We start from the raw sequence: 136,640 nt of genomic DNA, 5'->3' as shown, positions 1-136,640 counted from the left end.
CCCAGAATGACCTCTTACATCCTTATTTCCATGAGCTGTGTCCAAGGGCACAGGCCTGTAATCCCAGCCGCTCAGAAGGAGGCTGAGGCAGGAGGACCACAAATTCAAGGCCAGCCTGGGCCCCTGAGTGAGAAACTGTCTCAAAATAAATAAATAAACCAACCAACCACAAACAAACAAACAAACAAAAACTGGCTGAGGGAATAGCTCAGTGGTAAAACACTCCTGGGTTTTATCCTCATTACAAAAAAAAAAAAAAATACATCCATGTTTCAAGTAGGCTCATGATCAGACCAGAGCCCTCTCCAAACCTGCTTTTCCACTGTGTGTGTGTGTGTGTGTGTGTGTGTGTGTGTGTGTGTGTGTGTGGCGGGGGTGTATTCCTGGAGATTGGACCTTGGGGCTCTAAGCTATATTCCCAGCCTCTTTCACTTTTTATTTTCAAACAGACTCTTGCTAAATTGTTCAGTCTGGCCTCAAACTTGCAATCCTCCTCGCTCAGCCTCTCGAATCTCTGGGATTACAGGCCAGTGAACTGCGCCTGGCTTCTTATTTTTATTTCACGTTATGTGGTCCACCTTTGCACCTGTTCTTCTGTGCCAAGGACAAACACAAGCGCTGATAGGGCAAAGGGGTCATGTGACTTGATAGTGGTGAGAAGGGGGAAGGCCACGGTAAAGGCGTTGCAGAGAACATTTTTTTTTTTCATTAATGAAGATATGAACACTCAGTGCTTTTTTTAAAAAGGAGAGTGGGGAGAGAGAAGGACAACAGCAGCAAACATTAATGCCGTCTCTGGTGAATTTCCGTGTTTGTGAAGAAGTGGAAATACCTGTTCTGTCAATTGGTCCTTGGTTACTTTCTGATCTCTCAGAGAGGCACCTCCTACTTCCAGATTTGACTCCATGGCTCCCTGCACCTGCTCTGCAATGCAACCTGAAGGAACAGCCCATAAAACCACCAAATAGGACGATCCCTAGATCCAGGAAGCACTACAAACCTGGGTCCTGCTCTGGGGAGCACCCTCTCAGGGAACACTGGAAACTTAAGTGTGTGTGATCGTAACGGCGACAAATTTGGAAGTTTTATCATATGAGAAATTATTGAAGAAACTGGTCATGTTTAACCTGGAGCAAAAAATTCAGAGGGGCATGCGTGCTCAAATATTTGAAGAGCTATCACATAAGCCCAGACTGTGTAACTGAGTCCAATGGAGCATATCACTAAGAGGCAGATATTGACTCATATAAATAATACGATATTAAAACTGAAAACTGGAAAGAATCTGTGGTTGTTCAATTCAAGTGGGTTTTTTGTTGTTTTGGGTTTGGGGTTTGGGTTGGTTTTTTTCTTTAAGTATTTGGCACTGAGGGTGCTACACCACTAAGCCATTTCTCCAGCCCTTTTTATTTTTTATTTTTTTATTTTGAGACAGGGTCTTGCTAACTTTCCCAATACAATGGTCTTGAACTTGTGATCTTCCTGCCTCAACCTCCCAAATCTCTGGGATTAAAGGTATGTGCCACCAAAAAAAAAAAGCTAAGTTGTTTTTGTTTGCTTTCATTTCTTAGGTAGAAAACTGAGGCCCAAAGAGATTGCCACACCCCTAAAATTACATAATTAGTCAGTGGGAAAAGTCAGAATTAGCTTTAGTTTATCTCAATCAATCCAGCCTCTCACACTGTACCCCACTACCAGAGAAGAACTTTCTAGCAGATGAAGTCATCCAAATATACAATTTCAATGAATGTTATACAATTTCAATGAATGTACCTAATTCATTCAGCTGTTTCATAAACATGCTTAAGGAAAAACCATCTCAGAGCAAGATCCTAGACTGAAGACTTTTCAAATCAGGTAGGAAGTTGCATTAGGAATGACAAATACCCAGCACATACATCCAGACTTTGGCTTTTCCAGGGCTATGTCAGATGCAACTAATTAATTATGACACACTTTTCCCACTGAGCCCAGATGTAACCCTCAAGTTACCCCTACCAACCAATTAAAGTTAGGAATCGAGATGAAAGCTATTAGCCATTCCTGCCCCAGACAATTCTTCAGATCCTTCCATTATTAAGAATGAATTATAAATTAAAGACTGAATGAACAGCCGGGCACTCGGGTACACACCTTTAATCCCAGCCACTCAGGAGACAGAGGCAAGAGGATCACAAGTTCAAGGCCAGCCTGGGAAATTTAGGGAGATCCTCTTTCAAAATAGAATAATAAAAACGGTTGGAGATGTAGCTCAGTGGTCAAGCGCCCCTTGGTTTCAACCCCCAGTACCAGAAGAAGGAGAAGGAGAATAAGAGTGAGGAAACATTTGTATCAGTCAAGCTTCTTTAACAGAAATCAACTCTAGTCTTAACTAAAATAAATAAAGAATTCACTAGAAAGTTGTGGTAGCTCAGAGGCCCAAAGAAAATGCTGACCAGTCAGGTCACAGAAAGGACAAAGCCAGAGACCTTGGGGATGCAGACCCTGGGGCCTAAGTGGAAGTATTTTTTTTTTTTTCCAGTTTTCTGTTCCCTGGCTACTCAGAGAAGATTCAGGGGCCAACAGTGAAGCTCGACTGGACTAGCTGGGACCACAGACTCTTTTTTGTTTTTGCAGGGCGGGGTTGAGGGGTGGGGAATAGGGTAGAATTGTAGGACATCTGGTCAGAGGCAGCCGTTGGTTCAATAAAATAAAATACCAAGCCTAGCAGGCGGTGTGTGCCTGTGATCCCAGCTACTTGGGAGGCTGAATGAAGCAGGAGGACTGTAAGTTCAAGGCCAGCCTGGGCAACTTAGGGGGACCCTGTCTCAAAATAAAATTTAAAAGTGATTGGGGTTGTAGCATAGAGGTAGAGGTCCTCTGGGTTTAATTCCAGTACCCTCCAAAAATAAAATAATGAAATATAAAAAAAAAAGAAAAGTTTAAACAGAAATCTGTAGAACAGGAAAGGCATCCGTCTGTCCATTCAGTAAGCATTGGCTTACTAGGTAAGCCACCTGCTAATTATCAGCATCAACAGAGTTTCAGAGATGACTAAATAGTAGCATCACTGTCCCTGTCCTCAAAGGGCTCACAGTCACATCAACAAATGATGCCAATGAGCAATCAGCCCCCAGCAGGAGCTCGAAGGCATATACTGTCCTGGGAGACCTCTGCCCCTGGGAGGGCCAGCTGGGTCCCCAGGGAAAATGGTGAAAGGGCAGAAGCTTTGGATTAGGAACAAAACTTTCATTGACAGAAATTGAAAACGTAGGTGTGGCCTGGTAGTCTCTTGGGGCAGGTCTTACCAGAGCAGCAGGGATTTCTTTTTTTTTTTTTTTTTTTTTTTTTAACACATAAAATTTAATGATGACAGTAGTTTCTGGAAATATTACAATTGTGATTATATTTTTTTATTGGTTGTTCACAACATTACAAAGCTCTTGACATATCATATTTCATACATTAGATTGAAGTGGGTTATGAACTACCAATTTTACCCCAAATGCAGATTGCAGAATCACGTCGGTTATACATCCACAGTTTTACATAATGCCCAATTAGTAATTGTTGTATTCTGCTACCTTTCCTATCCCGTACTATCCCCCCTCCCCTCCCCTCCCTTCTTCTCTCTCTACCCCATCTACTGTAATTCATTACTCTCCTTGTTTATTTTCCCATTCCCCTCACAACCTCTTATATGTAATTTTGTATAGCAATGAGGGTCTCCCTTCATTTCCATGCAATTTCCCTTTTCTCTCCCTTTCCCTCCCATCTCATGACTCTGTTAAATGTTAGTCTTTTCTTTCTGCTCTTCCTCCTTGCTCTGTTCATAGTTGCTCTCATTATATCAAAGAAGACATTTGGTATTTGTTTTTTAGGGATTGACTAGCTTCACTAAGCATAATCTGCTCTAGTGCCATCCATTTCCAGCAGGGATTTCTTTAATCAGAGGTTGTCTTCAGCATCCCCGACACAAAGATGCGGTCTGCTCACAAGGGCTGGGGCTGGAGCCTGCTCCCAGGGTGAAGTCTGGCCTGCCTGCCTGCATGCATGCATGTTAGTGTGCTCAGTCCTGCCTGCCAGACCCTCCTGTTGGCCTTCAACCTGCACCCCCTGGCTGGGAAGGGTCCTCAGGAGTTTTCCAAGGTTGGGTAAGTCGCTGAAACTCTGCCTAGATGGACAGAAAATGAGGAGGTCTGAGCTCCACCTGCTGCTCCCCACCTGCCCACTAGTCAGTCCACTCACCAGGTGCCCACCTTTGGTCAGCTTCACTGCAGGAGCTCAGAGCTCCAGGGTTCTCACCATGGTTCTCCTGACCAGGTCCAAGAACCATCACCCCCCCACACAGTCCTTCCAGCCACAATCCCTGGTAGTCTGGCCTTCTTCCTTCCTTGCTCAGAAATACCATGGGATTCCCTTGCCCCTTGTCAGTAACAATAACCCTACAGCCTAACCTTTCCAAAAATTCCTAACAATCCCTAAACATACGCAGAGCCTTGATTTCTGCCAGCCCTGAACACCCATGTGCAGCACGTCTCTGAATGAGAACATGAGAGATGCAGATGGTGGAAGGACTGACCACAGGTCTGGCCACTCCAGGAAAAAGGATAAGAAAGGCAGGGGAGGACTGAGGCCCTCAGCTCACCTGCTGGCCTGAAGCTTGGACAGTCAGGAGATGATGGAACTATCCATTACTCGCTTGAGAGGGAATTCAAAACTGAAGGGCAAAATTAGCAGCCAGAGCCTCGGCCAATCCAGACAACAGCTAATGCAGAGCCTCTTCTCAGGGAGGCTGTGCCCCAAGGGACAAGCACCACAGAATGCCTGTCAGTCCTCGCCCTGTGCAGCTGTCTCTGAAGCCATAAGCACAGAGAGCATCGACCTCACACCAAAGCAAGAAGGCGGCTGCTCTGGCTGGGGCTACAGAGGCCTGCTCTGGCTTTGCTCCACCGGCGGCACACCAAGGGGACACCAAGGGGACACCCACCTGGTGCTCCCTCCCGACCTGATCACACTCCAGGAATCCAGGATCCTAGGATTTTCTCTCCAAATGGTAATTTGGGGACTCCTTGCCTGGATTCATCCTCCAATGACGGGCCAAACCACCTCTTACCCTGAGGTCTGAGGATAGCTTTGAAGAGGGACCTGGATGAAGTCCAGAGTAGCCACATGAGTGGGCCCAAGGCCCTTCATGGTACGGGATGGAGATGTGGCTGGAAAGAGAAGAGGTCTCTCCTAGGGCCTGAAGCAAGGGACTTGTTTTTCCTCCACCATCAAGTTTTGGTATGAAACCCCAAAGAGTCCGAGATTTCTGAATCTAAACTTGACCTTGCCGTTTATTTTTAAAAAAATAATAATTTTAGGTAACAATTTGTTAGCTTGATTTGTAATTATAAATGTCAAGGGCAGGCCTCAATATAAGGACTCATCCCCTGACTTTTTCTTTTTAATACTGAGGATTGAACCCAGGGACACTCTACCACCAAGCTACACTCCCTTTTTATTGTTTGTTTGTTTGTTTTGGATGCCAGGGATTGAATCCAGGAGTGCTTCACCACTGAGACGAGTCCCCAGCCCTTTTTATCTTTTATTTAGAGACAGGGTCTTGTAAGATCGGGCAAGGCAAGCTGTGACCAAAGGAGGCAGATTTAAAAAGGCCTCTGAACGAGGCTTTATTGAGATATCACTCCCGGGCGGAACTCCATCAGACCCACAGAGTGGACCGGGGAAGGGTCTGAGGAGAAACCGCGTGGAAGCTCGACCAGACTGGACTTTTATGGGGCTTACAGCAGGAAGGGAAGGGCTTGGGACAGGAAAAGGTGTTTTTAGGGTCCCTTGTCCCACTGGAGTTGGTTGGGGTAACTGGCTAAGATCCAGGATTGGTTGGGAGACCCTGCTGATTGACAGGCATTATCCAGGAGATCCTGCTGATTGATAGGCGTTTCTGTCCATACCTGATTGAAGTTTCTTTCCCACGAGGGCTGCTTTGTCCTAAGTCACTGCCACCGACCTGACAGGTCTCACTAAGTTCCCCAGACTGGCCTTGAACTATCCCTCCTGCCCCAGCCCTCAGAGTAGCTGGGATTACAGGTGTGCATCACCATGTGCAGCTTAATCATGAACTTTATTCTATCATAATTCCCATCTATCTCCTAAATCTGAGAACCCTCCAACCCCACCGATGACTAACAGCAACCCCCCAGTTCTCACTGCAGCTCAGGAGTAGCACAGCACAAGAGGGCTGAAGTCAAACTTGGGACAGTAGAGCCTGATTTCCCGAAAGACTGAGCTGTCTGTCCCTCAGGGTTCATTCTCTCAGGCCACCTTTAATGAGCACCTACTAGGTGCCAGAGACATTGGGAATGCATCTGTCCATTAGACAAACACCTCTGCACGCAGGAAGCTTGCAATCAAGTAGGGAGAGACAGACACTGAGTGAATAAGCACAAATGTCTGATTTAAATTGTGCTAAGCTCTGTAGAAGAAAATAACTGAAATCCTTGAGCAAGAATAGCAAGGAGCGCTGCAGGTGGTGATGCACACCTGTCCTCCCAGCTGCTCGGGAGGCTGAGGCAAGAGGATTGCAAGTTCAAGGCCAAGCTGGGCAACTTAGCAAGGTCTTGTCACAAGATAAAAAATCGAAAGGGCCGAGGCTATCGCTCAGTGTAGAAAAGGACATTCAAGCTGCATCCAGCAGGGAGAGTAAGAATTAATAAAACAAAGAGTCTGAAGTGCCTGCACTCTGAGGAGCCAGCGGCGTGGAGCCCTTCTGGAAAGACCTTGGCATCTGTGAATGCACGAGGCAAGTCCCCATGGCCAGAGGGTAATAAGCAGGAGGGACCCTGGGAGGAGACAACAGCAGAGGTCAAGGAGGGCCTCGTTGGACATGGTTCAGATTTAAATTTTAATTATAAATGTAAAAGGAGGCCACAGAAGAGCTTTAAGAAGGGAAAAGACGTGATCAGACTTCTGAAAAAAAAAAATCACCCTGGTGCTGTGTGGAGAATAGATTAAAGTGGGGAGACGGGAAGCAGGAAGAGGAAGTAATTGCAGCCAACCTAGCAGAAAATGACAGTAGCTTGAAATCAAGATGGACACAGGGAGAAGAAAGTGGATGGGTGCAGGAAAAAAATATATGGGAGCTAGAACAGGCAGGGCTCGGTAGCCTCTGTTCAAGGAGGGTCAAGAGTGTCACTGGGTGTCTGACCTGAGCAACCAGGCAGATGGTGGTGCCATGCACGTAAACCGGATGTACCCACAGAAGAGTGCATCGTAGGGTGAAGTGGAGAGCTCATTCATTGCTTTATTTATATTTATATTATTTATGTATTTGTTTTTATGGTCCCGGGAATAGAACTCAGGGGTGCTCTACCACTGAGCCACATCCCCAGCTCTTTTTAAATTTTAGGTTGAAACAGGGTCTCACCAAGTTGTCAAGGCTCCTACTGCCTCTGGCTCCCAGGTTGCCGGAATTACAGACGTGCACCACCAAGCCCAGCTCATTCATCCCTAATTATCATGGAACAGGGGCTTGAAAAAGAGCAGACATTTGGAGGCTTCACCATACGTTGGGATGAATTGTGAAAATTGTCATTCTTGCAAGTTTAAAAATGAGTCACATATAGGTGATTTTATATGCGTCAACCTAATCATTTCAATGGACGTTTACTTGTGGGGGGAAAAAAAAAATCCTGTGCCCTGACTCCACTCCCAGCTAGGACAATGAATGGGGACGTGCTTATAATCAGGCAGGTTTTCACACTGCAGATCTGCCAGGTTCCTTCAACATGAACCTGAGGACAGAGGGCCTGCAAGATATCTTTGGGTGGACAGAACCTCCCACAGCACCTTCAACCCCAACTGGTCCAGGGTCACGGTGTCCTGGTCAACTCCTTTGTCATCTGGCCAGAATTCTGCACACCAATTTTTAGAAAGTTCTGGAACATTCAGAACCCAAGATTCATAATGGTGGGGAGTGCTCGAGCTGCCTCAGTAGCCACGTGGAACTGTCCCTGATCCCAACCCTCCCCCGGGACCCATTCCACCTCTAGCCTACCCCGACAGCATTCAGGGTCCCACATGGAGTGTCCAAGTGGAGCCCCTGATGCTATTTAAGGGGGGTTTTCCCAAGCAATGACAGTGACTTGGACAGGTGGGTACGGTCCGACACAGAAGCCACAGTGTATTACTCATTGCAAAAGGAGCTGGTTTTCTAGATGCCATGACTGTTCCTCAGGGGTAAGTGGAGAGGAGCTGCCCCAGAGTTAGGAGGCTGGAGAGAGTCACCGTTGCTGGACAGTGAGGAGGGTGCTTCTTATTATAGACCAGTACCTGCTAGCAAGGGGCTACCAAGCACAGGGCTGGAGCAGGGCTGAAACAGGCCATGTTTCTGGCTATCCAGCCACTCTGGGCTGCAGATATCCTGTCTCCTTCCCAGGGTGAATGGGTTCCCTGCAGGAGGAGAAAGCAGAGAGTCTGGGCCATGGGGCAGGACTGTTCCTAGGACTGCAGAGAAGAAGTCTATGATCTCTCATGTCTATTCCTAGAAGCTGTGTCCATCTGGCCATCATTGTCCCCAGTGATTGTACTCCCCCCTCACTGCCCAGCCCCCTAGGAGATTGTCCGACCATCAGTTTGAGGGATGCACAAACATCCATCACTACCACTTCTCTTGGCCTCTGGGGCCAGCACACCCTCAGTGCTCCCATCAGAGTGGCCTCATTCCTGCAGGGCTAAATCGACCACGCTCTGTACACAGAAGAGCAGTTCTGTTGCACTGTCTGCTTTGGGGAATCCTGGGGAAGATGGAGAGAAAGCTAGAGTGTTGGAGGGATGCGGCTTCAGTGGGCAGTGAGCAGCAGAAGTAAGGCCCTTTGGTCAGGGGCCAGATGGCCTGCTGGGAGCATATTGGTGGGCAGGCACACCTGACTCCTCTCCTCACTCCAGCCCTAGCTCTCAGGGGCCTTAAGATGGAGGTGACAGCTATCCGCAGTGCCCACTCACTCTCTGCATTCCAGACTGGGCTCCTGTCTGTCCCCTGAACGTGACTTCTTACTCATGCACTTTATCTCTTTATCCAGGATCTTCTCCCTAACTCCCAGCCCTGGCAAGTACTCACTGATCTCTCTTGCTTTCTAAGCAAATGATTACAGGCCCAACCCCAGGCACTCCTACTGGCAGAAGCGTTCCCCCCCGAATGATCTCATAGCATGGACACTTTCCAGGGAGCTGAGTCAACAATTGTATTTTTAAATTTCTCCAAATGCATTTAAAGATATCTCTTGGGAGACTGGTTGCTTCTGGAAGGATCAGGTTTAATACCCGAGTCCTACTACTCACATGTGTAAAAAATACATCACCAAAACATACTTCTAACCAAGTGAATGCAGAGGGTGAGGAACGTGCAGGTGGACAATACATGGCTACCGTTCAGACGTCCCTCCAATGAGGAAGCTAGGAATCTCAGGTTAGGCAATTCCTTTCCAGGCAGGATAAACAAAAGGCTGGACTTCGACAACCCTCTGAACATCTTAGGAAATTCTCACCATCCATGAAGAGATTGGGCTGCTTCTCACTAATGTCTTACCTTCTCAGGGGCCATGACCTAGGGATTAACTCCTGCTGCAGGTGGTCCAACTCCCCCATCCCTTTTCTTTCTTTAACACAATATTTATTCTCCTTGGGAGGCTGAGGCAGAGGATCACAAGTTCAAGCCCAGCCTCGGAAACTTAGTGAGACCCTGTCTCAAATTTTTTTTAAAAAAGAGCTGGGGTTATAACTCCTGGGTTCAATCCCCAGTACCGCAGGAGAGGAAGGGAATTAAAAAATATATATATTTATTGAGTGCCTCCTACATGCCTGGCATTTTTTAGGAGCTTAAATACAATAGAGAATAAAACAGACCAAGATTCTTGCCTTGTGCTACCTCCTTGTAGAACCGGTAGGAGAGGGGAAGAAGGGATGAGTCCATTAGCAAAGATCACAACAAATGAATTGTAGACCATGTTAGAAGGGAATGAGTGCTGCAAATTAAAGAAAAAAGTGGGGCCTAAGGGCAGTGGGTCTCCTTGTACCATTATTTAAGGTCAACTTAAATAAGGTGGCTGTAATAGGCCTCACTGAGAGGAAGAGAGGCAAGCCAAGATTTGAAGAACCGAAGATTTAGTCACTGGGGAGTCTGGACTAGAGCCATTCTGGGCAAAGAGGACAGCCAAGGCAAAGGCCCTAAGGTGCTGGAGAAACGATCCAGTAGCTGGAGTGGAGAAAACTAGAGAGAGACAACTGGTAAATCAGGTCAGAGAGGTGACAGAGAAGGCCTGGGGAGCAGTGTAAGTTACTTGACATTGAGAAGTCATTTTTGAGGCTTGAGCAGAAAAAAAAAAAAAATGATTTAACTATCACCCTGGCTTCTCTTTTGAGAATAAACCGCAGGCAGAAAGGAAGCATAGAGACCAGCCTGGACGTCCTTGCTGTAACCCACCCAAGAGATGAGGGGCGACTGGGAGCCCCAAGGTAAGGGGAGAGAAGGTTGGATTCTGGCCCTGCTCTGAAGGCTGAGTCAGTAAGGCCTCCTGGCTGGTTGCATGTGGTCGGAGGAGGTAAAGGACAGAGGCACCATGAACTGAGAGCGGGGAGACAGCGGAATAATTTACGGTTGATCCAAGGTAGTTTTGGGGACGTGTTAAATTTCAGCTGTCTGTTACATATGTAAGCAGAGCTGGTCAATTTCCTATAATCCCAGTGACTTGGGAGGCTGAGACAAGAGGATCCCAAATTTGAAGTCACCATAGGCAATTTAGTAAGACCACTGTCTTTAAAATAAAATAAAAAAAGCTGGGGATGTAACTCAAAAGATAGAGTACCAGGCTGGGGTTGTAGCTCAGCAGTAGAGCACTGGCCTAGCACGTGAGAAGCCCTGGGTTCAATCCTCAGCACCACATAAAAATAAAATAAAGACATTGTGTGTATCTACAACTAAATATATATATATATTTTTTTTTTAAAAAAAGATAGAGTATCACTGTGTTCCATCCTTTGGACCAATCAATCAATATATATCCAAGCAGACAAGCATGAAATGTAAGAGAGAGCCCTGGCTTGGGTGCCTAAATATGGGTGATATCGGCACATAGATTTTAGGTGGCAAAGTAGGAAGATGGGGCAGCTGGGTGGGATATGACTCCTAGCCCCTCACTGTCTCAGGCTGAGTGCTCCATTCCTGGAAAGGCCCATGTTTACCGAGAGGAAGGAATCAGATTTCTCCCCAGGAACAATGTTAGAATAGCAGGTGAGGCTCCTGACCAAGGATCTGTTGCTCAATTTTTTTAATAGCACTGATCAGAACATGGCATCTCTTCAGGTTCTTAACAAACCATTAGTGAGAAACCTGTATTCTGTACAGGAAAGAGCTTTGACAGAGTCGACTAGTCAGAGGCACAGGGACACCATGACCCGCCCGTCGACATGGCAGCTTGCCCTCACCTGAAGAGCCGGAGCACCAGGGACTGATTCACAGACCTGCCTGGCTCGGACTGTCCACTGTCCTAGAAAGCAAGCTGCACACCCACCTTTGAGATGAGTCTGGGCTGGGCATGGTGGTGCACCCCTATAACCCCAGTCACTCTGGAGGCTGAGACAGGAGGATTGCAAGGCCAAGCCTGAACCATTTAGACCGTGTCTCAAAATAAAAAATAAGAAGTTCTGGGGATGTAGCTCTGTGGCAAAGTGCCTCTGGATTCAACCCTCAGTACAAAAAAAAAAAAAAAAAAGAGAGAGAGAGAGAGAGAAAGATTTAGGAGGATGTTTGGCTCGTTCCACACCATCTACCTGAAGTCATCACAAGCAGTGATAAAATAAAATATTTTATATATATATATTTATTTAATTTTTATTTTTTTTTATTCACCCCACAATGAAATAAGAGGCTCTAGTATATACTCTATCCATCACTCCAAATTTTTCTCTACCAATTCAAACCGGTGTTGGTGTTTCAGCACTGGGGATTGAACATAGGGACACTCTGTACTGAACTGAATCCCCAGTATCTGCGTAGCTGGTATCACAGGTGTGCACCACCACACCCCACTCAAAGAGAAATTCTGAGCTCAAAAGGGAGTCGATGTTCAGAATGGAAGAGACAGGGCGCTCCTCTCAGGGGAAGTCCAGACTGAGGGAGATGAGGATGGACATAGATAATAAAGGACACACCCTTTCCCTTGTCTGGAAGCAGGGAGAGACTGAGATAATGGGACTGGGCAAGGCCAAGCCGGCTTCCTGTGGAGGCGGGCCAGGAAAGAGGAGGAGAAGGGAGCTAGGGAAGCTCTCCGTGCAAGGAAAATGGACTTGATCCAGGAGCTGAGGCAAGGTGAGGGCCCAGGCTAGAGCAGGTACTGGGAGCCCAAATCCCAGCCTTTGGAGATAAAGGGCCAAAATGCTGCAAGCAGACAGGCAGAAGACGGGCACAGGACAGGGGATGACAGGAGGAAAGTCCCCAGATAGGGTGTAGGTCTGCAGAGGGCTGGAGGAACCCATTTTCAATGCCGAGTTGATTCCCATGAAATTAAAAAAAAGCTCTGTGCACCCCGTGGGAAGGTCTCTCCTCAGCTCTGGGAAAGTTGTGTGGATGTTACCAGAGTCCTAGACCAGAGGCCTGATTCTGGGGTCCAACAAATCAGGTTCAGCCACTTGTCCCCGCCTCCAAAAACAAAACCAAACAGAGAAAACGTAATGACGAAGAGCAGGAAGGATTTTTAATCAGTGTATTATGCTGGGAAGGAAAGTGGACCCACATCCTCAGCCCTGTCTTCGAGGGTCTGACAGTGAGTTTGAGGTTCTATAGAAAGGGGTATGAGGGTAAGGGTTGGGGGTTTGTCTAGCTGGAGGATTCGCACGTCTGCCAAAGCAGCTGATCTTGATCAGGTAAGGTCTGGTCCGTCATTATTTTAGGGTTGACCAGGTGGGCCCTTATCAGAATAACAAAGTTGCTATTACCTAGAGGTATGGCTTGTCACAGGGTGTTTGTCAATGAGACTTATTGTCCCTGGAATCCAAAGTGACTCAGAGCAAAGGAGACAGATGCAAATAGAGGCAGAGACACCAAATCTTTTAATCCTGCTGTTAGCTACCCATTGAACATTCCTGAACAAAGCAAAGACACTAAGACTTTAGGAATGACCCACCAGGCCTCCCTGGTGTCACAACCAATGCTCCAGGTGGATTCTAGGCCCAGAGGGCAGCAGGTATCTCCTGAGTTCCAGGAACTAAGAGTAGGTCGAAGGGGAATGGCACAGGAGGACACACCCTAGTCCAGGGAGGTGGCCCCAAGGACTCTGGAAGCTCATCCAGGACCCTGCCAAGCTTGTGTTTCAGGCACTCCCTGTTATTATTAGTATCACTATTACTAATGAGAATTCTTGTCAATATAAATACCTGCATGTGACTCCAGGCTTCCTCAGAAGTGTCTCCAGGAGCCAGAAGGGCGACCTACTAGTTCTCCCACTTCAACACCTGCTGTTTCCTATATCCCATGCTCCTTCATCCACACGACGCAGTCTCCATGCTCAATCCCAAGGCTTCATTCTTCTTGCTCCATCCCCCTCCCTGTGGACCTCCCACTGCCTCCAACTCCCACCTCTGTGGCTAGCTCTGTGCCTCCAGGCCTGTCCTCTTATGGGAGATGAAATTATAGATTAGGGATGTGGATCAACCATTTGCTGGGCACCCACTATGCACCAGGCTGTGTGATATGCACATCACACACTAATCCCATCGACTTCCATTTCACAGATGAAGACATGGAGATTCTGGGAGTTAAGTAATTATGAACTCAGGTCTGTCTGACTCCAAAATTGAGGCTCCTCTGCACATTGGGGAGGGGAACATGGCTCACTCACAAATTTTTCTTACAGTTTTCCTTTCTTCTTCCTTCTTTTCTATCCCCCATTCAGAACCCACCATCATCTATCTCACTTAGGGGTTCTGCCCCATCCTCCTCGGCCTAATTTCTGGCCTTTGTCAAGGGCTCCAGTCTCCTTCCTACTGCACGATGTCCCATGCCATTTGTCTTTTCCAGAGCATCCATATGGCTACCAAGGACCATGGTCACAGAGGGGTGGCCAATGGCCATCTTGTTCACTCTCCTGCAATAGGCACAGTGGCCACACCTAAGCTCCTCAAGATTTCCCAAAGCAGCCTCTCCTTCCCACCACCCCCCTTCCGTTCAGCATACCCTTCCTGGCCCAAGCAGCAGCAAGGGAATGCAATCAGGTTTGTTTCCACGCTCCAGGAATAAATGAAATGATTATTCCAGATGGGCTGGAGAGATGAAGAACGTGAACTCCAGAGCAGGGTTTCCCAGGCTCTCACCAAATCAGGGTGACAATCCAGGAGAAGGCTCCCGAGGAAGCTTGGAACCAGGGTTAAAGTTTTTGTCCAGTCCCCTGCCTACTGCAGCCCATAGCCTGTGCACATCGACATTAGTAGTTTTCTAACTCTGGAAGGATAATAGGTAATTACCCCAATTCTCTTGTTCCAGTGAGTCTGAAGATAAAATTAAGTTCCCTCCCCTAGTCACCCCAGTTTGGGGCTGTGGAATAACTGGAATGAAATGGACATCATTACATTTATTGTCTCTATGTAGCTATGTCTAGGTAAGCACTATTCGAAAAGGACTGCCCTGATAACTCATTGGAATTCCAACGGATTTAAGAATTTGGAGATTAAGAAAAGATGGCTAGAAGATGACTTCCTAAATCTGGAGTGGAGAATCGGAGAATGAACCGAGGCAGCAAGGACTCAGAAGTGTCTCCAGGAGCCAGAGTGGTGGCTCTCACTTGTAATCCCAGGGACTTGGCAGGCTGAGGCAAGAGGATCTCAAGTTCAAAGCAAGCCTGGGCAACTTAGCAAGACCCTGTCAAAATAAAAACTCAAAAGGGCTGTGGATGTAGTTCAATGGTGGAACACCCCTGGGTTCAATTCCCAGTATGGGGGAAAAAAAAATAGAGTCTCTAGAATGAAATTCCCAAGGATGGATACCCTGGGAGGCAAATTCATAGAAATTCTACGGATGATAAATTAGGTTTCTGATGACTATCCAAGAGTGGCCTTGGTTCCCAAGGAGATGTAAATTACCTCCCTAATTTGTCAGTGGCCAAAGGAATTATAATTAGCCCTGGCAATTCTGAGGAGAGATGCAAAAGGCAGAACTCGGAAGAGGAATGGAGACGAGACACTTCAGGCTGTTTGTGTCTCTCCGGAAATACAGACAAAAATCAGAACTATCTTGAGATCCCCACACTTGAGGCAGCACTTGTATACCCAGTCTTCCACTTGACTGTTGCTAGGTCCTGGATAAGTGTCTCTCAAAGGCTAAGTGGTGAATAGCCTACGGTGCTATTGGGAGAGGGTGAAAACTTTCCCTCTTTCCTTCCTTTCTTCCTTCTTTCTTTCCCCTCCCCCACCCACCCTTTCTTTTCCTTTCCTTTTTGTGGTACTAGGAATTGAACCCAAGGGTGCTCTACCACAGAGCTACATTCCACATATTTTTTTTTAAATTTTGAGACAAGTTTTCACTAAAGTTGCTGAGGATGGTTTCAAACTTGGGGTCCTCCTGCCTCGGATTGCAAAGGCCCTGGGATTATAAGTGGGTGCCACTGTACTCTGCAGGTGAAAACTTTAGTAAGTAGGGCTACAGGGAGGAAGTTAGATCACGAGAGGTGCCCTAGAAGGGGACATTGGGACCTTGGCTCCATCTCTTCCTTTTTTCCTCTCTGCTTCCTACCTGCCATGAGGTGAGCATCTTCACAGCCATGATGTGCTGCTCTGCCACAGGCCCAAAGGCAACTGGACCAGGCAACCATGGACCGAAACCTCTGAAACCATGAGCCAACAAAACTCTTCCCTCTTCTGAAGTTAATTATCTCAGGGATTTTGTTGCAGTGACACAAAGCTGACTAACACCTGGTGACGTGGTCCTAAATTTTGCAAGTCAATTGTTAAGTGCAGTCGCTGATTAAAAGTAAAGTATTTAAGCTTACAATTAAATAAGTTATATTAAAACAAAGGTGGTAAGTACTGAAAACTCATCCTGATTTGATTATCTTACTACAGTTCTCTATTCTTTAAGCTCTTGAGGCTATTCACTTTTATTCTATCTGAATTGTGGAAATACTACAACGGTCTGCTACTGAATCTTTCTCCTACTTCCATGCCACTAATATCAGGTTAACAGTTGAAAAGAGCCACAGTAGGAATAATTTACATCATAGAGCTTCAGCGATTCTACCAACCACAGCATCCCTGCTCACCTCCCCACCCGAAGCCAAAGCCACTGGTGAATATTTATCACAAGTGCCCTACTCCAGCATTAAACAAGGTTTCAGACAAGAGACATGAACAAAAAAGAACAAAGTGTCCCTGCAGCAAAATCCTTGGAACAGAAAGCTCCCTTCCTCTCGCCCTGGGACTTTGAGCAGGGTACCGGCTACAATTTTGGCTTTGGATTTAAGTACTCCCCTGGCTTCCTGCCTGAGCCACCCTAATCAGAAGTTGTTTCCAAATTCTCTCTGAAATCTCAGCTGCTTTTGAATGGGCTGAGCCATTGCCAGAGCCTCACTGTTTCCACCTCTCTGGTGAAGGCTAAGTCTAAGCATGGCTTCCTGGCTCCCAGAATAGGGCAGATAATATCACTCAACACAGTCCATACAGCCAACTGGTTGCCTCTGTCCCTCTGCATCTTGCAAGAAGCTGAGCTAAAGGAGCCCCAGGCTGGGAGTACCATTTCCGGGTCAACCTCATCAGCCCCCTGCCTTAGGGCAAAAGTGTGCCAGGCTCAGTGCCCTGCTGAAGATCTAAATCTATCTGTAAACAGGACATCTAAGACATGCTCAGAAGTATGACCAAGAATGTGAAAGGATAAAGGGTTCCCGAATTTTTCTGCTCCCTATCTGTGCAGTTCCCCTTCCTGTAAACCCCTGCCCATTCCCCAATCACCCCATCTCCAAGCTGCCAGGCCAGTTGTCTCTGGTTCTCTCTGTCTCCCCACTGTCTCATCTCTCCTCCCAAGTTCTGTCAAGGCAGATCCAGCGATGCATTGCCCCTTTGCAAATACTCAAGCCATCTCCAGCAATTCCTGCTTATGTATTACCAGGCAGGGTTTAGGGATCCCTAAACCCGATACTCTAGAACCCACACATACCCCATTTCAAGTTGCCCTAGGGTAGAATCAGAAAGAATTTGGAAGACTGCCTTCTTTTCAAAAGAAGAGAGACAGAAAAGTATCAAGGCTCTCAGCAAGCAGGTGGCTGGGGAAGACTAAATGACCCTGAAGTACTATTCACTTCTGAAAATCCCCTACCTCTAGACCAGACAGGTGTCCAGTTCTATGTCTCTTGAACTTGGCTGTATGGAGGACAACCGCTTGGTTCACAAGAGGCAGCTGAATCGGAAATATGATGCTCTGGACTCCCTGAGAGTAGAACTTGGACCAAGAGATAAAGGCTATATGGTTCAATAGAAGAAATGTTCTATTAAATATTGGCAATCAGAGGCTGAATGGCCTGCTGTGGGAGATAGTAAGCTGCCACTGGAGGGACATAAGAAGTTGGAATATCCTTTGTCAGGGATGCCACTGAAGGAATTCAGATTCAGAGGAACAGCCTGATGTTCTGGGGTTAAATATTTCTAGACCAAATTCTGAATTACTACATTTATTGCCTTGGTTGAGATAGCTAATACTCCTGAGCTTCAGTTTCTTCAAAGTAAAAGGTGAATAAAGATAAAATATTTAAAAGCACCTGGCACTTAGTGGGTGCTCAATAAATCTAATTTCCTTCCTATAAATGGAAGTTTGGGTTAGGCGGCCTTGAGGTCTTCCTACCTTCACAGACTCTGAACCTGTTCCTGGCTGCTGAGAAGGAAAGCGTACCTCTGGGAGAGAAAGAAGTCAGGGTTAGGTCAATGAGGGGAGAAGACAGGAGGATGCTGAGAATGAGGGGGGGGGGTGGGAATCTGGAGGTCACCTCTGACAGTCCTGTCTCCTGACTTCTGACCTAGTTTTAAAGTCCACCCCTCACTTCCCCCACAGTATTGTGAAGGCGTAGGTTTAGATGACCCCTTCCAGAAATGACTCCCCCTCTAAGAAGGGGAAGAGAGGACGGTATGGTACAGGTATGGGGCAGGGCAGCAGAGCACATCCCCCTGTCCCTCCACCCCATGCCCGCCCCTCCGTGTGACACGACAGCCACCGCAGTCTTAAAGCTTCTTTATTGTGCTAACACTGTTGCCTCAGAGCTAGGATTTCACATAAAAACAATTCAGTCCAGACTCCCACCCACCCGGGCCCGGGGCCCTCTGCTTTGGCTGGGGACACCCGACCTGCGCCTCTTCGGCTCTCGGATACTGACTCCGCCAGCTCGTTCACCCCTCAGCCCACGAACCCCGGCTTTGGAGCCTCGGGATGCAGGAGGGCTCCGGACTGCGTTCCTCTGACCTTCCCGCCCCCTCCCACTTTGGGGGAGGAGGCTCTGTCGATCTACTCTGTTCCGGAGGGAAATTCCTCAGCACCCCAGCGCCCGGCGGTCTGGGAGGAGCGAGGTCGGCGCCGGCCCGAACGTGTCCCCAGCAGCAGGCGGAGAGCCCCACCCCCGCCTCCCGGCCGGGGAGCCACCCGGCGCGGGGCGCGCGCTCACACTAAAAGTCCGTCCTTGCCCAGCTGCGGCCCCTCGGAGCACTCGGCCTGCTCGGCGCTCTTGACCTTGACGTAGACCGGGGAAGGGCCTGCTTCGCAGGCGGCTGCGACGGTGCGGGGGGCTAGGGCCACGTCCTCGGGGCCGCCGCTGGGTGGAGGCGCGTACTTGCGGCGCAGGGAGCGGCTGACGTTCTGCGTCGGGTACCCCAGGAGGTGGGTGACGCGGTTGCCGCGCCCGCTGGCCTTGCACCCTGGCGCTACGGCGTCCTCTCTGTGGAAAACAACAGGCGGGCGGGTGAGCAGGCTCCTCCGCGGCACGGCGTGGGCACGGCCTGGGCAGAGCTGGGGGCTCTTGGCAACCTCTCGTCTCCCGCACCTCCCTCCACCTGCCCCTCGCCTCTTTCCCTTGACCTCAACCTACTCTCCTTTCTGCACCTTCCTGGGCCGGCGACCCTGCAAGCGATCCCAGGTGCCACCGTCCCATCTTCCAGACAGGACTTGTCCACACGTGTTCCAACAACCCATCCAGGCGCCCTCCGTCTCTTTGTGAAGTTTCGCAGAACTATCACGTCTAATAGGGAGGGAGCCTTACAGTTCTGGGAGCTGCACTCCCCTAATCTTCTCAACTAACCCTGACCTTGCGCACTTTCTTCTCACCTCCTACCCATCAGTCTTCTCCATCTTTCCCTCTATCCCTAAGGCATTGCAATCATTAGCACTGCTAGTCTGGTTCTAGTTTTATTTCTAGTTTGCTTCTAATATAAGTTATTAGCACTATTCTTAACTCTTCTTCCATAAGCAGGTCAGAGTTCTCACCGGCGCCACACAAGGGAAACGGAAAAAACCGTAGGCCCTGCCCTCCAGGAGCTTACAGTCTAGACAAGACAGACAGAAGGGTGCATAGGCTGGAGAGAAATGGAGGGCGGGGGATCAGAGGTGGAGACTGGGAGGGGAAAGGGGGAAGACAGAAAGCCATGCGACGAGGTGCAGGTCGACATGCTGCAGTCCCAGCACTCCGTGGTGATGGCGGGCGGGTTGGGGTGGGGTTCCCAGCCGGCAGGTGGCAGGCAGGGGTGAAGAGGGCAGGGCGCCGGTCCCCTGCGGCACAGCAGCATGCAGCATGCATCAGGTTTTACCTGATCTCACTAGCCAAGTCGCCGCCGCAGGCCCCTCCGCCGACCCCGCCGCCGTAGCCGAAGGCACCCCGGGCGCCACCAGACCCGGAGCCTGCGCAGCAGCAGCAGATGAGCCCCCAGATGCCCAACGCCAGGCAGGCCAGCATGAGCAAAGTGCCCAGTATGGCCCCGATGATCATTCCCACGCGCCTCGAGTCTGTGGAGAGAAACGGAGGGGCGGGGCGGGGGGGATCAGGTTTCTGGCAGCCAGATGCCTAACTAACCAGGAGGTGCCAGGGCAGGGATCTGTGGGAAAGGCGACTGAAGCGCCTGGAATTTCCAGGCCCTGGGACACCCAGTGAGGAAGGTATGGGGAGATACAAGTTAACCCCTTCTGTCTGCATGTTTATCCCAGGGTTTCCAGTTACTCTAGCAGTAGAAAGACAGCTAAGACTCCAAAATAGAGCCAAGGGTCTGAGGATGTAGCTCAGTGGTAGAGTATTTGCCTAGCATGTGCCAGGCCCTGGGTTCCATCCCCTGTGCCTAGGGTGGTGGTGGGACACACACACAGAAAATAAAACCCAGTTCCCTCCCTCCAGTTCTACTCTCCCAGCCAAGGACCCTCAGACCTGATGCACCTACCTGAGACCTTCACCTCCACCACACAAACACTGTAGCCCACATGGTTGGCCACTGTGCACTGATACAGTCCATCATCCTCTTTGGAAACACTTTTCAACAGCAGCTCTCCATTGTTCAGGCCTGAATTGGAGGAGCATCAGAGGGGGATAGTAAGGCAGAGAACCTGGCATCTTACTGAAGTTCCCACAGCATCTTCAGCCCCTATGGGGTAGGGGATGAGATGCCTCTTTAAAAAAAAGGGAAGATGTATGTGCAGGTGTATCCACACACACAGGTCCACTCCACTCTCCAGGTGAGCCACCTTCCCCCTCCTGAGACAGAGGTAAGGAAGGACCACTCTCCCAGCAACACCATTAATTCACTCTGTGACATTGGGGGAAATCCCCTGCCTCTCCTCATTTGTACAGTGCAGATAGGATTAGGCCAGAGGAACACTAAGGTCCTTTCTAACTCTGTTATTCTTTAATCATTGATATTGTTCACCTTTTCTATATGCAGAAATTCTGTACACCTCATCCCCTTTAATCCTCATAGATCTCTGAAAGGTAGATATTACTATTCCCATGTGGCACAGAGAGGTTAAGCCATTTGTTTGAGACTACCAGCCAGTCAGTGTCCCAGCCAGGATTCAAGCCCAGCTCCTTCCACGGAAGCTCATGTTCCTTCCAAATTTTCTATACTGCTTTTGACTGACTCCTCCACTTTTGCCTTCTCTTTTTTCTTCAATAGCAGCTGATGAGACAGGCCTAGAGGAGCAGTCTCCCACATAATTCCAGGTTTGACTTGGTGCCAGTGAAAGCCCCAGCTGGTCCCAGCGTCCCTGATCATGCATGCATTCCCTCTCCACCCTCTCCAAGGCCCACTCACCTTGATTTATGGAGCTGTGGAATGACTCCTGATAGGACAGCTCAGAGTGGAAGCTGTGCTGGGAGTGGTAGGACCCAGCTCGGTAGGGGTGAGTGTGCCCGCTGATCTTGGCCCACCTGTAGGAAAGGGGCTGGGAGCCCCCGTTGGCAAAGCACTTCAGCACCACGTCATTGCCCTTTGACATGTGGCCTTCAGCCCAACACATGGGCACTGCAGGTCGAGCTGCAAGAAGGCAGGCAATTGTGAGCCAGGACCCAGGCTGGAGGCACAGCAGGCTCAGAATGGCCAAGCTGCCTTAGCTCTAAAGCCTGGGGAAGGGGACCCCCCATGGGAATCTGGCCATACCTTGGACAGTAACAATGACCTTCCGGGTGGCCATGGTGGTCTTCTTCACTCGGCACTCGTAAGTGGCTGTGTCGGATACTTGCAGGTTCATGAGGTTGATGGAGGCATCATACTGGCTGGGGTCTGAGGCTGCAAAGCGAACCCTCTGCTGCAGATGGGGGAGGTTGCCATGGTTGATCCTTTTATCCTGGTAACTAAGGAACTGGGAAGAAGAGAGGAAAATAAAGGTGGTGAGACAGGCAGAGCCACAGACGTGCCAACTGCTCTGGGCAATTGATTAAACTCTGAGACTCAGTTTTCCCAGCTGAAAATGGTAATGATGATGCCCGACCCACTGACCTCTTAACAGAATGGGTGAGATCCCTCAAAGAAGTATAAGGTCAGGCTGGGAATTTCTGGAGGACAGAGACCACACCTCATCTTCCCTTTGGAATAGGGTGGGAGGAGGGAGAAAGCCTGGCGAGCTTGATTCCCAGCTGCAGAGTTTTTATGAGCCATTTCCTGAGAAGCCTTGGGGTTCTTGGAGAAGTACAGGGTCTTGGTTTCTTAAATTATTCTCCTTCTCCCCTCAGGATATTGGCTGCCCGACAGGTAGACGTCACAAAACACCGAGTAAGAAGAGCCCTGCACCCGGCACTCACCACATTCTCCCTACGTGAGGGGTCTGAGTTGACTTGCATCCACTCAATGTCCAGCCCATTGGGACCATAGTCCTCTGGGTCCAGGATGTAGGGGCAGCCCAGCCTCACATTATCACCTTCCGCAAGGTACAGGACCTCCTGGCCATCCCCGTTGATCCGCACAGCAGACAGCAGTGCTAGGGTAAGGGCAGAGCAGACGGGTGAAGGAAAGCAGAGCCAGAGTTTGTGCAGTCAGCTTCAGCCTCTCCTTCCACCGTTTCCTGTCACCTGTCACCCAGGGCTCAGTGGGTCTTCGCTAGGGTAATCCTGCCCTAGTGAGAGTGTGTGTGTGTGTGTGTGTGTGTGTGTGTGTGTGTGTGTGTGTGCGCGCGCGCGCGCGCGCGCATGCACATGCACATGCGCATGCATATGAACTGGAATAGGCATATCTGTGCATACTTATGTGACTTGTTTATTTATGCAGCAGTGTCTATGGGTGCTTATTGGTCCATATATATGTATATTTTTTTCTATGATTGTGTAGGTTTGTATATGAATACTGTTTGTAAATGCATAGCTGTAATGTATGCTTGTGTGTATACATTATTGTGTGTATATGTATAAATATATATACATATGTATATTGTATATTGTATGTTTATGAGTATTTGTAGCTGCAAAGATATTCATGCACATTACCATGCAGGATATCCACTTATATATTTACATGATAGTGTGGATGTTCGTGTATGTGTGTATGTGTGTGTGTGTGTCTGTGTGTGTGTGTAGGCATGTGGAGCACCAAGAGCGGCTATTTGCTCCAATATAAGAATCTGACTCGTTCAAGGTCAAATGTGGTGGGTCAAACGAGGTGCTCCTGCTCAAAAGCACAAGGATGGACACAATGACTTCTGGGGTCCCTTTCTAGCCTGAGAAGCAGATTGAGTGTGTCTGTGTGTCATTATGTGTGTACATGTATGGGTATGTCTGTGTGTGTCTGCAGCTCTGTGCCTCTGTATGGTATGTGACAACGTGTGTCTGACTCTGTAAGTGCTCTAAGTGATAGTGTGTACCCTTGGGTGACACTGGGCATTGTCAGACAGTGACCTGGCTATGTTCATAGTGATGGGAAGTGATGGCATCTGCCTAGAACTAAGGCAGCATGAGATGAGCCTTGCATGACGATGTATGGCATTATAGCCCATGTGTCCTTCCCCTTGTATGACTGTCACTCCCATATTCTCACTCCCACTGGGGCCCCTCCTCCCTGAGTCAGAGGCAGGTGGGCAGAGTTAGGAGCCAGGACCTGGAAGCTTAGAACTGAGCTCTTCTCCCTCCCTTCCCTGAAGCCCCAAGGCAAGCACTAGCCCCAACCGGTTAGACCAATAGAGGGATAAGAGGGAGGTTGGACCCAGGGCCCCACCCTGGGCACTCAGCACCCTGCCTCCCAGCCTCCAGCAGCACTCCCTCCCCAGGCCCCTCATCCAGCTTGTCCACTCTCCAACTACAGCTTTTTTTGAGTCAGCACACACTCTAGAGTTCCTGCCCCAAGTCTCCGCAGTCAAGTCCTTCCCTGGCTCAGGACACTTGCACTCTTAGCATCACAAACACACAATTATACAGTGTCAGTGTTTACTTACATATTGACACATACCCATCCTCACAAGCTTTCAAAATGCAGCCACATCCCCATGCAATCCCCCATTTCTACACACACACACAGACACTGTCAGGTCTATACAAACACGGGCGCATATTTGCAGGCAAACACAGTAATCCAGAAGACACGCCCACGGCCTGCTCATACGATTTCATCTGCATCCATTCAAAACCAGACATATCTGAGAAGCCCTGCTGGCCAGGTGAAGCCAGAGCCAATGCCCTAATGCAGTTAGATTCCAGGGTGACCCAGAGCAGGCTGGCTGGCTGCTGGGGCTCTAACGGGACAGGAGGATGCCTCTTCCAGCCCCAGGCCAAGGGAACACCAGCTCATTCCTGAGATAAGGATCCTAATGTCATCTGCCAGATCTTGGGGTGGCCCAAGGCGATTCAGGGATGAGCCAGAAGTCAGGTGCAACAAGAGACTCCACCCTGGGAAAGAGCCACTGGAAGCAACCCTCCCAACAGGAAGGATTCTCTTCGCCCACACCATGGAGTCCAGTCGGGCAGGAGGGTAAGTATTCAGGAATCGGGGCTCAGGATGGAGGGATAGGCTAGAAGAAAAGTGTCTCCACCCTGCGTTAAGCTGAGTGTCTTTCTTCAATTGTCCCAGGCCAGGAAGCCTCACCCCAGCTTCTCAATCTTCCTTAGAAGCTTTCTCAGCCTCCTCCCAAAGCTTCCAGCCTTTTCTGTACCTCCTCCCCCTTCTTTGGAAGTTGTTCCTGGTATCTCACCATGATTCCTCTTGCTGTGACACTGAGGAGGTACTTCCAAGGAATGTGAGAGAAAAGGGAGGCTGGGGAGAGGGAAGAGAGCCAGAGGGGATGAGAAATCTGGTTGGGAAGACTTGGGGAGAGAAAGGATCCTGAAGGAATCAGTGGTGATTGTCCCCCACAAAATCGCCAGGGGCTGGCTACCCTCTAGGGGGTGTCACCTCATTCCTAGTGACTACTGTCAGCTGGTAAATCCTTTCTGAATTTCCCAGCTGTTTCCAGACAGGAAAGTGAGAGAGGGGAACAGAGGGAGGAGAGAAAAGTCACCTCCACAAGAAGGCCCTGGTGCATAAATACACATGGCTTCTGTGCTCACACACCCCCAGACACACTGCAAACATGGAGATGTCCCAGCACTCCAGAGCACAGCCGGAGTTTCCCGAGTGGGCTCTGCCAACCTCTTCAGACCCAGAGGACGTCACAGACATTCCGCCCTACATGCCAGAATCACACACGTACATACACACGCAGAGGCCGAAATGGTCCCTCCCCACCCACCCTCCTTACCCTTCCTATTTCGTCGTAAATCCAGACCCCAGCTCAGTGGCTCTTGCTAGAACTTGCCCAACCTGGGCAGGCAGCCACCACATCCACACCGGATCCCTGCCCTCCAGCAGCACCCCAGCATGGTGAGGAGGCTCTGGAAAGAGCCATCTATCACCACTCTCATCTTGGAGAGGCCACAGACCTGGAACTCACAGCACACAACAGCTTTCAAGGGAAGCAACTCCCCGGGCCCCATGCTCTGGCCTAGGGAGAGCAGGCCCTCCCACTACAGAAGATCCGGTGAAAACTGAGCCTTCGAAGGCTCCTCCTCAGCCCCCACCCAGAGCTGCTGCTCACCTGACTCCTACCCCACCTCCAGCTCCAGCAGGTTACGCCAAGCCAGCCCCATCCTCCAGTTCGCAGCAGGAACTGCTGCACGTGGAGCAGCTGCACCTGTGTGAGCCCCACAGGCCTCAGACAACCATGAAGAGCCACGCAGAGACCTCTGCACAGGGACACTGTCCCCAAACTTCAGGTATAGGTTCTCCCCCTCTTGGCAATATCCAAACCAGGATGGTAGCAGGGTGAGGGTGGGTGGTCCCCTACCAGAACCTTGCAGGCCACCTTTGAGGCCCCTCTGGGAGTACTTGCTGCCCTTTTCCCGGCCCTCGGGCCTCACGCTGGGCATCCCTGCCCACTGCCCAGCCCCATACCTGGGCTCAGGCACAGGAGTAGAAGTTGGAAAGCTCCTGGAACTCCCATGTCTCTAGGCTCGGTGTTTGCTCCGCCTGAGGTGGGTTCCCGTGGCCGGTGGTGGTGGGTGGAAGGGGCAGGTGGAGGGAGGGGGAGCCGAGGGCCCAGACACTGCCCGGGGTGGCAGAAAGGTGCAGTGAGTGCCCAGCTGGGGAGCAGCCAGCGTTATTTCTATGGGAGGGAGGGGGCCTGGTCCCCGCCTTGGGGAGGAGCCCCAATAACCCTAATTAGCGGGGTGACAGGATGGCCTACCCAGGCATTACCCAGCCCTCACCCAAGCTCTTCCCTGTCTTGAGAGTGGCACAAGGCGGCCAGCGGGACTTGTAATTAGGCACCTGTTAAACCTCCACTTCCTCCTGGCCACGTCCTGGGGGTGACAACAGTCGCCCCATTTGACAGCGTCCACAGAGCTCCCCTCACCACTCATTTGCTGCCTGCTTCCCTAGGGGAAGTGGGAAAGAGGAAGGAGAAGCCGGGCTTGGGGCGCAGGCGGGGTGGGGAGAGGCCAGGCCGTGAAGAGTTAACACTCACACGGGAGGGGCGGGTGTTCTGACCCAGCCTCCCAGCTGCAGGCCCAGCTGTCCAAGCCCCGCCCCCTCCGAGCATCCCTGACCCTCCCTCCCTGGAGGGACCCCTTCTAGGAGGAGGTCTGTGAGAAGGTACTCCAGGGAAGGAGAGCCTTCTCCCAGGCTGGGACCAGGAAGGAAGGAAGGCCTGGCAGATGAAAGGCGTCCAGGAACGTCCAGCCTGGGATCTTTCAAAGGGAGTAGGGCCCCCTGAGCTGAAAGAGGGAGAGGAGGGGGATGTGAAGGGACAAAGTCATCCCCTGCAACTGCACCCCCACCCATGCCTGGCTCAAGGACTCCACCCCTGGGTGTCATGGGGGACCAAAGGTGTCATGGGGGACCCAGGCCCTAGGGCTCACACAGATCTACAGTGGTTCACGGAGGATTATAAAGATGGACCAGGGCATGTGGAGGGAGGGAGGTACGGGGTTGGGGTAAGGGAAGGAGCGGCCCTGGTGAGGGAGGACTGTGTGAATACCTGCACCCTCACGCCTAATAGTGTACAGGTGGGAGGGAGGCAGGGTGACAGTGTCATTGAGTGAGGCTGGGCCCCTCTGTATGTGCTTCCCATGAAGGATGCCTTGGTAGCCTGGCTCCTATGCCCAGGAAGAGCCACCAGGCCTGAAGAGTTCATGAAGACCTGGTTTGAACTGAGCCCTTGAGACCAAGGACCCCCGTGACCTTGACTGGTCATCAGGGTGACTAAGATGGCGTAGTCCTAGGAAGGCTGGAATAATTGGGCTGGGTAGGGTCTCAACCAGCCAGAGAAAACAGAAGGCCGGCTCTTGCTTTTGGTCCCCTCGTGCCTCCCCTGGACGCCAGGACTGCTCCACAGGACGAAGGTCACGAGGGGCCCCATGGAACTGCTGGACTTCCTTCAAGGAGCCAGGAGCCCTCCCCTAGCCCTGCCAAGGACGGAGGGGGAAGAGTTATGGGGCTCTGGGATGCTGTTGGGACCCACCCCTCTGGGAACAATAAGGAAACAAAGGAGTTTATGCGTCTCTAAGTTCCAAACCCCTCTCTCTACCTGAACTCCCAACAACAACAGGGTGCTCAGGGGCTTCCCAGACGTACACAGTGAATATCCTCATTTCCTTATTTATTCTGAGTTTTATGGGATTGTCTTGTGCCCTCTGGAGAACAGGGATCATTATTTCCATTTTACAGATGGGGAAACAGAGGCCTGGAGAAACATGAGGATTTGGCTTAGTTGATACCGCTGGGGCCTAAGTAGGAGACAGCCAGACATCCTGACTCTTGGCCCAGCGTAGTCCAAAAAAAAAAAAAAAAAAAATGGCTCCATGAGAAGAAAGCGTAGAAGGTCAATGGTAGGGGAAGGGGATAAAAGGTGGGATGAGGAAATGAGAGACTGAAAGGAAAGGAGTGAAGGGAGGGGGTTTTAATTGGGTTCTGAATTTGAGCTGATGTTGGAGTTGGGGTGAAAGCTGGAAGTGGGATTAAGTGTGGGGTCAGCTGAAATTATAAATGAGGTTGAGGTCAGGTTTGAGGTTGGGATTGGAGCTTAACTTGGCATTAGGGTTAAATTATAGTTAGAACTGAGGATAGAGTTAGTGGCTGGGATTAGTGTTATGAGAAGGAATAAGATTTTTAGCTTCATTTACAGATATGCTTAGGAATACGTCTAAGGCCAACCTGAAGGCTCAGTTGAGATTGGCCTAGGATTAGTTACCACTGGGTCAGAACTGAGTTTAGGATTTGAGTTAGAATAGGCTATGGTTGGGGTTAAAACGTGCGTTAAAGATATGTGAATGGAGGATTCCCAGTAATCAAAAATGATATTTTATTTATGATACAGAAAGACATCAGCTTCCGTCTGCTAAATTCAGGTTTGGCTGGAATGAGTCTGGGAGAATTCCAGTGGTACATGTTGATTGGGATCCCAAGATTTGGGGGAGGGATCCCAATGTTCATGAGTCCATCTGTGGGTATGAAGTAACTTAATCCCATAACAAATGTAACCTCTGAAGACCTGTTCCACCACCCAAGCTCATGGTTTGGTCAAACTCCAATAAAGGCACTGGGAAGGGGATGCAAGAAGCTATTGGTAATGGAGGGAGCTCAGACACCAAGTTGAACCAGAAGACAAGGCCCATGGGAGGGAGTCTTACTAGAGGGGAGCCCTGGTTTTGAAGCAGGAGATGGGGATTGGGGAAGAATAAGGACCTAGGTGCTTCCAGAAGAATAGCCACTTTTCAGGAGACTATAAAGGGGGTTCTCAAAGCCTAAAAAAGGCAGAGCATCATCATTGGTCCCCTTGACCTACTGATGGCTAATTGCCTCCTCCTTGCAATTTGGAGCCTATAAAAGAAGCTGCCAGCCTTCTTGCCTTGTGCCTTGAGCCCTGCAGGGTTTGGGGGGAGTGGTGACAGAGGGAGGGTACCGGGGATAGGTCCAACCCACAGTCCTCTCCCTGAGAGACCAGCCTACAGCCCATGCCTCTCTCTCTGGGCCATCCTCAGTAGGATGGGCCCCAATCCTGGGAGGCACCCTACTCCAACTCCTCCTTTTCCTTTCCCCCTATCCAGTCCCCACCCCAAACATTCCATTTCCCTGCCCACTTCTTTTTCAGGTCCCATAAAAGTCCAGGCAGATCTGAGAGTATTGGACTTCTCTCTCTCTGGAAGGGGTGGGGGGGGTGGCGGGAAGAGTAAGAAAAAGGAGGAGGAGGAGGAGAGGAACTTGGGAGGAAATAATGATTAGTTAAGGGGCAAACACTGAGACCATCAGAAATACATGTGGCATGAGAGAGAGTCACAGGAGGCAGAAGACTCCAGATCATAGCCTGGAACCCTGGGAAATCTCTAGGTTTTCGGGGGCAAAGGGCTCCAGTTTGAATGGCATTTGCTTCTATTCTAAGACATAAATAGAAAGTCTGAGACAGAAACCTAGGAAAGAGTGAACAGAGACACAGACCACGAGGAAATAGGCAGGACAGGGACCTAAAGACCTGAAGCCAACCTCTGAAATGAGCTGCAGCCCAGCCCCAGAGCCTTGGGGAAGGACGGGCAGAGGTCTCATTCTACCTACTCTTCCTTCAAAGTTCCCTTTGCAGCAACTCATAGGACCCTATAAGCCCTCCCCTCCCCCTGCCTGGACTCTGCCCCAGGCCCCCTCCCTAGGCACTGTAGGCTTGGGCTCTCCATCTCCCCCTGCCGTGGCCGGGACTATAGCTTGACCCTTTCTAAACCCCTCCCCATTTCTGACAGCCTCCTCTCCCTAGTCCCCATGTAGAACTGGGCTCACCCCCACAATAGCTAAGGAGGAGCCACCTCCCCGAGAAAACCTTTGAGAAAAGAGCCCAGGAGCAGAAGTTATGACCATCGTGGAGAGACAGGTGGTCACAGAGTCTCCCCAAGAAGCCACTGCAGCTATTGTCTTTCCACCAGCTTTCAGTGAAGGTTTGTGGGGGGACTGCCCTGCTGGGTAGGGCCATGGTTGGATAAGAAGAGCAGGGGTTTCAGAGACAGGACAGGTGACATGACGGGAACAGGATGATATCCAACAAGAAAAGGCTAGAGTTAGCTGGAGAAAGAGGGATGAGACCTATGTGTGGGGTTAAGTTTGAGGATGTGGGTTCAGGTTGGAGACTGAGGCTCAAATCGGGGCTGGCAGGTAAGAGCTTCAGACACCGGTGACCAAAGAGTCCTTGAGCCCCTGCTTAGATTTCCATCACAGAAGAAGAGGGACACTGAGAGGGAGCCTAGATATACCCAAATCTCTCCCATCAAGCAGCATCTTAGAACTGTCCCAGATTGATAAAAGAAAGCAGGACAATCATATAGTCACCACCTCTGAAAGAGTGGCCTAACCCACCCTCCATCAGTAAAGAACAGTAACAAAGGGTTGTTGATTGAAGGCCATCCACTGAACGGTTACCAAGCAATTAAATGAAGAGAGACAAGAAGAAATCCCTTTTAAAGAGTGTGTGAAATCCTAATGACCAGAGGAATAAAAGACCCTGATGATTCAAAAGTCTCTTCACCTCCGAGAGATCAACCACATGCCGCAGAACCTTCATGCACTCTACAACCGGCTGGGCTTTGTGTTAGTCCCTCGAGACACTCATGGGGGGACACAGACAAGTGAAGGGGCACCTGCCCCACAGTGTGATAAGCTATGCTAATGTGCTCAAAGTCCAACTCAGTGGAAATGATGTTTAACCCGAAATTCGAAAGATTGTCCATTGATGTACCAGGAGGAAGACCAAGGGTGACCAGAGGAATATTTCAGGGTGTGGGAAATCAGCCAGGCACCAAATGAAGTGAGGAAGTGAGGTGAAACCACTGGTGGTGATTTTTGGACTGAGGAGGGGAGATCCTTGAGAACTGAACTTCTTGGAACCTTCTGCCCAACCCCCACAGAGCACCTCACTGGGATCAGCGCCAGGCCCTCGGAGGATTGAATTGGGCAACTAAGATGGATTGGCCTGATCCACACGTCTGTGTGTGTGGAGAGGGAGACTTTGTGATGTATTAATCCATAAGTCCAGGGAAAGTTTGGCTTTTGAATTTGTAGAAATAAAATTCACCTTTGCTTTGCTACCTAAATTCAGTGGCTACATATCTGCAGAGGGGAACAGAGGTCCCCTTCAAGCGTGAGGGTGGCCCTGGGACTGCCTTGCCCAGGAAAAGGTATGGGAGGTGACAGGCATCAGAGGGAAGTGGCTCCTGTAAGCCTGACCTGACCAGCCTTCGCTCTGCCTTTCCTGTTTGTTTCCTGTTGCCTGGATACCAGAATAAGGGACTGAGAAGGGAAGGTGGCGCCAGAGGGATTGGGCCTCAGAGACAACACCAACCACTCTGCCAGGGCTGGCCCGGGATGGAAATATTAACCAGCAGGAAAGCAACAGGCCCAGCCCAAGGGAGAGAGCCAACGTTCCCCTCCAGTTCCCTCCCCTGACTTCCTCCCTCTAGAACCTCTTACCTGAATGGCTAGAGAGCCCTAAGTTTCCAGAACTACATGCACTTCCCCATATGGGGTCAAACTGCACAGCTTACAGTAGGAGACAGCTGAAGGGGTTTTAATTATGAAAAAAGAGCCTGGACTTGTTTTGTGTGATCCCAAAGAGCAGAAATAAGTCCATGCATTAGATGCACAGGAAGACATATATTGACTCAACACTGAACTTTCTGAGCTCCAGGGTTGATCTAAGATGATTGGGTTGCATTATCAGATAGTGAGTGTCATGTCTGTCAGAAAGTGCAAGCTCAGACTGCCCAGCCGTGGGAGATTAAAACACCAGAGGGTCTTTGAGGTCCCTTTTGGCCTTGACATTCTATAATTCTGTGCTCATCCCCCCCAGCCCAGAGATAATCTTTCTCCAGGGATCACGAAGAAAAGTTCACTAGCTCTAGGCAATTTCTTCAAGCCCCAGGACCTTCTGCTCCCTACTCCCACCCAACACTTTGGCTCCACTTTCTCTGAGTCTTTGGAGAAAGCCACCAAAACCTCAATGCTATTTCTGTCCCAGCCTCCAAGTTGTCAAAGGACACTGAGAAAACTGGCCATCCCTTTCCAAAGTGAGGGTGGGGATGCAAAAAGAAATGTGGAGCTTACACCTCATGGGGCGTATCCCAAGCTAGGAGAGGCCAGAGTGTGTGAGCTAAGACAAAAAGAAGGTTTGAGCTATTAAAGATATCCAATCAAGAAAGATATGTGATGTTGGAAATGAGGATCTTCCAGGAACTCTTGGCATGAGTGCAGAAGGAGAGGTGAAAAGCAGCCTTGGATGGGAGAGGGCCTCTCGTTGAGCTTTAGGGAACCATCTCCCAGGCTCCCACTCTTTGCAGAATAGAGAATGAAGAAGTCAGTCCTGCCTTCATGACCTCTGCACCCAGACTTTTTGTCTGAGACTCCAGCGTCTCCCCTCTGCCATCACCTGAACACCTGCCACCCTTTCTCACCCCAAAAGCCCTGCCTGGCTTTGAACTCTCACAGGCCCTTTCATCCAAGTCTAATCAAAGTGCTTTTACTGAAACCAATTAATGCCCAGCTGTAACCCAAAGTCGCAGATGGGGATGCTGAGGCCTTCAAGGGCACTGGAGGACATTCCAGCACTCCACTGAGTCAGGGCCTGCCTGGATGGGCCACCCGGGGCGGGCTGCTGAATCATGCAGTCTTGAGCTGCTTCTGCTGCAGGTGCAAAGGTTCTGAGACCTCCCCCAAGCCACAGCAGAGCGTGGTGCCAGGAAGAAGCACGTGAGGGCAGATAGGACAGCGAGCCCAGCCAAAAGCTGAGGGAGGCACGCATACCTGCAGGCAGCTGCCTGCAGATCCGACTCAATGCTCCATGGCTGGAAAATCCAACCTCTGGAGTTTTTAGGCTGAATCAGACCATCCTGACACTGTAAGGACTGCAAGAGCCCAAGGGCACAAGACAGGAAGCTAGTGCACACCTTGGTTTGTTTTTTGTGTTTTTGTTGTTACTTTTGTTTTTACCGGAGATTGAACACAGGGTTGCCTTACCACTGAGCTACATCCCCAACCCTTTTTTTCAAAAATTTTGAGACAGGGTCTCTCTAAATTGTGCAGACTGGCCTTGAACTTGTGATCCTCCTGACCCCAGCCTCTCAAATTGCTGGGATGACAGGTGTGTGTCACTGCACCCAGCACAGTATGTACCTTTATACATGAAATAATGTAAACGCAATATATAAAGAAATCAGATACCCATACCACAAAGTCAATAATGGCTTGGGCACTTTAAAAACAAAATCTTTACATCAGCAAAGACAGTGCATCAGCGGTACTTCCTACGTATCTTCAGATCTTCCTCAACATCACTCTGCTTCCTGGTCTCTCTCAGTGTGGAAGCAGAGATGGGTCACCGTAGGCAGCAGCCGTGGATGGGAAAGGGCCTCTGGTTGATCTTTAGGGAACTATGCCCTTGTCTACAATTTTCCTCCAGGATCCCACTCTTTGTAAGAGTATTAATAGCTGCCTCCCGGGTACCCCAAGACTGACACAGTGGTTTAGAGGGATGCATAGAGCGCATTTCCACCTCTGAGCATAAGCCGGGGAAAGCTGAATCGTCTTCAGCAGAAAGCAGCCCCGCCAAAGTTCTGACCTCTAGCAGAAAGACTGAGACTGGTCATTCCTGATTCCTGAGCCTGGGGGGCCCATTAGAGTCCTCAACATCACACTCACTCCCTCTTTCCCTTGTCCCCAGGCCCCACCCCCACTCTGCAAGTTGGGCTCGCACAGCCCCCTGCTGGTTCTGCCACTCCTGTCACAATCCTGACCCACCAATCACCACTCAAGCCAGGAGGCTTGCTCCTTAACTATTCCCAGGGCTGTTCCCAAGCCAGTGGGTAGAGGGTTTATAAAAAAAATAAACACCCTCACGGAGCTGGGTAGCCTAAGATCTCAACTAGTCCCGCACTCCCAGAAGATTCCCACTTCTGGGAAGTAGGCTCCTGCTGGCAATCCCAGCCAGCCCTGGAGCCCAGGACACCTGTGTAGCGCTTCTCAAGAATCCTAAGAAACGGAACCTCTCTTTTGGGGGTCCTGTCCACCAGTGTCACCCATGGGCCTTGGGATCTGCCGTGAACCACAGCCCTGCTTTTTCACCAGCAGCAGCTCTGTGATTTCCACCTGTGAACATTGTTCTCCACATGGGTTCTCAAGCAGGCAGTGAGTGCAAGAACCCCTTTCTGGGAGCCCGCATTCCACAGGGGCCCTGAGATGGATGACCTGGGGGTGCACCTGACAAACTCCAGGCGCCCAGGAAAGGCTCTTTCTGACCTTCCTGGGGAAGAGGGTTCTCCAAGATAGGTAAGGGCTTATTCTTTGGACCTTGAAGGTCTCACGATGAGGTCAGCTGGGTGCCAGAATTCTTGGTGGCACTGCTGTGTCTTTCTCTCACACTGGGCTCAGTGCCATGTCCTCCCAAGACCCTGAGAGGGGCAGGTGTCAGCTGGTTGCAGTTAGGAGTGCTGAGTGCAGAAGGTGAGGCAGTCTTTTCCCCAAACAGCTGGGGGGCTGCCCGCCTGGTTGAGTGGGGCAACAGTCTTCCCTAGTGGGGAAAGTAGAGAGGGCAGCCACTCAGTCCTGAGCAAGGGGAAGCACAGGAAGCAGCTTGCTGACTCTCCCTGGGCCCCATGAAAAGAGGACTCTTGCCCCAGGCCCTTGTAACCTGGCGTGGCAAACACCAAGGACGCCCAGCAGCTGTCCTCTGCCTCCTCTAGTGCGGGATGCATGGAGGAAGACCAGACTGGGCTTTGGATCTGAGAAAAGAAGCAAACCCCTGGGGGTGGGGAGGAGCAGAGGGGCACCAGAGTGTGGGGAGCTAGGTGGAGGCCCTTTACCCCCAGGCACACAACACCAGGAAGTGCTCCATCATTGGAATGTGGCTCTCCCACTCCAAATAACTCCCAGGGTCATTCCAGAAAGGCTGAGATTATTCTACAGGTACATGAAATTGGGGGAGGGCTGCAGAGAATCGGGAGACTGGCCCAAAGGAGAGGCTTCCAGGAAGAGACACCAGGTCTGTTGTCGTCACTGAATGCTCAGAGGGCGGCTGGTTCCCGGCAGGCACTCTGTGAAGTGTGTGAGTGTGTGAATAAGGAGTCGTTGGGAGCAAAATGAGAAAAGTTAAAACAGAAAAATGGCTTGGGGGAGCCCCACTTACGGGAGTGAAGTTGATCAGGGAAAGCCCAGCCACACGAGTGGGAGGGAAGCTGTGTTTGGGTAAGGAGCGGGGTCCTGGGTGTGCCCTGGGTGTGCCCTGGTGGGGCGGGGCAGGTGTCTGAGTTGCAGTAGTACATGGACCAAGCTCCAACACCAGCCCCCTCCACAGATGTGGTCTGAGTCATGGTTGTGAGCCCGGAAGAGCTCTCCCTCCCCAGCTTCACCCCACCCAGCCCTCACACCAGCCCTCCCCCAACCCAGCATCTGCCTCAAGCCTTGAAATGCCTCCGAACTGGTAAGTGGACACTGCGAGAGATGGCAAAAAGCCAGCAGAGCCCAACTCTAAGGGACCCCCTGGTCTAGGACATCCTCCCACCCTTGGGTCCCCATAACCTTTTTATTTATTTCTGTATTGTGGTACTAGGGATTGAACTCGGGGTGCTGTATCACTGAGCTACATTCCCGCTACTCCTTCCCCTTTTAAATTTGAAGTCAGGGTCTCAGGTACCCAGGCTGATGACCTCAAACTTGTGACCCTCCTGCCTCGGCCCTCCCAAATCACTGGGGTTACAATCACACCTGATTCCCCGGAACCTATTTTTCTCCACCTTTAATCCCCTGGAGCAGCCATATCCCCACAACAACAACAATTAAAAAAAAAAAAAAAAAAAAAAAGCTATTCCTTAGAAAAGTAGAATAGGTTTAATCCGTAACTATGAAATGTCTAGGTTAGCAGCAATTAAGGACACCCAAAGACTGGGCAGAATCTGTCCCCTGAAGGCGTCCTGAGGGTCACAGAGGCTCCCCCTCAGTTCACAGAGGTGGTGGGCAGGATGTTAGCTTTGCGCTCAGCTTCAATGCAGTATTTCTCAGGAAGGCCAGTGGCTCTGTGGAGAGAAGGCAGGGAGGGTGTAAGGAAGTGTTGGACCAGAGTGGACGCAGAAGAAAGCAGGCCTCGGGTGAGGTTTACAACACCTGGGGACCCGTACCCCAGCCTTCTCCCATAATCCACCCCCCAAGCCAGTATACTGCCAAGGAGCTCCCAGAGAGCAAGGAAGACCCAGTCCCAGAACCTTCTGCTGGAGCCCAGTTTAGGGGTAAGCCTAGAGCCAGGAGAGGGGTCCCTCCATGAACATATCTACGCTTTCCGGACTGCCCTGCCAGCATCTCTTAGGGGAAGTGAAAAGAGCCAGGGAAGAAAGGGTCCCAGTGCACCTCAGCTCCTCGAGTTTTTTCTTCTTGATATCATCAATGCGCTCACGGCGCTTCTGGGCCTCCTCTTTAAGGCGCCGGCCCTCTTCGAAGGTGGCAATGCGGTTCTGCACCTGCTTCTGCTGGTTCTCTCGGACCTGGCGTCTGAGCTCGTTGGCATGCTGTAAGCGCCCCGAGGCCTTTTTCTCCTCCTCCATCTTCTCCTTCTCAATCTGCTCTCTCTGAGCCCTGGGGGAAGGGCACAAGGAGTGGAAGGGTCTAGGCTGAGCTGGTCCTGCCAAGGGAAGGCGTTTCAGAGACCACAGCCCTCAGGCCCCAGCCCACTTCTTCTGCAACTCAGGGATTAGCATGAAGGCAGAGTTCTGCCTCCTCCCACCAGCCAGAACCAGCCTCAGGATCATGCAACTGTAAGCCAGGGGCATGCTTTAAAGGGCCCCAGGCCTGGTGTAATGCTCTGCTGTCACGGTGGAGAGATTCTTAATAATTTTTTAACAAGGAGCTCCATAGTCTAATTTTTCATCGGGCTCGGCAAATTATGTAGCTGGTCCTACAACCAGGATTTCACCCCCTGGGAGCTATTTTTCCTACTCTTCCCTCATAATAATGCATAACTCCTCTCCAGCTTGTTCTAATATATCTTCCTTCCTATCTTCCTCCCTTTCTCCCTTCCTTCCTTTCCTAACAATAATAACGTTAACAATCTGCATGCATATTAGAATCATCTGCAAGATTTCAGAAGATACTGATATCTGGGCTGCACCACACACCATTTAAATCACAATTCGTGGTAGAACTTATCTGTATTTTTTTAAAGGTCCCAGGCATTTCTAAGAACCACTTGGTAGGATAGATTAGGCAGTATCTGCTTAATCAACAAGCTGAAAAATAAAGGCATCCCTCTGTCCAGAAACAGGTAGTCTCTAGGGAGGCCATACTTTGGGTTTGTTTTTTGTTTGGGTTTTGGTGGTACTGGGAATGGATCTGGAGGCTTCCCACATGCTAAGCAAGGACTCTGCCACTGAGCCACATCCCCAGCCTAGGTTATACTTTTGAAGTAGGAAAATTTGGATTGCTAGCTGTGGCAGAGGCACTCTTAAAGAAAAGGCACCCATCATGGAGGTCACATGGCCTGGAGACACTAAGTCTTAGATGCTAATCTAGGACAGCAGGTAAAACTGAACTTCTCCAAAGGCTGGTCCAACTTTAATAACTGGCTAGTACACAGGCTTCAAGAAAACAAAGCAAAGCAGAGACAAATGGGTCAGTGGCAAATGTAGAGCTTTAATTTCATTCCATTAATATGTATTAGTGCCTGCTAAAGGCACACAGATGTCCCAGGGCACAAGGCCAGAGAGGAGAGGGGACACATCTGGAAGGCAAGCTGGAGCCCTGGGGCAGGATCTTTGGGAGCATTGAGGAAGCTGCCTTCTTTACCAGTGTCCAGTGACCACTGGCACAACCCCAAGGGCAGGGAAAGCTAGAGTCCCCAAGGGCATCACAGCTACTGGGAATCATCAAGAACTTGCAATCCTACAGAAGACCAGGAATCTGGTTCTGGCAAGGACAGAGCTTTATGGAGAGCTGCTCTGCCTCCATTAGGAGTCTAGATGGCTTCGTCTAGGATACCACTAACTGAAACAGGATAAAGAGAAAGGTCCTATAGCATGGAGACCAAGAAAACGAGGTCCAACTGTTCAAACTCTACTTATCTAAGCATAATTTCTGATTCCTCAAATTTCAGTTTTGTCTGTTTTTTTTTTTTTTTTCCTTTTGAAAAATTCTGATCTCACAGAGGCTGAACCAGAACAAAAAGGAAGCCGTTCCCAGTTAAGCCAGATCTGGTGGTAACAGATTTAACTGGTAAGAAATAGAGAGGAAAACCAAAGGCACCTGTGATTACTGACTGCTTTGGGGGAGGGTCAGAACAGTGATGGATATGAATGCTTAGCTTCCACTTATATGTCGTAATTACCACTGAGCCAAAAGTATACAAATAAAAGGATAAAGCGCTACTGCGCAGGAAAGATGGATAGATAAAAGTGAGGTCAAAATATGAACCTCTAACATCCTTCCTACAAAATAGGAAAAAGCGGTGCTGATTAATTTCTAATGCTCTCCGTGGCATCCAGCACAGAGCCTGGCTGGATGTGCTTAATACATTTTTGTCAAGTCAGTGGCAAAGATATACTTTAAAGTCCTGCTCCAGTGACACAACCCTTAATGACTGAGGTTCTTCTGTCTCCCCCCCACCTTCTCCAACTTGAAGCTTCATCACTAATCTGCAGACAGATGTGGATGGGGGTGGTCAGAAGGGACTAGATAGACCTTTATTTACATTTTACTTTTCAGGATAACTTATCCCCATAACCCCCAATTCCTTAAACACTTCCCAGATGCTATTTTCAAATTCTCTAATCCTGAAATACTTGGCTTGAGTGTTTTGTCATTGTTGTTGTTATTTGTTTGGGATTGTTGTTGTATTGGTTTTTGTGGAAGTTTGTTTGTTTGGGGCCATACTCCATAGTGGAGATAGAACCTAGGGACACTCTATCACTGCACTATTTCCAGTCCATTTTTTTTTTTTTTTTTTGCAACGGGGATCTCATTAGATGAGAAACCTGAGTTGCTAAGGCTGGCCTCGAACTTTCCATCCTCCTGGCTCTGGCTGGGGGAGGCCTGCAACACCACCCCTGGATAACTGGGTGTCTGAAGTATGTCAACCGCCCATCTAGCTGGAGTGACTGCATGGATGTGCATCTATCTGCTGAACTGCCAGAAGGCTCCCCTTCATGCACTGTGGCCCCTCCCTGCTGCAGAGAGGGCAGACGGGAAGCCAAGATTCCCGAGCCCCGCCTACCGAAGAATCCTCTCGAACTCTTCCCGGTCCTGCTGCACCTGAACGGCGAGCCTGTGCTCCTTGAAAGCCACCTGTTCCATCCTGGTTTTCCGTAGTTGAGCCTCCGTTTCTATCTTCTTCTGTGCATTTTCCTTCTCCTTCCTGCGCCATTCTCTGTCCGCAGCCTCCTGGTTGCGCTTGGCCCGCAAGGCATCCTGTGGGAAGGTGGGGGGCCGGTGAGAGCCCCGAAGACCTCAGGTCCAGACCAGGCCCAGGTATCTTTGGGCTGTTTTCTAAAGCACCATGGGCTTCCCTGGCAGCAAATTATTTTAGGAAAGAATTCATGGAATCCTAGTCTAGAAACCTTGGGGTCAGAAGGTCCCCTGAGGGGGTTGTCTTGGCCTTCCACCCCGACTCAGCCCAGTTCTTTCCCTGTTCCTCAAACTCCTCCAGGCAGTCCCCGTCAGTGCTTCTGATTTTAAAAGCTGCTAATGGTGGAGAGGCCGTAGTTTCCTCTGGTGACATATTTCTTTTTGTCACTTAAGGTGGAAATTTCTTTATGTTGCAGCCACAGACTTTCTCTCAGATCTTAAGCCGTAATCCTGCTCAGGCCTTACTGCCATGGGCCCTGGCGGGCAGAACCACCCCATCCTCCTCAGTCTACTCTAGAAAGCCTGAGTCCTCTCTTTTATGCCTCCATCCTTGAGGCTAGTTTATAGGCCATCAAAGGTACAGCTGCTGGAGTGGCAGAGAAAGAGGGAAGTCAAGACCGAGAAGAAACAGGTACCTGTTCCGCTTGGTAATCCTGAGCCCTCTCCTGCAGGGCCATCAGGCGGGCGAACTCCTTCTCTTTTTCCCTCCGGATTCTGTTCTGCTCAGCCTCAAACTCTGCTTCTCGAGCCTGCAAGGAAGCAAAGGCCTCATAGAACAGTTCTCATGGCCCCAGCCTTGCCCAGACAAACAGGGTCCCTGCAACACATTTTCCAACATCTCCCCTACCACTCCTTTTTAAACAGGCAAAAGAGGCCAGGCATACGGCACACATCTGTAATAACACAACTCAGTGGCAAAAGGTGGGAGGATTCCAAGTTCAAGGCCAACCTCAGTAACTTAGTGAGACCCTCAAAATAAGAAGGAAAAAAATATTCTAGCTCAGAGGTAGAATATTCCTAGACTCAATCCCCCAGTACGTTAAAAAAAAGAGTAAAAAATAAAACAACATAGAAATGAATGAACGTTAAAAAAAAAAAAAAAGAGCTAGCATCTGTAAAATGTTTCATTGTTGGAAAAAAGACTTTCCCCTGCATTATCCTAGGCAATTCTGATCTTATGGGGTGGATACTATCGATGAGAAAACTGATGTTCAGGAAGATGGAGGATCCTGCCTAAGATCACCCAGACAGTAAACTACCAAACAGGATTTGAACACAGCATCCTGAGCCCAGTTTTATACTCCTTCCATTGCATCACAGACAGTCTTCAAGTTGCAGGGCCACTGGACCAAGTAACAAATGTGGCTCCCTGCCTGTCTTGTAAAAGCACAGCGCAGGTGAAGGTTATCTCATTAGTCCCTGGGCAAATGGCCAACCATCCTTTAGGCAATTCCCCAGTGGTTAACAGACACCTAAAGAATGAACCATCAAAATCAGTTCCCTTTACCACCTCTGTGAAAGAAATGGCCTATCTCTAAAGCTTCCAATCCACGATTTCTGTTATTATTTCCCGCCCCCTCCTCCTCCTCCTCCTTCTCCTCCTCCTGTACTGAGTAGTGACCCAGGGGTGCTTTACCCACTGAGCTATATTCCCAGCTCTTTGTTGCTTTGAGATGGGTCTTGCTAAGTTGCTGAGCGTCTTGTTAAGTTGCCGGTTTGGCCTCAAACTCGCAATCATCCTGCCTCGGCCTTCCAAGTCGCTGGGATTACAAGCGTGTACCACTGTGCCCACCTGCCAACCACTGTTTCTCAAGCGACCGGTATTTCTCAAGACTAACAACAAAGGTTGAATGGAAATGTGATCTTCCTATAGAGAATCTCTGTCATCCCTCGTTCATCCTGCCCAACAAACTGTGCCAGCTGGTTCCTTTGTTCTCCCTTGCCCTGTACGGCAGGGCAGGGAACTTGGGGTGATTCCACAGCCAGTCTCTGCCTTTAGCTCTGAAGGGTTAGTTCTGGCTGCAACACCATTGAAAGACACCAGTGGGAGGGGAAGGACTAGTGACATATAGCCATGTGGGCACAGGGATGACCTGCCATGTGTATGACGACGGTCCTCTAAGATAATGTCACCGGTGGTGTTGGAGCCATCTTAGTTGGCATACACCTGTTATGTTCAACAATGATAAAATCACCTAATGACTCATTTCTCAGGATGTATCCCATCATTAAGTGATGTGTGATTGTACTTAGACACTTAAAGTAGATTGTAGAAGTGCCCAAGTATCTGATCCTTTTGCCAGTCTCCAGCCTCTCCCAGCATCACCTGCCCATGTCCTTTCCATGGAGGAATACAAGACATATTTCCCTGCTGCTCAGGGATGTACAGTTCCTCATCATACCACCCCTCCAGTTTCCTTCAAGGGCCCAGGCACCTGCCAACAATGGCTCTCAGCTCTCCAGCATCATTTCACCACCCTCCTTCCTCATCATGACCACCAGAGACTCTCAGCTGCAGTCAGCAACTCTGTTCACCTGCTCCTGCACACGATCAACTCATTATCACCACATCACCCATTCTGGGAAGCCACTGTTGCGTTCCATTCAGTGTACACTGCATTACTCTGGGTTCTCTCAGCCGAGTCTAATATTGGACACACATTGAAGCATTCAGTATATTCTGAATCAATCAAGGGCTACTTCCTGTGGCTCTTATCAAGATTAAATGAGACAACAGAGCTAGGGGTGTAGCTCAGTGGTAGAGCATATGCAAGACCCAGAGTTCAATCCCCAATACCACACACACACACACACACACACACACCAAAAATAATAATAATAATAATAACAACATATGAAAAACAGCACAGGGCTTAAACACACAGTCTAAGTACTCAGTAAATGGTGATTATGTAGTCATTGTTATGCGCAAACCACCTCCATAGTTGTGCATTCTTGCTCCAATGCTTGCATATATCCAAAATCCAGTAAGAAAACTGAAGCCAAAAAAATGAGTTTTCCTAAATGTTCAACATCTCTAGCAATTAGAGAAATGCAAATCAAAACTACACTGAGATTCCATCTCACTCCTGTCAGGATGGCAATCATCAAGAATATAGGCAACAATGAATGTTGATGAGCATGTGGGGGAAAAGGTACACTCATACACTGCTGGTGGGACTGCAAAATGGTGCAACCATAATGGAAAGCAGCATGGAGATTCCTAAGAAAACTTGGAATGGAACCGCCATTTGACCCAGTCATCCCACTCCTAGGTTTATACCCAAAGGACTTAAAATCAGCATACTATAGTGATGCAGCCACATCAATGTTTATAGCAGCTCAATTCACAATAGCTAAACTACAGAACCAACCTAGGTGCCCTTTAACAGATGAATGGATAAAAAAACAATCGGTGGTGTACATTCACAATGGAATATTACAAAGCCTTAAAGAAGAATGAAATTATGCAAGTAAATGGACGGAACTGGAGAATATTTCACTAAGTGAAATAAGCCAATCCCAAAGAATCAAAGGCCAAATGTTTTCTCTGATATGTGGATGCTAATTCCCATAGGGGTTGGGGAGATAGTGGTATTTTGGACTAAACAGAGGGGAGTGAAGGAAGGAGAGAAGGGATAGGGGTAGGAATGATAGTAGAATGAATCTGACATTATTACCCTATGTGCATATATGATTACATGACCTAAGTAACATGTATGTACTAGCATGTATAAATAATTAAAGCAAATAAAAAATAAATTCAAAAAAATAAAATAACTGAGTTTTCCTGACTTTCATTTTCTGTGATTTTGTATTCAGCATAAATGGACATACCAAGTATGCCTTTCCAAATTATAACCACAGGCCAGGTACAGTAGTACACGTTTATAATCCCAGTTACTTAGGAGGCTGAGATAGAAAAATCGCAAGTTCAAGGTCTGTCTCAGAAACTTAGTGAGACACTGTCTCAAAAAAAGAAAAGAAAAGGTCTGGGGATATGGCTCAGTGGTAGAGCAGGGCTGGGTTCAATCGCCAGTACCACAAGAAAAGAAAATCATAACCACACCCTCTCCCCACCCTTCATGAAGAACCCCTCTACCTGTTCTTCATGAAGGAGCATAGAAAAGTGAAATGTTTTCTGTCGTCATGAGACTTTAAAATTTGCAGAGGAGCCAAAACTGACACATGAAGAAACAATTTTCCGCCACTTTGATTCCTTCTTCCTCTTTTTCCATACACCACATTCCTTCTAAATCACGCTTCCAAGGCTTCCCTTGTACTTTCCACAGACCCCAATCGTTTTATCACTCAATTTTGCCCCAGAAAGAGTCCACACATGTGCGAGCTACAGCCACCCATAACCGTCTGCAGACAAGGCTCTTTGCTACACTGGTTGTCTTTGCAAGGGGAGGGACAAGTCTTTGTTTTCCGAGTCTAGCACCCAATATAGGATGCTCAACATGGGACTTTTCACAAGGAATTCACGGGGTTACCAAGTCATGAGGAATCTACAAAAACTTCACTTTCACCAATCATTTTCATTTACTTCCATTCCTGCACATGACCCACAGACCAACTTCTAACGAAGGTGTTAATGAGGATGATCACACACTGATTTGGATGTCCTTTCTAGGATATTCTGTTAATGAACAAGTCAGGCCAAGGAGAAGTGGGGTGCCAGGTCCTTGAACAAAGAAAGGATGTACATTTTTAAAGTGCAGACGTGGCTACCTTCTGTAGGAATCTCCTCTCCTGGTTACAGACATGCCATTCCGGCTCAGAGGCCCCAGTCATCTGAAACCAGGTCCTTACCATCTTCTTCTTGGTGAACTCCATCACCATCTGGTCCGCCAAGTTTTCCTGAGCCAGCAGCTCTGCTTTTTTTCTCTGGTTCTCGTCGTTGATGCGCTTGATCTCAGCTTGCATCTGCACTTTCTCCTGATGCCTTCGTTCCAGGTCCTGCCGGTGCAAGCAAGAAAGCCTTGGAGTTAACAGAGGCAAGAAGAAGCTCCTGTCTTCCTGACAGTAAAAAAAGCTACTGTCTCTCTGACGGGGGGGGGGGGGGGGGGGGGGGGGGCCACGGGAGACGCAAATGGACGCAGGACACAGATGTGCTGGTGGGGACGGGAGATGCAAATGGACACGGGACACAGTTGTGCTGTCTGCAGCCCAAACCTGTTCTTTCAAGGGCTGATGCTGCAGACTGCTACCAATGGCCTCTTCACCGTCTTCACCCACCTTGAGTTTGCCGTGGCCTCTGACACTGCTGACCGCCAGACACTTTTAGGAAGTGGAGGCTCTTAAACTTCCACTCTGTGGCCCCTACATATTCTATGAGTCCTAGTCATGTGAGGCTTTTCTCCTGTGCCGTCCTCCTGCCTTCAATTTCCTTCTATTTTTAAAGTCGATTTTTTTTTCTTTTTTCACTTATTTTTGACTGATAAGCACAAACTTTCAATTTCCATTCAGCAGTAATAACTAAGAAAATAAATATTGTCCCGTGGGGTGCAGTGGCACAGGCCTGTAATCCCAGCCACTGGGGCGGCTGAGGCAGAAGGACCACAAGTTCAAGGCCAGCATGGGCAAATTTAGTAAGATCCTAACAGGAAAAAAATAAATAAAGAGGTCTGGGGATGTAGCTTGGTGTAGATTCAATCCCCAGTACAGCAAAAAAAAAAAAAAAAAAATTTTTAAAAATGTATGTATGTGTATGTGTTGTGTGTGTGTGTGTGTGTGTGTGTGTGTGTGTGTGTGTGTTCCCCTAAGTGAGTACTTTCTATTCATTGGGTCACTTTGTATAGACTATCTTTTTTTTTTTTTTTTTTGGTATCAGGGATTGAACTCAGGGGCACTTGACCACTGAGTCACATCCCCAGCCCTATATTTGGTATTTTATTTAGAGACAGGGTCTCACTGAGTTGCTTAGGGCCTCGCTTTTGCTGAGGCTGGCTTTGAATTGGCCATCCTCCTGTCTCAGCCTCCTGAGCCACTGGGATGACAGGCGTGCACCACTGTGCCTGGCAGTATGGGCTATCTTTAATACCTAAATCTATCCAAAAACGAGGAAAGGCAGGCCTTGTGTAGGTGAAAAAACTGAAACCAAGAACTAACTGACATTCCCAAGACCACACAGCTAATATACCCTACGGCCAGAATTTTGAAACCTGCTCTGTCTGAGTTAAAGTTTTACCCTCCTACAGAAATCCCCCTGGATTATTCCAATTCTCTCTCCATTTATGAATTCCCTCTGCACTGAGGTGATGCCACATTTCTTGAGAGTTGATCATACACGACCTTGTAGAGTCCTGTTCATTTCATAGGTGCTCACTGAGTCCCAGCTAGAGGACAGGGACCTGTGTCACATCCCCTTTCTTCACCAAAAGTATCTCGCTCAATTCAAAGGAAACAGCAATACTTAATCTATTGATAAATGAGAACTACAGAGAGTGGCACATGAGGTGGGGGAGGCAGGGGTCTTAGACCCAGAAATGTGTTTCTGAGCAATGGAGAGCAGAGTACCAACCTGACCCTGAGGGATAAAATCCTTTCTAAGGAAAGAACCCCTGCCTTTTCCAGCCCTGAGCCTCCGAAATCTCTCGATGATCAGATGTTCTGAGCCCAGGCACGTTCTCAGGTCACAAAGCAAAAGGGCACTGCAATCTTGTGCAGCGGCCCACAAGCCAGCACCTCTGATCAGTCTCAGACTCCTCCTTGCTTCAAACTCTTCTACTCACCAGCTCACCCCACCTCCCATACTATTTACAGCTCCCTACATTTCTTCAAAGACTAAATCCTTCCAGCTCCTCCTCGGCTCCGCTTCTGCCCTGCTACACTCAAGCCATGCAACCCTGCCTGTGTGTCTCCGCCAGGGCTTGGCTCGCAGCCCAATTCGGGACTCCCTCCTCCATGAAACCTCTGAGCCAGGGAAGCACAGCAACCATCTCCTCCAAGCTCACGTGGTGCCTGAGTCATGACCGTGCACATTCCCCCACTCTCTCTGTCCTCCTCTGCTCGCTCCACTCTTCTCCTTTTCCAGTTTCTCATTGACACTCAAGGCCAAGGAAGCTGCTGATCTCTGATCCAGAACACACGTGCAATCGGGTATTTGTTGGCTTACTTCTTTACCTATTTATGCACTCTCTGGTTTGTTGGTTTGGTCGGTTCATTTCATTTCCAAGGAACAGAATGACTTTCCCTGTTTCTCATCTTTGAAGACCTTCAAAGCAGCCCAGAGAAACTCCTTGCACTCTCTCTCCACCTTGCTAGCAAGGTGAGAAAGCTGCCCTTGCACCCCCTGAGATGACACCGCTCTAAAGCTGGGCAGGCACAGGGATCTGCCCTGAAGTTGCCTAATAATACTTCCTGGAGACTCAGGGAGTGCCTATTGGAGGGACATCCAAAGGACAATGACACAACGTCAATGTGATGGTGTTGACTCACTGATTCCTGGAATTTCTAGTGTGGCCACCAAGTCCCGATCCCCACCATCTAGTTGGGTTTTCCAGTTTTGTTTCTCCCTTCTCTGCATGTTTGCCCCACACCTCTCCTTCCGGACCCTCTCTCACCCCCTCTCTCTTCACCAGGAACTGAAGTAACTTGGCCAGGTCTTTCTGTCTTCTTGACCCCCTCAGTCCCCTTCTCAAGCACCTCACCGAACCGTGTGCCCTCGGCTTCTCCAACTATCCAGGTGATCTTCCTCCCTCCCTTCACACTGGGGACTCACTCTGCAGGACCTTCATAATTTAAAGTCTGCCCGACTGTGGGACTCTTTACAGTCCCCAGTCACTCACCACTATGGAATGCTCTGGTGGACATTTATGGATGTTTATCAACTGTAAACATGGGAGAGGAGCAAAAAAAAAAATGTGCTCCACCAGTTAAATGGTACCATGAAGAAAAAGAATCAGACAAACCAATGCAGGACATTTTTAAGGCACACGGCCTGGGGCTGGGGCTAGGGCTCAGTGGTAGAACACTAGCCTAGCATAGGCAAGACCCTGGGTCCAATCCCCAGAACTACCAAAAGAGAAAAAGAAAAAAGCTAGCCTAAGGCATATGACCTGTATGCTTCAAAATTAATGTGTGGTGAGGGGGATGGGGGGATAAGACGGTTAATGGGTACAGGAACACAGTGAATAGCAGGAATCATTTCTATGTTCTATAGCACAGAGGGATAATTACAGCTGACAACAATTAATTGAATATTTCAAAATAGCTAGTAAGGAAGATTTTCAATGTTCCCAACACAAAGAAATAATAAGTGTCTGAAATGATGGATGGGCTAGTTTCTCTGATCTGACCATTATACATTGTACACATGCAATGTATACGATATGCAATGTGCCCCATAAAGATGCACAATTACTGTGTCGATTAAAACTAAAAATACATTTTAAACAATAAATCAATCAACAAATGAGGAAACTCTTCTAAATCAAAACGTACTAAAGAGACTTAAGCAGCTGTAATGTACAAACCTTGATTGGAGCCTGTTTTGAAAAGAAGAAAAGAGTTGAAAGTACATTTTTGAACAACTGAAGACACCTGAATATGAATTTTGTATTAGGTGATAAGAGGGAATCACTGGATTAGAGTTTTTGGTGGAGGACGTGATAAATGGTACTGTTGGCATGTCAGAGTGCCCTGGTTCTTCAGAAATGCAGGCTGATGCAATTGGTGACTACATGTCAAGGTGTCTGTAATTTAAACTAGATTAACAATTAGCAAAATATGTATAGACACCTAGAAAGAAACAAGCCACGGCTGGGAGAAGTGGCCCACACCTGTAATCCCAGCTAATCAGGAGGCCGAGACAGAAGGATCTTAGGTTTGAGATCAGCCTGGGCAACTTAGAGAGACCCTGCCTCAAAATACAGAATGAAAAAAATAAAGCCGGGAGTGTAGCTCAGGGTACAGCTCTCTGGATCCAATGCCCAGTACTGAAAAAGAAAGAAAGAAACAAGCCACTAAAACAAATTGTTAGCAATCGTTAAATCTAAATGAAAAATTGATGGGTGTGATACAGTGTTTTCACCTTTTCTGTGTGAAATATTTTGAATTAAAAAAAAATTGAAAGAAAAACAAATCAATGCTCCAAATCCCTGCTGTGTCCCCTCTCACTGTGCTTTTGTTTACTGAAACAGATCAGATAAGGCAAATAAAAGAGGAGTTTTTAAGTCTATTTAGTCTGGGCAGGTATTTCATCAGTTTTTTTGTTTGGTTTGGTTTGCTTTTGCAATAGATATTCCTACTAATTTTATTTGGGCTAACAGGAAGAAAAGGGTTGGCTCCACCACACAATTAATGACCATGGGATGCTCTGCTCTTTGAATGAGGTAACAGCGGGGAGCCTGGAACGAAGACACTGCTACTGTTCTTGCAAACTAGATAATAGACCTGGATAATTGAGGGAAGACTGTAAAACGTCCCTGTGTTTATTTGTGCAAAGCTTGCAGCCAGTATATTTCCTTTATGTGTCTGTTCACATGGATAGGTCACTGAGACCCAAAGTCCCCAGGAGACAGGGACGGTGCCTGTCCAAATCACTGCTCATCCCCCAGCATGGCACCATGGCCAAATAAATGTTTAACATGGCATTAAAAGGTTGATGGTGCCGATGTTGTGAAATGAGCGTGTGCCTAACAGAAATCAGTCCACACCCTGAATCCCCAGATCTTGGAGTACTTTGTTGTGGTTGCTGGGGGAAACTTGGCATGACCTGTCTAGCCCTGTTACCCGAAGGTCTTCCTCCTGGAGCTGTTCCAAGTACTCCAGCATCTGTTCCTTCTCCTGCTCCCGCTGCTCCGAAAGCAGAGATCGCTCTTCCCGGTTCCTTTCCATCTGCTTCACAATGTGCCGTCTTCCCCTAGGAGGGAACAGCACCACGGTGTCTCAGGAACCACGGGTCCAGGTCTCTCTGCTCTGACCTCCATCCAAATAATCCCCAAGACAGGCAGTTTCAGGGACAATTTGACACATGCCCCTCAACCTGGATAGGCTTGATGGATCCAGACCAAAGTCCTTCCCCAGCATGTCCTGGGGGATCGGACCCTCTTTTCTCAGCTCCTGGCTCTGGGGACCCATCTTTCCTGAGATTCCTCTCCAATCTGTTTGCCCAGGAGTCACCCGACGGCTTAATACAGCTTCTCATTTTCAATATGTAACTAGTTACTGGAATCCTGTTCTTCCCAAGTCTTCTCAGTGTATGGAAGCTAGCAAGGTATGCTAGCCTCACAGAATTTAAAAGTCTAATTCCTCTAGTGCTTCTGCTATCACCCAGTTTATCTTGTCTTCCACGCCTAGTGTGACAACTGTCTTTTTTTACTTTCTCCCTCACGTTTGAGACCGTCGGCTGCTGGTAGACAGGGCTGAGTCTGATGAAGTCTCTCCACTGGGCAAAGCCCAAGCTCAACAGTCAGAAGCAGAGAGAGTGGGTCTACAATCAGCACTTGCAGGGATCCCTGTGTGTACTGGGATGTCAATGAACTTGGAAGCATGCAGACCCCACATCATGAGTCAAGCCTGGGAGAATGGGAGAAGACCAGATCAGGATAGAAATCAAGGGCAGCACTATGAGATTCCCATTCTGATGGAGCACTTGAATGGCTTCACACCTCAGATGAAATAAGCAGGAGCAGTGAGCAAAAGATCTACATGGAAGCCGGACTGGGCTCAACCAGGTCAAATCATTGGCTCTGCCTAATGAGGCAGAAGTTTTCCCTTTATCGGAGCTATTTATGCAGAAGGTAAACAGCCACTTAGCCACTAAAATAAGTTTAACTGGGAGCCTAAGATGGTCTACTGGGTAGCTACTAGAAGCACAGAGATGAATGTTTCAAGAGCTTACAAAGCACAATTCTCTTTAGATAAAACTGCTCTCCAACGTGGCATGAAAACTGCTCATAGAAGTAATTCATGTATCACATGGTTCGTATTCTAACTCTGGGACACTTTGATTCTGTAATCTACCTTCCCTAGGACTTTCCCTTTTCTGCAAAATGAAAAAAAGGGAAAATGCATTTATGCATCCTGATGTGAATGAAGTACCTATTCCAGGCTGAACACCCTGCAAGGCTCAGGAGCTTCAGAAATGAATGGCAGGACCTCTGTGCTCAATAAGCTCCCAGTCTAGGGAGGACCAGGGAGCCACAGCACAAGAAGTGTTATACACCTGAGAGTATAAATACAGAATGGCAGGGTACAGACAAGGAAGGCACTAAGCCTGCCTGGTGAAGTGAGGGAGGGTTATCAGGGGAGGTGACAGCAAAGTCACATACTACAGAAAGGAAAAGATCCCCAAGTAGATCTTTCGCTCACTGCTCCTGCTTATTTCATCTGAAGAGTGAAGCCATTCAAGTGCTCCACCAGAATGGGAATCTCATGTTGCTTCCCTTGATTTTTATCCTGATCTTGTCTTCTCCCATTTTTCCTTTTCCAGGAGGGAAAAGAAGAAGAAGGGTAGTCAGTAAAAAAAAAAAAAAAAGAGGGAACAACAAAAGTCATGAAAATTGCAGCCACTTGTAATGGCAGACGCCTGTAATCCCAGCTACCCAGGAGGCTGAGATAGGAGGCTCACAAGTTCAAGGTCAGCCTGGGCAACTTAATGAGATCTTGTCTCAAAATTAAAAAAAAAAAAATTAGAAGAGCTAAGGGTGTAGCTCAGTGGTAGAGCACCCCTGGGTTCAATCCCCAGTACTGAAAAATAAAAAATTGTGAACCTGTGACAAGGAGCCTGAATTGTGGCCAGCTTGAGAAGCACCTGTTATGATCTTGGAAACAGGCTGTAAAACTTCTAGGATTCTCTGCCTCGTTCCATGGGGGTAACAGATGATGATGACCACCAGGCCTCACCTCCTCCCTCTTTTCAAAGCGACATGGACCTCAAGAGGTATGGAAATGACTTAGCGGAGAAATGCCCAAGCCACATCCTTACCGTACTCTTTCTTCTCTCCTCTTCCTGTCCAGTTCCTCCTGCCTTTGAATGGACTTCTGCCGCTCCACTTCCATCATCTGATTCAACCGCTTCTCCTCTGCATCCAGTTCCTTTTGTATCTGCTGCTTCTCTAGGATTTGGGCATCCCGGATGGCATGGCACTTGGCATTGAGGATAATCTAGGGAATGGAGACCAAAGTGAGGCACTAGACCTGGGGGCAAGGACAGGAAGGGATGCCCTGTGGGTCCGAGGAAGTGTAAGGGGGAGAAATGGAAGCAGAATATCTTGAAGTGTACTGGCATTGTGCATGGCTGATCACAAATCCAGAGAAGCAAGAACATTCTGGTATTTGCTTTCCCCCTTATAAATTCCTGGGTTCCTTCTAGGTGCTAGGGTCTGTGCAAAGACAGATCCAGAATAGCTTCTTTCAAAGTGTTATAGTGTCTGGGGGTTAATGGATTGTCCTTTGGGACCCATGAGCCCCAAGTTAAGCTCAGTGAAGTTAAAACAGTCTAATGAGATCAGGCCACTAGAAGTATAACAAGCTGGAAGAGCCCAACATGATACAAAAAGGGATGAAAAACCTGGGTCCGTCCATAAAAACCAAGATGTAAAAGCCTTGGGAAATAAAAGGAGGGATACGTAAAAAAGATTGACCTGGAAGACAGAAATCAGAGATGAAGGTGTTGGGGAATCGGCATTTTTCATTTGGTCAGGAAAAGGACCGCATGCAAAAGGAATCACAAAATAGAATTTCAAACGAGTCCCTGGTCTTTATGCTCTCAGCTAAAGGATGCGCTCTGAGTACTCAAAACAAATCCCATTGCCTCAACCACCCTCTGTGGCCAGAATTGAACTAGCAGGATAAAAATAAAAAGCAATATCCTCCCATTTGTTTATGAATCATGGTTCAGAAAGGATCTCCTACATCTTAGCTTATTTGATCCTGCCAATAATTCTGCCAAGTAGTGTTACCATCCTCATTTTACAAATGAAGGAAGTAAGGCTCAGAGAGGACAAGAGGGCTTGCTCAAGGTCACACAGCAAGCAGGCAGCAGAGTCGGTCCTCTCTGATGACAAGGACTACCTTGACAGGTATACCTTTCCCCCACTCCCCAGCTCATCCCCACGGCCTCGCACCCACTGCTTCCTCACCTTGCCCTGTGCGTGAATTCACGGGGAAGTAGAGGGTGGCGGTGAGATAAGGCACCCACCTTACTCATGTCCTTGAGCTCCTCCTCCTGCTCCATCCGCAGCTTGTCGGCCCTCTGCAGGAGGTTCTGGGCCCGCTCCTTGGCCACCTCTTCCAGCTCACTGAGCTTCCTGTTGCTCCTCCACACCATCTCCTTCTGTTTCATGATCTTCTTGCGAGTCGCCACTGCATCCTAAAGGAGGTGAGTCTGGATCGGTGGAGGGGTTGTCCCCCTGTGCTCCGTGCCTCAGCCCATCACACCATCAGAACTGGGCATTTGCACAACCTGGCTTTATTCTCTGCCCCTTCCTTGGCCCAAGTAGCCCCCATTCCCTTCCGGGCATTTCTCTGATGGCCATTCTGCAACATTTCCTTTTTTTTTTTTTTTTTTTTTTTAGCTGGGGATGGACAAAATACCTTGATTTTACTTATTTTTACGTGGTGCTGAGGGTCGAACCCAGGGCTTCACAGGTGTTAGGCAAGCGCTGTACCACTGAGCCATAACCCCAGCCCGGCTGCAGCATTTCTAACTAAGTACACATTCACGCCTCATTTCAGGACCCTCAAAGTCGGGTCAGTTCTCACTATCTGGAGACGCTATCCTCTTCCCCAGAACTTTTTTTCTTTTCTATGTGGTATTGGAGATGGAACTCAGAGTGGCAGGGTTCTTTACCACTAAGCCAAATCCCCAGCCCTTTCTGTTTTTCATTTTGAGACAGGGTTTCGCTGAACTGCCCAGGCTGGCCAACGAACTTTCGGCTCTCCGGCCTCGGCCTCCGCAGTTTTGCTGGGATTACAGGTGTAATCGGATCCCCTGAACACTTCTATTCTGCCCCCCATCTGCAGAGATCAAGGTTGAGGGAAGTCAGCTACCACAATGGCTTCCTTCTCCTTCTTGAAGGCCTGCTCCCTGGCCTCCATTTCTTCTGTGGTCGGGACGTGGGATGCCCCTTTGATTCGCTCAAACTCCTCGGGGCTGATGATCAGGGATTCTCCAGAGGGGTCCTTCGATGGGACACTGACACAGGAATGAATGGAGTTAGGGGAGAGAGAGCCAAAGCCCCGGGCACCCTGCTCCAGACTCTCTCGCCCTCCCTGCGCCCTGCCAACCCTCCAGCACGGACTCAGTCAGTCACAGGGGAGACTGCATCTGCACAGTCATTGGAGGAAAGGGCCTTAGGTGAGCAGTGTAGACTGAAAAGACACATTTTAAGTTCTTTTTCTCTAAGGTCCAGCTCATAGGCTACCTTCTCTGTTCAGCTGCCCAAGACCCACACCCACCGGGCCACCAGGCCCCATAGATCACCTCCTCCTCTGGGCCCCCACCACACCCTGTTCTTCATGCCTACATCCTGGCCAAAGGGATGCAGACTCTGTCCTGACAATACTGATGGCCTAGTCTCTGGCACAGTGATTGGTACCGAGTGAGCACTCCAAAGCAAGCTGTGGAACTGAACCTTAAAAATAGATTATTCCTGATGACATATAAAGGGCAAGGGGACGCCAGACAAGGTTGAAATAGATGCTGGTGAGAAATGTAAATATCCCTGTCCATCCAGCTGAGAGAGAAGCTTTGAACCCTAAATATTAATTAAAATCTCTGATCAACAACTGCTGGAGACATGTCTATAGACCTCTCCTGGTAGCTGCCCAACGCATTCAACAAATCTATAGCTAATTATAATGATTACAAACAAATGACAGACATTAAAGATGGGGGAGGGAACGGCTGGGGGGTAGGAATTAAAGCTGCTTCTGGGTGAGGCAATTTAACAGGTACAAAGCCATAAGACGCAGACGGTATAAACCAGGAAGTGAAATCTCATCTAATAAAAGCGGTGTGTGTGTCGGGGGAGGGAGTATTCAAGAGGCAGACCAAATGAGTGAGTGTCTGTGGGACTCAGCCAGGTGACATGGCCCAGCGTGGATCTGGAGTGACTTCCTAAGTGACAGATCTGAATCTAAGGACCAGCGCTTGATTCCCAGTGCATCTTCAGCACAGGACCACTCCAAAGAAGGAACCCTTTCTCAGGACCCCAGGCCTGGCTGCACAGGATGCTGACCACATCTGGCTGTTGGATGCTGGGGCTGGCCAGACCAAGCTCAATAAGGGGCTGTGGTCAAGCCCAGCTCCTACTCTACGTACCAGCTCTTCTTCCCCAGCTTATGCCTCAGTCAGCATTTTCTGGGAATTCAAGTTCTTAGCGGGTAGATCCAGAGTAGGAAGAACAGTTACAGAGGGTGAAGCACTAATACGAGAGCTAAACCACTGAGCGTCAAGTTGGCCCGTTGCCTTTTTTCTGAGCTTGGCTCGAACCCCGTACGTAGGAGGGGTCCATGCAAGGGCTGCGCTCCAGTTGGGAAGCAAGGCTGAGCTAATCCCAAAGGAACCCAAGGAGCTCCTCAGATAGCCTCAGAGTCTGGGAAGGCTAATTAGGCATCTGGTCAGTTTCCCTTCGCTTCAGATTCTTAATGCAGCCCAAAGGAAGTGACTCATCTGGATCACTTCCCTTTACCGGGTTTGCTAACAGAGACTTAGAGAGGACCCACTAAGCGCCTCCCCTCTCCCGGTTCCTTAGATCCTCTAGCCAGCAGAAGAGAGAGAGGAAAAGCAGCTGGGAATGATGGGCAAGAGTAGACACAGCCAGGGAGAAACATGAGAGGCCCGGATGAAGAAGAAAGACCCATGAAACTAAAGGGGGACATGAATAGGAAAGAAGCAGGGATTGGGCCGGCAGAAGGAAACCTGGTGAGTTTCCCCGTCTCCCCGCAAAATTCTTCAGAGGTAGCACAGGCTGAGTGAGGGAGACCGTGGGGGCTCACATGAGTTCTCGGACCATGTCCCGGGTGATGAGCTGGATGGTCTCCGGCTTGTGATCCAGGCCCAGGGCTGTGAGAGTTTTCCGGATGGTATGCTTATCTCGGAGCAGCACAATGGGGCTGTCGCTCTGGCCCTGGGCCAGGGGCTGTGAAGTCAGAAAGACATCTTTAGAAGCTGGTCACCCCACTTCCTGCTGTTTAGTCCTAACTTCACACGTAGCCTTCCTCTCTCCTGCGCTTTCCACCCCACCCAGGGGCAGGGGAGGCTTGCTGGCCCAGACTGCAGGACCACCTTGAGTCCTGGGAAAGCAGCGCCGGATGCTCGGTACTGACCGACTCTTCTGAAAGCTAGGCCTCCTGTTCTCAGCACAGCATGGTCAGGGACAGTAGCAACAAGAGGGGAGGAGAGGAGTTGCTAGTGTGTATCTAGCCCGACTTTAAAATCATCAGGAATGACAAATAAATTTTTGGTCTCTAGGTTCTCCTCTCTTCATAAAAGATTCTCCTCCATCAAAGAAGGAATTCTTATCTCTCCTGGATTACATTGCGATTTTGAAGCCAATACAATTTGTTATAGACTAATACAGTCTATGATATTAGTAATTTTTCTTTCTAATAATGAATCCCTTTGAACACTTTCTAATAATTAATTTGTGTCAAACCAAAAATAAATAAATAAATAAATAAAAGCCATACTGAAGGAGTCACACATAACTAATTGGCCAGAGACGCGCTCTTAAAATCCAAGACGGTGAAAAAAAATCAAAGAGTTAGAATTTAGCAAAAATTAATACAGATTAGATTATGATTTTTTTAAAACTTCTGACTGTGTCAGAATCAGATAACAAGAAAATGCTTATTCCTGGGATTGACAAAACACAGGAGAGAATTCATTTGTCATTAGTGCATCAAGTGGGACCCTGACAGGCGGCGGGGTGTGGCCTTGCCTATCCTAAGAACTTTCCACACAGTCCCGAGCCCTGCTGCCACCTGGTGCCCATCTCCGCTTCCAGGCGAGCACCACTCGGTCAAGCCACAGGCCACTTCTGCCCCCTACTGCCCGCTGAGAGACTTCCTGGACTCCCACCCTCCCTAAGGCCAAAGAAACTGGGATGGGGTCAGAATTTTTCCTTTTTATTAGCCAGCACAACTGCTCCTGGAGCACTTGGCCACTTCCACACCTCTCTTTGCTATTACTAGAAAACTCCATATGGGCCCGAAATAAACAAAAACCAAAAGTAAGTGAAATTGCATTTCTTTGATTCTTTCCCTTAAAAATAGGAAAACTGTGGCAGAGTGGGAGTCTTCTAAATGGGAAAAAAAAAATGCCCATCTGGAAACTTCTGGAAAGTCTGCTCCTCTCTACAACCTCCTCAGCTGCCACAGGTATTCACACCACCTACAATCCCCCCACCACCACCGCCCACCCTTGGAACTGGGGATTGAACCCAGGAGCACTCTACCACTGAGCCTCATCCTCAGCCCTTTTAATTTTTGAGACAGGCAGTCTTCAAATTTGCAATCTTCCTGCCTCAGTTTCTGGATTCACTGGGATTACGTGCCTGTGCCACCACATCCAGCTCACAGTTCCTTCTTCTGTCTCTTCTCTTTCTCTTCATCTTTCTCTCCGTGTCTCATTCTCTATTTCTCCTTCCTTCTCACCTGTGGAACTGTTTCAGAGGAATTCTCTACCTCTCCCTTTCTTGACTAAAGGGATTGTCAACCCTGGATGAGGCTTGCAAATAAAAACCTTCCCGTTTCCCAAATCTAAGTACTTGTTTCAGTTGAGCAAGTGAGAAAGGAGGTCATTTGTGCTGTACTCTGATGCTCTTCTTTGGTGGAAAGGGAAGACGTTCCTCTACGTCCTCAAGCTGTGCCCACCAGCCCTCGGTTGGTTCATCCTGGGGCTTTCACTGAGCCACGGCGGAGCTCTCTGTGGCTGAGCCTCCCTTTGACATGACACCAGGTCTTAAATGCTGAGAGGGAAGAAGCTAGGCAGCCCCGTCTACACAGGCCATGCTAGAGGCCACACTAGAGATCAGAGATCAACAGGTCTCAGGATTCCCCTCTGTTCTCTGAGATTTATCTAACAAAGTGTGATGACTTTGACCTGTGCCACACTGGTCTGGGTCACTGCCCAGGTGACAGATACATGGAGGGACTTGCTGAGGGCTACGTTTTTTTTGTTTTTTTTTTTTTCTTTCTGGTACTGGATATTGAATTCAAGAGTGCTATACCACTGAGCTACATCCCTAGCCCTTTTTAGTTTTTATTTTGAAACCGAGTCTCACTAAGTCAGACTTCCCAGGCTGCCCTCAAACTTGCAGTCCTCCTGCTTCAGCCTCCCAAATCACTGGGATGATAGGCATGCACCACTGCACCCATTTCTGAGGGTTACCTTGACGCCTCCAAAGAGGCTCTCGTCTACTTCAGAGTTCATGGCTTTGGTCCGATAGCGAGTCCTATTTCGTGACCTGTTGGAAGCTGAAGAAGAGGAGCTCAAGATGCCAGTTGTGCTTAACGGCTGGAAAAAGAAAAAAAAAACTGGAGTCATCATAACTGAGTGGCATTCAGACTCTGGGCAGAAAACACTGTCAGCCCATGTTGGGAACAGAGGGCAGGCATGCGAGGAAAGTTAAGGAGAGCACTTGTGTGAGCCCTGAAACATGGGGGACAAATAGCAATAGGTAGACAGCATCCTTGGCAGAGACAAGGCACACTGGCTCCATGAGAAGGAGCATGTCGGTAGCCCCTGCGGCTGAAGAAGGCCAAATTGGTCATGCAGTATGGAAGCAAGGATGAAGGAAACAGAATGGCAGGAAAGGAGTGACACTTCAACTCATTACTCATGTGCTTCCAGTGTCCCGTATGAACAACCTCTCATGAGGCAATTCAATCTACGCCCCCAGAAATGTAAAGAGTTTTCTTTGCCTCCAGTCTTCTCAGCTTCAGCTCCAGGCCCCCCTCACAAATGACATATTAATTGACCCCTCCTCCATGCCTTGCAATCTCACAAGGTCATGGCAGGGATCAGAGGATATAAAGGATGGAAAAGCACTTCCCCCTCTACTGAGCATGTGGTTGACACTTTAACACACTTTAGGCTATAGATGAAAGATGAATGATCACCAGCTACGGTAAGGCAAACCAGTTAACCAGTTCCTAATACCCACTGTGTGGCTTTTCTCTCCCAGAACTCCTTTAGTGTACATTAGTCATTTAAGCCCCAGGATCTTCTTGTGTTTGCCAACTTTCCATTGTAATCATTGTGGGAATCAGGGCTCATCTCCGACGACGGAAACAGAAAACACCAGGTGTTTGTCTTCCTACTTGGGCAAGGAAGCTAGGCTTAGCCAATGAAATCACCCCAAGCTGACAATGCCTAGGGAAATTACTAATGCAAGAAGCAGAATCAAGAAAGTCTTTCTGATAGAGGCAGCATGGGCAGCCATACCCAGAGTCAGGGGTAACACTGGTGAGGACACAGGTAGCAGCATCCTGCAATCCAAGCTGACAGTGTTAGGGGACAATGGTGTACCAAAGGGTCTTATGAGACCCTTTCTACTTTTGATTTGGGCCTTGGTTCCAGCCATCTGTTTGTTCCTATTTTCTAAGCCTAGTTTCCTGGCTTGGGTGTCAAATCAGTGAGCTCTCCAAAATCCTCTCAACACATTCCCTTCTACTTTAGAGTCTTGCTATGTTACTTATAATCGAGAATTCCAATTCAACACCCTTCATTCCACAAGGTCAATCCAACTGCAGGAGGATTGATCAATCCAATCTCTAGGAGGCAGCTTGTACAAGGAATTTTTTTTCCCCCTGTACTGGGAATTGAACCCAGGAACACTCTACCACTGAGCAACATTTCCAGCCCTTTTCATCTATTTTGAGACCCAGTCTCACTAAGTTGCCAAGACTAGCCTCAAACCTGTGGTCCTCCTTGCCTCAGCCTATCCCATCTCCTGCCCAAGTCCCTGGGGTTACAAGGATGTACCACCACACCCAACTCCAGGCTTAATCTAAAACTGATTCAAATCTGTCTTTGGAGAAGCCCACATGCCCACCTACCCCCGAACGCACGCATGCACACACACACACACACACACACACACACACACACCACCCCCCGCACACACACACACACATATACACACAACACAGCTCTATAAGCTGGGCTACCTTGGGGGAATGGGCTAGACATATTGGGTCCCTCCAAGCCTGGGAATCAGCAGCCATCAAGGGGACAGGGTAAACAGAAATAAACCATGCATTCCAGGTCACTGAACACCGGACAGTGTTTTGAAAGCTCTCTGATCTGCCATTACCAACCAGACCCCCCAAGCACCTGTTCCACCTGTATCAAGGTTTTCACACTAAATTGGGCAATTATTCTCCAGCTGGCTCTGTTCCGAACAATGAGCACTGCTGTGTGTGCCTCTCCCTTGCCGCCTGGCACAGCCAGCAAAAAGCTTAAGAGGGAACCTCCCTTTACATCCTCAGGCAGCCCCAATACAGCAGAGCAGAAAAGCTTGGATTTATTAAAAGGTAAATATAGCAGCCCTGAGGATGCCTAATAACAGCCTCTGAAGGGTTATTATATGGTGGGTGGTGAGCAACTGCTCCTCTTTCCACCAAAAATAGAATAAGAGGAAATGAACAGAAACTGCAGTAGGTGGGATTGAGACTGAACATTGGGAATAACTGGAAAAGATGGAAGAGGCTTTGGATCATGAAGGATGGTCTGAGTTCTGTACCTAATTAAGAATGTTTCCTGACACACTGTGGGAACCCAATATGCATTTGTTGAAGAGCAGTGAATGAGGCTGAGCAAGATGACTCTCAAGGCATGCAGACCACATAGAGATGGGTGCTTTGGGGAAACACATCTGCCCTGCTCCAAGCCACTCCACCAGTCCACGTTTTCCAGATCACGTATGTGGTCTGCATTGTGGATAATAATGTATGTGAAAGGGCTTTGGAGTACAGATGGAAAGTATTATTATTGTTTTGCATTTGTTTTCCTGTTTCTTTTCAAGGGCTCCTACAGGTTTTCTCTTTTGTGTGTCGGGTCTACCAGGCTCTAGTTCCCTCGAGGGCTCAAGCTGCATCTTCTCCTTCCTGTGTTCTTAGTGCCATGGTCCAGGGCAGTAACCACAGGAAATAATTGATTGCCCGCGCTTAAAAGTCAGAGCAGAGGAAGGAGAACAGATGACCACAGAAAAGTGGCCACTGGGCAGGACAGAGGGAAGCTCTGAGCTCTAGGATTGGGTGTCTGAGAAAACCTCATTTGAGAACTGCTGAGTTGGAAGCCACAAGCCTTACCCCAGGGTTAGAATAATCAGTTTTGCCAAGAGTAACAAGAAGGATTCAGGAGGTCACTACGTAAAAGTACTAGAAAAAAAAATGAAAAACCAAGCAGAAATGGAAAGTTGGATCCCTCTGGGCTGGAAGCAATAGCCAAGAGGTTCTTTTAGGAGGTGAAGTGCTGATTTTACATCTTGCATGACAAAATAAATATCTCCAAGAAGCAGAGCAGTGGCCAGAGAGAAGCCCAACTAGTCCTGCTTGGAGTGAGGAAGGGCAGTTCTTGAAGGGAACGTAGCGCTCCCCAGCTCCCAATAGCTAAAGAGGCAAGGGGGGATTGGGAAAGATGAGGATTGATAAAGATGCCACCCTTGCTTGGATATGTTCATCTTAGTGACTCAGCTAACTCTCCATTCACCATATCCTCCCAGGAGCATGCGAACCCAGTTAGACAAGTGGAGGAGGATGCCAAGTTCAAGGCCAGCCTCAGCAACTTATGGAGACCCTCAGCAACTTAGCAAGACCCAGTCTCAAAATAAAAAATGAAAAGGACTGGGGATAAAATTAAAAGCTCTGTGGTGAAGTGCCCTGGGTTCAATCTCCAGTACCAAAATTAAATAAATAAAAATGTGACCAGAGCTAGGGGCTCTTTGAGACAGATGCAGGAAGATTAGCTGTTAAATGGATATTGATTTATACTTATTGATATAGGGTGATCTTCATAACACATATATTTGAGGGGGGGCAGGTACTGGGGATTGTACCCAGGTTGCTCTACTACTGAGCTACGTTCCCAGCCCTTTTTATTTTTGAGACAGGGTCTCACCAAATTGCCCAGGCTGATCCTCCTGCCTCCACCTGCCAAGTAGCTGGGATTACAGGGGTGTGTCACCACACCCAGTTCAAAACATAGTTAGTTTTAAAGAAAATGCATTCTGAGAAATATATAGGTATTCCTGCAAAAATGTTTGTATGGAGGATGTACACACAAAATGTGTCACTAAAGCATCTTCACAAAGACAAAAGGACAAAACGCTTAACAGTTATTTCAAATAAGCTTTACTGTCATAAGACAATTTCTTGTATTAAATAGTTTTTTCCCCAAAGTAGGTAACTATTTTTATGACCAGGAAAAATAATAAAACTATTTTTAGTTGAAAATAAAGTGTAACCGTGGGCTTGGAGCCCTGACTCTGATGGCAAGAGTATGGAGCCCATATAAACCACAGCACTGTACAAGCTGGGATCCAGGATGTTTAATGCAAATTTAACAAGACAAAGCTGGAGCAGGACTGGAATGAGTCAGTGTGGAGTTTCCCTGACGTCATTGCAACACCTGTCAACTGAAAAAAAGACAAAGGCATGTCCTTTCCTAGATGTCCTCTGCACCCTGGGATCTTGTTCCTCTTTTGTATATAGAATTACCACAGGCTGGCAAATTCAGACTTTAGACTCTTAGCTTGGCCTCACCTCCCTTTGTGTAGACTTTGGTTACCAAGAAGATGGGTATGCTCACACCCAAGGACCCTTGCCTTTTATTCTAAATGATCCATTCAGTTATCCTCTTTCTTCAAATGGATCAGGTTGCCTATCTGTTCTGAGGTCCCTGACCCTCCTTCTGGAGGATGTTATTAATCATAACCTTTGTAAGAGTCCTGTGGGTCTGTCCAACCCTAAACCGCCCCACCCTGCCACCTCTTTTCACTCCTCCTCACCCTCTCAAAAGCTAGGGAGTAGGCTGGGCGTAATAGCACACGCCTGTCAATCTAGCAGCTCGGGAGGCTGAGGCAGGAGGATCACAAGTTCAAAGCCAGCCTCAGCAACAGTGAGGTGCTAAGCACTTCAGTGAGTCCTTGTCTCTAAATTAAAAAAAAAAAAATACAAACTAGGGCTGGGGATGTGGCTCAGTGGTTGAGTGCCCCTGAATTCAATCCCCAGTATTCCAAAATTTAAAAATAAATAAATAAAACAAGCTAGTGAGAAACAAAACATGGTGAAACATCTAAGTAAGCCCAGCCACTCAGGAGGCTGAGGCCATATGATCACAAGTTCAAAGCCAGCCTAGCAAGACCCTGTCTCAAAATAAAAAATATAAAGGATTGGGGATGTAGCCCAGTGGTAGAACATCCCTGGGTTTGATCCCCAGTACTGCCAAAAATTTTTAAAAAGCTAGAGAGTAGCACCACACGTGCATACACATACACCCACACCCCCCCACACACACACACACATGTAAACACACTGTCTGCCAGCAATCACTTTGACTCACTACTTCTCCAAGATGTCCGTATACCAATCTTGTCTGAGGATTTTAGAAGGGCTCACTCAGCTGGCCAAACACCTTCCCTGAGTGGCCCTAGGGTAGGGAATCCCTGAGCCTGTGATCCACAAGTCTTGTCCAGTTGCAACTTACTAATTCATGAGGGCTTGGAAATAGAAAACTTTTAAACAGGAGAAAATGAGAGTTCCATTTCTGTATGCAAGAACAAACAGACATTTAAGGACATGCCAGGTGTGATGCTAGAGCCTCACATACATAATATATACCCTGTGCCAAGGGAAGGGGAGACACTGAATCAAATAAGATGCATAACTGAAAGGGGACTTCATTTCAGAGAGTCCTCAAAAGTTGGGAATTGCTCTTTATTGAAGACGTTCTTATTTCACAATTAACAAAGTTCTTCAAAAATCCATTAAGTCCCAGAAGAGCAACGCAGCCTCTAAGCCTGAAATGTCTTCAAAATTACACCCAAGTAGCCACCTTTAGCACCGGTATGCCAGACATTCTACAGTGAGTTTCAATAATTATTGAAATGAGTCAGTGTGCCTCCCCCAACCCTTCCAGAGCCAATACACTCAAGCACTAGTGTCCTCCTCATAGCTCCTCCCATGTCTTGTTGTCCTTTTCTACGTTCATGACCCTATGCAAATTTCAAGCCTGCCAGACCTATCCCAATCTCTCTTCAGGGCCTGGCAAAAGGAGACCATTCCTGTTCATTCATAAATGAATGAATGTCTATTGACGCCCAATGAATGGTTCAAAGCCCTGCTAACAGAAGAGAAAATGAGGCTCAAGAACATGAGGTGACCTACCCAAAATCACCCTATAGCTTGTTAATGGCATAACAGGTACTAAAACCCATTACCTGGCCTCCTCATCAGTATTTTTCTCCACAGCACATCCCACAATCCCCCTCTTTGGCGGCACCACTTGATAGGCACCACTTAGCCCCATTGCACGTTGACAACCCCTACAGACTCCGCCCTTAATTCCTCTTTTGAACCCCTCCGTGGTCTTCCTTTGCTTTTCCCAAGGTTGTTCTACCCACCCCCAGACCTTCCTGGCCCTCAGACCCAGATCCAGCTTCTGCCCTTGCCAGCCCCCACTTTACCCCCTAACCCAGTTCAGGACACCTGAGCTCCCGCGGCCCAGAGCCTCACCATCTCTGCGGCCTCCTCCGCAGCCCGCACTGCCTCAGGGCACTTGATGTTGACGCGTTCCCATGGCAACCGGAAGCCCGCGCTCCCCGGCCTGGCCCCGCCCCAGGCCCCGCCCCTCCCAGCTCCGGAGGGCGGTCCCAGCGTGCGGCTAGTTTTGGAACCGGAGGAGCTCCTCCCTCCGACCTTTCCCTCCCGGCTCCAGAGCGGGAACAGTGGCTGTAAAGGGTTGAGCCGACGGGATGCGCCCTCCTTTGGCTGAAAGGAGTGGCATTATACAATTGTCTTAGACCGGACTCGAGCCGTAAAGACCCGGGGGCGACTGACTGCCACCTAGCTGCCCCAAGAGCTAGACCTAGCCGGGGTCAAGTTTTTCCCCAGACCCCCTCCTCCCCCGGGGTGACCATGGTTACCGTTGCCCCCAGTGCGCAGGAGGCGCCTAGCCACACCTGATCCTCCTGAGTTTGGTCCACCTCCCGCGAAGCTAGCAGCCTTAGACCAAACAAATTTCACAATAGGAAGGGGAGTCCATTAGACCAAAGAAAAAACTTCCGGCTTTGGATCTGTGCTTGCCATCTCAGGAGCAGTTTCTTCAAAGGCGTGCCTCGGACTTCCCTCTCCAAAGTCTGGGAGAGCTTATTAAAAATAAAAGTAAAAGCTGGGCGCTCCGGCACACGCCTGTAACCCCAGGGACTCGGGGTTGAGACTGGAGGTTCGCAAGTTCGAGGCCAGCCTGGGCAACTAAGTGAGACCCTGTCTCAAAAAGGGCTGGGAATGCAGCTCAGTGGTAGTGCACCACAGGGTTCAAGCCCCAGTACTGGAGGGATGGGGGAATAAAAAATCTATGAAACTAGCTTTGGGGAGCTTCCCCCCCCCCCCCCCCGGTACTGAAAAGATAGCCCAGGGTTGCTCTATTATTGAGCTTCATCCTCAGCCCTTTTTAATTTTTTTTTTCTTTTGAGACAGGGTCTCATTAAGCATACCCCATACAACAGGTTGGGAACCTGCTCTTTACACTTTTTCATTTGTATGTTTTGAGGAATTTAATAATATTCTCAATTTGATTTTTCCCTTTTACCTCCCAGCCTTCGGGGGCAGAAATGAATGGCCCTGGACAGCCTACATGCTCCAAGCCTCACAAAGCCTTCCCACCAGCCACGAGGTTTTTCCTTCCTCAGGTGTTGATTAGCTGAGGAAGTAACTCTGTAATTCTGAGACCCCTGCCTCACTCCCAAGCCTCTCCAAACCCTAGCAGCAGTCTTTCTGAACCTTACTCCAACTGAAGCATGGAAAGCCCCTTGGGGAATAGAGGAAGCGAGACAGGGCCACCTGCTGCAGCTTCTAAAGAACTTATTCCAACAAGCTTCACATTCCTTCCCTAGATTTCCTAGCCCTTATCTCCTGTGGGATCCTCAAGAGTGTAAAATTGGCACTCCTTTCTCCCGGAAGCCCCACGGAGTTTTAGATCCAAGAGGGGAGGGGAAAACTTAAAAGAATGACACAGTCCTTGAGTGGCTTGGGAGGGAAGGAAGGAACTCTTCTGTTTCTGGCAACTTTCTCACCCTGCCTTGGTATTAGAACCCCCTTTCCTGCAGCCCAGGAGAACAAGTCACCCCCACTGGGGATCAGATGCTTCCAGAAGGTTTTTTACTCAATTTTCTGCCACATTCCTCTGAGGTAGTAATTGTCCCCATAACCAAAAAGGTAGTAATTGTCCCCGTAACCACTGAGGCCAAGAGAGATAACCATCCAAACAAAGATTGTGTTCTTTTCTCCACCCAGACTGACGTGTGTGTGTGTGTGTGTGTGTGTGTGTGTGTGTGTGTGTGTGTTTTACTAAGTATTTAACACAGATGTGCTCTACCTCTGAGCTACATACCCAGCCCAGTTTTTTACTTTCTTTTGAGACAGGGTCTCCCTGAATTGCCCAGGCTGGTCTACAACTTGCAATCCTAAGAGTACAGGCATGTGCCACCACACCTAGCAGCCTGGCTCTTTTGAAGCAAAGGTATAAAGTTGAGGCAGGCAGGAGGAGATGGCAGAGTACAGCTTAAGGAAATCACCTTCAGAGGTGATATTTGAATTGACTTCAAAGCAAACAAACTTCAGACTTCCTGTTCGCAGGAAGACTCACTAAAATTCACAGCAGGGCCCTAAGCTATGTCACTTTAGGCATGTATTCCTATAACTTTGCAAAAGTAATCAACTTAGGGATACATGTATTTTGGATTTGGTGAAAAAACGTTTGTGTGGATTCCATCACTTGCATTATAGTTAAATTACTATCTGTTGTCCTGGTGTGGGAAAGGCTTCCTGGAACAGCCTTTCACTGGATGTCCCGACAGCCGTGTACTGGCCATATTCTTCATATGACTGTGTGCTATGAAGTCTGACACAAAAAGCATCATCGAAGTGAAAGAGAAACAGGTTTAAAATGTACAAATTCAGAAGCCAGTCTGTGAAAAAAAAAATCATTCTAACCATCAGTGGAGTAAAATTTTAAGTAAAATTTTAATTTAAAATTGTGTTCTTATCAATGCCTCCTCGGGCCAGGAAGAGACAGAGTCATACAGCATATATAATTATACATTATGTATCTCATCAGAGAAAAAGCTGCCTTCAGAGCACATAAACTAGTTGACTATTGTTTCCTTTTTGTATTCCTCTCTTCAATAGAGTATTTTAAACACACATACCTACTTGAACTTTTCTAAATATAATGAGATGGTCTCTCCATTTTAAAACTATTCATGTCTTGTGTATTAGTTTTATGCTGCTGCTGTAACAAATGACTACAAATTTAGCAACTTAAAACAACATGCATTTATACAGCTCTAGAGTTTGACCCCAGTCTCACTAGGCTAAAATCAAGCAATCAACAGGGCTGCCTTCCTTCTGCAGACTCTAGTGCATCTAAAGGCTTCCTGTATTCCTTGGCTGATAGCCCCCTTCCTCCATCTGCAAAGCCAGGATCTATGCCTTTCTCTGACCTTTTGTGGTCGTGTCTATCTGCTCTGATTTTAAGGACTCAGAAGATTAGGTTCTGCCTACCTGGAAAATCAAAGATAATCTCCCCATCTCAGGCTCCTTAACTTTATCTTATCTGCAAAGTCCTTTTTGCCATATAAGGTAAATATTCACTAAAACTAGGGATTAAGGGGTGGACATTTGGGCACTGGAATTGGGGTGGCAGGGGAAATACCTTGACCTGCCTATCACACCTTGCAACAGTGCAAGGATATTTTAAGGATATTTCAAAGACTTGAAAGAGAAACAAAATGTAAGCCATTTATTTAAAAAGTTGATACAACTTGAATCTGCCATTTGAAACTGCATTTGGGGAAGTCTCTTTGAAGATTTCAATAATACAAGTGAAAATTAACAGATTTCTTACTTGGATATATATCAACAGTATATTTTTTTGCCTTTGTCACCTATGAACTTACATATTAAAGAACACAAGGGCTGGAGATACAGCTCAGATGGTAGAGTGCTTGCCTCGCAGGTACAAGGCTCCGGGTTCGATCCCCAGCACCACAAAAAAAAAAAAAAGAACATGAAATTGACTTTAAATCAATGATTCATGAATACAAAAGTGATAAAGACAAGCCATGAAATCAGTAGAAATTATTTTGAAATTCAAAAGCAAATTATCACACAAATTTTCAGATAATTCCAAAAAGGTAATTCAATAAGAGGAATAGACAAATTTGAATGAATAGAGTAAGTAAGCACTTACATGGCTTTGTAATGCAGTTAACAAGGAGAAGAAAATCACTTGAACAACTGGGAGAACATGAAATTTCTCGTTGATTTAACAGAAAGCATTGGCGTGGATGGAAAGTACGTGAAACTCATATTAGTACACTAGAATGAGACTTATGACAAACTGATTAATGAGTGCCATCAATTCAAAGAACAGTTAAGATTAATTACTGAACAATGCTCTGAAATCCTACAACTCACATAAAAAAAGAAATTTAGGGCAGATTTTCCCAAATTTGACAACCATCATAAAAATCGACATGATTTTACCCACAACAAATTGTGAAATGAAACATTCTAATCTATTAATAATAATAAAAGTGTTGATCAATCCGAGTCAGGGGAAAGAATGAATTACCTTTCTATTCTCTCTATCAAAATTAATACGATAAAATCATTGCCAGACGAAGAAACAAAGAATATGCAATCAAAAAGTCAGGGATTTAAAAAGAGCTTTTTTGAGTTGCTTTAGGTAGTTAATTCATATAAATCTTAGGTTGCTCTTCTACATGTTATAATGTTTATAGAATTTGCCAGCCTTTAAGTTTATAATTTGTTGTGATTTATATTATTATTCTAAACATTAGTTGCTGTAACTAATTTTGTATTAATAATTTGGGCATTGCTTTTCCAAAACTCCAGGCCCTATAAAACCAGATTCCAGCCCTGATAAGCAGGGAGGCTACTGTTCCCTTCCCTGGAAAACTTGGCTGGAAGCGCAGCCACATCCCGTGGGTCTGGGGTAAGTGCCCTTGCTCTCCCCTGCCACCCCCAGCCAATTCTACCCATTCCTCCCATCACTATTTCTTTCCCATCTTTCCCTCCTTTTTCTCATCTCATTTCTACTTTTATCTCTGGAATCCTTTTCCGTCTACTTGGGTCCCCAAGCTTTCATTTCATTCTCCTCCTGTCCCCTGTCCCCTGTTCATCCTATTCTCCCTGCCCAGCAAGCCAAGGGGTGAGAACAGTGGGGAAGGATAAGAGGTTAAAGATGCCAGAGGAAAAGGGCAGGTCCAGGTTCTGGGCTCAACCCTGACTCCACCCCTGGCTGCCAGCCTGCCCCTCCTACGGACCGAGCCCGCACTCCTGGAGAAGTGTCAAAATAAAGCTTGAATGCCAGCCGGCAGGCAGGAGCCAGGAGAGAAGCTGAGTCCTGAGGAGCCAGGAGCGGAGGAGCCTGATCAGAGCCCAGCAGTCTCGTGCTGGACTTGGCCCTGGCATTGACTCCCCACCTCCTACTGCGCCTTGGAGCCTTGCTGGGTGCACTGACTCCCACCCTGCTACACCCCGCCCCCTCCCACACACCCCAGATGCTCCCTACACTGGCCAGTGCGGGAGACATGGGAAGTTCAATTCTGTGATGAATAAGCATATTGAAATGGGAGGAGCCTGGGGAAACAAGGTCCAGCAGCGGCAGTTGGCTGAAATGAAAAGTCTGGCTTCTCGCTTAAGCATGTGTCCTGCCTGTCTAAGAGCAATGAGAAGGGAGCCTGGCTCCTTGCTTCTAGCTCTCTGTCCCCTCCCCTCCCTGACAGTGAAATACGTTTAGGAACCTGCACTTCCCTACATTGGGATTCTAGATGTTGAAGCTGGATGAGAATAAAGAAGGTCAGGAAGTTGGGCAGGGTGGCCAGGCCATTGATTTAGAATGAGATAGGGTCTCCACGTTCCTGTGTGGAGTAGAGTATGTGTTACGCACATGTGGGTTTTGGTTAGTGGTAATGTTTTGTTGGTTTTCACACACACACACACACACACACACACACACATTTTCTCGAAACTTCTTTGCTAAGTCCTGAGAGTTGCCCAGGATAGGGCCCTCCCTCCTTCCCTCTGGACCTTCCCCATTGCCCTACACAGCCTCTGTTCCCATTGTAGGAGTGCCCATTTGGTCCTCCGTTACACACTGTTTCTTCTACCTTGTCATAATATCATCCAGGATCTCCTGGAGGAAGTCCCCCCATACTGTGTTCCCTGGGGGGAATGCAGTGAGAGTCAGGTCAACAAGGTTTGAACCCTGGCCTGGACCTGGTTTCCTCATCCACGAGATGGGGTAATAGCCCCAAAGAGAGATGCTACGAAGATAAGGCCAGGCTTGAAGAAAAGGTGCTTTGCGCAGCACCCTGCAGTTTTCTTCCCCCTTTCTCTCCCCTGTGCACGGCAATATGGTGGTGGTGGTGGGGGGTGTCTTTGTCTTCAGTGCAGCATAAACACCACCCGTCATCAGGAAACAGATCATAAATCTCTGCATGGATGCTGGAGAGGCTGTTTTACTGTCCCCCTTCTTCCGGGAACACTTGAACTCTCCAAACGGCCCTACATTCTTTCTAAATGAAAGTAAGTCTCAAAACATAAATAAATACTCAAATGCACGAACTATTTTATTCTGTTTCTTGCCTTCCCTTCTTTAAAATTCCCTTTCTCTCCCCTGTTCTTAAAGACCAGTAGGCTTTCCTGCTCCAGCTCAGGAGACTCTCTGGGGCAGAGGGACAGGAGGATCTGAAAAGCAGGAAGAAATTTGAAATGAGGGAGAAAGAGTAGGGGCTGGGGCAGGAGGACTGCTGGAAGGTGTTTGGGGCTGGAGGCCCTAAGTCTAGAGAAGGGAGAGGGAGAGGAGGTCAGGAGGGCACAGGCCAGAGGACACAGGGATATTGGTACCTTTCCAGGAGGGGTCAGGTCATATAGAGTTGCCCGGGATAGGCCTCCCTCCTTCCCTCTGGACGTGTCCCCATTGCCCTAGGTACAGAGGAAACACCAGGGTAAGGACAAAGCGAGACACTCCTGGTCACCAACACTCTCCCTCACATTCCCGAGGCACACACCCTCCCAGGCCAAAGTGAAAGACATCAACAAATCAGTAGCCTCTCTCCCTTCTTGAACATCTCCACCCTCCTGCCTGCCCAGGTCCTTGGACTGGCATTACCCTGGTGCCCTGGACACGCCTCCACATGCCTGGCACCGACCTTCCCTCCTACGTGACCAGCATGGGCCGTGGACTGGGTGGCGGATGCTGAGATAAGGCCAAGGAGGGGAAAACCGCCAAAGTCAGGAAGTTACAAAGCCTGGTTCCCCTGGCAACCCCACCACAGTCACCAAACAGTGCAGGGTCGGTGAGGAGGAGGGGGAAGGACAACTCCCAGTTCCTAGCTTGGACGAGAGCCCTCCCAGACCTCAATTTTCTGGTTGCAGAAACTTCTCTCCCATCTCCTAGGACTGTGCAGCCTAAGGATGGTGGAGGAAGCCTGTTTAAAAAGCAAATCCAAGACACCAACCCCTCCCAGCTTCACCCCAGGTTCTGTGTCTGGAAATAGGTCTAACTGGAATCTGCATTTCTGACTAGCATTCCCCATGATTCTGACACTGGCAGTCCTAGGACTTCACTCAGAGAACAGGGTGGCTTTCAAGAAGTTAGGACTCCTTGTGACAGTTTAGGAGAAAATACAAGGTGGGGCCTGGATAACCCCCATCATCCTATGTCTCCTGGGGTCTGTAGCAAGCCCATCTCCAGGATATTTTTCTTTTTTTTTTTTCTTTTGTTCTTTCGTGTGTGTGTGTGTGTGTGTGTGTGTGTGTGTGTGTGTGTCAGAGAGAGAGAGAGAGAGAGAGAGAGAGAGAGAGATGAAACCCAGGAGCCCTCTACTACTGAACTACATCCTCAGACCTTTTTATTTTTTATTTTGAGACAGGGTCTCACTCAACTGCCCAGGCTGGCCTTGAATTTATAATCCTCTCAGGTACTTGGATCACAGGTGTTCACCACCACGCTCGGCCAGCTTTGGTTATTTTCAACATCAAGTGGGTGACCAGGAATCCGGAGACCTGGCTTCTAGTATATGCCAAACCAATTCAAGACCATGACCTTTGAGTTCCTCCTGAGTCCTTAAAAACCTCCTGGGCCCTAAGAAAAGAAGCCATAAGAAGGCACCGAAGGCATGCTTTCTACTCTCAAGTACCCTGGATCCCTGGGCAAATTACCTACAGTTTCTAGGCTGCAGTTTTTCTCTTCTCTGCAAAGAGCTTGGAGGGCTAGGATCATGGCTCAGTGGTAGAGCGCTGGCCTCACATGTTTGAGGCACTGAGTTTGATTGTCAGCACCACATATAAATAAATGAATGTTGTCCATCAACACCCAGCGGTGCTTCCCTCATTTCTTGGGGCTGGGGATTTACGGTTGGTAGAGTGCTTGCCTCACATGCCCAAGGCCCTGGGTTCAATCCCTATCACTACAGAAAAACCCAAAACAAAACAAAGAGCATGGAAACACTACAGCATTACCAGGAGGTAACAGATATGCAAGTGCCTTGAATGATCAACTCTGGGGTATTTTCCTGGTGGTAGTTTTTCTTGCTAGAGGTAAAAGTGGGGTTGTCTAATGGAGGGCTAAGAAGGTCAAGGATCCTTGAGAATAGACACCCAGGCAGCAGGATCCAGGGCCTAAGCCGCAGACACTCTCTCTAGTTCCCACCTAAAGCAGCCACATCTCCTTGGACTGCAGAGGTGTCTGAGGCAAAGCTGAACTTCCGGTACTCCTTGCCAAGCGTGACCTCTCCCTTCCCCCACTGAGCCCCGGTCTCCACTCACAGGAAAACCGCAGCTCAAACCAGCCACAGACTGAACCCTTCCCCTGGGTCAGCCATCTCACTGGCGAGCACCAGGAGAGGGTGAGCAATAGCTTGAACTTCTGTTCCTAAAACGTTAAGTCTCAACGTTTCGTCCACCAGCTGAGCTCAGAGAGTTACTCTACTCTCAGCCTCAGTGTGTTCATCTGTAAAATGGGAGAAATTAACTCATTTTTCTCCCACAGATGTGGAACACCTATAAAAACTTAAATCCAACCAGCTGTGGTCGCATACACCTGTAACCCAGAGACTGAGGCAAGAGGATCTCAAAATAAAAAATAAAAAGGACTGGGGATGTGGTAAAACATCCCTGGGCTCAGTATTCAGTATCAAAAAAAAAAAACCCTTAATATATAAATTATATGATATAAAGAGAACTATATTATAGCAATAATATGTTATTATATTATTGGAATATGATATTCATTGTTATATTTATATTATTATATTATTGATATAATAATTATACTGTAATATAGTAATTAAAATATCAATTAATAATATACATAAGCTCTAGATTATGATTTCCAACCTATTTTAATGCACCTGTGTTAATTTCATTGAAATATTCACAAAATTGAAACCTGGGACTATTGGTTTGATATTGTGTGATAGTACCCACTTCTCCTGAATTTCCTATCCTGTTGCATTGCTGAAACCAAAGGATGTCTTTCTTGACCCCTCTCCCTCTCCTTTACAGAGAGAGAGCACCAAATAACTTGAGCTTCATTTTCTTCTTGCCAAAGAAGGAAAGGAATAGCCCCTCTCCATAGCCCCACACTGAAACTTGACCTCTAAGCCCAGAGCCAGTGACCGCTCCTTTTTCTGGAGAAGCAATCCCAGCAAGCTCTCCCATTCCCCTGGGCAGATCAAGGGAGATAATCCCTAAGGTCTCCCAAGGCTTTTGGGAATTCCAGAGGTTGGGTGGGAGTGTTCAAGAAAGCTTCCCAGAGAGCCCTACCTGCATTCCTCCAAAGGCACGGGTCACTGTCTTGTTGAGTCATCGCGGCCCCTGTCCATGTCTTATCTCCCTACAGGACCCCGAACACTTCAGGCAGAGATCGTGTATCAGTGACCCATTCCCCATAAGGTCTGACACAGAGTAGAATCTCAGTGCTTGCTGAATGCATTTATGAATGAAAAAAAAAAAAAAATGAGCATTCCCAGGCAGAACCGCCCATGTTCCTCCAGTAGGAGATGAGATTTTTACCTATTATTGAAGACTTTCCCCCTGACCCTTCTGAGATTCCAGAAGCTAATGAACTTCAGAGTCAAGGGGATCATTTTTCCTTGTCTAACCCACATTTATCTAGATGCAATTTCAGGGCATTTTCTTCTAATCTACCTCCCTGACCACTGGGACTAAAACCCATTTCTTTGCAAGGAGACAGTTACTAATTCACTCTTTTAGCCTGTTCTTCAAAAAAAATTAATCCCAGGCCCCTTATTGTTCCCTCTCTGGGGTCCTATTGTCCAGACCTTTCCTTGTTTCACTGCTCCTTGGGCCTTCTGCCAAGTTCTCAAAGGGTTCCTTCAGCTGTAGAAGAAGGGATGGGACATTTTGTTCTCTGTGAAATCATGTACAAACACGGATGCCTACGCACAAAGGACCAACACCTCTGTGCGTGATCCTCAATCCTGACTAAACACATACGCATAGGAAGCCGCTTCACAAGCCACAGACTCAGCTCCTGCCACCTGAAGCCCTAGTGCACTGAATTCCCATACACCTGGGTGAACACTCACTTGCATACGAACAGACTGTACAGCTCTATGCTTTTTACCTACAGGTGAGCCAAAATGGGTGGAGCGTCAGAAGCCCTCTTCTTCCTCCTCCTCCCCAGCTCCCTTCCCCAACTCTCCTTCCCATTGGCCACCGTGAGCCAATCCTACTTTCTCTCCATCCCCACAGTGATTTTCCATTTCAAGGCTGGAGGCAAACAGTACATGAACCCAAGTTGGCTTCTACCTCTTTCTCCTTCCCTGGTCTCCCACCCCCCAATTCCTCAATGTGCCTTCCGTTTGTCCAGAGCACACACACCACCCTCTATTCCCTTCTCAGACTCCACTCCCCTGGCTGCAGAGAGTGAGGGTTCTTGGGTTTTTATTGTTTGGAACTGAGCGATAGGGAAGCATGAGACCTGAGAAATGAGTTGAGTTTCAGCTCAGATCCAGTGACAAGCTGGGTGGTTGGGACTCTGGGTTGATTGGGCACCGTGTTACTCGTCTAGGGGAATCACAAACAGGAGGGTGATGTGACATTCATCCATTCATTCAACAAATATTTATTCAGCACCTTCAACATGCCAATCACTACAAGAACAAAACCAACAAAAATCTGCCTCTGTGCAGTGTACATTCTATGGGTGGAGACAGAAAATAAATAAAACATATTTGGTGTCAGGTAATAAATGAAATCGGGGGAAGAGGATAGGATACAGGCTAAGGGTGGAGTATGTAATTTTAAATAGGGTGATTAGGACATTTGAAGGAGATAAAGGAGTGAGCCATGGTGAGACCTGGAGGAGACTGTTCTAGTTAGCTGGGGCAGGCCAATAAGTGCAGTATTATCAAACGCCAGTGTGGAAAGCCAAGGAGAATGGAGTGCTAGGAGATGACAAGAAGAGGGGATGCTATACAGAGAGCTCTTTCTCCTATTCACACTGCCGGGACCCAGTCTGGGCTCCAGGGCCTGAAGGAGTAGCTCGAGAAGTAAGGAGGTCAAATCATAGATGAAACTGTGACCTCAGGTTTCACAGTTTTTTTTTGTTTTGTTTTGTTTTTGCTAAAAAGTAAACAAAACAACACAAAAACTTGGAGAGGCCAAATGAAAGTCAGTTCCAAAAGAAAGTTACAGAGCCCACCATATGTATCAAGAGGAGGCATGAAGATTCTTCGCAAAACTCGGCAGGTAGATAGCGGTTGCAGCCAGAAGGGAGATAAGTACCTCTGAAAGCCAGTTTGCCTTGAAAATGTTATTGTAGGAGTGTAGCTAGAGCTACTCAAAGCATCTTTGACCCCATTCAGTAGAGCAAGGGTGATAGGTCCTGGCATCAGCTCTCTCCCAGCTGACTGTCCACACAAACCCCACCTTTATTCCCCCATGTTTCTTGAGCACTTATTACGTGCTAGCATTCACTATTCAAAGTCCTGGCCACATGGATTGCATGTGATTTTCACGGCAGGTTTATGAGGAATTATTTTCTTTAGTTTACAGATGAACCCCACTCCAACACCTTTCATCCCCCAGTCCCTCCAAAGCTCCACTTCTGGCTAAGCCTGGAATTGCACAGGCTCAGCTGGACCTTCAGTCAGGTGGACCTGGGATAAATTCCTGATTCTCTGCTTAATTGCGGTGCAGTCTTTGGCAAGTTTCTCGTCCTCTCTGAGATCTATGTCTTCATCTGGGGATAAAATAGGGGCAATAATAATATGGTAACATCCACCTCACACTTTTGTGAGAATCTGCCAAGAGATGGCTAAGGGTTAGCACTGGGACATACCACGTCTCAGAAAACTGTTCAGTGTGTCACCAAGAATGTATAGCTATAAACAGTTAAATCAGAGAAAGTTGAAACTTGGGGAGGGGGGATAAATATCAGTGAATTCAGTGTTTTCTCTGCAATGACATCCCTCTCTCCCACTGGCATTCGCCGAGGCCTTCCTAAATGGGAGATAAAGGGGTGGAGTGATAGCTAATCCCCTGGGAATTTGCACACAGGCTGCAGCCTATCTTATCTGTGCCACAGCCCATGGGAGAGCAGCAAGCAAGCAAATACCAACTTTCCCACAGTGTGGTGTCGGGAGAAGGCTGAGATCCACGGACCGGACCGTGGTATGGTAGCACATAGTAGGTGCTACTCAGAAGAGGTAGCCACAGTGAAGCAGGGGAGTGTGTGGGTGGGGTGGAGAGTACAAGTTCTCTGCTTATGAACCCTGCAAAATCTATCATGCTCAGGCACCATGTTGTGTCTTTCTCCTCCAAGGAGAGAGAAATGCCCAAAACAGGGTAGGGGAAAAGGATGAGGGTGGGCAGGTCCCTGAGGCTGGCTGATGGAGTGGTGGGGGGGCCCTAATACAAGAGCCCAACCCAGGGTCCCTCAAGTTCTCCCTGGGAAGACAGCAGGTCTGATGAGCATAGCTCGGGGGTAAGGTAACACTTGGGGATTGAAACTGTGCGTGCAACGTTCTTGCCCAGGTGGGACTGAGGACTGGGGACAAGTTTGACCCAAAGTTGGTTATCTTGGTCCGAGGCCACCTGGCTAGGCTTTCCCCAGAACGTAGCTCACAGGTGGCTGCCTGGGATAGATCAAGGTCTCTTCCCATTAGCCACCACCACCACCAATTCATTCTTGTTCATTTCCCAGCTCCACTTCCCCTTCATGGCTGCAGACCCCACCTTAGCCTCCAACCTGGCGGTGACCTACTCCAACCCAGGCCACCTGAACCCCGAGGCTGCCTGAGGGGCCTCCCACCTGGAGACAGCTGCACTTGCCAGGACTCCAGGGCTACGCCAGCCCCCTACACCTTCCTGCAGGGACTCAGAAGCTGATTGGGCTGCAGGGGTGGGCCCAGCTGGAGGCACCAGGAAGGACTGCCCGGTTCATCATTTGGGCGGGCCTCACCTTCCTGTGAATACTGCCCACTCACGCCGTTCTGCATTATGGCTCTCAGCCCAAGGACAGCGGCGAGGTCCTATCCCTTCTCAATCCCAGCCCGCCTGTCCCTAACCAAGAACAAAAGAGGATGGGGGAGGCCCCTGAAGATAGAGCTCAGCACAGCAGTCTTTTATCTCTGCCCTCTCCCCTATACCGTTCCCTGCACATTGCCCAGTATTCCTCCCTTCCCCACAGTGGGCACAATGGCCCTAGACACAGCCAGAGTCCATCCAAAAAAACACTGGGATTCTTTATTTAAATCAGCCAACTCGTATTTCTCAAGCCTCACCCCATGGTGGGCAGCCCTCCCTCCTCTGTCCCTTCAACCCCACCCCTCGGCCACATAGAGGGGAGTGGAAAATAAAAAGCCAAGAGGACCTCTGCTAAAGAAGGCTGCCCCAGATGTGCCGTGAGTACAGCCCAGCTGTGGCTCGGGTGGCAGTGGCCGAAGGCCCCTCCCTATAAATTAAGTCCCCGCAGCCACAGCTGTGGGAGAAGCATACTTGTGGAAGGATGGCCAGTCCAGCGTCGGGCCAGAGGGCAGCATCCCTGACTTCCAGCCAAGGAACGGACTGAGAGGGCAGAACTCAGGGTCAGGAGAGGTCAGAGGCAAGGAGGAGAGGCCTAGCGGGGAGAGGGAGATTTACCCCTGCCCCCAGAATTTGGTCCCAGGGAGCAGTCGATCCAGTTTTGATGGGGGTGGGGAAGGAATGTATTAGTAAGCACAGGAAGAGAGGCAGCCAACAGGACAGGTTGGATCCCCACCCTGGCAGAGAGGAGCTGAAGGTCTCCAGGGGCTCTTGAGGAATGTCACTGCTAAAATATACAAATACATATATATTAACCGTTCACAGGAGGACAGGAGCGGGGTGGGATCAGAGGATCTGGCGTGGCATTCCGTAGCCGGTCATGCCTGCCTGAGACGCCCCACGGTTGGTACCCATCTGTAACCCAATCACGTTCTTGCCCTCTTGCAGCTGGTTGTCCGAGAAGTTCCGAGGGTTCTCCTTGGATTTCCTGGATGGGGAGGGGAATGCTGGTTGGAAGGAAGCCAGAGGCTGCCCCAGTACAGCTCTTCCCTGAACAGGGCGCGCAGGCTCCATAGTGGGCTCAAGGGCTGGCACTGACTCTGCCCTTGAGGTCCTTGAGCTGCCTGAAGCCACCTGCTCACCTCTCCAAAGGGACAGTCACTTACCACCCCAGGGAGCTGTAAGGATGGAGTAAGACAGGAAAGTGCTTTGTTGTTTTGGTTTTGTGGCTACTTTTTGAGGTACTGAGACTAGGGATTGAATCCAGGGGCGCTCCATCACTGAGAAACCCGCCCTCTTCTTGATATTTTTTTTCATTTTGAGGCAGGGTCTCAAAGTGGCAGAAGCTAGCCTCCAACTTGCAAATCTTGCTGCCACAGAGCCATCAGATATTTCCTAGGGAAAGGAATGGGCAGGGCTCTGTGGCTCCCCTAGCAATACTTACTTAGGAAACCAATTGGGATCCCCAGCAAAGAACCCATCATCCCGGGCTACCGCCAGCCCACCCAGGTTCATCAGCGTCCGCTGCACACACGCCATGTTCTTTCCTGGAAAGATGAATATATTGGCTCAGCACGGCTGAGATCCTGGATGACAGAGTTCCTCCTCGCTCACTAAGCCAGGCCTGGCTTCCAAACTCGTTTTACTCTTTGTTCCCATTCCAAGCCCCAACATGGCCAACTCCTCCATGAAACACATACACACACTTAGGCGCACACCCACCCACCCACCCCCCCCCCCACACACACACACAAACCCTTCTTTGTCTTCAAAAAGCTCAAAATGTGTTCCTTCTCTCTGGTTGAAATGTCCTGGAGGACAGCCCCCAGGCCCTCGCCCACCTTCCCAGAGATCCACCGTTTGGAAGATGTCAGTGGTGTTGATTCCATAGCGCTCGGCTGCCTGCAGGAACTGAGAGATCTGCTCCATCTGCTTGAAGGCCATGGTGGAGGCCTGGATCTTCTTCACGGGGGCCTGCCCTTCCGGGTATAGTCCATTAATAAGCTCACACAGCACCTGAGTGGGGACAGCAGGTATCCAGAGGTGAGGATATGCCAACTTCAGATCAGCAGGTACAACCCTCGGCACTAGAGAGAGTGAGCCAGAGAGGTTCCTTCACCTGGAGCAAGCCTCAGGGGCCCTCCTGCCCAGCACACTGCCCCGCAGCCCAGAGTGTACGGCTAGTGTCTAGTCCTTCCTTGTTACGCCAGTACCGCTGCCTAGAGCCTACCCTCCCACAGTTCTTTCTCAGCGCTGTTCTTCCTTGATGTCACCTACATACAGCCTTCTTCAGGGTGGAGGAGGCACACACACTCTTTATCTTCCCTCTGTGTAGAGGGAAGAAAGCGTGGGTCCTCTCATCCTTGATAAAAAATATTCAGGCCAAGGAAGACCTTGGGCCTGCATGCCCTCATTCTTTCCTTCTTCGGTTCCTTAATCCTAAATCCCGCCCCCAGACCCCGTCCTGCTCTCCCTGCATCTCCAATCCAGGAGGGCACAGCTCTCACCGTGCCATCCTTGAGCCAGATCTGGAAGTTCTCACGTCCAGGCTGGGGTCGACCCACGTCCTTGCGGCACTGGCTGGTGATCCACTGGATCAGGATCTGCTCCAGGTCAGCGTCGTACTGTTTCTCTATCTTCTGCTGCACCTCCCGGCTCAGGCCATATGTAGGTCCCCTGTTGGCCATTCTGAACAGCTGTGGTGGCTACAGGAAGCTAGTAAAAGGACAAAAGCAGGCCTGCGGTCAATACTGTGTACACACACACGGTGGAGGACTCTGTCTGAGGAGACAGACACCGTGGTCTCCAGGGGGAGGACATGGTTGAGAAACAGAACTGCTGCCTTATAAAGGAAGCTTCACCTTGACCCCTAGACGTAGATGTGGGCTAGAGTAGAACTTCTCAGAACTCTGGGAAATGTGGGGCCTCATGGACAATCTCTGGATTCCCCCCAGACCACGATAAGCAGTCTGTCTATTATATTGAGCATTCCCACTCAATTTCATTTGAACAAACTGTTCTCTTACTGGCATGAAGCATAAGACCCACTGGAATAGAATATGGGGTAAACGATTGGGAGGTACAGATCCTCATTTGGGATGGTCAGCTTTTGCAAAAGCAAACTGCACGATTCAGATCACATGTAGTAGGAATGAACAGAAGACAATGGGCAGAAGCAGTCTGGGAGGGCTTGCTGAAAGAGGGAGGCAGATTTCAGCAGGCAAAGGGATCATCCTGAAAAAACCAGGCAATCAAAATATATTCTCCTTTCCCTTCCAGGATCTGTGGTGGGCCGAATAATGACTCCCAAAGGGTGTCCATGTCCTAATTCTCAGTACTTGTGGATCTTGGGATGGGGAGATTATCCTAGATCATCCCAGTGAACCCAATGTCATAAACAAGGATCTTTAGTAAGTGAAAGAGGCAGGGTCATGAATATGCAATGCAGGTGGTGGCTAGAAGCCGGAAAAGGTAAGGAAATTGAATCTACCCTCATCCCCTCAGAAAGAATGCAGCCTTGCTACCCCCTGGATCTTAGTTAAGATTCCTGTTGGGGTTTCTAAAGATACTACATGTTTGTCACTAAGTTTGTAGTAGTTTGTTACAGTAGCGACAACAGGACAGTACTGCAGGAACCTTGGGTGGTATTTTCCGGAAAACATGGGAAGAGAGGGAAGAATGGGGAAGCACACAGAAGGGTTTCTTGAACTTTGAGGACCTTGGTTAGCAAGTACGAGGTGGTTTCTGACCACTGGCCTGAGGTGGAAGCACCTTGCGGTGGGCAGCCTGCCTTCTACCACCACTTCACTGCTGAGGTTCCTCGCCCAGGGGCTTGCTGAGCAAATCCTGGTGCTGCTGCTGATGCCAAGGGGAACCAGAAATAGAAAACGGACACAGACCCCCCATTTCCTGCCCCAGCACCTCCCTAGAGGGGATCCACTTTCCTCTGAAATGGAGCTGGTTGGTTGCTCACAAAAGGGGATCCCCAGGACAAGTAGGTACCTGTGCTCAAGAACAGGAACGGGAGCCACCCCTTCTTCCCACATCTGGCTCCAGGCCAGGTCAGACTGAAGGAATGAAGTCATCCTGGCTCCCTCTCTGAAGCACCCCCAGGTTAAGTAATCCCGCCACCCCCTCAATGGGCCTCGGGGCTCTGATGAAGAACAAGGAGCCAGGCTGCCTCAGAGAGCTTCACACCCCTCAGCCCCAGAGGTTGTGCGTCTCAGGACGGACCCTTCCCCCACCTAACAATATGGCTGCTGCCTTCTACTCCAGCTTATCGAGCTGCACATTTCCGGCAGAAATCCTCCCCATAAATCAGTTATTTTTAAACCTCATTAAGAGTGACCCAGCCCCCACTTCCCCCCGGGCCTGCAAGCTGGGCCAGATAAATGTCAGTCTGGGTCTCAACCCACACCACCAGAGCCCTACACACAATCAGCTGAGGGAAGGCAGGCGGGTGGCATGGCTGCGGCTCAGCCACCACTCGGTCTATAAAAGCCTGTAACTTGTGTCCTCAGAGGAGTAGCTGGAAGACGGTAGGGAGAGGAGGGGGCTAAGAGTTACTACCATTAGCAAACCCCCTTTTCCCTGTCCAACTTCCAGACCTCTTTTTTGGGGGGCAGCTTCTCTAGGTCACCTGGGTCTCAGGGCTGTTTCTAGAGAGCCAATCAGCCTGAGGTTCAGAGAGCACTATAGCACAGGTACATAAAGGGCAGGAGAATCATTAACCCGGACACCAGAGTTAAGAGGGAAGGGAAGGACCCCAAACCTTCCGGTGTCCCCCACAACCAGGGTAAGACAGATATAGCCACCCAGACCTACCTCAGGGTGAAGGGTGAATGTTTAGGGCCCCTCCCTAATTCTGGGGCCTGGACACAGCTGGCGGGGTCCCGGGCTCCAGCTGTAGTATCTCTGCTCCACTCTGGGTCCATTGCCCTATAGCCCCGGGGTGCCAGAGCCACAGGGTAGAGTTTTGGGAAGGAGAAGTCCCAGCTAGGCCCAGCCAGGCCAGCAGCTGTTCCTCTTCCCCACCCTGCTTAGACAGGCAGCAGCTGATGGGCTGCGGCTGCTGCCGCTGAAGAGGCCCACCCTAGGTAGAAACCTACCTGTGCCCTCTCTCAAAAGAAGGGAAAACATCAAGTCTCCCATCAGGATGGAGAAGAGACAGGCCCAGCTGGAAGCCAGGTTTGGGAGATACCCAGAGCTGGGGAAAAGGAAGGCAACAGCTGAACAACTTGGGCAGTGGGTGGACAGTGAGTCCCTATAGAGCTGACTGCAGCCCTGGCAACTCTCCCCCCACCCACACCCACCCACAATGTTACAATAGTGGGGAAACTGAGAAGGGGCCACCAAAGGCAAGCCAGCCCCAGCCCCAGCCCCACCCAGAACCCCGGGGCTTGGAGCTCACCTCACCCTACTGAAAGCCAAGGCTGAAGGAAAGGGGAACACCTTCCTGGTCTGGGGTGGGGGGGATTTCAGAGTTCCTGACTGGGGCGTTAAATTGGGAAGACAAAGGGACTCTCCGTTGACTACACAGATGGAATACCAAGGAACTTCCCAGCTCAGATTTGGGGTTGGGACTATTCTGAAAGAGAGATGCCACAGAAAGACAGTGGGAGGACTGTGGTTAAAGGGCAGCTTTAGGGCAACCCCCAACCCAAGGGGCAGCCCCCTCACCACCTAGAGTCCTAAGCAGAAGAGAAAGCTGAAGTTATACAAACAGGAAGCCACAGGCTTGCTCCAGAGGAGGGGAGGAGGTAGAGGCTAGGCCGTTGCTATGGTTTCTGTGTACCAAACACTGGAGGCAGGGTGGGGGCACCAGGAACACCCACTCCACAGACTTCATGGTGAAGAGACTCTTGAGCACAGGGGCACAAAGTGGGATCTTCTCAGCAGCTCTTGGGGACAGTTAGATGCCAGGGACTCCTCAAGAAGGTGGCTGCAGAGGGTGTAGAGAGCATTTGCTGGCAAGTCACCAGTTTGGGATAGAGAAGCAGGTTCAAGGTAATTCAGAAGAACCATACAGGGGAGGCAAGGTGTGTTCTGAGATAGCCCCCATAGTTGAAAATCCTGGAATGCAAAGGAATGGAATGAAGAAAGGATTAGGGGCCAATCTCCAGGGGGGCAGAGGCCATGGTGGAGGTGGGGGGGGGCGCATGGACAAAGACTATTTGTTGGTTCTGAAATGGTAGCGTTCTGCAGGCCCCGCCCTACCTTGGCCTCCTCAGCAGTTTGAGGTTTGCGGGTTAAGTAATGAGAAATTGGGAGGGGGATTGGAGGTTGGAGACGGGGAGAAGTCCCTGACTGGTGCTCTGAGTCACAGGCAGAACCCGGGGGGAACCCATCCACACCAAAGGTCTCCTCCAGCAACGCATCTCCACATTCGATCCCCGTTTCTTTTTGCCCCGCTGATGCCGTGTTCCCCCAGAACCTCCGGGTACAGTCTCCTGGAGGCCTGCGGAGTTGGGGAAGGTAGCATGCCACTTCCGGTCCTATAGGTCCAGCCCCTTGCAGCCGCCGCCCCCACCCCCACAGCCACACCCTGGGCCGTTACTGAGGATGAGTCACCCACCGCCCGGCCCGCCACTGGGGTGACGCAGTGGTCTGGGAAGCCCGCCCGCAGCCCGCGGCTACCACCGGCTTTCCCAGCAGCAGGGGGCATGGGAGGGGGCGGCGGCTGGACTCAGGCAAGGCTTGGAGGGCCTGGAAAGCAGCCATTCTCCCACACCGACCCCCCAAAAGTCAGGGCACTCAGGGGCGCCATCAGGGCAGCACCCCCGAAATTGCCTGAGGTCGAAGAAGTCTCCTGGAGACGACTGGAGCTTCACAGATGGCGAGGCCACTGGGACCCATGCATCAAGACCCCCCGGCCCCAACCCACGCTCCGAGTCCCCAGAAAAGCGAGTCAGCAGCAGGTACAGGAAAGATGGCCTGAGGTCGCCGTGGGCAGGCAGTGGCCACACGTGCTCCAGGAACCAGGAAGTGAAGGGTCACGCGTGAAGACCCGGGAGCGCTGAGCTAGAGCGAGGTGAGCGCCAGAGCCTGGACGCTCCGCTGGTCGCCACCAGCCAGCTAACATCCGACGCCCTCGTTTCATCCTCCCAACCGGGACGCGGCGCGGGAGCCAGAGGGTGGGGCTTGGTGCCTGAGCCCCGGCTCCAGGCGGACGCCCCGTCTAAGCACTAGCATATCTCGCCTGATCTCATCGCCCAGCAATGCCCGGTCAGGACACGGGGACCTGACAGCGCGGGGCGGGGCAGAGCAGCCTTCGGACCCTGCCTGGGCTCCAACCCGACATCCCCAAGATCCCTGGAGCAAGTTGGAAGTTCTGGCTTGTTGCTTTCTAGATACCACGTTATCTAGTGCCCCCCGCCTTGGTCCCCGGGTCCTGCTCACCGTCCAAGAGGGCGGGATAACGACACACGCACGGCAGGGGCTGCAGCGGCGAGTGGTGCGCCAGGGCTGGCTGGCCAGAGGTTTTTCTGGAGGGTCCCGCCTCAGACGGGGCGGACCGGGGGCGGGGCAAGGGCCAAGAGGGTTTAAAGGCGCCGCAGCGAACTAGCCAAGAGAAATGCTTGAGAAAGAGACCAGCAGTGGGCTTGATGGAGAGTTAAAGGATCTGGGGAGTCTAGGGTGTAGCTGTCGTGGTCTCCACCCATGAAACACTGCATTTCCACCCAGGAACCTATAGGCTTGAGTCCCAGTAGGAGACCTGCCCATATTAGTTTAAGACTGCCGGCGTCTTTATGGGGGAAAGAAGCCTCCTGTTTTAAAGAGACTTGGCAAGGTAAATGGAGGCACGAGACCCCCACACAGCTCCCAACTGACTAGGGTGTGACAAGACAGGCTTGCAGGCTAGGACAGCATCCCCACGTGGTCTTGCTTGCCACCTGCTTCAAGCCTGGGCAGAAACTAACAGTGAGGTCACTCCTTGCCTGGGGCCCAAGGGGTGTGGTCCGAACTGAGACCTGGATTCGGACCTCATCTCTCTCACCCTTTCAGCTCCTCCTCTATGATTGTTTTTTGTATCTCTTCCTGAATCCTGAAGAAACTAGGAGAGGGCTCAGTGGAGGAGGTTGGCAGAGGGCTCCTCTGTCTCTTAGGCTGAAGGGCGGCAAGGTTTAGGGATCCAAAGATTACCTCCCACTCTTTCAGGATCCTATTGAGCTAAATACCCCTGGGTACACTTTCCTGCTTACAATCACCAGTAGAGTATTTTTTGGTTTTTGTTTTTGAAATGCTGAGGATGGAAAAACAGGCCCTTGCAGATGATAGGCAAGCACCACACTCCCAGCCCAGTGGACTTCTTCACCTATGATTGAGTCCCCTGTTAAGCCTGAAATTCAAAGACATCTACAACCACCAAAGACATCCCCTCGACCTTTCTGTTCTCTATCCCCTCCCTGTTCTGCCCAGATTCATGGAGTGGGAGAGTTTTCATTCCTTGTGCCTTTATAAAGGCTATGCCTCTGCCTGGGATGCTTTTCCTTCCTCGATTGTCATCTCACCTGCTCTGGCCCCTTACCTGCTGTGTGACTTTTGGGAAAATTACTAAAGCACTCCATGCTTCTGTTCCCTCTCTGGGAAACAAGCTAACTGTGCTACCTGACTCACAGAGCTGTAAAGGATTAAGCAGTGCTTGTGAAAAGCTTAGAGCGGTGCCCAGCACACAGTGAATGCTATTATCACTATTACCACCTTCTGCAAGGATCCCCAAACTCCCCCATATGTAGCATTTGTCCCGGAACACACTGTAAGCTTTCTCTAAATGTCAACTCCAACTGAACTCATTTCTTTGTTCTACATAATAAGCAACACATAGTTTTATCACAGAACTTATCACATCATACTGTAACTATTTCTTTACTTGTTTGCCTCCCTGGGTGGAAAGAACTCCCCAAGGGCAAAGCCTCCTCTTCAGGAAACTTTGTATTTTCTCACAGCTTCTAACTTAATGGCTAGTCTTTAGTGGCTAACCTTAGTAGCTGAATGTACCCCCCATTCATTCAGAGAGAGTCCCTTTTTTCTTTGAGGGTTCAGGAATTTCAATCTTAGATTGAAAGTGAAATAACATCAAAACATTTTTTCAGATTTTCTTTATTCATCTGTAAAAAACTTCATTCACACCACAAATAAAACACACACACACACACACACACACACACACACACGAGGGCAGACTAAGATCCCTGCTTCAATCCCAGGATTCACCTAGGGGGTTAGCACATACATCTCATACAAAGCTCCCCCAAGCCCCTCATCAGGGTCAGTGCCCGAGCACCAAAGGGGCAGGGAAGGTGCCCATGTTTGGAGCTAGGTCTCATTGGGGGCCTCCTTTGCAGGTCCATAGGCTTTTTTTCCAGCCTCACGTTAGTGGTGTTCACAGCAGAGTGGCCTGTTCAGGGTGGGCAACTGGCTGTCGAAAGGCTGGTAGCCGGGCCCTAGTGGCATCTCTGCGGCGGCGGAAGGCTAGGAATTCCTCCCGCAGGGCAGCACAGCGGGCTTCAGGGCCAGGAACTTGGGCAGTGTTCAGGAGGCAGCCCTCCTCTGGAGTCTTTCCACCTGCAAGAGAAGATAAGGGCAGGACAATGAGAGAAGAGGCCTTGAGGTTCAGTGGAGGAAGGGCCAGATGTGGAGCTCTAAAGGGCCTTTGGGTGCAGGTGAGTCAAGGAAGCAAAGACAGTCTGTGGCAGAGGAGCCTGGGATACAGGGCCTGTCTGTGCAGAGTCCTAAGGCAGCAGGGGCAATGTGGGACAGTGCCGAAGGCCTATCTTTCTGGAGATTCACTCACCAAGCTCTGGCTCAGCTTCAGGTTGTGGCCGGGAGCTGGCCAGCCCAAGGTGCAAAGTCTCCAGCAATTCCATGTCTCCAGGGTACTCTGAGTCCCACTCATAGTTCTCATCCACAGATGTGTTCCTCCTGTTAAAAGGGACAAACGTGTGGTATGGTGGACTAACAGTGGGTATCCAAAAATGTCTAAACCCAGGGTCCCCAAACTCAGGTTGGGCCATAGGTTTTCTCTGCAAATCCCTGGACCTCAGAAAGAGGTTCTGAAAGGAGACAGGTTCTCCTGGTCCCAGAGTGGAGTGGAGCAGGGAAGGCATAGGGTATTGGGTAGGGGGAAATGTGGGACAAGAGGACAGGACTGCGGTCAGGGCAAGGATGGGCAGGAACCTCCCTCACCTCTTGCTGACGGTCACCACATGCTCCCTTCGGGGCCACCTCTCAGGTCCACTGGCCCAGCTGCTGGTGTCTCCTGGAGCTGGGCTGAGGTAGCTGCCCCCTGCGGAGGGGGCTGTGGAGGGAGGCCGGAGGAAGGAAGCACTGCCCCGCCCACTGCTCTGGCTGGTCAAGCTGCCCCGAGGGGCAGCAGGGAAAAGGCCTGGAAGTAACCGCTCTCTCAGTGTCCAGTCAGTTGTGTAAGGGGACTCTGAAGTGGCCCCAACTCCTACCAGAGCCCCGGGAAGTGCTGCCCTGGAGGATACAGTAGGGGAGTCTGGAGTGCGAAGGAAAGACGCGGTGTGGCAGGGCCGCGTATCCACGTAATCTGGGGGTGGCACAGGGACAGGCTCCTCAAGAGGGGGCCAGTCCCCATCCACATTCATCTCTCGGAAGAAGGGCAGGCTCAGGTACTGGAGAAGGGGTCCAGGACCTGGCAGGGGACTTGGGGGAGCTGCTGGAGGAGACCCCACGGGGCTGATGTCTGCAATACAGAGGGGCTGGGGTGCCCCACTGGGGCTGCTGCTACTACAGTCAAAGGACCGAGCCAGACGCTGGGCTGAGGTCCTAGGTTCTGCCCGCTCCAGGTCTGACCTTTCTTGGGGGGCCCCCACAGTGGGTCCCATCACAAAGCGCCCATCTGGGCCCCGGCAAATGGGTTCCAGGGGTAAGGGTCCCCGGTTGGGTGGAGGATCCGGATGGGGGCTGGGGGGCCGGGCAGGCTCTCCCCAGAGCAGACTCTGGCGCAGGCTAGAGAGAGGGGAGCCCTGGAGCTTCAGCTTGGCCACGCTGTCAGGGCTGCTGGAGCCTGGAGCAGAGCTGGGGAAGGACAGGAGATCAGGGTCTGGTCTTGAGAGGTTTGGTGCACAACAAAGCAGAGCTAGGGAGAGCAAGTGAGGAAAGGACCAACATGGTGGAGGGGTGGAGGGTAGGCCCAGGCAACACTGGACCCGCCTCCAGGCTGGGGCTTCTGCATTCCTGTTGTCACCTCCCTCCAACTTCTGCTCCGGGTCCTCCCATCTCTCCCAAAGATACAAAAGAGGAAGCAGAGGATACTGTCCAGTACAAGGAGAAGACAAAAGGAAATCAATGAGTGGAGGAACTTACTGTGGGGCTGACTTTCTGGGCGGAGAGAAGATAAGAGGTGGATCTGTAAGGGTGTGAGAACAGGAGGTGATACAGGCAAAACACAAGCCCCTCCGGGGTCCTAAGTGCGGACCCTCTCACCCAACACCAGTCGCCCAACCCAACCCCATCTAGCTGGAAAAGAGCAGGCAAGACGGGGTGCAGGGTTATGGGAATGCATGGGGAGGGGTTGTCCTCCTGGTGGGAAGGACTTCGGGAGGGGCAGGCCCTTCAAGTGGGCTGAACTTCAAGTGGCCAAGTGTTCTGCACCCACAAGACTGAGGGTGGAGGGTACCTACCCTGACGGAGGCGTTTGCGTCTGCGGCGGGCAGCCCTGCGCCGGTTCATGAGGCAGGCAGCCAGGATGCTCACCAGGACGGCCACGCCCAGGAAGCAGACCCCACCCACCACACCCGCCAGCACAGGTTGGGGCAGCAGGCCTGGCAGTTGCGTGCGAGATGGGTATACCTCCAGGCCTGGGTGAAGAGCCAAGAGGGAGGGTCAGTGAGCTCCGAGTTCCTGCAACCCCCCAGCACCCTTCTCCCCCGGCAGGTTCTCACCTGAAGTGGAGACGTTGGCAGTGTTGCTGGGATCACTGACATAGCTACCGGCAAAGGCCACGAGGCGGAACTCATAGAGAACATCCTGGGGGTGGGGATGGGGTGCCAGGAAGCAGATCAGGCCCCAGACCACCCACTTCAGCCCCATTAGTAAAGACTTTGCAGTTGGGGAGGTAAGAATGAGATGAGGAGGAGAGGTGAAGATGGTCATATAAGGTAAGATAAGAGGTTGGGGGATGGAGCAGGACACTGGCCAGCCCCTGGGAGGACCCTCACTGTACCATCCAGCACATACCTTGATGAGGCCTGGCACCAGCAGCTGCATCTCCGAGCCTGCCACAGCCCGGTCCAGCACCTCCCAGCCCTGGGAGCCTTGCCGTCCTTCCAGGACATAGCCATCCAGTCTCTTGGGGACCAATTCCGGGGGATCCCAATGCAAGAGTACCCCCCGGGGTGTCCTCACTGCCACCAGACTTCGGGGAGGAGACAGGGGAGGCAGCATCTCTGTCGGGGGCGGCCTGGGGGCAGCCGGTGTGGTAGGAAGCCCTGATTGGGGCAGATAGGCAGTTCAGGGATAGGATTCCCAGCATCCCTCATCCTGCCCCTGCCCTGGCCCTTCCACAGCCTTAAGATACCCAACCATTCTGCCTGAGCCCTTCCACACCCCACTCCAGATCCCAAACTTCCCAACACCACCTTTGCCGCCTCCCCATCCCCAGGTCCCTTCCATGTCTTGGTTTTCCCTCCCAGCCCTTCTCCACCGTAGTCTCTGCTCCTCTGGAACGTGAGCTCTCTCACCTTCTGGAGCAGACAAGACGATCTCACTGAAAGGCCCACTCCCCAGCTTGTTCTGAGCCAGGACGCTGAACTGGTACTGGGTGTGGGGCTGCAGGCCAGGCACGAGGAGGTGGGCCTCCCCCACAGGGACTGCCAGGGACAGCCAGTCATGATGGGCTCGGTCAGGACGCTTGGCCCTGGGACACAAGGGGACATGGGGAGCATCTCATGAACTAGGAAGTCCAGGAAGGTTTGGGGTCCAGAGATCTGACCTCCACCCTCCCTTCAAACATCCAAGGTCTGAAGACCTGGGCCCCGAACACCCAAGAGTCACTGGAAACGGGGGTCAGCAGAGCTAGTTCATAACCAGGGACAGAAGAATGGGAGAAAAAGCAAAGAGAGGTAGGTGTAGGCCGTTGTAGTTCACTTACAATGGGGTATACCAGACGCTGAATCTCTGCAGATAGCCACCATCAAAACCAGGCTCCCAGGAGACATTGGCACCCTTGGGCAAAGGCACCACAGAAACATTGGTGACAACGTGGGGGCTGGTGCCTGGAGAGAGAAGATGGTCAGGATCTTCAAGGAGGGTGAAAAGCTTGGAGGAGGCTCCGTTGAACCCCCACCCATCATCCCAAGGGTCCCCCACCCACCATCCCCCATCTGAGCCTCAAAAAAATGACTCCCCTGTCTCCCCTTCCACAGAGTTTCCCCCCAGCTCCAGCCCATTCAACCACTAACCCAGCACGTAGACATTGGTGGTAGCAGCCACTCGTGCTACAGAATTGCTGGCACTACATTCCCAGCGCCCGTGGGCCTCCTTGGTCAGTGGTCGAAGAATGAGGCTGCTATTGCGGTCCACCTGGGCCTGGCCCCGTAGTCCCCGGCCCACCTACAGAACCACTGGTCAGCCCTGAGGACACACGCAGCCAAAGGGGCCACTCATCTCTCTAGGCTGCTTGTGTCCTGCCCACCCTGCCTCTGACAGCCAGCTCCCTCCCACAAAATGTCCAGGGGCACAGAGTCAGGAGCCTTACCTTGACCCAAGAGACAGTAGGAGGAGGGTCTCCTCTAGCAGAGCAGGGAATGAGAAGCTCCCGCCCTACTTCTTGGAAATATTCTTCCTTGGGGCGTTCTATAAAAGCTGGGGGAGCCTGCAGGCCAGATCTATATTAGGAGGGGGATTTCTCTTCCATAGGTGTGAGGTTGGGTACTCCCTGCCTCCAGGTTCCCTGCCACACCCTATCTCCATCTCCATCTCATTCCTTCTCCACCTCTCAATTTCTGTCTAGCACACACACACACACACACTCACTCTTTCTCTCTCTCACTCTCTCTGTGTTCCCCAGCAGGTAGGGTTGAGGGGAAATGGTGTGATAGATAAGGACTGGTGGCCAGGCAAGACTCTCTGGAGATGTACAAACCCCTGCAGGGAGGGCCCTGCAGCTCCGGAAAGGGAGGCAGCCTGGTTAAGATGGGTGAAAGGTGGAGCAGACAGATATCTCATTTTGTGAATGTGGTGCAAAGTTGATGGACCACTTCCCAGCACCATTTTGCAAAAACCTGTGGGTTGCATCTGACCACTGCTGCTATGGCCACCCGGGAAACAGGGACTTGAAAGCCCCTTCCCACATATCTGCCCTACCTCCCATCCCATCAGCCTGGCCTTGGCTCACATCTTCAGCTACCTGAGCCACTCCTGCTGCAGGCTCTGGGGATCTACCCTGGGCCTCACCTTGAGCAGCACACGGGTCACAGGGGAGGGCCCAGCAGTACCAAGGCTGTTGTAGGGGGTACAGGAGTATTCTCCCAGGGCGTCCTCATTCCCAAGTGCAATGATCAGTGAACCTTCTGTGCCCTGGGACCAGCCAGGGAACTGGAGGGAAGAAGAGATGACAATTTCAGAAAGAAATTCAGTACAGGCAAGGTGGGGATGGTGAGGTAATACCCTGGAGAAGGACTCCACGGCTCTAAGTATAGCCCCAACTTCTGTCTGAATTCCAAACCTCCATTCCTCTGCCACAGAAGGACCCCTGCCAATGGATAGGAGGCTGTGACTCACAGCTCCGGGGATGCCACAGAAAACAATGAGAATGAACCCCCGGAGGTGAGTTACCCCACGCTCCCTGCCTGCTATAACCTCACCTCCCTGTCCTCCCTAAGCTCACCACTCACTTCAGCATAAAGCACCTCACCGCCAACCTCCTCACTAAAAGGTGACCCCTCACTTTCCCGCACTCCCCCTATCCCAAAAAATTAACTGTTATCCTTTTGTGTGAGCATGAGGGCCCATCCATCTTCCTGTCCTCCAGCTCCAACTCTGTAATCCCTTACCTGAACCATTTCTACAGCCTCACAACCCCTCTCCCTTCCACTCCGTCGGACAAACTCAACTCCTAATCTCGGCTCCAATGCTATCTCCCATTATTACTGAAAAAAACAACTTCACTGGCTCCCACTACCTTAAGACTTTAAAAAAAAAAAAAACCAACAATGTATTGAGTAGTACTATTGTAAAAACCCTGACGTGGTGATTAAAAGATGCAAGGAATTTACAGTCTCTGCAGACAAACAAAAGATCCAATCACCCTGGGATGAGGTAATATAAAGGGCATGTGCAGTTTTTCCTTTTGGCCCCAACCTGTCTTTCCAGGTGTCTCTGCACTATGCATGTCCCTACAGGTATTGCAGCCACCACCAAACTGCCCAATTCATTATTTCATAAATGCGCTAAACCATCAAGCCTTTGGTTTCTACATGGAATGACCATCCCATCTCCAAGGCCCATCACTGAAGTCCCAGAATCTCTGGCTGATCTATCCTCAACCAGGCCTAAGGGGAAGGTACTTAACTGCGTCCCTGGCCCTATTGCTATCCCACTTCCCCAAGATAGTGCCTTCCTTCAGGATTTGCTGCCGTTCCTCACCCAACACCTGCACAGCACCCAGTAAGAAGTTTAGGTTCACGGGACTGAATCAAACTGAGCTGACTCCATTCCATTTGGCCTTCTGATCAGGATCACACGGAGTACCCCCATCCCAAGCCTGTACCTTGTCCAGCTGCAGGGCTTGCCCATCCTTTGACCAGCTGACAAAGAGCAGTGGGGGGTTGGCACGAACCGGGCACCGGATCACCCCCCGCATGCCTATGGGAAGGGGTGTCTCTGGAGGCATCATTGTCACCTGGGCTGGATCTGGGGGAAGCAGTGACAAGTTGAGAAAGGGCTTTGGCCTGGCCCAGGGGAGGGGAGCAGGCTTGGGAAGGAAGTGGAGGTCAGGCTTACAGAGCACAGTGAGGTAGGCAGAGGCCGAGGGCGGACGCGGGAGGCCATTGCTGGGCACACAGGTGTAGCGACCAGCATCATCGGGCTGGGCAGCCTGCAGTCGCAGGCTCCCATCCACCAGGATCCGCACTCGGGATTGCAGGTGGCTGCAAGGTGACACGTGTGAGGAAGGGCCTAGGCCTCGCCCAGCCAAGGGGCCCCTCAAAGACTGCTCGCCAGCTCCCCACCTCCACTGCTCCAAAGGTGGGTCCGCTCACCTAATGTGAAAGACATTAACGCCATCCAGGAACCAGCTGTAGGTGAGGTTGGCGGGGTACGCCTCAGCCTGGCAGGCCAAGGAAACATCCTGAGAGGCATTGACTGTGCTGTTCTTGGGGGGCAGCACGATGACAGGGGGTCCTGCAGGGAACACAGGAGGAGAGAGGTGGTCTCGGCCCACAGTCTTCCCAGACTCTTATTCTGTTACTCTTCCCTGACTCCATCCTCTGAAACAGAGGGCTCTGGGGATCTGAAAGGGAAACTTCCCCCGTGCATAACAAAAACCTCTCCCTGAGCCCTGTTCCTCTTCCCAAATTCTCCCTCTTCCCCCAGGGATAACTTCATCCACCTGTGTGTCAGGGTGTGGGGAGAGTCCGTCTGAACTGTAAATTTACCCTTTCTTTCCCTACCCATCACATCTTAAGTCACATCCATGTCTCCTACCCTAGTCCAGATACCCCATAGCTCACCCCAAGAGGCCGCAGCCACCTGACTCCAGGTTCTCCCGCCATCGACACGCTAATGGCCACTCATACAGAAAGGCCCCCTTCAGCCACAGAAGGCTTCTGCTCCAGAACCCACAGCAGCCCCTGATCCCTACCACACTGAGCTCACCTTTCTTGACCTAGTCCTGTGGGTCCCATGATCTAAGCACTCCCAACCTGGCCACCCACCTTTTCATACATCAGCCCTAAAAAACATCATCAGGTCAGGTCAAGGTGACACCTCACCAGGCTCACTCCCATCGGCCTCTGCTCTCTGAACTCCTAGGGCCTGGTTCATCTGTATACCTCTTACAGAACTGTCTCTGACTGCTGCAGCCTGCTGTCGCTACCCTTCCTTGGCCCCACTGCGTAGACAGACAGTCACAAGAGGTGACGATAGCAGTCCATGCATAGAGAGCACCTGCTGCAGGCCAGCACTAAGTGCCTAGCACTCTGCCTGTTCAGCTTACTGAACTCTCACAAGAACCTTTGCAGTAGAAATTACTGTCCCCCCTTTTTAGCATAATTTTATAATATTATTTAATTCAGAGGATTGAACCTGGGGATACGCTACCACTGAGCTACCATCCACAGCCCTTTTTCTTTTTTCTTTTGAGACAGGGTCTCCCTGAGTTGTCCAGGCTGGCCTCAAATTTGCAATCCTCCTGCCTCAGCCTCTCAAAGAACTGGGATTATAAGTGTGTGCCCCTGTTTCCCTTTTGTAGCTGGAAGAAATAAAGGTTCAGAGGCAAAGAGATTGTGAAGTGACTTGCCCCAGGTCCCAAGGGAGTCAAGATTCATATTCAGGATTTCCTGAAGCCAGAGACTATGCCCTTAACTATTACCCGGCACTGCCTTTCTCGTGGTACCATGGAAAGCAATACTCCCACAGTCCCACAGGTTAGTCTTATTTTTCCCCATGTAGATAAAAGTCACTCTGAAGGTAGACTCCAGACTTCACATTTCCCAGCTTTTCTTCTAAAGGGAAGGTCTTAGCCAGGATTTACTATGTTCTCGGCTGAACCTAATTGAATTCTTGTCACAGTCCTGAGCAGTGGATATGAACTACCACTGAGCTACATCCCCAGCCCTTTTTGTTTTTATTTTGAAAAAGGGTCCTGCCAATTTGCAGAGGCTGGCCTTGAACTTGCAATCCTCCTGCCTCAACCTTCTGAGTAGCTGGATCACAAGTGTGTATCATTGTGCCTTATTGAGATGAGAAAACTGGGGCTCAAGAGGGTCACCTGGTTCACAGTTTGACACGGGCACCCAGGTCCTTTCTACTATATAACACACATTAATGAACACTAAGTATTTATTTGTCCATTCACTGATCCAGTTAAAATTAAGATGCTTGTTTTAGAGTAACAACCTATATTTGGAGCCCTCTCGCCCTGCACAGATCCTCCCTCAGGCAGAATCCTCCTCCCGTCCTGCTATGTGCCTTCCTAGCCATAGGTCACCTAGGTGTCCCTGGTCCCCAGCCCTCCCATCAGAGCACCTAGCACCAGCAGCTGGGTGGAGTGGGTGATGCTGCCCTCAGTGCTGGAAGCTTCGCAGGTGTAAACTCCAGAGCTGCCCCGCTCTACCCTCTGGATCCACAGTGTTCCGTTGTGCACCTAGGGAGGGAGGGAGGGAGAAAGTTCCCTTCCTGCAGGGCCAGCCTCAGAGCCTGCACTTCCCAGGCTGGCCAGCAGAGGGAGGCAGAGCTTCAGGCTCAGTGAAGCCAATACCAAACCCTCCTGGGAGCCCATCTTCCAGCCCAACTTTGCCCCCCCCCCCCCCCCCCCCGTCCTCCAGCTCTGCTTCCACCTTCCCCTCACACTCCAGCTGGCCCACTCTGCCAGCCCAGGTACTCACTTGCACCTGACCTCGGCCCTGACCAAGGTCCTCTCCTCGGAGCTTCCAAGTCACTTGAGGTTGGGGGCTTCCCTGGGCCACACAGCGCAGGGTAACTGGCTCCAATTCCTGCACTTCCAGCACGGGAGGAGGGGTCTCCTGGAATTGAGGGGGTGCTGTGGGGAAGAAAGGCATCAGGAGCTGCCAGAGGGGTTATCAGCCCAGAGAGCAGTGTCGACGTCCAGGGAAACAAGACTACTCAGGACAGCAGCCCTCAGCCCACCCAGCTCCATGGGAATCCCAGCTCCAGGTCACCCTATCTGCTGCACTGGGGACCAGGTAAGGATTGTACCAGGCCATCCCCAAACTGGCCTGGGCTGAGCACAGACTGAATGCCCAGGGCCAGGGGGAGAGCTAAATGTTCTGGGAGTCAGTCTTGGGTCCTAGACTCAGCTCAGATAATAACCAGTGGCATCACCCATTTCTTGGTCCAAGTCTCACCTATGAAACAGAAATGATCCTAAGCTCTGCCTTTTTAGGGGTGAAGGAGAATGAATGAGGCCCTAGGTGTAATGAGGTTTTGAAAACATCAAGTGTTATATGTAAGTGAGCTGTTTAACTCAGGACCTAATACTGCCCTCTCCCCCACCCCCTATCCTGGCCAGAGATGCATAAGGAAGGAAGAGGAAGTGGAGGTTCCTGACGTTGAGCCTAAGAGGCTGATTGGATTTAGATTTGAAGAACTGAAAGGGCAGGAATGAGGAGGGGGATAAGATGCAACCATTAAGTGAACAAATAAGGAGCGCCAGACAGGGAGGGGCACTGGAGCCGCAAGCACGGACGGACGTCCCTCTTCCCCTTCTAACACCATCTAGGGTCCCCATCATTCTCCTCCCCTCCCATCTCCACCACCTGCTCCCCAGCTTCATACAATTGACTGTCAGGTGCACCCAGGAGCCGTTGGCAAAATCATCTTCAGGGCTGTGCCGATCCAGGAAGAGCACGCGGCATTCGTACCAGCCCTGGTCCTCCACTCGGAGCCCCTCGATCCGGAGAGATGCTCCTGTCTGCAGCCGGACTCGTCCTGGGGAAAAGCCCTGAATCAAGGTGTTGAAGAGACCCCACAGGAGCCCCCAAACCCTAGTCACACTGGCCATTTTCAGAGGTCAAGAACAGTCTGTCTCTCTGTCACTCTGAGAGAGCAGGGTCTGCAGAGGCACAGATGGGATTAGGGTCATGAGGGCAGGTCCCTTTGTTCAACTTCTGACGACTCCTGTCTGTCAATAGCTGGTACCCAGTCCAGACGAAGTGAAAGCCAGAGGGGTGGCTGGTGGACAGAATGTTCCACTGAACTGTGCCCAGCTCCCAGGACTGTTGGGAAATGGAGTTTAAAGAGGCAGCACTGGGTCTGCTCTGGATTTCTATAGGATGGTCCCATCCCTGAGTACTTTTTGAAGGGGGAAGGCCTGGGCTCCCAAGGGTACTCTTCCTTTCAGAGGACTCTGTCCCTGGAAACCCCAGTGGTATCTGGGGCCCTAGCATGGACCCAGGCCTTGCCTGCCAAAGCCCCTAATCCCTCGGGGCTATTATCAGCTGCCTAAGCGCCTTAGGGTGGCCAGAGTCCAGCCCAGCCAGGCAGCAAAGTCAGCAGCCCCCTCACCCCATCATGTCCATGCCCCAGGGCACTGCAACCCTGGCTGACTGACCACATGTAGTTCCATAAATCTACACACCACAGCACATGCAGATACTTCATTCCCACCCCGAGTAAGCACCCATGGCTCAGTGCCCACCCAGTTCTTCAGCACCCTCTCCTGATGGACTCCTGCACTCCAGACAGATTCATGGGGCCCTGCAGTGTAGCCCAGGGCGATAGGCACACGCTTGGGAGCCAGAGAGAGCTAGACACAAGCCCAGTGCTGCATACTCCTTTGGGCAAGTCGCTTAACCTCTGCCAATTTCAATTTCCTCATATGTAAAAATGACAAAGTAAAAAAAAAAAAATGGGGTGGATGGAAGGAAAAGCCAATTCTCTGAAAGGAGAGCAGCCAGCATAGTACCTGTTGCTCAAATAAAGGGTGTTTAACAAATGAACAAGCTCCAGATTTGAAATCGGACCCCTGCCCTCAGTCCTGGCCCTATCCCTACCTGATAACACATCATCTCATTTTTCTCTCCCACATCACTGAACTGTGCCAAGTCACCCTACCAGAAATCCAGTCTAACCTAGATTCTTCTATCACCCCTAACATGCGCTTGTTCGTTAAATCCTCCAGATCCTACTACTTCATTTCCTTCTCTATCATCTTCATCTGAAGGTCTGCAGTATCTCTCTCCTGGGTCCTCCAGACTACTCCCCTACACTCACTCCCCAGCTGCCCACTTTCACCTCCGATGTGGAGAAATGTTTTGTTTGTTTGTTTGTTTTGCAATGCTGGGGTTCAAACACCAGGGCCTTGTACATGCTAGACAAGCATTCTATCACTAAGCTGAACCCTAGCCCAAATTTTGTAAATTTCCTGGGGTATGTAAATGCAGCTCCAAGACAAGAATTGCACCATTATAGCCTTCTTAATGCAAACCCTGAAGCTATTAGTGCACCCACCCCCTCCAGTCTGTTTCCATTCCACTTCTAGAGTGACCAGACTAAAACAGAAGCTCCACCTGCAGTGCCCTTGATGCCACAGGAAGAGACTTCAAGTTGAGGCTGGCTTGTGATCTTAGGCCACGTCTTTTTCCTTCCAAGAATGGGTTCCTGGGGTGTGGATCCTCCAGGAAGGGTGGACCGGCTTAAAGGGCTGGGTATTTAAATCTCCACCCAGGAGATAAGACAAAGCCTAGCAGGTAAATATTTAACATAATCATACCCTTCCACCCACCAGCAGATTCCTCAGTAACCCTCATCTGCCTGGTCACTAAGCCCTATGGACCAGCAGCCTGGGGCCCCTTTGCCCCAAGTGATGGAAGCTCTTCATTATGGCAATCTCTGAGCTCCTGCAGAAGAGGGGAAAGGACTGAGTGTTGAATATAGACCCTGTAACAATGGCACTGTCACCGTATTTAATCCTCCTGAGAATTCCAATGTAGAAGAAGGAACCCATGTTAGCTTTCTTTCCAAAACCTCACGGCTAGTAAGGGACAAAGCCAATCCTCTGTCTGCAGTGTCCTTTCCACTGGTGTTAGGATCGTGTTGCATAATCTATATGTTCTCACTTGGGAAATGTTAGGATCCAATAGCCTACAGCCCCAAATGTCTGTTAACCAGAATACCCATGCAGCATATATAGGTCCTAACTTTCCTGGGAGATGGGACTGCTGACCCTGCAGAGATGCACAGGGGCAGGAAGATGGCCAGGGGAAGCAATTCTGGAACTCCCGAGTCCTGGGCCCACCTCTCTGAGGTCTGCTGTCCACGCACAGGGCCAAACCTGATGGACTTCAGATTCCCTCATACACAGGGATGAGAAGGAGACAGGGGCACAGTCTCTGTTCTCTCGGGCTCTCAGAAGGCAAGAAACCCACACTCATGAACATGGGCAGGTGCAGGTCCAGTCATACAGAAATCCACAGAATGCCCTAACTCTGCCCAGCCATTGAGCTAGGAAGCAAGAGGAGTAAGGAAGATGGAATATAGCAGAGGGTTTTGAAGGATAAAAGGTAGGAAAGGGAGGGACTAAAGGGGACAGGAGTTCTAAATGGAGAATGAAATACGGGGCCCTTAACCACTGAGCTACATCTCCAACCCTATTTATTTATCTATCTATCTATCTATTTATTTGGTACCAGGGATTGAACCCAGGGGTTCTCAACCACTGAGCCACATCCCCAGCCCATTTTGTATTTTACTTAGAGACAGAGTCTCTCTGAGTTGCTTAGGGCCTGGCTAAACTGCTGAGGCTACCTTTGAACTCATGATCCTCCTGCCTCGCCTCGCCCTCCTGAGCCACTGAACTTGGCTATTTTTGGGGTATTTTTATTTTTTATTTTGAGACTGAGTCTAAGTTGTGATTTAAAATTTTTTTTTTTTTTTAACATACTGGTAATTGAATCCAAGGGCGCTTAATCTCTGAGCCACACCCCCAACCCTTTTTATTTATTTATTTTTATTTTTTGTATTTAAAATTTAATTTTATTTATTTCTTATTTATGTATGTATGTTAGTTTCCAGGATTGAACCCAGAGGCGACCAACCACTGAGCCACATCCCCTGTCCTTTTCATTTTTTATTTTGAGACAGGGTCTCACTATCTTGCTTAGGACCTCACTAAATTGCTGGGGCTGGCTTTGAATTTGCAATCCTCTTGCTTCAGTTTCCCAGGCCGCTGTGGTTATAAATCTGTACCACTGCACCTGACAAAATTTCTGATTTTTATCAAAAAAAAAAAAAAAAAACTCAATAGTAAGAAAACCCATGTCCCCTCTGCTGTGAAATTTCTTGAAACTCCCCCCCGCAAAAAAAAAAAAAAAAAAAAAGGCACAAAAGTCAAGAGTCAAAAGCCCATCCCACAAATTGGGAAAGTTGATCTAAGATCCAGCCTAGGAAAGCTGGCATAGACCAAGCCCCAGAAGCCCAGCCTGACTTTGCCCTGGTGCCTGGTCTCTTTCACATGAATGCTCCGCAGACATAATGACCAATTTAACCCTACTATTAATCCTCGCTTGTTTTATACTGCTCTTTTACTACTTTTGTACTAGTTTATAAATCTGGTTTCCTCTGCTAAATGGTGCCTAGAACCCCCCAAGATCAGAAGCTCTCCCTTCAGCATGATCCCTGAAGCTCTGGTCTCCCACGGTTCCTCACACATTCTAGGCCAACAACCTCACGCACAGTCCCAGGCCCATCTCCTCTCCGCTTTTCCAGAGGGTTTATGACAGAACAGCATTGTTCTTAGCAACCTCCACCTCCTGTTGCTTAGCAACTGCAGTTCCAAGTCCCCTACACAAAGGCCGAGAGGCCCCTTCCACACTGGGAGGCAGTAAAAGGGTTAATGGGCTCAGGGGCCTCCCTCTGGGGTCCCCGACTCCCAGGGACCAGCTCTGGCTGACTGGGAGCTCCAGACTGGTCACAGGCAGGGGTAGGAACAAAGGCAGGAAAGCCCCCAAAGTCACTGCCTAGGGCCCTTGCAGCTCAAGGAGCAGCAGAGGGACAGAAGGCACCCCCACAGGTAGGCAGGGTTGCTAGCCATCCAGTGGCTTCTCTGCCTGGTACCCCAAGAAAGGAGAGAAGCTGGCAAGAAGGAGAAGCATTCCATGTCTACCTGGTGGAGTCCCAGGGAAAGCCCTTCTCCCACCTCTCCTCCACCTCCCCCTGGCCTTGCCCTTAGTCAGACCACATTCTCAGCCAGACAGCCCCCACCCCTCAACCCCAGCCCCTGGCAGGCAGAGACAGGGAGGGAGGGCTGGTGAGAACAGCCGTTTTGTCCTCCACTTGTGCTAATTGGGGGCCCCTTTCATCAAGTCCCATAGGGCTGGTGTAGACACATAACGCTCCCACCAGGCTGTTTGCCAATAACTGCCCCCAGTTTGAAAATAAACTCTTCCCTTCTGTGTGCGGCACCTACCTGCCCTGCCTCCCCACTCTGCTCAGCCCGCCCTGTGGCAAGAGCCCAGCCAATCCCCGGGCTTCCCTCAGGATTCAAACCAAAGAGGGAAAAGGTGGGGTCTCCCCATCAACCTGCTCCCAGGTAGCCTTTCCTGGTCTATTTCACATGAATGCTCCGCAGACATAATAGCCCTCTCTTACCCAACAGCCCAGACCCTTAAGACCTCCCCATATGCCCACTCAACTGTTCCGATTTAAGCTGCATCCAGGATTAGGAACAAGTCATTTGGGGGAGTCAGCTGGGAGAGAGCAGAAGGCTCCAGAGAGGCCCACACACTATTCTATACGGGGGGCCACCAGAAGCAGCAAACCAGTCAGCCCCATCCATTCACTGACTTTGGGGAACAAAGGACCTCCCCCACCCCACATGCTCTTCTCTGCAGAGAATCAGGCCAAGCCCACACTCCAGAAGCAGAGAGGTCACAGCCCCACCCACCCTGCGGGCCCATGACTCCCATAAACCTGCAGTCCTCAAATTAGTATTTTGGAGAGTGAGGGAGGGGGAAGGGAGCTAGTAGACAGTAGAGCCAGGGACGAGGTCAGAGTGGAGTCTGAGGGGGTTCTTTTTTCTTCTTTTTTGGCATGTGTGTGTGTGTGTGTGTGGCTGGGGATGAAAACCAGGGCCTCACTCATGCTAAGCAAACACTCTACCACTGGGGTCCATTCCCAGCCCGAGTCTAGGTTTCACCATGAGATCTAGGAATAGTGATTACGGAAGAATGAACCTTTGGAACAGACCATGTGGAATGCTCAATAGCATGACTGTAGAGTATGTGCACTGTGTGTGTATGTGTGTGTGTGTGTGTGTGTGTGTGAATGAATCCTTCAATGGACTAACAGTGCTTGGGAGCAGAGCTATCTTGTTAAGTAGAATGAAGGCAGTGGAGCTGGAAATGAGACTGGGCAGGGACAGAGCAGTTCATAAGAGGCCTTGCCCACCCCCAGTTCATCTTTATGGGTCCTCTGTCCCTCCCTCCCTCCCATCTGGGGTGAGTGCTTACCCACGTAATCAGGGTCAATTCGGGGAGAGTAGAGGCCAAACTGGATGAAGATGGGAAGCAGAAATCCAAACCGCAGCCACTCGATGACATGCAGAGGGGGTCGGCCAGCTGGGGGCAGCAGGTCACAGCCCAGCACTGCACTCTCGCCAGCCTGGCCCACCACGGAGACCACCTCAGGCTTCCTGCGACCTACATGGTGGGTGGCATGAGGACACAGCAGGCGACCAGAGTGAGAGCTGGGAAGGGAGCTTCCGTCAGTATCTCTGTAGGTTTCTCTGCACTTTGGGTGACTGGAGGAACTCCCAGACCTACCCTTCCCCTGCCCCCCTCCCATGCTCAAAGAACCCCTTGGGAACCACCCCCACACCCCAGACCCCACGACTAACAGAGAGTTCTTGAGTTCCAGGGGTCCAGCTCACCGTCAGCCCCCTGGCTGATGATCAGGCTGAGGATGGCCAGACTGAGGCACCAAACCATAGCCCAGCTGGCCTGCTCACCCGGCCCCTCCTAGCCACAGGAGCCCAGATGGAGGGGCCGAGGGAGGTCCACCACCCGGGGTCAATCCTTCTGATCAGCCTCAGGTAACAGGTTTCAGCTCTCTTCTGAAGTTAGGGCTTAGCTCAGGTAACACCTAAGGAAGCTGTTCTCTGGAGAACCACCCGATCTAAAAAGCAAAATGCAAGGTAACATGCAGAGTTTGGTCAGTAGTGGAGCCCAGAAGAAACCCACAGTCAGAGAAAGGCACTTAAGAAGGAGAAAGGAGAGCAGAGAAATGGTGAATGGTAGGTACCTGGGAACAGACCAAAGAGATAGATTTTTTTTTTTCTTTTTTGCTGTCCGGGGATCAAACCCAGAGCCTCACATATTCTAAGCAAGTACTTTACCACTGAGCTATATCTCCAGCCCTTTTTATTTGGAGACAAGGTCTTGCTACATTGCCCAGGCTGTCCTTGAATTTGTGATCCTTCTTCCTCAGCCTCTTTAGTAGTTGGCATTACAGGTGTGCACTACCATGTCTGGACCCAGCCTAATTTGTCCTCCCCCCTCCCCCACACTGGGGATCAAACCCAAGGCCTCATGCATGCTAGGCAAGCATCGTACCACTGAACTACATCCCAAGCTCCAAGACCAGAGATCTTGAAGCCCTGTGAATTAGCTGCAGTGGGAATTCAAAGAGGATGAGGGTGTGCTGGGCAAAGAGATGACACAGGTAAGGAAGTGTCAGGGGTAAGCACAGTTGGAAAGATATTAGGAAAAGCAGAGGAATTCTGAGACTATCTGGTTTACAATGTTCTCAGCAAGCTGAGCCAGGAGAGAACTGGGAGTTTCTATTACCCTGGGGAAAAAGTTTTCAGGGAAATATGGGAGACTCCACCTCCCTTCTCTTTCCCCACTCTTGACGCTAACAAGGTAGCAGATAGCAAAACAAACAGTATTAATGCCCCCACACCCAACTGTGACAAATAAGGACCCCAAGGATCTGTGATCAGGAGCAAGATAGCTAGTGTGGGACAAATCCTAAATTAAGATCTAGACCACTTACCTCCAAAGAAAGTGCCCTTCAGGATACCCCTAAATAATCCCTTGCCCCTTCTCCCAGCCTCTATGAAGAGCTCCGGAGGCTGGGGAACCCCATGGCACTTTATCCACTCAGCCTCGGCTTTGACAGTAAATCAGGCACTGGGAGAGGAGGAGCTGCCTCCCCCCACCCCACCCCCACCCCCGCTGGTATTAGGGGCCCAGGCAGAATCCTCCAGGTCTGGGCAGGTCCCAGGGCTTGAAGCTGGCGCCACTTGCTCTTCGTGATGCTGCCAAGCAGCCCTTCTTCAAGTGCCTCACCCCGATTCCTCCCATTCACACCTCTCCAGTATCCTCAGGGTGCCAGGGTTTGCCAGGTACTCCCTTCCCAAACCCTTGGGGGCATGATCCACAAGAAGCCAAAAATGCCTTAGTCCCTAGGGTATACAAAATGAGTAGGAACTCTTGACCATCTTAGGACAGTCACAGGGAGCCAGGGGGCCCTGCTGGAGGCCTGACAAATCCAAGTGGACTCTGCTCCAGGGCCTCCACCCCATTCTTGGCCTCACAGTTCCATGCTGGTTCTAAAAAAAAAAAAATGTTTCCTATGGCCGTCTCATCCTTACCTCTACATAATGCCCATGTGCGTCTAGCTCCTGGCAGTTCACCACACCACTTACCCTCTCTCCCACCGCCCTTCCCCTGCTCTCCCACACTTCCCTGAAAAGGCTTTTTTCCAAGGGTATCATATGGGAACCCCCAGCTCTCTCCTGGTACAGTTTGCCAAGAACCTTGTAACCCAGGCATCCCCAGAATTCCTCATTTTTTCCTGGGACCTTTCCAACTCCACTGGCCCCCATTTCCTTTCCTTCTGGGTCTCCCCACCTGGTACTCCCTCATTCTCCCAGGAACTCCCATCCCAATCATTCCTACTTCTCACAGTCCCCTCGAAATTCCAGTTTCTCACACCTGATCTCCAATTGCAGGAGGTCTTCTGCGATTCAAAATACTCCCTGATGGTCTCCAAAATCCCCATTCGGCCACCCACTTATCTTTTCCTAGGAATTCCCCTCCCTGGAAATCTCCTGCTTTAGCCCACAACGCACTTCGGATACTCCGTGCTCAATAATTCCCTTCTCCCTCACATTCTCCGGCGCCCCTAGAACTCTTCTTTTCTTTTGGAACCCACCCAGCACTCCCCCACATTATCTCCAGAACTCCTCCAGTTCCGGGGAACCCCTACCCATGCAACAAGAATTCCACTTTACTCCCCAGAACTCCCCTACTTCTGCTCCCCCAAAGAATTCCACTTCTCTCCAGAGCTCCCCCGCTTCCCCCTAACTCTGCACCGTTCCCCGTGCCCCCGCCGGCACCCCACTTCTATCCCCCAGGACACCCCCGCCCTCACCTGCTCTGCACCGCTCGGCTCCGCTCTCGCAGCCACACAATAGGGGGCGGACCCGCCTCCCCGCCTCGGATGCCCGGAGCGCCTCCCGTCGCCCTGGAGACCGCCAATCCCCCCCCTCCCGCGGTGGCCAATTGGAGCCAACAGAGGCCAGGCTAGGCGGGCGGGACCCCTGAGCCGCCTGGGAGTTGTAGTTTCTGGAGAGGACTCAATGGCACGTGGGCTCAGGTCGCCCCCTCGTGGAGCTCTCTACAACCAAGAGTGGGAAGGCGGGTGGCCGCTTCCCGCAGAGAGCCAGAGGGGCGATCTGGATAGGCCGGTGCCCCTGGGGAGACTGAGCCTTTGCAGGCTCCCTGCACGCCCAGCTTCCTTTGTAACCTACCTTCTACCCTCTCCCGACTCCGAACCCGCGAGCCACAGAGGCAACAAAGTGGAAATCTGAGCCTGGGGGCGGGAGCACCAGGCGGGGAGAACGACTGCCCGCCCTTCTCCCAGGGGATCCACCCAAGTCCCGGGCTCATCCGATTTCCTCCCCCATTCCCATCCCCACCTCCACCTATTTCCTCTCTTGCCAGACTGGAAATACCTGTCTGCACTGGCGAGCTCCCAGATGTTGCCCGGGCGCCTCCCATGTGTGCAGCTGCGGGAGGGGAGGCTGCGTTCCGAGCTTGGGGTTGCCAAGTCAGCTCTGCAAGCAGCTTCCAACACCAGTGACCCAAAGAATCAGGCCCAGGGGGAAGAAATGACAGGCATTCTGACGACAGAGATTGAAAGGGGAGGAATGAAATAAAGGCTCTCCTACTGAACCCTTGTAGGGGGCCAGACCCTGGGACTAGATACTTTATAACTCTCGTAATCTGCACAGAAACGCTGTGAAATAAGTATAGAACTACTTGACTAAGGAGAAAACAGACTCAACCAGAAAAAATGCTTCTTACCTAAGCACAGGCAGAGTTGTGTTCAGACCCAACCTGGACTTCGTTAAACCCACCCCTTTGGAGACTTCACCCTCAGACACACACTTATCTCACCCCAGTCTGAAATACTAGACTGAAACTGAGATAGCTGATTCATAGAACTATGGCTGGAAGATCAGTAGAGACCCAGTAGGATGGACTGTTTTGGACTGTTGACCTGTTTTGCAACAGAATCGCTACCAAATCATCCCTTGTGGTGGCCAGCCAACCCCAATCTGTTCACATCCTGGGCCAGGAAGTTCAACATTGCTGTGGTATGCATTCTATCTTCAGTGAGCTCTGACTGCTGGAACATTCTTCCAAGTGTAACTGTCTGGGTGGTTTTTGCCACAGAGATGGAAGTGTACTTGGGGGAGAAGAAGACTGGGCATGGTCTCTTCCATCCTTTCTGCAAAGACTCCTAAAGAAGCAGCTTTGCAACATTACTTTACATTGTAATGGACTGCCCTACCATTTTGTAAGACTATAATGAAAATGTGTTAATGTTTTACAAGAAAGTAAGGGCAGAAAAGATGGTCACTAGAAGGCTTTTTGCCTTCTTGGCTCCTCACCAATTAGCAAGAACCATCTTCCTCCTCCACACTAAATCAGCTTCTCTGGTCCCAAAGTTTCATTTCTGCTATTTCCAGTAGTTTTTGGAGGATAAATTCATGTCATTTGGACATTAAAATAACTTTCTTAAAGTAATATTTTGAATTGTTTAAAAAGTTTATGAGATGCTCATGTTTTTCTGGGAGCTTATTTTGTAAGTTTTATTGTCATCCTTTTCATTTGAAAATAATGTATATTGTAAAGTTTTTTAGTAAGAAAAGGAACCTAGCCCTATAACTTGTTCCCTGTTCCCTTCACTACCCTAGAAGTGAAAGTGGATAAAAAATTAAAATTAAAGATAAATTTTAAAAAACAGTCCCTTAAGTTAAAAAGTAAAGTTTTTCCTCTAGCTGGTGCTTGATTCATTGTCATAATTCTCTGGGAAAGTTTATTCAGCCTACTAGGATTCCACCTGATCTTAGTGTCAACCAACACACATATTTTCAGTTTGCTACAAGAATATGAGAAAATGGTGATTCGAGGGATGCTGTTAATCACATGCCCATGAGCACCGGTCCTCTCACCGTACTAGAAAAGAAGGTTTCCCAAACTTGTCATTCACTTTGTGTATGTGTGTCTCTTGATCCATTGAGACTCTAAGCTCCAGAAGTACCCAGAGTCTATTAAAAGAGCCCCTGCCCACTCTTCAGCCTGGTCTGTCACCTACCCCTTTATCAGAGTGTGCAGCCTTGCAGTCCACAGAGTCTCTGTGCTCTTCTTTCATGTGTCAGTGTTTTAGCACTTACCTTCTCTCTAGCTAAAATGACCTTTTTTCTCCCTTCCCCGGACTCACTGCTAATCACAAGTCAAAAATTCTGTTGACCTGTTAACCTCCAGAATGGTGGCTCCTCCCACCATTCTGCATCTTCCCCAGGTCCCTTGGCACCTCTCCTATCTTTACACAAGTTCTTTGTGGGCAAACAGAGTCTCTTCTGACTCACCAGTGCTAACTCAAGTCCCTGACACTTAGTAGGTGCTTAGAGACTCCCTTCCCCAAGTTTGCTTTCACCTATTTCAAATGGTGAGGAAGATTTGCAAACTATAAAGTGATGTCAAGTGATAATTATCCAAGCTTCTAGCAAAGGAAGAGGCCTGGACCTCTCTGAGCTTCTATTCAATTCTTTTTTTGTGTGTGTGTGTCTCTGTGTTCCTTTTCCAGGTGTTCCGGGAAGTGTGAGGGTCTCATCCCTCTCCATTCAGAGACTAGATGTAAGAAGAACAGACTTTACCAACTCCAGGGAGATCCCTGGGCCAGCCCATCCAGGGACCACTCATTCCTTTATTGACTTTCTGGGTGCCAGATTCTGATATACATGAGAATTGGGCTGGCTCTCTGTGTGCCTGATGGACTCCAGGTGGTTTTTTCCAGGTAGTCTCCAACCCTATAATGGCATCAACTAGGATAGATAAGAAAGGAGCCAGAAGTATTTGGGGTTGCAGAGCTTTGGGGGATCAAGCATGCTCAGGACCTAAGGGAGGCACAGAAGACTGGCCTCAGACCAAAGACTGCCTTCCAGAAGGACAAGGGTTCTTGCCCTTGGGCAGCAGAGTGGATCCGTTTAAAAATGTTAGGAGCTCTTTGGGGACTGGGTTTTCAACCTCACCACCTCCTACCAAAGTCTGGCAGTTGCACAGACAGGATCCACAAGATCTGATCTGAGGAATGATGGAGACAAAGAGTGGCACCTCAAGCTTTAGGGGAAGAATTCAAACTGATCCCTGGGTTAGGGAAAGAGCAGGGGGGTGGAAAGTAGGCAATAACCCAAAGAAGACTCCATAGAGAAGAGACATGGAGATCAATAAGGAAGGAACAGACAGACAGTGGTGTCAACCACAAATAGAAGTCAGTGGTCCAAGAACCCGGCTCTTAATCCAACAGAACGGTCACCCTATGAGGAAGGCATGAGAGGTCCAGAGCAGCTGGCATCAGGGAAACAAAAGAGGGCTCCAAGCTCAACTCCAAACCAGATAGGACTGAACCGAGGTCCTTCCCATCCCCCTGTGGGATGGCTTCTGGATGAGAGCAGGGTAGGTGGAGTCATAGTAAATCTATTTGTCAGGATGAGAATGGGGACAGAAGAGAAGAAGGATCAGCAGAAATAATTCCACTCTTATTCAGGATTGTAAGGTGCTGAAATTCTCCTATTTAGGAGTCACAGGTTCAGTTAGGTAAAAAGGACTCTCTCCCTTGTCTCCCTTAAAGCATGTGTGTTGGTGGAAATGGGATGGGCAGAGTAAAAGCAAACAACACCTCACATTGAGGGGTCTTCCAACTCAGTCCCCAAGGGCAGGGGAAAAGCATGTGGGCTTGGAGAAGGATCTAGGATGCAAAGAAAAAGAGAAAGTGGTTTTTGCTAGAGCAACCAATGAGGACAAAAGGAACAAACAAGGCTCCCCAGAAGTAGTGGGTACTTAATTTGATTTTATTGCCAGGTGGTCTTCTCTTGGAAAATATGGTCCTTTGAGTATCCACTCCTGAGAACCCCTGCTTCCCCTCTGCCCACCAGGCCATAAGATCCCCAGAGCTGGAAAGAATAGCCAGAGTCAAAACCCAGGTCAGGCTGGGCTGGGGCCAGCCTTCCCCCTTTTCCTCAGTCTCATTCTGTTTCTCTTGAGATACCTCATCCTTGGCATTTTGTAGACTCGGATGACCCAGAGGCTCACCACTAGAATTACCAAGAGCAAGAGGAGCAGCAGTCCCTTAGCCAGGAGGCAGAAGACTGTTGAAGACTTCTCAGGATAGCCAGGATCTGGGATAGAAGAAGGGAGGGAAAGGGGCTCATCAGCGAGAAGAGCAAGATTAGGAGGCAGCCGCCCCAAGTTCCACAAGAAGGGGTCTCAGTTTACAATCGGTTTATGTCTCTTTGCAAGTAGCTCTGGAAATATATATTCCATGCACAGAAGCTCAGGAACTGAGCTCTGGGGAGCAATCTCAATTCAAGTGGAGAAGAGATCTTTGGAAGTTGGGAGCATCATACTCCCCAGTTCCGGTATCAAGCTGCTAATAGGAGGGATGTAGATTCTGGAATCTGTGTGCTCTTAAGAAGAATCAGGGTCGGGAGAGATGGGGCCTGGAGGCATGGGTCTTGCATGAGCTTAAGAATTGTCTCTGGGGTCCTTATACCTGCACAGAAAGACCCAGCAGGGATTGGATGGGAGCTGATGTTGCTGATGGGGTTGCTGACCCTGCAGGTATAGGAAAGAGCACTGTCCCCAGGCCTCCAGGATGTTCTGAGGATGGGGCCTTCGTGGGCTGTGCCAGCACTGTCCCCCCAGGAGAGCCAGCTGTAGGTCACATCCATGCCTCCTCTCTCCACAAAGCATGTCAGGGACATATTACAGGAACCTTCCCCAGAGATCTCAAAGTTCACAGTGATTCTGGGCTTCAACAGCCGTTCTAGAAGAGAAAGGAAAGAAAAAAACACACACAAAGACTCACTGAACAATCAGAATTGAATCTATTTTTCGAAGCTCCTCCTCCTTGGGGTATGGATGCTGCTTCGAGAGCCCGTTCACCTAAATAACAAATAAACAAAACCAAACAAAAAATAACCTCCAGGGATGGGGTCATGGCTCAGTGGTAGAGCACTTGCCTGACATGTGTGAGGCACTGCGTTCGATTCTCAGCACCACATATAAATAAATGAATAAAATAAAGGTCCATCAACATTTAAAAAAAAAAACTCCATAACACTTATGGTTACAGGGTCCCCAGGCAACTGCTAAGGTAGACCGAGCTGGTGGTGTCTTCTACCTTCTACCTCCTCTTTATGCCTTCTCTTTTACTTTTTTTTTTTTTTTTTTGGTACTGGAATTAAAGATTTTGGGGGGTGGAGGTGTACCGGGGATTAAACTCAGGAACATTCAATCACTGAGCCACATCCCCAGCCCTGTTTTGTATTTTATTTAGATACAGGGTCTCACTGAGTTGCTGAGTGCCTCGCTTTTGCTGAGGCTAGCTTTGAACTCACGATCCTCCTGCCTTAGCCTCCCCATCCACTGGAATTACAGGCATGTGCCACTGCACCCAGCTGGGTTTAAAGATTTTTAAACCCAAGGGTGTTCTACCACTGAGTCATATCCTCAACGCTTTTAATTTTTTACTTTGAGAAAAGGTCTTGCTAAGGGGCTGGGGTTGTGGCTCAGAGACAGAGCACTCATGTAGCATGTGTGAGGCCCTGCGTTCGATCCTCAGCACCACATAAAATAAATATATAAATTATATATATGTGTGTGTGTGTGTGTGTGTGTGTATTTTTTTTTAAGAAAAGGTCTTGCTAACTTTCCCAGGCTGACTTTGAATTTGTCATCCTCCTGCCTCAGCCTCCAGAATCACTGGGATTACAGGCATGTGCCACCATGCCTGGTTCTTCTTTTTAACTTTTATTTATTTTTTTTTTTAAAGAGAGAGAGAGAGAGAAATTTTTTAATATTTATTTTTTAGTCTTCAGTGGACACAACATCTTGTATGTGGTGCTGAGGATCGAACCTGGGCCGCACGCATGCCAGGTGAGCGTGCTACCACTTGAGCCACATCCCCAGCCCTCTTTTTAACTTTTATATCCCACCTTCCTCCAAACCCTCTTCTGCTTCTTTGATTCTACAAAATATTATCACCTCTCCCAATGGCACTTGTATTTTAACCCCTGTCTCTCCAAGATTTAAGTAGATTCAGAGTGACCAGCACAAAAAAATAGAAACTTGGGTTCAAGTAAATGGAAGACATTGAAGAGACCCCTCAAATTGCACAGTGGGGATTATTAGTGCTCAAGAATGGAAGTGGTGTTCATCCCTTCGACACACAATCTCACTGGGAGAGAAGAGACCCTGAGAGGGTGTGTACCCAAAGCCCCTCATCCCTACGTGGGGACACCCTTTAGTGCCTTTATTTCTCTAGCTCACCCACCTGTTGCTGCAGCTCAGATACGGGAGCTGGGCACACTGGGAGGGGTTTGCCCTCTCATCCTGTCCCCTCAGACCCAAACCCTGAGTCCTGAGACCCCTAACTCTCTAGCCTGGGAAGCTCAGGAGAGCATAAGTCAGCGACAGTTTTGCGGTCCCCAGTCGGTCCCCAGTGTAAACTCACGGTAGACGCGTAGATTGTACAGCTGGGTGGTTGACAGCTGAGCAGTCCTCATGTTGACTTCAGCTTCGTAACACCCTGCGTCCTTCCAGCTCACATTGCTGATGTACAGAGAGTAGCTGGGCTCCAGGAAGCTCACTCGACCCCGGTAGTGAGGGTCAATCACGGTGATGGTCGCTGGCTGTCCCTCTTTCCCTGGCATCACCATGGCAAGCCTTCTCTGAGAGGACCAGATGATGTTCTCAACCTCTTCATCCGGTGGGATTTCCAGGGGGAGGCTGATGGACTCCTGGAGGATTGCAACTACTTCCTCCGTATCCGCATCATCTCCAGAGTTCCCTTTGGCTGCAGAAGTAGGAAGAAAAGGGATGGAAATGGCCCAGCTGGTTTCTCTGGGCTGCAGAGCTTGGCCTCAGGAGCTGTGGCTCCATCACAGTCGAGAAACTTCTCAATCCGACCTTTTCTGGCGGTAGGCTCCATTGCTCCTGAGTAGAACCCACCAGGGTGGGCTTCCCTCTGACTTTTCACTCTTCAGATTTAACTTCTCTTTTGCCACCCTGGGACTTCTCCCCCTTCTGTGTTCCCAGATGTCCTTCTCTTTTGATCCTGCCTTGAAGCCACACCCTGCTCCTTGTACTCCCAGAAAAACCTGACACAGACAACTCCCCCAAAAGGGTCTCCCTAGCAGAACAGGAGAAGTGAGTGGAGAAGATGGGACAGTCACTCACCTCCCTGGAGTAGCAGGAAAAGAAGCAGCCAAGGAAGAGCGCCCATGTCAGAAGTGACTTGGTCCGGCCCCCCAGGCTGTGGACAAGACAAGCTGTGGGCCAGACTGGTTGGCAGTCCTGAGGAAAGGGAAATAATTCTTACTCTAACTTCCTCCATTCTCACTGAGCCCCTCCCTAGCCTTCCCAGAAAGACTTCTCTCTCTGGGCCTGATCGTCAGATGGTTTGTCCACTAACTCATGTCCATTCACCAAACTCAGCTCAAATCCTACTTCCCACTGAATACTTTCAAGACTTCTTACCCTCTGTGTGCCCAGATCCCCCATAGATACCACATGCCCCAGACTCTCCCCAGCCTGTCATTTGACCCAGCTATCAGTAGTTCCTATGTCGCTGTGGTCATGGGATCTTATAAATATTATGATCTCCCCTAAGAAGGACTCCATCTTGTGTTCCCTCTGTATGTCTCAGCCTTGCTGCCCGCACCCCCACACACACACCCCGAGTCACACATTTGCACTCAATTGCTATCTTCAGAATGGACACATGAAGGAACTCTTTCTGTTTAAAGCCAGTTTTGTTCCTACTTGAGATACTATTCAGAGGGGGAAATTTGCTCCTTTTCTCAAAAAGCAGTTCGGACCAAAGTGGATCTGGGTTATTGATATTGTTATGTAAAGCCTTTAAAATCACTCTGTATGAACGCATTGTTGATCAAAGCTATAGGAAGACCATAGCCAGATTCAGGAATAGATTATCAGAACATCGGGGTAAGAACAGACTTTCTGAGAGTTGGGGCTGTCCAGGAGGCAACGGGTGGGTGGCCTTGAGAGGTAGTTTCTGTCCCCAGTATTCAAGCTAAGACTGGACCACCGTGTGCTTGAATGTTCTGCAGTGTCTCTGACATCAGATGGATCCTCAGATTGAATAATCTTTAAGCTTCTTCTAAAAACACTCAAGTCTATGAATTTGTGCTGTAATGAGGATGCAAAAATGGTGTCTCAAGTCCACAGACACAATGAAGGCATATACATATTCAATTCTAGTCCTGTAGAATTTCACATCTCTAGTTCAGTAAATCCAACCCTTAATCAAATGTTTATTGAGCAGCTTCTATGATCCACACACTGTCCTCAGTGCTGGGCAATTAGCAATGACCAATAGTTTAGATTTGTGACAATGGGACCCCTAGGCTCACAACTGATCTTGGACAAGCAACTACAAATTTGACATATCCCGCCAAAGCAAAAACTGGAAGAATCTGCCGGGTAAGATGGCACACACCTGTAATCCCAGAGGCTTCAGAGGCTGAGGCAGGAGGTTTGAAGGTTCAAAGCCAGTTTTAGCATTGGCATGGTGCTAAGGAACACAGCAAGTTGAGGTGTAAAGCAACTCAATGAGACCCTGTATCCAAATAAAATATAAAATAGTGATGAGGGTGTGGCTTAGTGATATCCCCAGTATCAAAATAAATAAATAAATAAATAAACTAGAAGAACCTATAATAAAGTCACTTAGGAAAGTTGGAGTCAAGAGGATTGAGAAAAAGCTATGGAGGAGAAATGATATTTGGGCTAAGATCTCAAGGATGAATAGAATCTGCTAAGTGAAGAGGAGAAATGGTTAGTTCTTAAAGTTTATGAGCACCAAGCCTCAGGGGATAGGATTTTTTAAAATAAAGGTAGATCTGATTTGGGCCTGAGTATGAAACTTTGTTTTATTTGTCTTCTCACCTATTTAAAAGATAAAATAATATAGAGCAATTACAATATTTGACCTGTATCCAAAGAAAAATAAATCAGTATGTTGAAGTTGGCACTCCAGTTCACTGTTGTAATATTCACTATGACCAGGATATGGAAATAATCTAAGTGTCCATCAAAGAATGGATGGTTAAGGGAATGTGAGCAATACTGCAATGGTATACTACCCAGCTTTTAAAAAGAAAGAAATTATGTCATTTGTAACAACATAGATGAACCAGAGGACATTGTGTTAAGGTGAGAGAAGTCTGGTACAGAAAGACAAATACCACATGATCTCACTTACACATAGAATCTTAAAAAGCTAAACTCACATAAATAAAGAGTAGAATGGTAGTTTCCAGGGGTTAGGGGTGGGTGGGTAGGTAGAGAGATGTTGGTCATAGGATACATAATTTCAGTTGGTCAGGAAATACAAGTTCAAGAGATCTATTGCACAAAATGGTTACTAAGATTTATAACAATCATAGTATTCTTGGAAGTTGATAAGAGAGCAGATTTTAAATGTACACATCACAAAAAAAAAGTATGTGAAGTAATCCATGTATTGTAGCTAGATCTAGCCATTTTACAATGTCACGTGACAGCGTGGTGTACGTGACAAGTCTAGACACAAATTTTTGTCAACTAAAAGCACAAAATGAAAAATCTTTCAAATAAGATTAAAGCAAGAAGCAAAAAAAAAAAACAGGTCATGGTGCATAATGTTCAGAGTTTAAAGTTCAGTGAGTATATCTGTTAGGTTCTTTGAGAAGCAGATGCTGGAATTAGGAGTAAAAGAGGCTTAGTGGGGGTTACTGCCTGGAAAAGATCAAAGGGGGAAGGAGCAGATGGAGTAGGGAGATCTTCAGTCCATGAAGCAGTTCTCACACTCTCTGCTAGCTCAACAGTGAGGTCTGGATCAAAGGTTGCACAGTAAAGGGAACCTGTGTTGGGCAGGAGTGTCCAGGTACACTCACCGTGCAAGAATGTCCAAGTGCCAAAACGGTGTGTAGCTATTGGCCGGGCTGCCCAGGATCCTGACAGTGCTACAGCCAGAGGCTATCAGTTCATGGTACTCCTTGCAGCTGAAGATAAGTTTTCTCTTGAAGGGAGAGTGAGGGGCACCTTCCTGGCTGCTACAGTGAGTATGCTGATAGCCAGAAGGTAACTGTATTCAGGTTTATTAAACCTGTCTCCCTAAATAGTCATAAACAGTCCATTAAGCCTATCTACCTCCAGTCTTCACTTAGCTCTCCCAGTTGAATGTAGAGAAAGTGGCTTGTCAGAGTGGATTCTCCAGTCCGATTCCCGTTCTAGCTCAGGGATTGTGATCCATATGCAACTTCATTTCTGTCTCCCACGGTTTCTTCACTCTTACTCTTTGGGGTAGTGTTCCCCTGCCCTGAGAATGTGGGCTTGGTTTCTGGTTTCAGTTCAGAATGAGAGTTTCCAGCTGGGTGCGATGGCACACACCTGTCATCTCAGCTACTAGGAAGTCCAAGGTGGGGGAACCACAGTTCCAGGGCAGCACTGGCAACTCAACAATATTCTGTCTCAAAATTTAAAAACTGAGGATGTAGTTCAGTGGTAGAGCATCCCCAGTACAGGACAGAGAGAGAAATCGAAAGAGAGGAAAACTTCCTGTCCCATGTCATATAGAAAACTCCAAACCTAAATTATAATCAAATAATCCCTGCTTTTCCTGGCTTGGATTTGTTTGGACTAGGAGCCTGAGATGGGAAAGGGCAGGAAAAAGCTCTCTTCTCACTCTCAGCTTACCTCCCCCTGCTGCACTCCTGACTGATATACTCTCTCAGCCGTCTCCCCCAAACTGTTTCCCTCTCCAGAAAGATGGGGAAGAGTTGGGAGTTCTTACCTGGCTGAGTGGCTTTGCATGTCTAGCAAATGATGAAGAGGAACTGTTTTCTCTTGGGAGACAATTATGGCTCCCTTTCTTCCACCCTTGGTCAGGAGTGGAGGCACCTCTATTCTGGGTGATCACTTGCAACTTCCTTCCTCAGTCCCTGGACGTCTGGCCACACACCTCCATTCTCCTCTCTTACCCCACCAAATGCCCCTGTTGTGCAGCACCCAGGCCAACCAAGCAGACTGTCTGTTAAGGGTGCCCTCGGTTATCCATCATAAACATTCCTGCCATGACAGATTCCCTCCAGGATCTAGGACATGGCTCCACAATCCTGGCTCCTTCTTGGGAGTCAGATCTTAATTCACAGTTTTTACTCTCCTGGGCTTATCTCCTGGGCTGTTGTCCCCTAGGACTCTCACTGGTAGGACGTACTTCTCATAGTTCTCTCTTCTTCTTGAAGTCCCCCTCACCTGGCTTATGGCCAGAGGTAACAACTATTTGCAAAGAAGTCTCTTTCCCAGTCATCCTTTTTCAATTTTCCAGCCACGGGTGAGGGGCCTCCAAGAACAACAACACCATTTCACCTTAATCGCCCCCCCCCCCCCGTAAATTCTGCAAGGGGAGCTATCCTTGACACTTCCTTTAATCTCCTGACACCTGTCACACTGTCAGCTCCAAATAATCAAGCAAGAAGACATCCATTCTAACATCTTGCTTATAGCACATACTTAAATTTCTCCATGGCACAGCCTATTCACCTCTGTGATGGGCAGTTTTATGACTGAGTCCTACCTGAAGTTTATACTCTGGACAGATTCTGTTTTTCCGCTTCTTGGCTTTTTCTGCAAACATAGGAGGCCACCCAGCCTAAGCACAGGTGCAACTGGAGCTTTGTGCACCAGCCAATGAAGGGACCAGTTAGTGGATCAATGTTCTCTGGACTATTCTGATGCCTGTTCTTCATGGTTCTTCAGAAGGTCTGAGCCCCTGCTGTCCACAGCAGTAATCAGCTGGCACATCTTTTATTAACTTTTCTCCCTTCTCCATCCATTTTCCTCATTCCTCCTTCTTGGATCATCTCCCAGAGAGATTTCCTCCGCCCTTTTCTAAGGGTGTGTTGGGGTGGGGCACAGTAAAACATTATAGACAACAAAGTGGTTGCATCAGCAAAATGTAGTCCTCCTTCTCTTCTGCCCGGATCTTTAAAAGTAAAAAAAAAAAAAAAAAAAAAAAAAAAAATTCCCTGCCCCAATTCTGATATAAAACTTTGAAAAAGAGGGAGAGGTGAAAATTTGATTCTGCTCTGATGGAGAGGATGAAAGAAGATAATAAAGGTCCAAGCCTTTGCTCAAAAAAATTTTTTTTCAAGTTCTCTTTGGATCTGGAAAGATGGGGACCCATAGGGCAGACCCACAGTTCTGGAGGAGCCAGTAAGTGAGTGCCAACTACATGACGCCCCCCTCCCCAGTCAAAGCACGTTGAGGTTTTGTGTGCGTACTCTGTCCTGGGGCAAGACTGTGCACTTGACATCTGCTTTTCCTTTTCCTTTACCTCTTCCAGGGTTCCATGCTAAAAGGGTAATTGTTCAATTGAACCATGAAGGTGGCTGGAGAGAAATGAAATGGTCTGCAAATTATTGAACTGCACCCAAAGGACTCTTTATGAAACGGAGGAGAAAAGACTGTTCTTCGCAGTGGGGCCAGCTCGGGCAAAGCCTTGCGGTGTGTGCTGAGGCACAGAGGGCATCCAACAAGAGGGAACCTGGAGAGGGAAATGGAGAAGACTTGACATGAGGATAGAAAGATGGACAGGAGACAGCTTTCCAGGCCTTGTAGACCTCTTCAAGAGCTTATAAGTCATATTCTCTCAAAAAAAATTGTTTTTGAAGGAGAGGGGAAATACACGATGAGAGAGAAACGGGAAAACATAGGCCAGGTGCAGCGGCACACGCCTGTAATCCCAGTAACTTGGGAGGCGGAGGCAGGAGGATCATGAGTTCAAAGCCAGCCTCAGCAAAACAAGGCACTAAGCAACTCAGTGAGACTCCCATCTCTAAATAAAATACTAAATAGGGCTGGGGATGTGGCTCAGTAGTTGAGTGCCCCTGAGTTCAATCCCTGGTACCCCCCACCCCCGCCAAAAAAAAAAAAAAAGGAAAACATATGGTAGAGGGAAAGGATTTTTTGGTATCCGAGATTGAACCCAGGATCACTTAACCCCTGAACCACATCCCCAGCCCTTCTTTTATGTTTTGTTTTGAGATAGGACCTTGCTAAATCCTTAGGATCTTGCCATATTGCTGAGATGGGTCTCAAACTTGCAATCTTCCTGCCTCAGCCTCCCGATCCGCTAGGATTACAGACATGGGCCATAGGCCCAGCGCAGATGATCTTAAGATAGGAAAGATATGAACGTATTTAAATGCTGAAGAGAGGAGCCAGTAGGGAAGAGGTTTGAAGATGCAAACAAGCCATCTCCTCCACCCATCTCTCACCCCCAGGAGGTGTGAGGGAGCTGGGATTCAGAGTCCAGAAAGAGGAGCTAGTTTTAGATTACAAGATGGTCTCCCACTATAATCAGAAAATATGGGCAAAGGTACTGGTAGATTTGTATGTGTCAAGAAGTTCAAGGGAGGGGCTGGAGTTGTGGCTCAGTGGTAGAGCACCAGCCCGGCACGTGTGAGGCACTGGGTTCAATTCTAAGCACCACATATAAATAAATAAAATAAAGGTTCGTCAACAACTAATAAAAATGTTTAAAAGAAGAAGAGAAAGAAGAAGGAGAAGAGAAAGAAGAAGGAGGAAGAGGAGGAGGAAGAGGAAGTTGTTCAGAGAAGCCAGGCATTGTGGCACACATCTGTTAACCCAGCCACTCAGGAGGCTGAGATAGGAGGATCACAAGTTCAACACCAGCCACAGCAACTTAGCAAGGCCCTAAGCAACTTAGTGAGATCCTGTTTCAAAATTAAAAAATAAAAGGGTCTGGGGATATGGCTCAGTGGTAAAGTACACTTGGGTTAAATCTTCAGTACCAAAAAAAAAAAAAAGTTCTGGAGAATGCTGTCTGGTGATTTCAATTTTCCCTGCATAGCAGACAAAATTGTCTGCTGAAACCAAAGGTTTAAATGAAATGCAGGTATTTCCAGAGAGCAGAAACAGTTTGTAACAGATGAGAAAATTGTATTTTGAGGTTTCTTGGGATAGTCCCAGTTTAGGCATGATGTTCTTGCCTAATAGTTAATACTACCTTCTTTTACTCACAGAAAGTGTCCTGATTTGGAGGATGAATTATTTGGTTATCCTAGAACAAGTGCAAAATTTTATTAAAGGAATCATAGTAAGGTAGTATTATGGTTTGGATTTAGAAATGCACCCCCTCCATGTTCATTTTTTTGAAAGCATGATCCCCAATGCAGAAATGTTCAGAAGTGGACCTTTTAGATAATGGCAAGAGCAGGGCTAGGGTGTAGCTCAGTTGGCAGAGTGTTTGTCTTGGAAGCACAAGGCCCTGGGTTCAATCCCCAGCACCAAAAAAAAAAAAAAAAAGATAATGGTGAGAGCCATAACTTCATCAGTGAATAATTTGAATGTATTACTGGGTAGTAATTATAAGCAAGTGTGTGGCTTGAGGAAGTAGGACAGTGGGGACAACACCCTCTCTGTCCCATGGCTTACCTCAAACCCAGAGCAATGGAGACAGCTGACCATGGACGAAACCTCTCAAACTGTGAACTTCACATAAACTCTTCCTCCTCTAATTTGTTCCTAGCAGGTATTTTGCACAGCAATTAAAAAAAAAAACTGACTAACACAGGTGGCTGAACTTGTAAGAGTAAAAAGCCACCCCTAACTTGGGCAACCAATGCCCTGAAGATGTGGAGGGAAACAGTAGATAATAGAAAGTATTTGAAAGCAAACTGCTTTGCTTCCATTATTTGCATAATGGAGTCTCAAGACCTACTTTATAAGATAACTGGGAAAATCAAATGAGTTAACTCCTATAAAGCACTTAATGCAGAGCTTGGCACATTGTGGAACCTAATGAATATGAGTTGGGGTTATTAATTACTGCAAGTTAGCTGAGTTTGAAGTTCATGGGCTTTGGCATTATGAAAGCTTGGAGCCCCATGGTAAAAGGCCAGGGTCTGTGGTTATTGAAGAGAATATGCAGAAAGTCTCTAACATGGGAATGGGTTTATTCGAGAACCTCAGCCAGCAGCGCTAATCAGCCTGGTTTGAGGAGACAGAGGATACTGATGCCAGGGTGCACAGCCCAGCTCAGTGTTTTTCATGTCAGCTGCCTGTTCACTAGACCAGCTCTTAGGTATGCAGAGGGGTGACATCCTAGGCTGATCCCCTTCAACCAAACTCCTCAACAATTCATTGCTTGCCTCCCAGGTACCACCTGTCCATATTTTAACTTGTCTGTCTTTCTTTCCAAAATGAACTGGTATGTTCCTCGGGTTATGTATCCTTTGATTCCCTTATGATTGCTGTCAAGACAGGATGTGTGCACCTGCGTTAGGACCCTGAGGAGGGACAGTTAAAATGTTGATGCCTTTGGCTCTGAACCCACTGAGTCAGAATGGGAGGAGGAGTGGAGGATGGGGTTTAGGAACCCCTCTGCTCATCAAGCAAAGTCCCAGATGATTCCACTGTAAGCTGAGTTGAGGAGTTGCACACTTTGCCTGCTCTTCTGTTCTGTTGGAGCAGGGAGGAAGTTCCCCAGCCAGTGATGTCTTTTGTCTCCAGTTACAAAAGGTGTTTTTTTTTCCCCCTGAGCAAAGCCATGAAGTGATGTTTTCTTCTTGGACTAGGCTTTGGAGAACAGGAGAGGGGCTCCACAGGCTATTAATGGGTTTTCCTGAGCTCTCTGAAGAGCTGTCTCCTAGACTGCTGGGGAGAGACAGGTGCAAAGCCACAGGTGTCACCCTGACACAGCTTTTACCTTCTTACGTATGTGACCCCTGAAGCAGGATTTGTTTGAAAATAAGGTGCTGTTGCTAAAAGAAAAAAAAATTAGAATCTACTGAGCTTCCCCAACCCCTTATTTTATAAATTAAAAACAAACATAAAAGTAAAATAAAAACCCCCAGAGTCGCAGAAAGTGGAAGAATTTCTTAAAGTTCTGTGTCAAAGTTAATGTCAAAGCTGGGACCAAAACTCTGGTCTTCCGGTGTCTTGTTGGTGGGATTTTACTTGATGAACTTGAGATTTAACACAACTACAATCTGGTGATGTTCTGGCACATGGAAAGCCCTTAGTAAATGTCATTGTTAGTGTCATTTGTCATTGACTTGTGTTTGAGACTGGGAGCTGGCAAAGCAAGCAGGAGAGAAGCACAGGCAAGTGGCTGGGGGAAAGCCCGCTGGCCACCCAGACAGGTCTGCATGTGACAGTAGTTTTCAACTTTAGTTAATTCAGCACAGTTCAAGTGTCCACAGTAAGCTAACTCATGAATGTCCCGGAGTTGATCCGAATCTGGGATGCTGTCTCATTTTATCAGAGCTGTCGTTAACAGACGTACAATTAGCTATATCTCTCACAAATATTTATTAAGCTTCAATCAAATGCAAGGTACTGTCCTAATGGAAAATACAGATGTGAAGGGAAAAGATGGATCTTATGTTATCACTGAGGACCAGGCTGGGGGGAGGTGAGCCATATGCAACAAATGTAAAACATGGAGTGATAAAGTCCTATGAGGACAAAAACAAACAGAATAAAGGAATAAACAGGAATGGGGGCAAGAAATAGCCTTTGGTTGAGTGTTCAAGTCACAACTTTGTCTGTGCTCCATTGCCCCGACATTTCTACAGTTAACACAAGGAGTTACCATCAGAAGGGAGCATGGTGCTAGCTAGAGGGAAGGAGATGATCTAAGATTCAACAATTCAATGACAATCTATCATGTTCATTTCTATCGTGTGGTTTCTCCTGTCAAGTTCCCACATACTGTGGTCTGGCCCCAGACAGAACTTGGATGGGCACAATTAGAGTATCCACTTCTGTGACTCTCCTTTGGCAATTTGTTCACATCTTCCCATCTCGTTTTTCTAATAATGTGCCTTCATTTGGTCTTTTGTTTCTTGAGGGTCAATTTGCATGTCTCATCTCTGATCCACTGAGTATGGATTCTATGCTTCCGGGTTCAGAAGGCAATTTTATTGTCTCCTTTTCCAAGGTTTTCCTTCTCTTTCCCCCTAACTCCATTAATGCTTTCTTGATAAAGGCTGCTGCTCCTCCATTAATATGTACAAAATGGCTTGTCTTCCCTATCAAGTTCTCCAAAGAACTTATCACACTCAATAGCTTCCTGATATACCATGGCCCTCTACCCTCTGGATCAAATCCTTCTTTCAGCGGTGACAAGGGCTGTCTGGGAGCCTGACTTTGGACCAATGAAGGTGGGTTGGAGTTTAGGACAGAACATTGTAAGACAAGATTTTTCTGGATCTGAGGGGTTCCCTTTCTCCAAGGGGAGAGCTAACTAGCTAATGGTACACCAACAATGGAGACTTTTTCTCCAAATCTGCAGAAATAGTTAAGAAGTAGAGAAGGCCTTGGGGATTCCCCCAACAAACTACTAGAAGAGGAAATAGAGGGACAGAGGAGGAGTGGAAGATTTAGGGGGCAGCAATTCCAACCAGGATGGAGAGGAGGTAGAGGGTAGAATTTTTCTAGGATTGACGTTTCTTGGCACTAGGGATAGCCAACTTGCAATGATTGCATTGGGAAGTGGAGGAAGGGGAGAAGGGTCTAGTCCCTAACTCTCTACTTTTCAAAAGCTTATCTGATGAAGTGGTATCTAAAGACAATGCAGCCCAGTCCTTCCTCTACAACACTGGTTGCTGAACTTTAAAAGTGATCCATGCAGCCCGGCACAGTAGCACATGCCTATAATCCCAGTGGCTCTGGACTGAGGCAGGAGGATCGCGAGTTCAAAGCCAGCCTCAGCAAAAAACAAGGCCCTAAGCAACTCAGTGAGACCTTGTATCTAAATAAAACACAAAATAGGGCTGGGGTTGTGGCTCATGGTTGGGTGCCCCTGAGTTCAATCCCTGGTAAACAACAACAACAAAAAATTGTCCGTGCAATTTTTCTTCAATGGAAATATTACAAAAAACACAAATTGAACTATTCCAGTGGAAGCTGAAGGGTATAACTCTTCTCAGCACTTCTGTGAAATCCAAGGGTAACTCTTTGGAGCCCAAAGGATCCTACAGAGCCCCTCTGCTCAGGGGGTTGCAGATGGGCAGCATTAGCACTTAGAATCCCAGAATTTCCACCTCCATTTCAACTAAAAAACCTGAAACCTTACCTATTTACATATTGGGCTTTTGAAAAATATTTCCTGTGTGTTGGAAGGAACTTCCCTTAAAAACATTCCCCCCACTACACTCAAAATCTAATTGTGTTTAGCACCGTTTTTATGGCCTTAAAACCAGAGAAGAAGGCCATATATTCCTATATATGGTCATGGCTTGCTCTGGCCAAGACCCTTCAAAGTTGCAAGGATGCCCCTACTGTAAACCATTCATCTGGGATAAACTAAGTTATAAGAAATATTAAACCCAAGCCACATCAAGTGGGGGAACATACAGACTTGTCCTACTGAAATGCTTTATTGCACTACCCAGAGCTTGTATACAGGGTGTTAGAAAAGCTTAAGGATGCTATGGAAAAGATGTGACTAAAGATGCTATTCATTATCATCACACAGTGTCCTCTTAAGAAAAATGCCTCCCAGTGGCAGGAATAGCATTTCCTTGAGCAGTCCTTTGATTTTCCCTACCCCTACCCCTATCCCTGCCCAAATCATCAGAGATCAAACTCAGAGGCGCTCTACTACTGTTTTTAATTTTTATTTTGGTACAGGATCTGGCTAAGTTGCTGAGGCTGGCATTAAACTTGCGATCCTCTTGCCTCAGCCTCCAGTGTTGCTGGAATTACAGTTGTGCATCACTATGCCCTGCTTCCCTTGTGATCTTTGTAGAAGACTTCATGACCCCTTAGCAGTTGCTGCTAGAAAGCACAGTCACATTTGTAGCATTCCCGTGACCAGGTATAGAACACTAAGGAATACATTTTAGATATTGACCTTGTTCCTTGCTGCAACTTATTTTCCTACTCTACTTTCTTCAAACCTCCTTTTCCTAGCTGATTGACATTTTATCTTGCTGCATTGTATTACAATTTGTAGGACACATGGGAGAGTCTAGGCAAATGTACAATTAGAGAAAATAGCCCCGCTCCTGACACCAACTGCAAACCATCCCGTTTCCACCATTTGCTAGAAGGACTCACAGAACACATTCTAAGCTGTTATATTCATGGTTGTGGTTTATTACAGGGGAAATATACAGATTAAAAATTAGCCTAAGGAAGAGGGCATAGGAGTCCAGAGAAGTACTCAGCACATCAATTCACATGGAGTTAGAACAGTGCCACTCTCCCGGCGTCAGCATGTGACAATACACATTGGAATTGCCAACTATAAAAGTTCACCAGAGCCTTGGAATTTTCACTGGGGCTAGAACACATGCTGCCCACGTGGCTAACCTTGAGCTCCCAGCCCTTCCAAAGGTTGGGCTGATATCCTTGGTCTCCAGTTTCTCTAAAGGTAGAAATAATACAGCTTGACTCAAAGTCTCCATCATAAATCATATCGGATTGTCTGCTGGCCAAGGCCACTAGGCAAACAGACACTCCTCCTAAACATGACACAGCAAGGACCTAGAAATCACCTCCTGGTAGCTGAGGACAAAGGCTAGACTCATCTTCATTACCCAACATGTAAAATTCATCTTTAGGACAAGATGACCCGAAGGAAGGAACAGACCATCAAACCAAATCATACACCTGCGCATACACCTGTATAAGACCACTGCTCTTCATTGACAGTGACTAGGATTCAAGGACTCTGGGGCAGAAATCAAGGGAGGGACTGCAGTTGGAATTCTGTCCACAGTTATTGAGTCCCTCTGTGGGCCATTGTACTGCTCATGGTACCATAGGTTGGGGAAGGGGACCGGGTGCTGCTTGATTCTTCTTGACTGACCTCACAGTGCCCTTTGGGACCCAGGAAGGCCCAGAGATGCAGATACAGGTTGAGACAGGAATCTGGCTCATTCTATCATCTCACTTATTAGGTTAGGATGGACACATGTGCAGGAGAAGTTGAGAGTCCTGACAGGTTTGTAGGACCATTTGGGAAGGACGCTGTGTCAAAGTCATAGTTGATACCAAGACTTCAAAGCCTCAGAGCTCTGCTCATGAATCTTCTGTAGCTCTTAGGAAAAAACCCTCAGCATCCGGTGGTTCCCAACACACACACACACATACACACACACACACACATCCCTGTGTATGTGAGGCCACAGGGCCCCCTCTGCAAAAAGACATACAGAACTATGTTGGTGCCCCACCCAACCAACAAAGGAAGTGGGGAATGTGGCCAGCACCGAGGAGAGGCATCTGTGACCTTGGTAATGAAGGTCCAGCTGAGGCTGCAAGGCTTCTGCAGATCTCCCAAGCCCACCTGCACACAGGACCTGCCCCTCTGCCTCTCTCTGCTCATGTGTTGTGACTATCTCCCTCCTCCTGCACCACCCCTCCATCCTCCACCCAGCCCAGCTGTAAGAGAGACGTTCCCTATGTCTTAGGTCAAGATCTAGATGGCTTAGAGTTGGTGAGATCTCAGGAAATAGGTTCTCCAGAAGGAATCACAACTTCTGGGGTTATAAGAAGGGGGTCCATCTCACAGCTTAGGTCCTGATGCCCTTAGTCAGATTTGCATGAGATTGAGATTCCTCTCATTCCACCTGTCTATCTGTCCAGACTCCCTGTCTCCCGGCAGGCTGGGGAGGGTGCCAGGATGATCAGTTGTTTCCCAGCCCCTGTGGCTCAGGTCCACATCATCATCGGGATGCAGGATAGGATGCACCAACCACGGAGAGTTGCTCCCTGGAGACATGGCTCTTGGTCTTGAAGTAGCAGTTCCCAGCATCCTGCTCTGACTTCACTCGGAAAAGGAGGGCAGCAGCCCTGCCATAGGGAACTGGATGTGTCCCCGGGATCTCCTTGTCAAGGTAGAATAAGTGCAGGGTCAGAGGGGAGCCCCTCTGAGCCTCACAGAGGGTCTCCACCACGTCCCCCACAGCAGAGCCAGCAGCCCTGTGCAGCAGAGTGAGAAGAAGATGGGACACAGGAGCTGGGACAGCACATATGGTGGAAGAGTCAGCCTGACTGTCCAGGATCCAGGGTCCCTCCACCCTAGGGGACCCCTCTCCCACTACCAGGGGGTCCTATTGCCTGATGCCGAGAACCCTGGGGAGTGCCTCCCCTTTCTTGCTCATTTACCTTGCACCCTGGTCTCTAGCCGAGGGCTCTGTTTCCGGACCCAGCAACCCTCAAAGGCCACATCACACCAGCAAAGCCCAGCGTCTCTCTCCTTGACTCCTGGGATGCAGAGCTCTGGGTGGTGGCTCCTGTCCTTCATAAGGTGTGGCCACTCTTATGAAGGAAAAGGAGCTGGGGCCGCAGCTTTGTCTGACATCTTGGGGTCAATGGGCTGTCCTCACAGGTTCAGGAGAGGGGATGGCACTCAGCACAGGAGGCAGGGACAGCTCTGGGAAGACACAGGCCCAGGGCTCAGGAGGGGAGTCCTGGACAATGAAGCCCTGGAGGCCAAGTACAGCCCGGGCTGCAGCTCCTTGACCCACACGGGAGACAGTTCCATCCCCAAGACCTGTCCCTTTGTCCTCACCCACTCAACTCCCACATAGCCAAGCCCCTCTGGAATCTCAGGACTCAGAGCCAGAAGGTCCCTTAGCAGTCATCTGGTCCACAAGGAAGAAGGGTGAGTGACGAGGCTGACTCAGGGCTCTTCCCAATACCTCCTCCTTCCCCTGGCTCCAAACATGCCCCATGTGGGTTGGGAGGAAATATTGATCCAGCATCATGGAGGCTAGGGACCCTATGCCCTGGCCTAAAACATCGGGGGCATCCAGATCTCTCTGGATGGAGGACTCCTGCCCAGAGAGCTATGGATCTCTAGAGACTGGATCCCAGAGTGGCCCCATCAGCCCCTCTAAGGTGGTAACTCAATCCAGATCTGACCTTGGTAGCTGCAGGTGTTTGTGAACCAGGATTCAATAAACATCGTCTGTCCAGTGCAGCTGTACTGACCGCCGCTTTCCACTTTAGAATAAGGAAAGACTGATCCACATGTGTAGAACTGCACCTGGAATAGTGCTGTGGGCCTCCATCCCTGGCATGTCAGGGCAAGGGCATCTCCTTCAAACACAGGGTTGGCAGGAATTCAAGGTGCAACCAAGCCATGAGACACAGGACTAGGACCAGCCACAGAGCTGCAGGTCCCATCAGTTCAGTTCTCCCTCTGTCCCCAGCATAAGACCCCCCACTGGGGATGGAGACTCCTGGAGAACTCCTTTTCCTTCTCCTCCTTCCTCTTTCTTTTCTGTTCTTCTCTTACCTTTTCCCATTTCCTCTCTCTCTGACCTTACCATATACCGGGTAACTCCTCACTAACATGTTTGGTTCCTGCTGGAATCATTCCAATCAGGTAGCCGTCTTATTCCTCCTGCAAAGATTCACATTTGTTCATACTCCACGTGTCCCAAGTCCAGGGACACAGCAGCCCCCACCCTCTGGTATCAGGTCAGACCCCCTAAGAATCCCAGGTCAGGGGGCCTGATCTGGCTCCCTCTTGTCCCTCATCAGATGCTCTCCCAGGCCTAGGCCCAGACTCCATCCATGTCCCCACACCAATGCCCATCGCCACCAGGGATTCTCTCTCCGTTCCAGTCAGGCAGCTGTTGTTCCCATTCCGAACCTGAGTCTTTTGACTTGATGCACAGGACAGAAGGGTCTCTCCCTTGGCTTCAAATCTCCCACAAATCAAGACCCACAGGTCCCAGGCAGTCTCAAGAGGCAAAACCCATGTTTGAGAGTTGGACTTGAGGACCTTCATGAATAATTGTAGAAACAGGATTGACTCATAGAAGGGTCTCATCTCATCTCTAAGAAAGATGAATACAAGTGCAATCAGCCTCTTCCTGGACTATAGCGTACCTGACATCACTGTTGGAACAGATGAGGCCCACAGGGTCAGTAAGCGCAAACCCAGTTCTCAAACCTGGTCCCTCTTTCAGCACTAGCCACAAAACACTTTCTCAAGCAGTGATTTGAACTTTCTTCCCAAGAAGTTACATAAATAAGTCCCTGGAAATCTGGGTACCCATATGTATGTCACAGATTCTTCTTTTTGACCAAAGGACCAATTCAATAGGAGGCAGAGATACAATTTATTTATCATTAATTGATTCACTTATATTTATCATTAATGAATCCATTTACTTATTCATCCCTCAAATATTTATTGAGCACCTTCTACATGTCAAACACTCAGATATGTGTATGTGTATATACACTTAGATATTTTTTCCTGGTATTGGGGATTGAACTCAGCAGAACTCTACCAAGATTTGGCCTATTCTACCTTGGGAGGAGATCCAAACAGGTGAGGTATCTTGATCTTATCTTGAAAAATGTATTAGTAGAAGGAAGAAGTAGATGTGGCCTCACATGCAAGGGCACAGCCAAGAGAATTCTTGGAACTGATTGAGGAGGACTATAAGAAGGGTAGTGCCGATGTGTAAGGCTGGAGAGGTAGCAACCAGAAATTGAAACTATGCCAAAACAATGGGAAAGAACAGGAAGAATGTGCGTTTGGGGAATAAAATAATTACATTTGCATTCGAGATCCCATGACTTCCGTGTGAGAAAGGATCAGAGGGGGCCAAGAAATAAAATTGAAAAGACAATAAGATCATTGCAATTGCCTGGGCGAGACAGGAGGGTATCCACTGAGACAATGTCAATGAGGCGGAAAGGATGGATGTGATCGTTGCCAAGAGATGGTGTAGGTGAGACTTAATGATATAGACTGGATGATCTGATGGGAGCGAGGGATAAAGGAGAGTGAGGGGCTGAGGATGGTAGGAAAGAAAGGAGGGGAAGGAGCTGATCTGTGGGCAAATGTGAAGGATTAAAATGTGCCCATCTTAAGATGAGGTGTTTTGGGCATGGCCACCCGGAGATTTCCATCAGTTTATAGAGTTTGCATGGAACTTAAGTATCTATTCTGGATTGGAGACATAGGTTTGTTGAGTTATTAACTTCTGGTGGTGTTTGAAGCCAAATGTGTGGGATAGCACTCTGGAACTCAAGAATGGAGCGCAGAATGGTGTGTGTATGTGTGTGTGTGTTTGTGTGCGTGTGTCTTTAATCTTTTGCTTTTTTTCTCATCCACTACTAGGGACTGAATACCAAAGCACTCTGCCACTAAGCCACATCCCCAGACCTTTCTATTTTTATTTTGAGACAAGTTAAGTTACTGAAGCTAATGTTAAACTTGTGATCCTCCTGCCTCAATCTCCCAAATCCCTGGGATTATGGACATGCCCCACCACATCCAGCACACTCTCTCTCTCTCTCTCTCTCTCTCTCTCTCTCTATATATATATATATATATATATATATATATATATATATATAAAATACCTTTATTTTATTTATTTTTATGTGGTGCTGAGGATGGAACCCAGTGCCTCATGCATGCTAGGCAAGAGCTCTATCACTGAGCTACAACCCCAGCTTCCCTTTTTTAAAATTTATACATACAAACAATATCTGTTATATGTCTGTGTGGTTTATAATAGAAACAGGGCCTATCTCAAAGTAAAATAATATTAATTAATCAATTAAATAGTGGTCCAGCTGTGTTCTCATGTGTTCTTATGTGTAGCCATGAGAAAGAAAGAGGCAGATCCATAAATATGGAATAAGTCCCAAGATGAGGGGTCAGTGAAAACATTTAAAACAGCAGGTGGAATTGTGTGAATAGGCATCCCCATTTGTGCACTATACAAAGAAATACATACACATATTCACACACACACACACATATATATTTGCATATGCATATAAAAATTCTAAAATAAAAAGGTAGACAGTACAATCAGGCACAAAAACCTGAGCTTAATAGGGTAGAACCCGCCTCGCTGGGCTCGTTGGCACACATCTGTAATTCCAGCTACCAGAGAGGTCGAGGCAGGAAGAGCACAAATTCGAGGCCAACCTGGGCAACTTAGTGAGACCCTATCTCAAATTAAAATTAAAAAGGACTGGTGATGTGGCTCAGTGGTAGAGAGACCCTGGATTCACTCCCCAGTGCAGAGAATAATAATAATAATTGTAATAATATGGTGCCAGCCTTATTGACTGACATAGTCAAATGTTGTAGGCCCTCCTGCAGACAGCTGTTCCTTCAGCTATTTCCAAACAGCCTGGGTGGTCAGAATGGGACAGGAATACAGGCATACACTGAGGAGCATGAAATTAAGAGCTCATCAAACTTCCCTTCAGGGGAACCAGTAATGGAGAAAAGTGAGAGGACTGGATTACATCATTGAGGTTTCCTGGTGGAAGGAGTGGTTAACATGGAAATGGTGCATACAGGAGGATCTGCAACCTCCCCTAATTCTTCTTCCTACACTGATGGGAGGTCACCAGGCCCCCCTCCTCCACTGCTCCACCTAGTCACGGTTCCTGACAAGCCCTATGGGAACAGTTCTACATGGCATCTGGACACCCTGGCTTTGGGGTCTCCATGGAGCCAGCCCATGGCATGACTCTCCCCACTTCCTTCCACCTTGTTTCAGAAGGAACAAAGAAAGGGGGCCAAATGGCACTTAAGTAAAAACCGCCTCGTCCTGTAAGAAGCAGGCAGGAAAAGACCCAGAGGTGGGGGCAGAGGGAGAGTGGGGGACTTCCATAAAGGACAACTTGATCTTTGTGTCAATTATTGGGGGAAAAGTGGGTCTGTAAATAGGACGCTAGATCTGATGAGGTGATTCCAGGAAGGCAGGAAGAATTCCTTATCTCTGAGGGGCCTGGCTCCAACTCAAAGGAGGCAGATGAACAATTAGAGTCCCCTGGATGACAGGGCTAGGATGGAATCCACACAGACCAAGAAGTAAGAAACAGGCAGATAAAGATGCACAGACAACACCTTGTGAGACAGACTCCTGGTGTCCTTTTTTATTTGCTTGCTTTGCTCTTGCTTTCCTTAGTCTCTAGTGAAGACTGGTCTAAATGTTCCAGCCTCTCAGCTGTGGGTCCAAGGGGAAGGAAGCAGAGCTCCCCAAAGTCCAGCATGGTAGACATCAGCAATGCTAATAAAGAGACAAACCTCAAAAACAAAGAGAACCTCAGATCTGTGTGGTCCAGGCACCCCACTCCACCAGCAGGTCCTTGTTAAGGCCCCCAACTTTGGTTTTGTTACTAGGAAAAAGGGCCGTGTCATTGACCACGGATGTCCACAGTGTCCGCATCTGTGGACCCAACCAACTGCAGATGAAAAATATTTGAAAAGATGTTTCCACTGCACTGAACATGTACAGACTTTTTCATTGTTGTTATTTCCTAAACAACATAGTAGAGTAAGTATTTACATGGTATTTACATCATTTTAGGTATAAGTAACACATATATTATTAAACTCTGTGGGATGATGCATGAGTGTTATATGCAAATACTATGCCGTTTTATATGAGGAACTTGAACACCTGCAGATTTGGGTATCCAGTATCCCCATAGATACTGAGGAGCAACTATACAATACAGACTGAACAGCAACCGGCACTCTATTGCAGGAAGCAGGGCTTCTCCCTCTCCATATCATTTTTCCCCCAAGCCAAATATTATGGTTTGGACATGAGGTGTTCCCAAAAGTTCATGTTAATGCAGGACTACTCAGAGGTAAAATGATTAGATTATGAAAGCTGCAACCTGATCGGTCCATCCTAGTTGGAATGGACTGATAGGTAGGACGTGGCTGGATTGGGTGAGTCACTGGGGCCATGTCCTGAAAGGATTCATCTTCCTTATGGCCTCTTCCCCCTTCTCTCTTTCTGCTCCCTGACCTTGCTATGAATTGAGTATCTTTTCTCTGCTGGAGCCTTCCGCCATGACGTGCAGCCTCACCTTGGGCCCAGAGCAATAGAGCCAGCCATCTATGGACTGAGACCTCTGAAACCATGAGGCCCAAACTTTTCCTCCTCTAAGTTGTTCTTATTGGGTATTTTGGTTACTGTGACCCGAAAGCTAACTAAAACATTGACCCTAGAAATATTTAGTTTGAATGTGTGAAAATACAGATTTTGTTTTGGTTGAGAGGAGAGGGGAGTCCATTTATGTTCATTTATCATGAGGCACATCATTGGCCTTACATGCAACTAAATATGTCTCATCAACGTTGTCGGCGTTCTTTCATTTAATTTCAATTTGGTTATGTTCATTTTTCCAGGTTTATGGTTCACTTAGCACCGCTATGAGCAGAAAACTGCTAAATTGGTATGGGTAGGAGGAAGTTGCAGTACCGGCTACAAAACAGGAAGAGTAGTGGGCTCCCTCGGTGTCGGGGTTCATTGTTCTGGAAAAGCCCCTCAGAATCACATCTCTCTAGGACCCACCCAGCCCCTACGTAAAATTCCATTGATCTCATTTTGGTCGTCTCTACCTTCCCAAGTTCTTCTTTTAATATGCAAATACTGCCAGGAAGATAAGAGGAAACAGCCTCGTGGCTGTGTTTAGAAACTGTTCTAAGATGTTCATAAATGTTCAGGAAAATGTAAATCTCCTTGTGAAGGAGGCTTTGATGAGGCAATGAGCTCATTTTGGTAAATGTGCAGACTTAAGCATTTAAAGCAAAGAGGTTTAAATCAAACTGAGCTTCAAAAGGCAGGAGTTAAGAGTATGGTAGTCAAGAAATATTTTCTTAACTGAAAGAGACCTCCTTAAGGCACTTTTTACCATGAATGACCCAGAGAAAATAGCATAGGAAATCTTCATTCCTACTCAATAAAGATTTATCTGATTTTTTTTTTTTTTTGGTATAGAAAATTGACTCCCAGGGGTGCTCTACCATTGAGCTACAGCCCAGCCCTTTTCCCTTTATTTTGAGACAAGGTCTTTGCTTTATTTTGAGACAGGGTCTCACTAAGTTGCTGAGGCTGGCCTCAAATTTGTGACCCTTCCCCATGGTCTCAGGGTCTCACTAAGTTGCTGAGGCTGGCCTCAAATTTGTGACCCTTCCCCATGGTCTCCGGAGTTATTGCGATTACAGGCATATGCCACCATGCCCGGCTAGATTTATCTAGTTCTGCTTCATGTAAGGGACTGTGCTGGGTAAAACTGGGGACACAAAGATGCATAAAGTAGTTCTTGTCCCCAAACAGCCAAGCCATGCAGGGCAAAACAGGCACGGAGACAAAAAGTGTCAGGATCAAGGACAGAGGGTGGTCCATCTAGTTGGAGAGGGGATTCAGAGACAGCCGTGAGAATATGAATTGCACATGAAGAGACAGGCATGAACAAGGGCACAGAGGTGGGAAACCATAAGGTGTCTTAGGAACCTTCACATCTGGATGGAGCAAAGGATAGGATTAGGGAATTGGTGGAAAACGAGGGTGGGAGCGTAGATTGGGACCCTCAGAGTAAGATCAAAATAAATGAGTTTAGGACCAACTCGCCACAAGTGACTCCCTCCCTTTTCCGTTATTTCCACCGCTGAGCTCTGATTCCTCCACACCTGAAAGAAAAGTGATTCTCAGGTGCACTCCCAGGACTGGCTCCCGGGCCACTGGCATCTCTATAATGAGCTGAATCCTTGGATCGACTCCAATCGGGACGGCTTGCCTCCTTCTCCGGCTCAGCACTCTTTCCCCTGTGATCACTCTGCTCCTAGGCTGTGTCCCCCAGCCTCCTTGGCCAACCTTGGCATCCCAAGTCACACTGAGAGAGAACAGAGGTAGCCATGAGGTAACAGACAGGGGATAAGGGACGCCAAGGTTGGACGTGTCTGGCGATCTTCTCACTGACGGGACGAAGTACCACCCAGGTTGCTCCCAACCAACAATGGAGCACAGCTGGGTGCTCGGGAAATGCCACTGCTGTCTAGCAAGGGGCTTTGGTGACAGGCGCTCTCTGTTCTGGAACACCCCTTCAGCCTACCCAGGCTTTCTCCGGGGTGTACTGCAGTCTGAGGCTCCCAGCAGCTCTCCTTGCTGCTCCTTCTCCTTCCACGGGTGTCACAACTGCACTGTGGCCCGAAGGCTCTCCTCATCTAGTCTTGCGTGATCATCTGTCCCTCACAGGAGTGGTACTTCCCCCAGGGAAGCTCACGCACGCACGTCTAGTTTTGTCTTGGTCTCTGCTTCTCTTACGTGATCTGGCTTCCTCAATCTCCCTTCATCCAATCCCTCCTCCCCAAGGTTAAAACTCTCCTTCTTGAATTCAGATTTGATCTTGTCACACTCTGCTTTCTCTCTTTCCAGGATGTCTGGTCAAAGTCCACATTTAGTCTGTGCTCAACTGTCTGCTCTTAAATGCTCTACACCAAGCTCGCTCCCTCTGGATCACCATATGGAACTCTGCACTTTTTGAAATTCCACTGCTATTTCACATAAAGGCCTATGGCCAGATAACTCCTTCTTCATGGAAATGATCTCCCATTCCCCAGCACCCCTTACACACACACACACACACACACACACACACACACACACACACACTGAGATCTACTTTAAATGTTCACATCTTCATAAAGTTTTCCTGGGGCAGGACATCCTCCTCCATTCTTCTTGGGCATCCTACAGGCTTCATAGACGTAGGAGTTGCAACAAATAGCACAAACTGGGAAACTTTTTAAGTGGGTATGGGGATGGAACCCAGTGGTGCTTTACCACTGAACTACATTCCCAGCCCTTTTTATTTTTTTATTTTACCACAGGGTCTCACTAAGACCTTATTAAGTTGCTGAGGCTGGCCTCAAACTTTTGATCTTCCTGCCTCAGCCTCCCAAACCACTAGGATTACAGGTGTGCCCCACCACACCCAGCACAAACTAGGAAACTTAAACAATGGGATTTTATTTTTCACAGTTTTGGAGGCTGGAAGTCCAAGATGAGGTATCAGTAGGGTTGGTCTCTTCTGAGTCCTCTCTCCTTGGCTTATAGATGGTTATCTTCTCCCTGCGTGCCCACCTGGTCTTTGCTCTGTGTGTGTGTCTCAATGTCTCCTTGTGTCCAAATTTCCTCCTTTAGGATACCAATTAGATCAGATTCAGGTCCACCTGAATGGCCCCATTGTAACTGTATCTGTTATGGTTTGGATGAAGTGTCCCTCCAAAGCTCATTTGTTGGAAGCATGGTCCCCAATACTGTAGGGTCCAGAGGTGAGGATTCTGACCTCATCAGTGAATTGATCCACTTGATAAGTTAATCCATCAGTAACTGAATGGACTACTGGGAAGTGAGACCTAGTTGGAGGAAGTGGGTTACTTAGGGGTTGCTCTGCAAGGGTTTACTTCTCTCTGGCCCCTTCCTCCTCGCCCCCTCCTTCCCAGTTGCCATGGCTGAGAAACTTTTCTCCACTGTGCCTTCCCACCATGCTGTTTCTGCCTTGGAGCTAACCATCCATAGACTGAGCCTCTCAAAACATGAGCCAAAGTAAAACTTTCCTCCTCTCAGTTGTTCTTATCAGGTATTTTGCCACAGGGACAAAGCTGACTAACACACCACCTCTTAGAATGTTTGTATCTGAATACAGTCACACTCTAAGGCACCCAAGCAGACACACATCCAAGTCGAGGAAATCATGTCTTCCTTTGTGCTGTTTTTGAACTAACCTCTCTTATGACATTTATCAAACTTCCCAGCAATTCTTTGTCTCTTAGGAAAAACTTTAGGGTAGGAATGAAGTCATCTGTATTCTTAACCCTAGCTGACTGAGTACATGGTGCCTACTAGGTGCTCCAACTTTGTGTGATTTTATATCTGTGTGTACTTATGTATACATATGTACACATGCACGTGTGTGAAATGTAGCAACATTAAAGTTTTTCTAGCTTGTGCCAATATCTTAGTCAGTTGTGAACTCCCTGATGGGGCTTTTCCCTTATCACTTCACCCCCAGGTCCAGCCTCTTTCTCCATGGTCTTATCACCAGTCTGTGACTCTTCATCTCTTGAGTGGATGGAGTCAGGCACATAGGACTGGTATCTGAGAAGCCCTGGACTGGAGTCATTGACTATGTGTTGGGTGTCTAAGGGGGACACTATGGAAGGAATCATATAGTCACTAAGAAAAGAAAAAAAAAATCAGGTCTCCATAAGGAAAAGTCTCCTGCCCACTCTTGGATCTTTTTCTTCAGTTAATTCTTGTTGGCTTCCATCATTATCAGTAAATAACTAAAAGAGCTTAATAAGTTAACTTGAAAGATCACTGTTGAGACGGGAACGACTTGGTTGAGAGATCAAGCTTTGGTTGAAAGTCATTGTTGGCCAGTAGAACACAGTTGATCCAGCCAGGGATGGGGTGGGGGGACTAG

At 49.0% G+C, this 136,640-nt stretch overlaps 5 protein-coding genes, 1 long non-coding RNA gene, 1 other non-coding gene and 1 pseudogene across 10 annotated transcripts; 2 read left to right on the top strand and 6 right to left on the bottom strand.

Annotated features, from left to right (window-relative positions):
* Positions 1-18,226: 18,226 nt before the first annotated feature.
* On the bottom strand, positions 18,227-22,502 carry Vsig8 (V-set and immunoglobulin domain containing 8; the record flags this gene model as incomplete). Its single annotated transcript, XM_021735992.3, has 6 exons — positions 18,227-18,938; positions 19,804-19,999; positions 20,425-20,544; positions 21,292-21,513; positions 21,637-21,838; positions 22,278-22,502. Coding segments are annotated over 6 exons (1,239 nt in total), but the record flags the coding sequence as incomplete, so codon positions are not given.
* A 13,323-nt stretch (positions 22,503-35,825) lies between these two features.
* Positions 35,826-64,091, bottom strand: Cfap45 (cilia and flagella associated protein 45). Its single transcript, XM_005339383.5, has 12 exons — positions 64,036-64,091; positions 57,689-57,814; positions 55,294-55,436; positions 53,344-53,488; positions 52,493-52,663; positions 51,278-51,456; positions 49,081-49,210; positions 44,158-44,304; positions 39,978-40,091; positions 39,212-39,405; positions 36,358-36,582; positions 35,826-36,029 (listed from the first exon to the last, which is right to left on the bottom strand). Exons 1-12 carry the CDS (start codon positions 64,036-64,038, stop codon positions 35,951-35,953), a joined length of 1,656 nt encoding a protein of 551 aa, XP_005339440.3. The 5' UTR covers positions 64,039-64,091; the 3' UTR covers positions 35,826-35,950.
* LOC144368374 (uncharacterized) lies at positions 54,898-55,983 on the top strand. The gene is made up of 2 exons (XR_013428143.1): positions 54,898-55,219; positions 55,769-55,983. It is a non-coding gene; the product is annotated as an uncharacterized LOC144368374 (long non-coding RNA).
* A 13,212-nt stretch (positions 64,092-77,303) lies between the features above and the next one.
* On the bottom strand, positions 77,304-84,635 carry Tagln2 (transgelin 2). The gene is made up of 5 exons (XM_005339382.3): positions 84,502-84,635; positions 79,611-79,818; positions 78,945-79,119; positions 78,548-78,650; positions 77,304-78,091 (listed from the first exon to the last, which is right to left on the bottom strand). The coding sequence occupies exons 2-5, from the start codon at positions 79,788-79,790 to the stop codon at positions 77,950-77,952; spliced, it is 600 nt and encodes a 199-aa protein (XP_005339439.1). The 5' UTR covers positions 79,791-79,818; positions 84,502-84,635; the 3' UTR covers positions 77,304-77,949.
* Positions 84,636-86,184: 1,549 nt separating this feature from the next.
* Igsf9 (immunoglobulin superfamily member 9) lies at positions 86,185-105,305 on the bottom strand. 3 transcript variants are annotated; one of them, XM_005339380.5, is made up of 21 exons: positions 105,181-105,305; positions 102,674-102,918; positions 102,255-102,443; positions 96,583-96,735; positions 95,673-95,827; positions 95,314-95,431; positions 93,327-93,468; positions 93,070-93,215; positions 92,837-92,979; positions 91,522-91,662; positions 90,824-90,940; positions 90,528-90,678; positions 90,218-90,341; positions 89,808-89,983; positions 89,305-89,555; positions 89,010-89,094; positions 88,749-88,925; positions 88,432-88,474; positions 87,289-88,143; positions 86,897-87,024; positions 86,185-86,667 (listed from the first exon to the last, which is right to left on the bottom strand). In XM_005339380.5, the coding sequence occupies exons 2-21, from the start codon at positions 102,729-102,731 to the stop codon at positions 86,486-86,488; spliced, it is 3,534 nt and encodes a 1,177-aa protein (XP_005339437.2). In that variant the 5' UTR covers positions 102,732-102,918; positions 105,181-105,305; the 3' UTR covers positions 86,185-86,485. The 3 variants fall into 3 exon arrangements, with proteins under 3 accessions (XP_005339437.2, XP_040143196.2, XP_040143195.2); XM_040287262.2 differs by lacking the exon at positions 105,181-105,305 and adding an exon at positions 104,742-105,031; XM_040287261.2 differs by lacking the exon at positions 105,181-105,305 and adding an exon at positions 103,798-103,938.
* Positions 105,306-109,147: 3,842 nt separating this feature from the next.
* Slamf9 (SLAM family member 9) lies at positions 109,148-112,665 on the bottom strand. Of its 2 annotated transcripts, none has more exons than XM_005339414.5 (4): positions 112,557-112,665; positions 111,832-112,173; positions 109,870-110,142; positions 109,148-109,495 (listed from the first exon to the last, which is right to left on the bottom strand). In XM_005339414.5, exons 1-4 carry the CDS (start codon positions 112,600-112,602, stop codon positions 109,302-109,304), a joined length of 855 nt encoding a protein of 284 aa, XP_005339471.2. In that variant the 5' UTR covers positions 112,603-112,665; the 3' UTR covers positions 109,148-109,301. The 2 variants fall into 2 exon arrangements, with proteins under 2 accessions (XP_005339471.2, XP_077881067.1); XM_078024941.1 differs by lacking the exon at positions 109,870-110,142 and adding an exon at positions 110,185-110,261 and having other exon boundaries at positions 109,293-109,495.
* A 6,960-nt stretch (positions 112,666-119,625) lies between these two features.
* On the top strand, positions 119,626-119,698 carry Trnaa-ugc (transfer RNA alanine (anticodon UGC)). Its single transcript has one exon. It is a non-coding gene; the product is annotated as a tRNA-Pro (tRNA).
* Positions 119,699-126,085: 6,387 nt separating this feature from the next.
* Positions 126,086-127,965, bottom strand: LOC144368711 (Fc receptor-like protein 6; annotated as a pseudogene).
* Between the last annotated feature and the right edge of the window lie 8,675 nt (positions 127,966-136,640).

Source organism: Ictidomys tridecemlineatus, chromosome 11, assembly GCF_052094955.1.
Source record: "Ictidomys tridecemlineatus isolate mIctTri1 chromosome 11, mIctTri1.hap1, whole genome shotgun sequence".
Lineage (NCBI taxonomy): Eukaryota > Metazoa > Chordata > Mammalia > Rodentia > Sciuridae > Ictidomys > Ictidomys tridecemlineatus.
This window is presented reverse-complemented; position numbering and strand designations above follow the sequence as displayed.

What these genes read in the sequence shown, in the direction of transcription:
- Tagln2 (XM_005339382.3), bottom strand. Translation starts at nt 79,790, where the DNA reads ATGGCCAACAGGGGACCTACATATGGCCTGAGCCGGGAGGTGCAGCAG. An exon ending in TCTGGCTCAAGGATGGCACG is followed by an intron (nt 79,120 to 79,610) that starts GTGAGAGCTGTG and finishes GTCCCCACTCAG; the next exon opens with GTGCTGTGTGAGCTTATTAA. An exon ending in GATCCCAATTGGTTTCCTAA is followed by an intron (nt 78,092 to 78,547) that starts GTAAGTATTGCT and finishes CTCCCCATCCAG; the next exon opens with GAAATCCAAGGAGAACCCTC.
- Cfap45 (XM_005339383.5), bottom strand. An exon ending in GCCTCTTTGGAGGCGTCAAG is followed by an intron (nt 55,437 to 57,688) that starts GTAACCCTCAGA and finishes CTGACTTCACAG; the next exon opens with CCCCTGGCCCAGGGCCAGAG. An exon ending in AAAAAACTCGAGGAGCTGAG is followed by an intron (nt 36,030 to 36,357) that starts GTGCACTGGGAC and finishes TTCTCTCCACAG; the next exon opens with AGCCACTGGCCTTCCTGAGA.
- Igsf9 (XM_005339380.5), bottom strand. Translation starts at nt 102,731, where the DNA reads ATGGTTTGGTGCCTCAGTCTGGCCATCCTCAGCCTGATCATCAGCCAG. An exon ending in GTTAATGTCTTTCACATTAG is followed by an intron (nt 93,216 to 93,326) that starts GTGAGCGGACCC and finishes GTCACCTTGCAG; the next exon opens with CCACCTGCAATCCCGAGTGC. An exon ending in TGACCCGTGTGCTGCTCAAG is followed by an intron (nt 90,941 to 91,521) that starts GTGAGGCCCAGG and finishes TCTGGCCTGCAG; the next exon opens with GCTCCCCCAGCTTTTATAGA.
- Slamf9 (XM_005339414.5), bottom strand. Translation starts at nt 112,602, where the DNA reads ATGGGCGCTCTTCCTTGGCTGCTTCTTTTCCTGCTACTCCAGGGAG. An exon ending in GTACAATCTACGCGTCTACC is followed by an intron (nt 110,143 to 111,831) that starts GTGAGTTTACAC and finishes TTTCTCTTCTAG; the next exon opens with AACGGCTGTTGAAGCCCAGA. An exon ending in TGCTGGGTCTTTCTGTGCAG is followed by an intron (nt 109,496 to 109,869) that starts GTATAAGGACCC and finishes CTTCTATCCCAG; the next exon opens with ATCCTGGCTATCCTGAGAAG.